The sequence below is a fragment of the Oryzias latipes genome, chromosome 21, assembly GCF_002234675.1.
Source record: "Oryzias latipes chromosome 21, ASM223467v1".
Classification (NCBI taxonomy): Eukaryota; Metazoa; Chordata; class Actinopteri; order Beloniformes; family Adrianichthyidae; genus Oryzias; species Oryzias latipes.
In genome coordinates, this window is record NC_019879.2 from 17600026 (window position 1) to 17744204 (window position 144179).

The 144179-nt window shown below is 38.3% G+C and overlaps 1 protein-coding gene across 6 annotated transcripts; it reads right to left on the reverse strand.

Annotated features, from left to right (window-relative positions):
• Positions 1–2265: 2265 nt before the first annotated feature.
• On the reverse strand, positions 2266–98330 carry epha3 (EPH receptor A3). Of its 6 annotated transcripts, none has more exons than XM_011489641.3 (19): positions 98120–98330; positions 89247–89311; positions 78658–78669; positions 77214–77874; positions 41554–41709; positions 38945–39292; positions 32043–32167; positions 26621–26783; positions 25981–26086; positions 25464–25528; positions 23735–23860; positions 20842–21027; positions 18688–18749; positions 16512–16721; positions 14450–14599; positions 13907–14100; positions 8231–8386; positions 6233–6347; positions 2266–4681 (listed from the first exon to the last, which is right to left on the reverse strand). In XM_011489641.3, exons 1-18 carry the CDS (start codon positions 98211–98213, stop codon positions 6269–6271), a joined length of 2958 nt encoding a protein of 985 aa, XP_011487943.1. In that variant the 5' UTR covers positions 98214–98330; the 3' UTR covers positions 2266–4681; positions 6233–6268. The 6 variants fall into 6 exon arrangements, with proteins under 6 accessions (XP_011487943.1, XP_011487942.1, XP_011487940.1 ...); XM_011489640.3 differs by having other exon boundaries at positions 6233–6350; positions 98120–98329; XM_011489638.3 differs by lacking the exon at positions 6233–6347 and having other exon boundaries at positions 25981–26083.
• Between the last annotated feature and the right edge of the window lie 45849 nt (positions 98331–144179).

Sequence of the window (144179 nt, forward strand, 5' to 3'; positions counted from 1 at the left end):
CATTAGCTTTACATATTGCAGTTTTGTTTTCTCATTGTCATTATTCTCGAATTGGAATCATGTTCTTCCCATCTGCAAGAGCAAAGTGCATTTCAATGGTGTGCCGTGAAGCAGGATGATAGATGGTGCCAGCTAATCTCCTTCTGCATTATTGCGTTATAGCATTCCATAGCTCAAGAAGTTCCTATCTACTTGAACAGAGCTGTCACACTTCAGCCCAGTCTTCACATGCTTCATCAACCCACAGCTTCTTTGGTATTTACATGCATTAAGTTTGTCCTTACTCATTTCCATTTTTCTGTGTTTAGCTTAATAGATAAGATTGAGAGTAGATTGGTGTCATCATCTTACATGTTGTTTTTAGTGTTTCCAGACTTCAGGAAGACAGTTGCTTTTGTGTCTGTGTGCACATCTGCAGTTGAACATCTGGACAGTGTCATCTTTTCAACATTCAGCAGAGAAACCATCAGTCTCTCCCCTCTCTGACACGTCCCATCTCATTTTCCACAAGAAAAAAAAAAAGAGAAACATTGATTTTTACTGTTCTTCTACTTTAAAGCCGCACAACAAATCAGCTTTAACTATGGATGATGGAAACAAAATGCTTTATTAAACTCAGCCGGGAAAACAAGGAGTAAGGGACACGAAAAAAGTTCAAGCATACATTGGAACAGATGTTGTTGATTTTGAAGAAAAAAAGGTAAACTTAGTATGGGGGTATGTAAAAACAGATGTTTATGCAGTGTTAGTGTTGTCAGTGAGTCCTAGGACATCTACCATGATTTACACTCCAGATTTCACAACTTAGAAGAAGGAAAATAATTAGAGAAATGTACTAAGTTAACAAACTTAACAAATTGTTTGACTGAAATGAATATTTCCTGAAACACGGGCCAAAATATATTTTAAACTCTTTAAAATAAATATGTCGTTATTTTTATTTATTACTTTTTGCCTATTCTTTGTTTCCATAAAATACATTTTTGCAGCAGCCTTAAGGAACACACATGAACAAATGTAATCCATCTGAGCTTAAATGTATAGTCATGGTGGACTCAATGCAGATCTAAAACTTGTAAAGTCCTCAGGATTAGTGGTTTTAAGGACCCAAATGCTGAAGTCAAAACATTGATGTCATTCATAAATTAATATAATTTATTACATAAACTAAAACATGGTCTAAAATAAATTAAAACTTCTCTTCACTCTTCTTTCAACTATTGTTACTCTTCAACTGTTTACACCAATAATGTCATTCCAATGGATTCTGAAGCGCAGAAAAGCAGTCTTGGGCTGTTAAGCATCACCTTTTAGTAATGAAGTGCTCATGCAATCCTCGTGAATTAGCTGATTATTTTACAAAGAAGATGCTTTTCTTTGAGTCAGAATCAGCTGATTCACGTAAATGGTCAAAGTTTTATGGTATATTAAAGAGCATCCTTTATGGTAGTAATGCTTCCTTTTACAGTATGTTACTCACTGGGCATTTTGTGGTATTCTGGCACTAGGTATAAGGTACTCAAAAGGTACTTTCTGTGTACCTACTCTATTCTTACATATCACAGTACCATTAAAACATGTAATAACGGACCACAAAAGTAGTACGTAAATACCAACTACCCAGAGAAACATTAACTTACCACATCAAGTACCCCATAAAAACTCAGTAGGTATTATGTAACTAGCATGTGGGAACAACGTAAGTACCATATAATTACCCAGAAGATATCAGAAGATATCGTGTAGGTACAATGCAAGTACTTTGTAAGTACCATGTAAACACCCAGTAAGTACCATACCATAAAAGCAAGTGTTACCTTTGTTATTGAGATGTCACCGGTGACATTTGAAATGTTAAAGGGTTAATTTTGACAATACAAAAATAATGATCTTAAACATTCAAAACTTTTTTCCTCTCCCAGGTTGTATAAGTTTCCTTGGAAACCTCTTTTTTCCACATAGTTCCTCTTTTATTTAACTACCATGCTGTAAATGTTTAATTTTTAATTAAAAGCCAGAATTGATACGAAAAGAAATAGAAAAATCTACATTTCATAAATAATATAAGAACTCACTAGACCAAAAAAAAACTGTTTTTGATGTGTTGTAAAAATTTAATAAAGCTTAGAAAAAAGTTAAACATGAAATTTGTTGACTTAGATCCATATCATTCGTAGTGTCGCAACATTAGTTTGTACATTAATTTGACTTTTCTGCACTTTCAACCTTACAAATAAATTACAGAGGCAGCTCCATGACCATCCATCTGTTGGAAAATATTTTGTGAATATTTATTATAAAAATATAAATGTTTCCACTACAAACCATTTTACATTAGTAGACAAGGCCATCTACATTTGCAAACATAAACTCTCAAACAGACACACAGATCAGTCTTGAGACATATAATTAGGGGATCTGGATAAAGTCCATACAGTATTGCTTTTTCAGATGTCTTGTGTTTTTTAAAGTATGTTAATTTGAACACAATTCATACTGACACATAATTTATCTTATGCTAGAAAAAAAAATCAACAATGCACTGTAAATGTTAACAAATAAATAATGTCGTCATAACTGCTTTTTTTATTGTAAAAAAGAGAAAACAACTGTCAAATATAAATCCAAACGAGATAAAATATAATACAAATGATTTTTGTCTCTTTTCTTTTTTAAGTAAAACGGTTGCACAATTTTATTAAGTCATTTATACATACAGACATTTTATACAAAAAAAGGGATGGCCATTAGCATACAGTGGGATCTCTAGTGCTGGTTGCTTCCAATAAGATGATTTCAAATATGTACATGCTAATTAGAACGCACAGCAGCAACAGCAGCATCCACAGGAAGACCAAGAACAAAAATGTTGAGAGAACGGATTCACTGAGTTGAGTTTCCCAAAAGCACCATCAGCTTTGTCAATATCTCAAGCTTAGTCTACAGCCAAGGCAATACTATTCCCATTCAAAGTGCTACAACACTGTATACTAAGTGCATGGCGATAAAATCCTTGTAGGTGAATGTTCTTTTGTCCAATAGCAGAAAATAAGGGAAGTGCATTTTTAAAAATACTCGGTAAGTTTTGCACTTTCTGATCCAAACAGAATATTTATTATTTTTCCTTGTTCAAAATATGTTCAGGTGCCTTCAGGAAAACGTGAATTTGATAGGAAAAAAGCGTTTTTCCTTATTTTTGTCACGATGGTTTATTTAAATGGTGGCAACACTTTAAGGTGTTTTCATACTTTGTTGTTTAACCATAAAGCAAAGAAACAAAAAGAAATTAAAATTGAAAAAAAAAAAATTCTAGCTTGGTGATCCCATTACTTTCTGACCCAACAACGGGAAACATTCCTCTTTTTTGCTCATTGGATAGAAACTAGTTTAGCTCAGAAATTTTTCTCCAACCAAGTTTCTTTAATCAATAAAGAAAATAAATGAATCCACACAGCTTTGACACAAAAGGTATTGATTCAAATACAAACCAGTGGTCTCCATCAAACTCCACCAGCTGCAGAGATCTGAAATAATACCTGCTGTGGGGAAGAGGTGGTGGTGCGAACGTCTTATGCTCAAAAGGCGAAACTCAGCAACAAACCCCTTTTTTTCAAAAACACCTGCGGAGCACTCACCAATGACAGCTGAGATGGCTTAATTTTCAAGTTTTGTTTGCCATCATTTCACTTCCTTCTCTTTTCTTTCAGATCTTTGCTCTCAATAGCTGACTTTGCTCGTTCATCACCTATAGTTTCCTTAAATTGAAGGATAAAAAAGAATGAACACATCCTGAGATTTTACACAAAGGTCATCAAGTGAGGGGTGGGGATGCGTAATTCAATAGATGTTCATTCCCACAGAGAACCCAGATGTCACTGAATCCTGTGTGAGAAGTGTGTTATGAAGTTTGTACCCTTTAAGTACATTACACAAGTGGCAGACCAATGGCTTCCAGATGATGACTCTACTTGAAGGATTACATCATTATTGCTTTCATATGGCATGTTTACTGAATGAAAATGCTTTAGGTTCGAGCTACAGAAGTACAATGGCTCGGTTAGAATCTAGGTTTGTCCAGCTCCCCCGTTTTTACAGCTGCATTGCAATCCACAACCTCAACTTCCATCAATCCAAAAGGGTGAGGGAGGTTCCACATCCAGGTCAGCTGCTGCTGGTTAACCGTGCTCGTGTTCATGCAGCCTCTAGGCCATTTCGCCACCACGCTCCACAGATTGCAGGTCTGGCATTCTGTGGCTAAGCCAGAATTATGGAGAGCTCTAGCTTTGTCTCAATCCGCACCCTGTTTCCCTGTATGGTCCAAGTTTGTTTACCTGATCCTCATCGCTTGACTCCTCTATTAGTCTGTAAGGCATCTCAACTTGGGCAGGGAGGAAGAAGGTTGTGCCTAACTGCCAGATCTGCATTGAACTCCACCTTTTCTCAGTCTTTCACCAAACGAATGAAAGACAAATAGTATTTAACATAGTCCATTCCCTCTGAGTCCAGTTCCTGCATCTGCTGAGTCAGCACAGATCTCTGTAGTTTTTCATCCATTGCATTGTTATTTATCTTTTTTTAAACAGGTACCGGGCCATTCTTCGTGTTGGAATCTAGCGCTTTAAGGCTGCTCACTATCTTCTTCTGTGGTCCAACAATAGTCACGCCAACCTTTTTCAGATCCCTGGTTTGAGACAGAAGAAGTGAGGGAGAGGGGGGGGAGGGGAGGGGGCAAGACACAATCAACTATCAGATGAGAAAACGGGTTGGAAAAATGCCAAGCATGTATCGCTGACAGTAGAGGTGACAGTATTTACACGTTCCCAATGCTGCTCCTTTCACTTTCTTATGAAAGTGTCATCCCCAAAGTGGGATATTTCTCAGGAGACTGTGCAGACAGCTGCTGCTGGTGTGACTTTGTCTGAAGGAAAACCAAAGGCATGGATGGGGCTTAGTCCAGTTTTCTAAACCGCACTAAAATAGAATCAGTTACCAATGAAGGGCACGAGCATAAGAGGAGCAGCATTGGGGAAGGAGAACAACTCAACACTAACTTTAACTTGTAAATTTTGCAAAAGCTTGTAGAAGATCTGTTACTTTACATGCATTCAAAAAATACCTCTTCTTCAGAAGAGATACATTTTGATTGGTATTATTGGGTTTGCAGTAAACCTGGAACACAAAAAAAGTAGTCACGTTAGTTGACTTAATTTATTGTTTGGGACAACTCAGCCACAGACTAAAAGCAGCTCAAACTGTGAAAAAGAAGCAACAAGCAGTCACAGCACATGTTAAGACTCCTCCTTACTATAATATTCCATTAGTAAAAGCATTAAAGTTGCAGGCGGATTTCTTGTCTAATTATAGCTTTGTTATTGCGATATTTTATCGTAGCAGTGCTTTAATTTTTTCCACACAAGCAAAGTTATACCTTATGATACCTGCATAACATACACTCACAGGGGAGTAACTGTAAGACATTAAAGTCAGACAACTGGCTTCACTCTGTGCTCCAATACAAAGGGATGGTCATCATTACAATTGCAAGTCAGCAATTAATTTTACTCCAAAAAAAAACCATTTTTTTTTTATTTAAACGTAATGAAATTGATAAAAACAAAAAAATTACTTTGGTGTAATTCATTTTATTGAGCCACCACTAAATCCTTTCTATTTAGTGAAAACATTGGTGCAAGTTAAAAGAACTGCCTCTTCTTTTTTCAGATTTAGACTTTCCTTTCTGAAACTGTTTTTAACAAAAAGATTTTTGAGAAAATGGACTGTTTTTTTGTCTTGTGTTTCCAATCATAAGACAAAGTGGTGTAGAAAACAGTGGTACCTCATTTATCGCGGAAGTTCGACTGTAAAAATAACCTGCGATAGGTGAAGTCAGTGAAGTAGGATTACAGATGTTTTAAGGCTGTAAAACTCCTCACTACACACTTTATACACTTTTCTTAGACAGACATGAACATTTTCACACTTTTTTCTCTTGTTTAAATTCTTAAAGAAAACAGTAGACTGTGAAAAAATAAATACAGTAAAAAAATCTGCATAATAGTAAGACCACAAAAAGTGAACCGCGATATAATGAGGGACCACTGTAAAACGTAAATGCTGTCACTGAGACTCTTAAACTAAATGTAACCATCCCTTTATAGTTGGAAGAGGAGCGATGACTCTGGAGGTTAGTTTTTAGCCTCAGACAGAAACTGAGCTTCGATCCTCCACCCACCATCCAGAGCTTGGGCAGCTGGAAAAGAAGTGGGTGTTAGAGGGTGGTGATCCCCATGGATGGCTCCCATTCTGGGCATGTGGCTGGTGTTACATGGACCTCCGTCAGAACCACTCTACTGAAACAAGGTCAGGCCCAGCAAAATTAACAAACCGTGACACAATGGGATGGAAATTAAAAGCCCTGCCTTGTGTTAAATCATTCTTACTGTAATATTTTCCTAAAATCCATGTATTTTTGTAATGTTAACCTGTATTAACTTCTAAAATTAGCAGCGCATCCTTTTTACTCTCCATCATTCTTTTCACTTAAAATATAACACATACTGTTATAGTTGCTGTTAATTGATCTAGCATATTGGTTATGCTTTTAAACATATTTAGAAAGAATGTTACTAATAGTACTTATTTTAACACTGAAATGCAAGTTTAAATGATTATTTTCTTTTAGTATAACAAGGAAGAAATTAAGAGAAGGAACTTTCTCAGAGCTGCACACCTGCTGAGTTATGTCGACTTTTTTTGCTCTTTCATGACTTCTGCTTGTCTGACAGTTTGGTTGAGTTTATTTCAGCCTCGTTCAAATAATTCCAATGAGCCTTGGATGCACTTTGGGCAGACAGAGTATTCAGTTCAAATGATGCAGTGTTTTCCTGTCAGTCCATCCCATATTCGAAAAAGGATTAATCAATTACTTCAGCAGATGAGTCAGCACACAGCAACCAAGTATGATGACTGCTCCTTGTGCTGAATATCAAGGACTAGATTAAGGCTGAACAAATCAATACAACAATCTATATTGTAGTACGGGCCAAGGCTGTTAGGCATGTTGCTGAGCTTGGGTGCTTTAAATGTGGGACCTCTTCACAGGATTAATACTGCACTGATTCAATTTTGCACAGTATCTACTCATGGAAAAGGTGATGTAAACTAATACATGATGTGGAGTCCAAATGTCTTTGGCTGGAGTTTGTCCAAAATTGGTTTTATCAATACAAAGATTTAGAGGATGCAATAAAAGAAGCAGGATAAATAGCTTGCACTGTTCAAGAAGTCTGAAGAAACTGAAATTGCTTTCCAACAATTTGTTATTATTATGGGTAAAGAATTTTTGTTATAGAAAAAAGTGGTGTCTTACAAAAAAATTCTATTTCTATTTTTAGATTTTTTTTGTACCATCATAACTTGTGATAATATTAATAATGGTTGTATTTTACTGATTGTTTCTTTCTAAAACAGTGAGCCCAACTGTGTAATTACTGCCTGTTTTGATAAGCTTCTGAGTTACAGCTGCCTGGAGGATTGCATTCTTCTCTAAATGCTCCATTGCTGCCATCAACACAGTGAATGGCTGCTTTGATCACAATGATTAGAAATGTCCAATTATTTACCCCGTCACATTCCACACCAATTAAGGCAGCAGTGAGCCAGCAGGGGTGAGGGAAGACAGAGGGGCGTGAATGACAGAGGTTAAGTTTAGTGGAGAAAAGAGGGAAAAAGGGAGTTGAAAGTTATAACACAAGCACAATTTGGATGGTATTTTTTTTTAGAAAAAGTTGAACTGTGAACTGTAAGTTAAATAGGTTTATTTAATTATGGTAATTTAAAAGTCAAGCATCATTAAAGTTTGAATTCAAGATCATTATTTCTTCTTTTATTAGTGCCCATTTGTTCCTTTTCTATATTTTTACCTCCTATGCTGGTGGTACCAACTGTATTGAAAACATGGCTTAAACTGTCATTATGAGTAAACACCGCCACCAGTGTATGAATGTGTGTTTGAATGTGTGTGTGACTGGGTGGATGGGTCTGTGACTGTAAAGCGCTTTGTCCTTGTAGGAAGAAAGGCGCTATATAAGTATACGCCATTTACCATTTTACCATATTTTCTGCAAATTATAGGTTAGGTTTTTCTGGTCTGATCTGCACTAATGCAGAGTTTGCAAACGCCACTATAAGAGACAGAACAGCTTAAAAGATGTGTGTGATGCTTTCTTACTCTGTGGAGGTCTTGGCTATTGTGTCACAGGAGCTGTAGCTGACCCCTGAGAAGGCCTCTTTGCAGGGCAGGGTTCTCATCGGATCCATCCAGTCCCCCATCGTCCCCATAGAGGGAACCTCTAAGCTGCTCCTGTCCAACAATAAATTGGCTGGCCTAAAATGAAAAAACATAAACAAAGTTGAAGAAAACCCAAGAAAAGCACAAATGTGCATACATTTCTGCACAAAAATAAGAAATTATTGTATGGCTTCAAGAAACAGCTGAGAATCTGGTATACGGCTGCCTGGCTAGCAATCAACCGTGAGCTTTTGACTGGTTGAAAACTGAGTGTGTACAACCCAAGCCTGTCCCCTCAAGCACACAGCATGCAGGCACAGATGAGCACCGGGGGCCATTAAACTGTATTAACCCCTCCTAAGGAAAGCAGAGGGGGGCGGAGTGGCAGTATTTCTGACAGCTTCTGACAAAAAGTGTGGACTGGTGATGTATGATGCAACAGAAGCCTTGCAGCAGCCAGGCACAGTTGTGACCTAATAGATATAAATGCCAGTGGACCAAATCTGGATGAATTTAAGTGTGAGATATAGGAGACACAGCTAACAGGATTTTCAAGTTTACTGTTGACCAAGACACAAAAAAACCTTGATTACACACAAATTGAAATGTATAGTGGTAGCAGCCTGCCATCAGTGAACATTTAGAAGCCTTGTGATTGGGTTGAGTGAAAAATTACAATTATAAAAAATGTCAATATAAATTTCTCCAATGAATCAGAATCGTATGACATTGTTTTACAAAATTAAAACAGAATATCACAGATAAAAAGAAATACTTAAAATATAGCTGTGCACCTAATAATTGTGTCATGGATGTGGTCCATCAAGAAAGAGACCCTCTTTCACCAATAAAGAGAGGAAAACGAAAGAAATCTGATATGGAAAGACATATTTCTGTTTTTTTTTTAAACAAATGCAGCTGAAACTATTTTTATTTTAATTGTTTAAAATATCTAACACAAGCAGCATCAGCTTCTATTACCGGTTCCTGTGGGACTTTTCTAGCGCCTGATACATGGCTTTATAAGACTGAATGGTTACAGTTGGATCAAATCAGACTTAAAGCGCTGTGGTATTGGGCTTTAGCAGCTTCAACAGCGGAGAGGAAGAGAGCTTCGGGCACTTCTCTGACTGCCTCTGACTCATGTTTCTTAAAGGCGGCTTCAAGAGTGACAAAGGGTAGAAATACTTGTCAAGAACAGAAGAGAGGTAAAGAGTGTGGTAGGAGATAAAAGTGGCAAGAGTTCGACACTTGCAATGTCAGTTCATGTTTAACGAGCAAAGAGTCAGTGGTTAAAAAGTAAGGAGGTGCATTTTCTGTGCAAAGAAATTTTGTAATAGTTACAATATTTGTCTGTTTTGGACTTTACATAGTGGCGTTAGTAATCATTCAGTTTATTTCACCCTTCTTCTATTTGAGAGCTACATTTATAAATCCAAAGATTGTATTGAACTGCTAATGTAAGAACAGGAGAAAAGAAAACTATTGTTCTCCTTTGGGGAATCCTATTCATGGTAGCATCCAGTAAACAAGCAGGATTTAAGGATGTCTACCTCCACTCAGTTGCATTTCATTTAAGGCATTATGTGTGATGTGGTCAAGTGTTTTTTGGGGGAAAAAGGTTTTGAAAAGAAAAAAAAAATGTTATGGCGACACTAATGATCAGACAAATGACAGAATTCTCCAAAAATATTATTTTAAGCGCCAGGGATTTCTCAATTGCTGCTTGTTTATTTTATTTTATTCTTATCACTGTATCATACCATTTTATTTGGGTATTAAAAAAAGTCAATATAACGTGTAAAACTGTGATTTTGTCATATTAAGACATGTTTTTTACTTTACATTGGGGATTATCCGATATAGAAAACTTTTACGTCCCTTCATAGTGACAAACCCTTAAAGGTTTTTTGATCTGGAATTAAGCCAAAAAAAAGGAAAACTGGCTGTTGCTTATTTTCCATTCTTTAAACAAAAGGGGCACATCATGAAGAATGAATTCTAAATGACAAAGGCAGAGCTCATTTTGTGACGGAGCACGTAGTTAATAAACCAACCAGGCTAGCGTTAAACCACATGGTCAAAAGCATCACACTGAGGCCAGACAGCATACCAGAGGAAGAAAGGGACACAGGATCTCAAACTGAGACAGGAAAGGAGAAGAAAAAGGAGGAGAAAAAAAGAGACACTTGAGGTGGTGGAGTGGGTGTTGTTACAATGATTGAGTCTTTTCCTGCCAGATCAGAGGCCTGTCAAAATTTTGAGTGCCCCCCAGGACCCCTGGAAAGTCTGGTTTGTCTGAGATGAAGGGAATTTCAGGCTCAATGGAAGGGGGAGGTTTGCATGAGTAGAATAGAGGAACTGACTTTGCTGATATAAATCTCCCATCAACAAATTTTGCGCAAAATGACTGTACATCTAAAATCATCTTAACTTTTAGGTAGGCAGAATGAAATCCGGAGCACTTTTTTAAGAAAATCGATCTCCTCTTTGTTCTTTGCTGAACCACCTTGCATGATCTCCTCGCTCTATATTTCGCTCTGCTTCCCCCCTCTGCTGCTTCCACTGAGACGTAAACTGCAAATGACCCTGTTTCGCCTCCCTTATCATTTTCCGTGTTTTCTTTTTACTCTTTTTTGAGCAACAACTCATCACTACTCAAGAGACGAGATGATTGGAGAAGAAAGAGAGCTGTGGGAAACGAGAAAAAAAAGAGAGCATATGTTTGATGCCAGAGGATGGCTACTAAATCTCTTGTGTAACAGCATATAGCAACAGAGAAAACCTAGTGTTTGAACAGAAGGAAATATAAATAAGCCAATGAAAAAAAACTGTCGGACCCTGTCCGTGACCTCTATATAACCAGGGCTGTGTAGTATCTTGTTTATGGGGCTGAACTGGAACGATAGGTGATATGGATGAAGAGAAGAGCTTGAAGAGGTAAAGCACATGTTAGGAGGACTCTGGAGGAAGAATGGATTTCTTTTTTTGTTACTTGAACAATTGCCAAAGTCTATCCGTTAGAGCTTGGCCAGATGTGTACAGCCACCCTTTCAATTTAATTATTTGTTTTTATGATGCCTTTTAATGCCAGATTCTAGCACTTTAATGTTGGTGTGGAAAATAATGTTTTGCTTTTCCTCTTTTAATTGATGTTTTTATTTTATTTTTTTGTGCTGCACTTTTTTCCCCGTCTCTCAGTGTTAACATTTCTACTTTGCCTGTTCTTCTTTTCCTTTTTCATAAAAATGTTTATTTAGTATAACAATTCAGACAAATTTTCAATTCAGTCCCTGGAGCCAATACAAATCAGTAAGTTTTATCCGTGAAAGTATTACTTATCAGCCACATTTAGAAAATCTCAAGTGTTTGCTTTTAAAGCAGTTATTGTAATTTTTTTATTGGTGAGCTAAACTGTGTTTATACTCTCAGATTGGTTATTTTACCACATTTGTCTGCTTGTTTTTAGTCTTAATTTGTTTCTGGCACATACATTTCTTCTGTATTTGCTTGGATTTTTTTTCTTTTTACATTCTGGTTTCTGTGACACAGCCCTTTTTCAAAAGCTTGTTGGAAGTCAACACCCCTTCCAGAGAAAAGCGGGCTCGGGAGAATCTGTTAATCAAACATTGAAGTGGGGGCCAGCGGGCAGCATGTGCTTTTATAGAGGCATCTGATTGGACTGTTTATAGCTTGAATACTTTGCCATAAAAAATAAACAACGTAAAAAAATTAAAATGAGCAAGAGCATGTTACAAAGATATCAGAGCAAGAAAGGTTATTCTGACAAATAGAATTACTGAATAATAGCTTTTTATTAAGTTTATGGGATTTCAGCTTCTTGAAGCCTGCAGGTATTTTCTATTAGGAACGCGAGGGGGAGGGATCCCTCAGTCCAGTTTTCTTAAACAGTCAACGGTTCATATAGAAACAGACATGTGCTTCCAGTCGTTAAGATTCAATGAACTTTGAAAGGTGGTTGTGTATACAGTAAACAACAATACCGTATACTGTGCCTTAATTTAACAGTAAAATCTGACAGAGAAGAAATGGGATACAAAAAAGCAGCATCCTGAGAATAACAGTGGAAGAACTTAACAATATTCTGATTAAATACGTAACAAATCTTTCTTTAAACTGAAAAATGCTCTCTTATTATTATTATTGTGATTGAGGGGCTGTAGCAAACTATAGTCATACAGTAGTTGTTCAGCACCCACTACAGCAAAATAATTGCTTTCTAAAAATAAATCTATTAGATTTAAGTGTTTTACAGAATACAGGTATTCTTTAAGGACAATAAAAAAAAAGGTTTTGAAAAATGTAATAAAACTGAAAAATCCGCAATTTCATATTTTTCACATCTTGAAAAGCAATTGAAACAGTCTCCTCCAGGCCTCACTGGACGCCTGTTGGCCCATAATTAGTATCTGACAGCCAACCTTGGCCCACTGACCTGAGTCTTTCTCCGTTACCATGCAGTGGCAGTAAACTCTGACCTGGTCCCACCTTTAAGTCTCCAGATGCTTTAGTCTCAGGCTTTGGTTTGGGCTTACTGGGCTTTGAAGATGGGGGTAGTACATTAGCCAACCAGGACAGCCCCGAGACAAACGAGGTGTGTGGAGCTGAGTGCAGCTGCTCCCGCTGTGCAACTGCTACTGCCGCCACAACACACACGCACATGTCCGGACACAGGGCTCTAATAAATCACCTCCCAGGCCTCTGTCGGCCAGGCTGTGCTCACCCAGTGTTAAAAGCCAATCAAGAAAATTACATGCAAACTCCAAGGGACCTATTTTCACTTTCTTAAGAAATCATTAGTCAATGTTATGAGCGCTGACATCTCCATAATGCTATTGCAGTCTGCTGCAGACCCCATGCTTGCTCTGCTTGCTACCTAGAACTGACAACTGTACAGAGACGGTTCCTCTTCCCCGTATCCTCATGGGGAAAAAAGGAAGTTCCAACAAAGGACATAAATAAAGGTGAAGGTGAAAGGATTGATAAAAGAGGCACAGGAGCAGACAAAGAGAACAACACAATTTGATGGAATTAAAAACAGAAATTGAAAGTGAAATATATGTGAAAAAATGTTTTAATGCTGAGAAAGTTATATTTTAAAGTTCTGCTTATGTTGATATCAACAAAAAAATTGCTCTTTTCTTCCCTTATCATCATGTGACTTCATGCACCACATTTTCTTTGGTGGTACTTATTTTTTGCTAAACTGAGCTTCATTCATAAAAAGAAATTGGACCTGTCATTCTTACCACCATGTCTTGTGCTTAAACAGTAGAACCCATTACAACCAGAAAAAGCCATGCCGGTTTGCATTAACTTTAATTGTGCCATTATTTTAATTGAATTGAAGATACAATGGAAAACACTTGTGAAATCCAATCGGTGGGAGCCAAAGCGGAGAAAACGGCGGAACGGAAAGAAAGCTGCCTTTATAGTTTCAAACAACCACTTTCAGTTGTTCTAAAAAGCCTGGATCAGGATATAACATTTTACGGCAACCTTTTGAGGCTTTTTTTGGTATATAGAACAAAAAAAGAAAGAAAAACAAACACAGACAATTAAGTTTAAAAAAAGGGGCCAATCTCCTTTTGGTACCTGGATGTTGTGTTGGCTGTGATTTTGAGGCTGCCAGGGTTGCGAATGAGTTTATCCAAAATGCTGACAATCTGTTCAAACTTGGGTCGATTGTTCCTCTCTTTTTGCCAGCAATCCAACATCAGCTGGTAGAGGGTGGCAGGGCAGTCCATAGGTGGAGGCAGGCGGTATCCCTCATCTACAGCTTTGATTACCTTTTTGTAAGAAGAGACATGACTTTAAAAAAAGGCAATTGGTAAAATTATGATTGCTGTATTTGTTTGTGTTTTTAGCCTGTTTTTATCCTTCTAAAAGTAAAGATTACACTTAAATACCCAGTCTGAGTGACATACAGCCTAATATTTTCAGCCCCCAAAATGATTATGGGTATAAAAATCAGGCACCAGCTTTTTTTTTATGCGCACCAAACATTGCACAAGGAGCTAATTTTTTCATTCACACCCTGTAATGATGTTTGTGCAAATTGCTTACACTGCAAATAAGTGGGTGCACAAAATTGGACCCCATGCCAAGAAAAGTCATTTACAAATTGGCGGCACTTACATCCTGATTTGACATTTCCCAGTATGGTCGTTCTCCATATGACATCACCTCCCAGAGCACAATACCATAACTCCAAGCATCGCTGGCTGATGTAAACTTCCTGTAGGCGATAGCCTCTGGGGCTGTCCACCGGATAGGAATCTTTCCTCCCTGAGTCGCAGCAAGAGATAAAAATGAATCAGGTCAGTAGGAAGTGAATCACTGTGCTTGTCTGTCAATCTACAAGTCAGTAAATCATGGACATCACATCCTCTTACATTATCTCTAAATGTAAGTAAAATTAAATATAAGATTTGAGTTAAAAGTAAAAAATACAACCTTAGCTTCATAAGTAAGCTTTCATCAATTTGCTTTTCCAAGCTTTTTCAAAATGCAGATCTGAAGGAGCCTTGGGTGTGTTCTCCACTAAAAATTATTTATACAAGCAATCTGGATCTGGGTCATACGTTTTAACCACATTTAAGAGAATTTGTAAAGCTGAAACCTGACATCAAAATGAGGTTTTGCATCTCCACCAGAAAGACCTACCTGGTTTTAAAGAAAAACAAGGATCAGATTCAGTTTCAGTCGTAGATTATCAAAACATTTTTCAAATAAAAAATTCATAGCTTTGTGTGGAATCCTTCAAAGTGTGGCCACATTTACAGTTCGAAGAAAAAAAAGGCAGGGCAAATTGAGAAAAAAATGAACTGAATGAAGTACGGCAACAGAAGTCAAAAGCAAAAAGAGGCATGAGTGGTGTGTGTTGAGTCACACAGTCAGATCCAGTTTTATCTAAATTATCCAATTTTCCTTTATACTCCCCAGTCCCTATGGGAACCCCTCAGGAATGTACTAAAGTGTAGAATACGGCCACACAAATGAATCACCGTGCACTGAAACCCAGTATAAGCAGTCAGACTCCCTTACTTAAACAATAACCAAATGTTGACCTTAGAGAGTACAGATCAAAAACAGCAGACTCGCTCACTGGATAACATGTAAACACACACCCATACACACATGGGTGGTTCTTTGTCACAGGAAGACTTTTCATCAAAGAAGCAAGAGTTACTGGAAAAAAATATATAGTAAAGTCCAAGTGAAAGCTGTGTGTGAAACAGCTAAGTGTGAGGGGGTTGACAGTTACTGGAAGAACGGAAAGTTTATTATCCTGTCTTTTTTTATTTTATGTATTTCTGGGAGAAAAGCAAAAGCCATAGAAGCTGTTTATTTGACAAGAGATTCCCAGCCAGCAAATTACACTTCGTTCAAAGGAGTTTCGTGCGCGGATCGTACATACCGGAGGGTCTGGAAAATTACAAAGCTCCTGTTATGCCTCATTTTGTGACACAATGATCAACAGTAGAAGTAACCAAGAGGAAAAATGCAAAAATGCTTATCGTTTAAATTCCTCATCAACTTTTTGTACTTTTAGGATTCTTGTTGTTTCTCAGGATTCTAAGAAACAACATTTAAAAGAAAATAAAGATAAATGAAGATATATTTTAAAGGTTTTGTTTTTATAATTTCCCCAGTAGAAGAAAGTTTTATTTTCTGAGGGCAAACATAACGAAAAATTAAAAAGAAAGCTATACGTCTTTGCCAGATAAAACACTACATTCAAAATAGTACAACATCTCTCAAAGTGACATACAACTGCAATTCCCATTGCATTTTTTGGTTTTGATTAAGAGGGGAACATTTATAGTACTTGATAAGTTATAGATGTTCTCAATATGGGCTTGTGTGGTGAGAACAGTAATGGCATGTATGCTGACAGAGAGAGTGGGAAAACAAAGCATGTGACTAACACAGGAACATTCTTCCTGCTGTGCTGAAGTTCCTGAGTCTACAGGGAGCTCAGAGTCATCTTTGCCTTCACCATTTGTTGGTGTTTATGTTTATTTGGCTTCTTTTTAGTTCATGTATGTGTTCCACTTTCTGAACTTGCTGTTCTGGGTTTTAGTTAGTAAACCTTTTAAACGTTTTCAAGGTAGAGCAGGAGGGAAAAACATAAAGATGTTCACGAAATATTCAGTTTTACCACCAAAGAAGAATACTAGTGTGTGTTTCATCTTACCCTGGTGGTGTAGGCTCCCTCCGGGTCGTCCTCCAGTACACGGGACAAACCAAAGTCTGACACTTTGCACACCAGATTGCTGTTGACGAGGATGTTCCGAGCAGCCAGGTCTCGGTGAACGTAACCCATGTCTGACAAATACTTCATGCCTGAGGCGATGCCCCGCAGCATCCCAACCAGTTGAATTCCTGTGAACTGGGCGTCATGTTTCTAAAAAAAAAAGAAAAAAAAAAGACAAAAGAACATTCAACATCTGTAGTTTAGCTTATATTATATTAATTGAAATCTTGACCTTTTCGATTTTTTGCATTAATCAAAGCTGTCCTCATTGTTATACAAAGAGTTTTCATTAACCTTTAAGAGTAACCTTTGACATTCTGTCCCACACGTTTAGCTTGATGATAAAACCAAAAAACCAAGGGGGAAAAATTTTCTTTTCAATATGACAATATTTTTTTGTATTTGTGTGAAACCAAAAGTCATCCTAACACTTTACATGTACGTGCCAAAACGAATGAAAAAGCTTCCATGGTTGATGACATATTTTACCATGACTTTTTTTCAATATTAGAAAAGACAGTTAACAAAAAAAAGTAACACTTCTTCACTCTGAATAGAAGGTACCACCTTAGCAGAATTGGCAGTCAGCTGGTGTTGCTCTAATGCTCTTAATTAACTGACTATCAACATGTCAAACTATCTCCATAAATTCAGGTTCTCTCACCTTTTTGGTGCATTAGGAGTCAGTTAACACTCTGCCAAGGGCAAAGAGATATCAAACAGTGGTTTAAAAGTGCTCCCCACTTATCAGGGCATAATTAGAACTCAATTTCCAAACAATTAATTGAACCCATCAATCAATCAAAAAAAATAAAAAAATCTGGAAGTTTGGTTGTAGTTTAGCTGCATTTCCATTCATTCACAATCATCACAGTAAAAGTCTGTAAAGACTACAATACTGATTTTATTGTCCTCTTTATGAAACAATAGGATTGAAAAGATCTGATTAGCCATAAAATTTAAAGAGTACAACTATTAATTGAAATGCAATATGACAGCAGTCATGCAGAAGGGTGGAAATGTTATGATTCGGGTTGTACTTGTTTATGTCAGTGAGAAACATTATTCTGTAATTTTTTGGGGGGAGCTGTAAGGACCCTCTTATCTACATACACAGGATTCACTGCAGAAAGTGAATCTTTTTTTTTTTTTAAAGGCCCTTATTTTAAGTATAATTGTCTTATCTTCTGTTGCACCAGAAAGATTATCTCATCATGAATGTTTTTCAATATTAAAATGTTCTTTGTTTTAGAAAATGTGTATTAGTGACAATGTGTTTTTTTTTTCTTAAAATGAAAGTTCTGGTAGATTTTTTGCTTATTCAAAGAAAATTGTTCCAATTTTAAAAACTGTCTTATTCTGACTTATTTTAGGGTATTTGCAGTTTATAAAAATAGAAGAAAAATGTACAGAAATTGTGACATTATGCCTGTTACTGAAAAATATATGTTTTCATCTTTTTTGTTATACACCTAATATGTGTTTTATGATGTACATTGATGTATAGGAATTAATGAGGGAAGTAACACAGCAGATGCTCAGCAAAATTAGACAAAATGGCCTAATATAATTCCATACACTGTGAAACTACTGCATTCTCAATAGGTAGACCAGCATGAAATAATGTACGGCTTAACCACTTGGTCCGTTTGTTGAGCAAAATGAGTTGCAGTGTGGAGTTCAAAGTAATTTGCTCATTGACTCTATTTTAGGAGCACTGCTGGAAAAAATGTTTTAATGTAGCTATTAACCCAAGGCAAGACTCAAGAAGTGTGTCATAAACCAAACTGCAGCATTTAGAAAGCTGTCCCACATAAAAGGCTCCAGAACCTTCTCTTTAATTTGCTCCCATCAGGCAGCTATATTGGTAATGTCAGAAAGGGGTGACATTAAACACAACACTATTTTATGTTATGGATTTGGATTTCCTGTGCAGCCCTGCATCCTGAAAAATCCTATTCTGAAAAAACAGAAAACAATGCTGTTAAAATTGATTTTCCATTGTAGGTTTTTGCAGATTGAACTCCCTTGGACCTTGTGTTAGGAGCACGTAAGCAGAAGATGTTAGTTACAACCTCCGCACGCGTGAGATGGATGCGTTCATTTAATCACTTACTCTTAAAAAGCTGTCAAGAGATCCGTTCTCCATGTATTCTGTGACAATCATGACAGGCTTACCTGCAAAAAAAGGGAGGGGGGAATTCAGCCAAGTGTCACATTCCAAATAATACACTCAGCTTGCAGCACAAAAACAGCCTCGAGACTTTCATGCTGTAACATCATGTCGAGTTAAGATTTATTCACAGAAACATAGAAAGACATGGGAAGTCATCAGGGAAGGCCGTGACATGACTCTAAGCAGACGTAGAGCCCAGATAAGGACCAGGTTGAACTTGGCGTTTTTCCATCGTTTCCACTCATGAGCATTCAAACACACACTCCGAAAATTCAAATGATCCATGTTATAGTTCCAGGGTCTGAGCAGGTCAACTGTCAGAGTGTGACATCTTTATTCCTGTGAAAGATTTCACCATAAATCTACGTTGCCTGTTAACATCTGAGGCTGATCAGACGCCAGGCAGCACAAGGTTTATTGCAAAGGAGGAAAGGAAAAGAAAATCTTAAGAAATCTTTAAATCACTCATTGTTGAATGACGAGTTAGACTCAAGACGTGTTTGTGTCCCAGATGTCTTTGTTCTTACTACTTTACTCTTGACCTAACACTGGTCTCCTGCCTCTGTTCCATTTTCATTCAGATTAATGTTAATTTCTTGACCTACCTTTTACTCCCTAATGCCTGCTTCTTTTTTTCACATAATTCCTTGCCTCCCTCTCCTCCTGTCTCTCTTACACATAACAAAAATACATGTTAATATCTGTGAAGACAGAAGCTTTTGGTCATCATGACTTTTAAGAATGGATCCTCCTCATATAACAAAACTGACTTTTACCTTCAAAAAAAAAAAAAAACTGTGACAAATCAATTTGTTCAGCAGCAAGAATTTTTTATGGTGGCAAACAGGAGCACATCGACCCTATTTCTGCTCGTCCTTTTTCATTCCAACTATGACCATAAATTTTAAAGCCTGCAGCCATCTTTTTTTTTCTCTTAACTCACACGCGAGTGTGTGTTTGCGCATGTGTGCAGATTAAGTCCTGTGTGCATGAGCGTGCATGTGTTCCTACAGAAATGCAGCCTGTGGATCAACCAAAAGCAGCAGCAAGGTAAATGGGGTGTGAAAGTCTCAGGATTATTAAGAATTAACAAGAGCATCTTAATAAATCACCCTTCAGCGATGTGTGTGTGCGTGCAGAGGTGTGTGCAGCAGCATATCAAATGGACCCTCCAAAAACGTATGTTCTGCACTTGTGCTGTTTCAACGAATGCACATGTTCAGGGTATCCCTCCAAATGCACACACACGGCAGAGACAGTGCCGGCCTTCCCCTTGCCACCATAGAGCAGCAAATACAACATTTGTGTGTGTTTTTTTAGCAGTATGACAAACTGAATCAAGGATGAGATCATGAAAACAATTTTATTTTTCTTCAAGATTTGCCTTCATAAAACAATAAAATACTTATGTTGAGTAACCTTACAAACCATATTTCAGTAAATGTGGAAGGTTTTCTCCCCGAAAATGGACTCAATGTTAAATAGAACAAGGAGTTTATGAAAAACATTTTTTAAAAAGTTCTTGTTTTTTGTTCTCTTCTTTAGATTAACCGTAGCAGCAGAACTACTTAACAAGCCAAGTGCCGCAGGCAGAGACAGAGGCCAAGCAGGTTTCTTAGCGACAAAGTTCAGGCTCATTATTTTCCTTTTTCTGCACTCATTCCATTTTAAAGAGGCTTTCTGTGTGCTAATGATAGTCCTATGAAGAGGCCCAGAGGGGTGCAAGTCAGAGATATGGATTTATGGATTTATGCAAGTGTTGGACACCAGCTTTGATCATTGTGCATTGATCTGCAGAGATTTAGACTGCAGCAACTCAATGAAATTTGCCCCCTTTCACAGAATAATCCGTCATTGAAGAATTTGTTATGACTAGGAATACTTTTATTAATAACAACTCTGGAAAAATAAAAAAACATTAAAAAAAATTGAAATGAGGGCATATCATCTTGTAATATAGGAATCCAGGATCTTTGTTGTGCTCAAAATTATAATACATTTTTGAAAAACAAAAAATGAAAAGATGCTGTTTGGCTCATAGGAATTTTATAATAAAATACAATGCGCTTTTGTGTCATGAATCAGTGAACTTACTGCGAGTCACTACACCCTCCAACCTGATGATGTTTGGGTGATCAAACTGCCCCATTATTGATGCTTCAGCAAGGAAGTCCCGCCTTTGTTTATCCGTATAACCTCCTTTCAGAGTCTTGATGGCCACACAGATCTCCTTTTTGCTGGGGAGCCTTAGACGACCACTGCACACCTCTCCAAACTCACCTGTAAACAGCAAATTAAGGACAAAAAAACGTCAGTTTTCTGATCAATATTTTCCTGTATCATTTATTGTATCAGATTTAAGTATTTGAATTATTTTGTTGTTGTCCCTAATGGAGGGAGTCTTGCCTTGTAATTGTGAGTGGGTTACATGCTTTTACAACATTTTGTGCTGCGTTGATAATTTGCAATGTCCGAATTAGCAAATAAAGCTCTAAAATTCTGGGGGAGAAAAGCTGAAGTAATGCTCTCGGCTCATGCAGATGTCTATGCACCGTTTTAAGACTTTTCAGATGAAAATTGTGTTTTTGGTGTTCTTAATATGTTCTTGTGGCATTTTTCTCACGATAAAGGACATAAATTAAGAAAATTAAGCTCAAAATAACATTTCTGAATGTTTCTTTATACAGATGAAAAAAATGCAGTTTGAAAAGAGCGTATTTGTGACGTTGGTAAAACATAGAAAATACATGCACTCTGCTCCGAGCTCTCTGCAATGGGGAGGTGGAGTGGGGTTGCTCTGCAGCAATCTTCCCACCCACAACACAAAGCCACACTTCTAATGAACTGCTGCCACTCTGCAGAAACTATGTCCTAGAAAATGACACCCTTTTTTTTGCTGATTTTGGCTAATCATTACTAAAAAACCACTGGGAATGTTTTTAAAATAGATCAAAAGATGATAGGAGTGGGTCTTTGAGAAAATCTTTTGACTTTTCAACTTAAAGTCAAATGGAAAACATTTTCATAAAACTTGAATGTGTAAAGGGAGATAAACAACCACTATTACATTTCTCCTTAAGTCTTAAAGTTCTTTTAAGTACAATTAAATGAAAAATTGATTCAATAAAAGCATTGCCTGCTCTCGCTATCTCAACATGGAACTGCTAATAGAATCTAACTGGCTTTCATGTCACCTTGTCCACTGTTATCAATGCTTGCTGTTTTGTGAGCTCAATAAAAAGGACAAAAGGGAAGATTGGTACTAACTTGTTTTTTTTAAAAGGTCTTTAAAAGTAACCTGTGCACGACTCAGGGTTGTGCTTGAAAAGAGTGCTAACTATAATTCAAAGCAGGAGTTTATTTGGTGCTTTATTTTTGGCCAAAGTCAAGGTTCACAGATGTTTTTCAGGATTATTGTCTGACACTACTTTGTGCTTCTAAATCGGTGGACCTGAAACAAAATATCAGTTCATTCCTGAACAGACTGTAGTTGGAGTTTTTAGCTTTACCTTTAAGTCCAATTAGAAAGCAGCATGACTCAACTCGCCCTCTGACAGTTCAATTAGTGCTTCCCTACTGGTGGTGTGTGTGTCTGCGCTTGTGTGTGTTCATAGTTTACTTTATACCTTATGGTGTGTCCACATCAAAGGGAAACCTTGTAGAACATTTTTGGCCAGACTACAAAATCCGAATAAAGTATCTGCAAAGTATGCAGTGAGTGTGTGTCAAACCATAACATCCATATGTGTTGATGCTGAATGAAGTCAGAGCTGAGATGCGCAGATAGAGAGCAGTCTTATCCCACAGCAGCTCTGGATCAAAGAGCAAAGGTCAAACCCTGAACATGAAGGACCGGTGTCTGGAAGAACTTAATCCTGAATGATTAAAACCTGTCCCACCAAGGCACGCCTGTTCTCCTGTGTTCTGATTTCCTTTTTTTTTTTTTTTTTGTTCCTCGACAGTGGACAGGCAAACCAGGCATTGGCACCTTTTTATGTGGTCACTTTAAAGGAGAAGATTGTTGTCTAATAAGGCATGATTAAGGACAAAGTCCTTTCCTTTTATAAACAGAGGTAACCCACTTTGATGTGAAGGGCTGGCCATGTAAGCAGAGTGCAGCATGTGCTTTATGTCTCTTAACACAGAATCACCAATTGGCAAAAACATCAAAGTCCCGTTAGTGTGTTTAATGAAGACAGATGGGGTTGAAGTTTAAACGGAGAAAGAAGAGGTGTGCTGTATAGTGTTCAAAACCCACGCCTAAGTGGTACACTGACATGAAATAATGTTTACATCTTATGTAAAAGGAAAAACAAGAGATATTGTGGGTCAGCAATAGATGTATACAAAAAGCAAAACTGTATAATCAACTGGATCTAATTAGAGAAAACATGGTTCATCTTTTAAGCTATATTTGAAGGTATGTGTTCTTCATAACTCTAGCATATGGAGATGTTTAATAATATCTTTTTTTAAAACTTTCAAATCTTGAATGTAAAGATGTGTCCTACTATAATAATAATGGATATTCAGGAAAATCTTAATATATTTTGCAAAATATTACAATTTGACCAAAAGGATAAACAGGCTTTGGTATGACAATATAAATAAACTACAAGTCCCTTTGATTTGTTTGATAAAACAACATTTTGTACTGTGGTACTGTCCAGTGTGTAGTCAAGTAGCCAATTCTTGGGTCATCCTGACAGGTTTACAGTGTGAAAGGCTGATGCCACTCTGGAGACCAGTCTGCAGTAACATATTATAAGCTTTAGTCTTCATTTCTTTCCTGTGTGAACTTGACATAAATTATAATGCATTACTCTCTGTGGAAGTTTTCAGGATAGCAACGATAAAAGAAATAAAAGGAATAAAAAACAAGTTACATTTCAGCTTTAAAAGTGACTGTAGTTTTAGCTTTGACTGTGAAAATTTTGTTTTATGGTGAGGTATGATGCATCCATAAATAAACATTAATAGCCCCTACCTGCTCCCACGACTTTATCAATGGCAATGCATGAAGCGTCCAGCTCCTTGGCAAACTCATGGACAGCCTGGCTTGGGTCCTCATATGTGTGGGGGTCTATGTATGTCCTGATCCCTGGGAGGCGCACTGCAGCAGAACGGGAAAAGTGCAGCCGATGCTTAATAAAATTTACAGTCTGATCTGATGTTTTCCAAATGATTGATTTTTAATAGAGTTGATGCAGTAAGTTTTACAATTGCTTAAAACTGAAATTGTACAGAGCATTCAAGGAAATGTAAACAGAGCTGAATTTTTTATTGATCTTATTTTGATTTAAACACAGTGATGCAAATGCGATGATGACATAAACTGTAAACACACAGAAACATAAAAACAAATTATTCATCAACTATTTTCAAAACACAAAGAATGTGTCGTTAAAAATAATTAGCCACACTTCTTAAATCACACTTTCTACTATACTTTTAAGTTTCAGACAACTGTCTGCAGAATTACTAAAAACATGAATGAATGTAAAGCCAATAATAGGAAACATTTAGAAAAGTAAAAATAAATATTTGTAAGTGTAGAAACATTAAATTCTTAAACAGGTTTAGTTTGGATGTCCAACACTTTAACAAAGACCAAAGAAAAGTCCATTGTTATACATGTTTGTACTGTATATGTTTCAGTCATTTATGTCAAACTCTGACACTATTTATTTGAAGAGTCTTCAAGGTTGCGTGAGCGTCTGAGAGTTGTTTTATCACAGACTTGGATGAAAAGCCTACCCTTTGTGTAATAAAGCTATGTTTTAATAGCTCAATGATGCTAAAATTTATGCACTGCTCTGACCCATTGTAATTATTCATGAAGCAATGGGCAGAGGCTCTTCACTGCCTGGGGAGCTCTGAGGCTAATAACTAGGTGAAGGTTAAAGCTAGGACAATGGCAAATAAAAAAGACAAGGCTGGAGAGGAGAAAATGTAATAGAGAAGGAAATTTAAGCTAAACATATACCCATCTCTGACATTTCTTACCTGTCTCTTTTTTTAGAAGGCGGTGACTTACTCAGGTGGTTGAACTGTAAATGGTTTTCACAAGCTTAAGTGTTGAACTTTTTCCTGTTTGTGTGGTGTGCTGTGTCTACATTTGATTTTTGTCAGTATGATGACAACTAAACTTGGGTTTTAGGCTCTTTTTTACACAATACAGGAGAAACATCCAAAATAGGGAGAAATCAGAGTTAAACGGCAAACTTCTATGGACCCAAAATACCTGATACATTTGGTCAAATCTAGTTAAGACCGATATAATTTTTTCATCATTAAAAAAAAACATGTCACCACATGCACTGTATGGAGCCCTAGAGGGAAATCAAAGTAGAAACAACAAAGAAAATAGTACTCTTCTCAGGTGTGCACCATTTAGTTTCAGGTGTGCACCAGTTGGTTTCAGGTGTGCACCAGTTGGTTTCAGGTGTGCACCATTTAGTTTCAGGTGTGCACCATTTAGTTTCAGGTGTGCACCAGTTGGTTTCAGGTGTGCACCAGTTGGTTTCAGGTGTGCACCAGTTGGTTTCAGGTGTGCACCATTTAGTTTCAGGTGTGCACCACTTAGTTTCGGGTGTGCACCAGTTAGTTTCAGGCGTGCACCACTGAGTTTCGGGTGTGTACACTTCTTTACGACTTCACTGTAACAAGATACTTTTATTCCCTCCTCATGCATACCAGAGACCCAATGTACTTACAGTGACCATTTCCAAAGTGCAGCCTTTTCTCATCTGGATGTTTGGATTTACTTCGGCAGCAAACCCTGTCAACCCCGACAAAGAAAAGTTCAGAACCTGTACACTGACTTTTTTGGAGAGAAAGGGGATCTTTGTGTGTTTGTTATCCCAGGGTTTAAAAGAGAGTACTGGGAAAATAACGTACCCTGGATTTGTAACCTCTCTGTAAACACTCCTGAGTATTTACTTAAGGTAAAGACAGGCTTGTAATTATCACACAGATACACAAACACACACGTGGTCCCTTTACTCAGCAAAACTCTGAGTAAGAAATATTTGTAAAATAAAAAATGAAAAGGAATTTGAATGCAGCCTTTTTAAAATCAGAAATGAAAAGGTTTATATTTATATTTCTTTTGTAAAAATATCAAAACAAATCAATATGAATGGATACAACTAAAAACGAATAGCAAACAGCTTGCTGTCATTGAACAAGACAAAACACAAGCTGCGAAACCAGACCAGAGTGTGGACAGACCTGCCAATCAGGACGTAGAGCAGCACGGTGAGAAGGATGATGGCCACAGCGGAGGAAATGGCAATCAAAACAACCTGGCTGCTCTCACTGGAGATTGAAAAGGCTGCTGAAACACAGACAGCAGCAGCTGTGTTAGACTTTGATGACAGAACAAGTCAGTTACCAAAATCTTCGAGCAAAAAAAGTGGATATGTTTCGGTTTAAGACTAAATTTAACACATTGGTTAACACATTAATCCATTCAGTATATTCAGCTGTGATGTAAATAAAACACACTTTAGGGTTTTTTTATTTTCCAAATCAGTAAAATTGAAATCAAAATATCCATTAACTGAAAAGTATAAACAGTTTGGAGTGCTGCAAATGAACACTGCAGGAAAACATGTTGCATACATTTCACCTTAAATATTTGCTTTATTGTTGGAATTGTGAACAGAGTTAATCTAATTTGGGCAAATTGCAACTCTTTAAAATAGTTCTTGGATCATTAGCCGTTGGCACATATACAAATAAATCAGAGAATTATTTCAGTAACTAACATGGTTTAGAGCCAAATAAAACTATTTTGTTTCCACAAATACTATTTGATGTAAAAATGTAAAAAAAAACAAAAAAATCAAAAAAGTTGAGATGAACTTACAGTCAGGACTAGTTTCAAACTGGAAGGTGGTGCTGCTGGCTCCGTAGCCGGCAGCGGTGCGAGCTCTGATCTGAAGCAGGTAGGCTGTGTTGGGCTTCAGACCACCTAGGGTCACATTACAACCTCGAGCACGGAGGATGGTGTAGCTGGTCTCCTGCTCCTCCTGTACAACATCAGCAACAGAGTAAGAGATGAGCGAACGGATCATTCTTTAACATTTTTGATAACAAACCATCACAATAAAGAACTGCTAAATATTTTAAACGAGAATCATATGGACCGGAAATGAACAGTATCATTTTTGTTAAGAAGCTCATGACAGTTTCTCTTCTCCTTTTTCTTCTCCTCAACTGAAAAATGACATTCTTCACTTTTTACGGTTCCTGTCCGAGTAATGAAAGATTTACACAGCAGGTCTGAAATCAGCACACTGTTGGCAGATGTTAAAGCCACAAACCAACACATGAAAAAATTCTCACACAAGGTAACATTTTTTAGGGAAAGAGAAAGTTACCATAAAATTGAGTTGTTTGTTTTTTAACTTATGTCAGCAACAACATAAATGCTCAAGAAATACCACCATCTTCTTTTTAAACAAATGGATGATTTCCTTCAACTTGATTCTCAGCAAACTTGAATTTAAAAATGTAAGAGTCATTTTGATAAGTTTTCTGTTTGTTTGTTAAAATTATTTACTTTGGATTGCGGGGAACATAATTGTCTTTTTTGAGCATTTAATAGTTTGTTTACTTGATTGTGGTCTGGATGTAGTGTGATTGGGTTGATGATGTTTTAAAGCGTCAAGCCGGCTGCAATCAACAAAACACCTCGCACCTGAGAGCGATGCAGTCTTTCGACCGTCCCTGCTGACGTTACATTACAAGCCAATGTTTGCCAGTCAGATCAAAACCCATAAACGAAGAAAGTAAACTCAAAAGCAAACGATGTATTGAAGAGCGAGAGTGCCCCCCCCCCTTTTTTTCACATTTTTCCCCTCTCTCTTCCCTCTGTTAAAAAAAAAAAAAGAAAATATATATTTAAAGCATAAAATGTAACAAATAAATAAAAAAAATAATAAAACAACTAAAAGGGGTTTATACAAATATACACCCTGGTTATAATCAGCTCTCATCTGTTTCCACAGTTGTTGGACAGAACAAGTTAAAAAAACAAAAAGAAGTCAGAGAGTGTTTGTTCAAGGGTCGGAAAGTTAGAGAAAAAAATAAATCAGTTTAAGCTTTTTAGTAAAACTTACTTTACAGACACAACTGTCAAGCAAGAATTATCATACGTATGAGGGCCATATAGGCAGGGGCAGATTTGAAATAAAAAGGTGATTATCAGCAAGTATGAACTTTTGAAAACTGACTAAACTGCCTGTTAACTGGCAGATCGAAGAATGTCTAAAACAAATCACACAGCTGGAAAAAAAACCTGAGAAAAAGAAATGTTAAAGTTGATCAATGCATGATATATCAGCAGCCTTTCACAATGGTAGAAGATGGACCGGATAACATTAAGTATCAAATTGAAGTACAAATAACTTGCTTTTTTTATTTTATTTTTTTTTATTTTTTAGTTGTGTTGAAGTCAAGAGAAGTGTGAGTTTTGCTCATGTGTATAAACACATCCAAAAAGAAATTTGACGGTTACAGATAAATGGATCTCAGTTACGGTGCATAAAAACCATCAAAAATGCTCTATAGGTAAGGTGAAAACAGACACACCACACAGAAGTCTCTCTGTTTGGAAAACCATTCAGTCACTTCTACAAATCTCTAGCATCTTTTCTCTGTCCAGCGACCAAGACATGTGATCCCCCAAAAAAGTAGAATAGGTGCACCTATATGAAATCCGTAGTTATGTGTATATACATATCTGCACATTTGCAGAAAACGCGCTGGAACGACCTGCTGGAATTTAAAAAGGCCTCTTTGCTGGACTCTGCCTTCAGAATCCAAACAAAGCTGTAGCAAATTATAGCTTGTATAACAGACGCAGTCCTAGATGCACAACAGAAGTCTTGTAAATACACAGTTTTGGTGAATGTCCCTTTTGTCTAAGACTAAATAAACTGCTACATTTAAAATAGCTTTGAAGGCTTCTTTTAAAGATCAGGATGACTAAGTGTCTAAAAACAGTCACAGGAATTAGTTTTCACAAACTTTTTGCTGCACTTTAAAGGACCTCATCGGTTTATTTTATTTTATTCAGCAGGTCAAAGAGATGAGAACATACAGATCATGAAGACAACCACCTAGCTTTTACATGGAAGCTCTGATTGGGAATTCACCTACTATTCCCATATATGTAGGTAAAGGAACAACATTGAGACATGTTTTAGTTTGTACGAATGGGAACAATTTCAGGAATAAAAACATGTCAGAAAGTGACTCTTGGACAAGAGGCAGAAATTTTCTTCATCCAAAAAAAAAAACAACAAGAAAATTGCTTGGGGTTTATGGTGAAGTTTCTTCGTAGTGCTCATCTAAACATCTAATGCTGAAAAAAAAGTCTCAAAAGTTTTCTAATATCCTGTTTCTTTTACAAAATAAGCGTTCTGGGTTTGGAAGCTGAAATTAGTACATTTTTCTTGTTGAACAAATAACTTGTGTACCAAGGATTTAATCTACTTTTGTTGGTCTTGATTTTATTATGACACGAGGATGTTGAATATTCTAAATTGAAATAAGTCAGATTGGAAACACTGGGGAGTTGTTATTCGATTATATGACTGTGCACTCAGTAGATAGATTAAATGAGAACATCCCTTTCTTATTCAAAGCCCAGCATTTTGATCTTAGGGAGTGTGTTTTGTGCACATGCTCCTCATTCTGTTTATGTGTATATCCAATTATGTCTCTGTGTGTTTACGAATGTGCTTTTAAAGCTCTTTTCCTCAAACGAATCACAATGTGGTCGTGGAGTGGAGAATCTGGGGTGCATTGGCCTTGCTCCTTCTCATGCTAGGGGCTCGCTTGCAAGCGCTGCATGGGACATGAAACGGATCTCCAGGCTTTTCATCTTTTTTCTTTCTGCAATGGAAATCCAGACTGTTTGCATGCTGAGAAGAATCCTTGAAGTCTGTTTAAGAATTTCATAAACTTTCTTCCCTCTGTAGCTTTTTAATTTTTTAATTTTTATGTTTATATTGTTTTTGTTTGTTTACACCTCAAATGTCTGACCCAACATTACTGTCCAATATGTTTTGGTCTTGTCACACTTTGCAAAATATGAGTCAGCAGAGAGCAGATTTTCAAGCGGAAACAGGCTTCCGGCGGCCTACTAATGAAGAAAGTAAAGACCACTGTTGGTCTTCGAGGAAACTGATCTAGGAGCATGCTCATATTCTCACACACCAAATCTGCCAGTGCGATTAAACCCACAATCTATGGTTGATTTCACAATCAAATGTCAGCAATAACACAACACTGGTGCTAAATGGCGATGTCATTCATTCTGCACTAATTTCCCTTGCAGAGACATGAGGGACCCTGCAGATGCATTTATGGTACGCCCATAAAACCTGTCTCTATTAATGAGGTAACTGCAGAGTAGAACAGCGTGACAAATGAGAGAAGAGATAGAACCAGGAAATGTAAAGTGAAAATGAGCAGGATGAGTAGAGAAGAACAGCAACAGAAAGACAAGATGATCAAAACAGGATTTACGGTTAACTATAAATGCTTGCCTTACTTTTTATCAATGGTAATCAGAATATTTCCATGGAGTGCCTTTGTGTTCTGTTACTACTGCATCATTGTTTTATACATTAAGAATGCATTTGTGCAAAAAAAGTTGTGTAGGATGTCTTTTTACATCTTACAAAGTTGCGTTTTTAGCAAGTCACAACTCTTTGGTTGGTGATTTAGAGTGATCTTTCAAACTTATAATTGAAGCTTTTCACACACATGAGACTTTTTGTTTCTTTTGTGGTAACAGGACACAGGATCTTGTTGCAAAGGCTTTTAATTCAAATTTTTTTTGGTCTATAACCTCTGAGGATGAACTGGGAAACAAAGTTAACTAAAACACGTCTTTTTTCCAGGACAGCTGGACTATTGCTAAGAGATAAAGTTAGCCACAGGACACAAACCCATGATTAAAGTAAAAAGTTATTTTAACAGACACATTTATACAAAGTAGCACTCCCACCTCACAGTAAGAAGGCCCTAGTTTGAATCCCGGCTGAGTCCTTTCTGTGTAGAGTTTGCATGTTCTCCCGTACATACTGTGCATTTATGTAGGGTATGATGCGCAACAAAGTGTCCGTTATCAGGAATTATACCATATTCCGGGTGAATACTCGATTCTGATTGGCTGCTGGGTGTGCATTAAAAACTGATAACGCACAGTGATAGCCGCACGCCCCAAAAAGAAGTTCCAGTCACCTATGTTAAATCTTCTGTATCACTGCGCCGGCTTCTTTAAAACAACGTTTTGCTTCATCATCTGGACAAAAACAAGCGGTAAGCGGTTAATATTCTCTCTGAACTGATGCTTTATTCAACCCATCGGGACGATCAGCATATATCTCGCTTTATTTCGCCGAATCTTGACTGCAGCCGTGGTACGGCGCCTTGTCACGCACAAATAGACGGCTTTTTGTGAATAAAGCGATCCATATCAGAAAAAAAACAAGAATTAGGGACCAAAAACTGGTTAATAATTATTTCTTTTGTAAGTGACCATAGTATAAGCGGGTTAATGGCCTTTGAAGTGTGCATTATCACCTTTTAACGCACTTCGCGTCAGACGGTTCAGGCTTTCACGTCGTGTGTTAAAAAGTGATAATGCACACTTCGTCGGCCATTAACCCTTACTTAACGGACAACACAGAAGCGTTTTGTGTTAGTTGCTTGTGGCTGAGCCGGCACCGAACCTGACTGCAGTTGCAAAGGAAAGCAATATAAATGCTGATTGTCATGATAGGTTTATGTGACAGTTTGCAGAGCTACTGTACATTAAAACAATGCAAAAGGCTTTAAAGCGGGTGTGTATGTGTAAAAAGTTTTGATAATTTTCTTTTCTGAATTTCTTTGGACTACTTTTTTTCATCCGTCAGATGACTTTTAATCATGGTATCATATTAAAAGGACTGAGCCTGAAGAAATCTTAACTCCATATGACCCAAAATCTGTTTGCAAAATGTCCCAGCCCTACTCGGCTTCAGTGTGGACATGAAATTCAAGCTTGATCAGCATGATGCATGAACCCAACAGCACATGGGAAATAACGCACATGTTTGGCAGTGTGGGTTTGGAAGCTATTTCCACCTCTCTTTAATGAATCCTTGCAAAAACTTGCAAGGCTTATTCATAAACTGAAGAGTAAATGAAAAAGAAATGTCCTTAGTATATTCCTAAAATGTGGAACTACAATTTCTAGGATTTTTTTTTTCAATCAAGGTCTTTACACCAACCTTTTCATAATACTTGATCTCATAGTCGAGGATGATGCCGTTTGGTCTTTCTGGCTCCTGCCACGCCAAGGAGACGCTGTTTCGAGTTGTTTTCTCTTTTCGGATACCTGATACTGCCGAAGGAGCTGGGCAAAAAAAGAGAAAAGAAAAGAGATGAAATGAAAAGTTAGAGCAAACCAAGATTCTGTGAAAGTTCAGTCCTTGGCATTAAACTGCAGCAAAATTCCCTGCAACCCCTAATTTGCTTTGTTGCTTAGTGGAGCCATGCAGAAGGCTCTGACCTTGGCAAGCAAGAATAACAATACAATACACTGTAATGTAAAACCACTGACCTGTTCAGACACAACACCAACACAAACCTCTTATACCAATCGATACTTTCAAAAATGTTGAGCTTACTCCAAAACCAAGATCATCTAACAATTTCAATTAAAGTTCTTTAATTTTCTCTTAGATGATAATGTCCATCATGTAGGGTTCATTTTTTTAATGACACTAATAAGAAAGGCTGAAAATGGCTTTTTTTTTCTCTACGCAATCTTTGCTTTTTACCAAGTATTCCTTTATAAATCAGAAATCTCTTTTATAGAAAAAATATAAAGGTGAAGACATTCTTGCATGGTCTCTTTCTTTTAAAGCTGTACTAATCTGTTCAAATATAAGTTTTTTTTTTTTAAAGAGATCTTAAAAGGATCTTTCTTGTGCTTGTCCAAAAACTCTTTACAGCCCAGATCAAAGGGGACCTGACAAAAATCAGTTTAAAACTATTTTATTTTACTCAGAATTTAATCCAATTCTTTCTGCAGAATGATTACAGTGAGCAATGAAAAAAAAATGTTTACAACTTCAATTTATAGACATGGTATGAATTATAGGTTTTTAAGTGCATAGTTTGAGTTTGAAGTGTAAAAACAAAAAACAAAAAAATAAAATCATCTTAAGCCACGATAACAGCCCGGGGACATGTTGTCATGTTGTAATTTATACCTGTAGATTGTGGTTCAATTATATTTAATTAGTGGTGAGATTAGACTGATTAACCACCAAAGCTGAGCAGGAACAGAAACATTTTAAAAATGCAGAAGCAACCTCTTAGATGCGATATTGGCTAATTACATCGAAAATTAAATAAAAACAGGTCTGCTATCACAGATGAAAAACAAACTCAACAAGTTTAGACAGTTAAAACTTGACATTCTTTTATACGATGCAAGCACGCAGAGCTTGTATTGCCTCAATTGCATCATTTACTATCATGCAACAGTTTGGCCGTTAGCAATTATTGCAGTTTGACAATGCTCAACCGTATTTTTCATTAACGTGTTTCATCTGCTTCTTGAAACTGCAGATCTTTTTTTTTTTTTTTTTTTGCCCAACAGTCCTGATATCTTTCTGTCTTCCCGGTGTTTCTTGCCAATTCTTTACCCACCCGCAGACTTGCCTCAGGGGGTTCACAAGGTCCCAGTGTAGTAACTCAGCAGATCTCTCTTTCTATCAAGCCCGGCTCCTCTCCTTTCTTCAGCCGCTCCATGTCACTCCCTTATTCATTTCCCTTTTCACTGCTCTGTAATTGCCAGGCAGCTCCGGGGCCAACTCAGCATCTGAGACATCGACTTTTAATTTTATTAGACCACAGGAAAAAGCATGTTTGCCTTTAAAATGTTCTAGTTTTTTTATTGTTTTTTTTATTGTATGGCTGAGAAAATGAGTCTCAGTGTGCACATATGCACTTGCATGTACTTCCGCAGGAAGTTATTTCTTTCTCCTGTAATGAATCCAGATGGAGGAGAATCTGTTTCTATGCCCCGTGCTTCTCCTATCCTCCTCCTGGCCTTCTGGTTCTGACAGTGGGGGGAGGCTGTGCTTTTTATTGGCTCTGCGCTTTATGGTGGTAATGATTTACTGAGTCTGGGTGGCTCCAAGGCAGTTTCAAGTTCCTCCCCTCCTTGTTTTCCTCCCCATCCTATCTTTCACTCACTGTCTTTTGCAGAGCACTTCATTTGCAGGAACTTGGTTTCTGTTTCAGACATAACTAAAAAAGAGAAGCAGCACATGGTCCTCTAATAATCAAAACTGGCACTTTTTTGTCAGTCTCCTCTGACTCTAGGATTGAGATGGAGTTGTTCAAAAATGACTTTTAAATTTACTGACAACTAGAAAGGAATGCTTAATTATTTATCATTAATCAGATCTCAATCTAAACCTAAAATTAATTTATTTTTAAACAAAATATTTTTTTTTACCTTTAACACAAATGTATGCTCTTAGTGCTCTTAGGAATTAGTTTTAGATCTTATAGTTTTTTAGCGTCTTTTCTTACTCAGTTTTGAACAAGACAGTCCATTTATAATGCAATGTTGACTCAATTTGACTTGCTTTTATTTCATTTTTATAAAAATCCTTATGCCTTCTCATTATTATATTTGAAAGAAAGAAAATATTACTAAAACAAAACTATAGAACAAAACAGAATTGATTTGTTAATGTCTGTATTGAACCTCTTTCATGCCTGTTCCATGCATCCGTCTTGGCTGCATACCGGATTAAATTCCACTGTCAGCCCCAGATTACACATGGAATCTAAAGTTATGGCTGAAGGTGGAGGGCAGAGGAGAACTATCGGACACCACCCTGACAGCTCAGCCAGGACACACTGCTCCTTCCCAAGGAAAAAGCTTAATCCATCTTTTAAAAGCTTTGGCATCTATACATGCATGTGTGTGTGTGTGTGTTTGAGAAAAAGTGTAGGCAAGTGCTGCCGGTGCACTGACATACCTAATCCTTGTAAAGTTTAAGGGTTGATGGAGGGTGTGCAGCTGCAGGCAGAGATATTTGTTCAAGAGCAAAGGGACTGTGAGTGTGTCTGCCTGGGATGGCGTTCCGTGTCAACGTGTGTTTTGTGCTGCTGTGTGTGTGTTGGCATGAGAGCCTGCGTGCGTTTGTACTGATCTGTGATGTGACAGGCCGAGATCCTTCTGTTCACATCAATCCAGTGAAGAGATGCTTTTCAATGTAGTGACACACAAACACACTTTTGTGTTGAAGTGCCTTCATCAAATGTTGCATGTCTTCAGATTTGGAAGAGATCATCTTCTGTAATCAGCCACAAAAGAAATAACTGATTACAAACAAAAGATTTGATTAATGTGCGTTTTTAGCTTTTTCATGTTTAATTGTAATATCTGCTTATCTCAAAATGCCACAAGAAGACCTGGCTGCAGACATTAACAGACAGAACTGGAAGTTCTCAACCGGTACCGGACGTCCCCCCATATCTCTAAAAAAACTAGATACATTTAATTGGCGACCCTAACAGTTAAAGGTTTTCCAGGTTTTTATATTTTTTGTTTTATTTTTTTCCGATTCAACACACTTTTGGGTTAGGGTATACAGTAGATTAGGTTGTATAATTTTTGCTCCCTGCCAATGATGTCAGGCGCCCTCTTGTCTGCAGCCAGCCCCCTTTCCAACACCAAGGCCATGTCCAAATTCCCTCACTACTCCTACCACTAAAAAAACTATATAGTGCAAGGCTACTTAGTGCCCTGGATTTTAAAAGCAATTCAGATACCATGCTAGATATTTTTTTTCTAGGATGTTACTGATTTCCTGAAGTAGAAACCTAATAAATTAACAATTTTACAAAAATTGTGTGTGAATCGACTGTGTTCTGATGGTGACAATTATGACAGGTAAGCTATAATACATCTTTTTTACATGAACGCATGAACTCTTTTACATGAAACAAGATGATCAAATACAATGCATTGTGGTCTATATTTGCCAATCTAATGAGCATCGATGCACACTGGTTTTTTGCAGAAACTTATGAGATTTTGGAATTGTAGATCCGGGAAGCTCTACAAAATGGTGAACGCACAATTTAGTGCACAAAAAGAGTGAACAGTAAAGGAGGATTTTACTTTTCCTTCGTGTTTCAACACTTAAAGTTAAAAGCTTCATAGAAAAATAAGTCCAGTATTATAGAATGAAAACAAAGATCAGCTCGCAATCCAAGATTTATGTATATTTAGCAAACTGAACGCATTCTGTAACGGAGACAGCACAGAGGAAATGGATTGACAAAGTCAACAGCCAATTAGGATGCAGAATTGCCCTGAAAAACTGCAAAAGGTGACCGCAATATAGCAAAGGAACACTGTACTCAATAAGTTCAAATTTGGTGATTTTCCATTAAAAAGCAGTGTAAGATATTGGGAAAAATTGATTTTAAATAAAAACATTCCAGTGCTGTTTTATCAACAACACAAAAATGAAAGAAAAAAAAACACACAAGCATTTTTTTGTTATTACTTGGATTGTTGCAGATCTTCTTGACATTAATATTGGATAAATAATAAACTTGGCCAAAAATGTCTTATTGATTGTTTAATGAAAACTTAATGAAAAGAAAGTGAAACATAAAATTCGGCAGTAATAGTAATAATTGAAGCTGATTGGAAAGATAACATTGGTTTTTGATTCTGATGATCTTCTTGATGATGTGTTTTTTACTTTGATATACTGTTCGATAAAGTCAGGGGAAAAAAACAACAACAAAAAAACAGTAATATTAATAACAAAGTATGACTTTGTACTGTAGTTTAGTGGGAAACAACAGCAAAGAATTGAGATTTTTTTTTTATTTGACAGCCATGTGTGCTGTTATGGCATCTAACCCTTCAAGCTTCAAAGGGACACGCTCTGAGTGAGTCAGCTTGTGTTTTTGTTAGACTGAGTCACATAATTTTGGTGGGGTTTTTTTATGTTCCCATTTCATGTTGACAAGTTTTTTTTCCCCCCTATAATTAGAAAAATGTATTTAAGGGGATAACTCAAGCAAGCAGTTCTGCTCTTTTAAATGCAAAATATTGAAAAATTATTAATTTGAAGCTAAAATACCTAGTAGTATGTATAATACCTAAGTAGCGGCAGGAAGCGGCTTTTGAAGCAAGATGACTGAGGGCGTACCAGATGATGAGAATGTGAATACGATGGATGCTTCTGTGCTTTTTAAAATAAATAAATCTGTTCTCACACAGACAGAAATGTGAAGGTATCTGCTGTAAATCTATGACGTAAATTAATAACAGGAAATGATCGGCTAGTCAGTTAGCATGTAGCCTAATAGCCTTCGAATGTAAAGATACTGACTGCTAAAGTTAATAAAAGACAAGTCCTGAATATTATTATTCCTATTCGACCCTAAACTACAATATCAGCTGTCTGACAACAGACCAGCCAGTTGCCCAAATGCCGGCATACATGATCAGACAGAGAGCTCTGCGGCGGAGCTAGTAGTAGCCTAGCAGGAGCTATCGTATGACAAAGCAGCCTAGTTATCATAAATCTTTTGATATTTTTCTTATATTCATTGAGACGGTAATAAAGTGATCATTTTTGTTTTTCATGTTCCTTTTTTGAACGAATATGGGTCACAGAGACACGGAAGTTACCGCTGAAAGCGGCTTTTGCCGGCGTACACAGAGAGCATATCCGCGTGAATGACTTATGACGTGAATAATTATTGCGTTCGAACGGATTAATTATTGCGTTCGAACGACATAATTATTGCGTTCGCACGAGTTAATCATTTCGAGGGAACGGAATAGTATTTTGAGGGAACGCAATAGTATCTTGTGGGAACGGAATAGTATCTTGTGGGAACGGAATAGTATTTCGTGCGAACGACATAATAACCTGTGGGAACAAGATATTAATCTGTGGGAACAAGATATATTTTTATATCTTAATGTCAGGACACGGGCTCCGTAAGAACATGAATCGATGCCACAAAAAAAAAGGTGATTTTGTCATCAAAACAAGCACTTGGTTTGAAGTGCTCCGCCTCACTGCATTTACCCAGCCATGGCACTCCTCTTCCTCTGACCACTGACTTTAAATTCACAGCTTTTGCCATCTGCCTATAACCATCCAAGTGATGTAGCCTGACCTTGTGGGATGACAACTTAGGAGAAAAAAAAAAAAAAATCCCATCTGTTCACAAAACAGCCTTCCAGGTGCTAAATCAAGGCTTGGAGGTAAAAACAACAGGGAGGAATACAACAACACATAAATATGAGGAGAGTAGTGATTTGGTTGTGGAAATAGACAGTTTGAAGGAAACACTGCTTTGTGTTGTGACAAAGAAAAGCAAAGAAATACGGAGGTGCAAAATGCTTAACATCGCTCACAAAACACTGAAAACTCCACTACAGCTAGACCTTCAGGCATTCCTTCCTTCAGTCACAGAATCCTGAGGTTTGGCACTTTCTACTGGAGCTGGATTTACTTTATTTCTGGAATTTCACCACAATATTTCCTTTTGGACAATAACACTTTAAGACCTGAATGTGAGGGGAGATATCTAAATAACAGGATTGCAATAAGTTTTAGGATCTCATCGTCATATAAAGACAGTTTATTAAAAGTAGAAGATATATATACTGTATATTTTTTTGTACGTCATGTGATCCTGGTTGTTAAAGAAGTGAACAGCGGCCCGGGATAACCTTATAAATGTCTGTGGGCTGATGGCTGGAGTGCATATGTCTGAGTCGTATAAAATATATACTGGAGGATTTTATGATTGAGATTATGTAGATAGAGATGAAGAAATAGAGCAGGAAGAGCATAAATTATGTTGTTAGGCTAATATAACACTGTTAAATTCACGCTGTTTATATTTAAAACCAAACGTGCTCTTTTTGGAACATCATCCCATTTTTCTGGGCCAATTTAGAAATAAAATTGTACTAAATCTTGTCAGAACCATAAGGGGATTTTATCATGACTTATCAACACTAAGGCTGACTGAATAAAATAGGTTTAAGTAAAACAAAACTAAGCAAATGAACCTAAAAACCTGCTGAGATACCCCCACATGTGCTGTGACTTCTTACCTGCTTGGTTGGTAGTGATGGTGACAGCAGCATACTGCCTCATCTGAGGTGCCAGAGAGGATACGCCGTTCTGCGCCTCAATCTCAAAAGTGTAGTTGGTGTGGGCCAGCAGGTCTGTTACTGTCACTGTGGTGTTGTAGAGTCCGGTGGCTCTGGGCACAAAGCGGACGTTGCTCCTACAAGGCTCACAGCGCTGGCTCCCATCAGCAGGCACACTGCGGCAGCGTTTACAGAGGACGGCGAATGTGATATCTCGCCGTCCCCCAGTGTTGTCAGGCCAACTCCACTCTAGAATAACGGAGGTTTCGTTGATGGAGGAGATCACGTTTCGGGGAGCTGACGGAGGTCCTGGTGAGCAGGGAGAAAGACCAAAAAGTGACTCATATGCTTTTAATTTCTAAAGTTTTTGAAATTTTTGTGGGTACATCAGGTATCAGCCATTTTTTAAAACAGTTACCACCTTTAAGCATTTTTACATTATTGAAGCAGTCATTGATTAAGTTATTGAATTACACTTAAATCTATTGTTGATTGTATTTACATGTGATTTAAAGACATAAAAAACATCTAAAAGTAGATCCAATTTGCTTTCCTTGTGTTTCTGCATAAGTAAGGAATTCAAATATTTCTTTGGACTCGAGTTAAAGGTTTTTTTTAGATGTCTGCCTTCATCTAAAATAATTATCAGCATGCAGAAAAGAAAAAAAAAACTTTCACATAAAATCTGGGTCATATACAGCCATATTAAAGATAACAAGTTATCCAGATTCTCAGATCAAAGTTGTTTGTGGACAAACAAAAATGCTGTAGTACTTTGGAAAAAGCGCCCCCCCCCCCCCCCCCCCCCCAAAAAAAAAATAGAGGAAATGGAAAATATTAGCTTTCATGGGTTGTGTCATTTATGCCTGTATTTGAATGCTGTAGCAAATTTTCCTCACTGTATAGTAATGCTTAACTGCCGTGTCAGTTTTTTTTTTTTTTTTTACTTGGCCTGTCCAACAGCTGTGCTGAAAGCTGAAGGCCTCTTGTGTTGGACAAATTTTACTTTAATAACAGGGGTTATGAATCTTCTGACAAACCAGAGGTATGTCTGAATAAACCCCTTTTGTAATCGAGGCCAAACTTTATTTATTTTAATTCATATTTGAAAATCTTTTGTGTTGGACCGGATGGAAACTGAAAGGAGGGAAGAAGAGAGAGGGATGTTAGAGAAGGGGGGATAGGAGGGTGATTATAGAAGGGGGGGAAGACCGGCCACAGCCCCAGACGAGCACCTCGTCACCACCCAGGAGTTCTGGGCATCCCCCCGCCCCAACCCCAGGTACGAGCCAGGACCCCCCAGGGGAGACCCACCCCACGCTCCAGGCAGCCACCCACCCGGCCCACGGTTGGTCCAGGAAGGAGCAAGGCAGAGGCCAGCCATCCCCGCCCAGGAGGAGGACACCCAAGGGAAGAGGGGGCCCACAAGAGGTGTTGTAAACATGGCCCGACCAGGCTCGCCCACAGTTGGAAATTTGGCGAGGCCCAGCGCTCAGGGTCAGAGACCAGAACCCACACCACAGGGACAGGGACACCCCCAGGCTCAGATGTGATATGATCCCCGGCTCTTGGTCTTGCCAGAGAACTCAGGGATCCCTCTTCCTGCGTGGAGAGAGGGCTGCCGGGTCCAGGAAGCCAGCACCCAAGGAACACGGCCGCCCTAACCCTAACCAATACCACCTACCAGGGATGGGGTAGGGGACAGATGGTCCGTATCAGTTCTTTAAGTGTCACTGTTTTATTTGTATTGAGGACTTTGTCAGAGAAATAGAAAAAAGTGAATTTGGGACAAAACATTCGTGAGTTGTCAAACCCATAATTGAAAAATGTTAAACTTTTTTAAGGATATTTTTAAAAACAAAACAAGTATTTAGGTTTTATTAGAATTCTTTTTTTTTCTTCCTTTTTTTTTCTTTTTGGGACACTATCTTAAAATGTCCTCAGTCAGCTTGAAAGACTGCTACCAGGTAAAAAAAAAAAAGTCTCTTGAGATAATCATGATCATTATCAGCTAACAACTCATCTATTCATTTCCAGCATTTGCGTTGCTGAGCCTGTCCTCGTGAGGAGAAATCTGCGTAGCTGACAAGATGAGGTTGAGATAATCACAACAGGGACCATGCATGACTGTCTTTCTAATTAGAATTCTGTCCGTGGCTGTAGGCCTTGATTTATATTTCTACTGTTCTCCGCACGGCCCCATTTGTAACGGATGCATCCATAATCTGACATCAGGGAATGCAGTGATTTATAGTTTTAGAGTCAACACATTTTGGAATGCTTGCAGGAGGCACCTGCATCTGCAAGCCATTTGCATCACATGGAGGATTATAGAGAAGAGAGAAAAAGGTGTTGGACAGATGGATTTGCTTATTTTTTCTCTGGTGCATTATTTGATAGGTTTTAAAAAAGTTGGTCGTACATAAGTTGAAACTTTATTTGCAGTATAGGTAAATAGGTGTAATTGACTTTTGAGGTGCGAATGTATTCAACACACCACTACCAAAAATGTACTTATATGTCTCCATCTGCTTCAAAATTTGTACCAGTAAAAAGGTAAAAACACTTACTGGTACAGGACATGGAGGCGGGGTCTCCTTCTGCCCGAAAGTAGTTTTTCTCACAGACGCAGTGCAGCGACCCCTCATGGTGTGAGAAGCTGTGAGGCGGACACTTTGAACACTCCGTGTTGCCGAAGCCAGATTTGTAGAATCCCGCCCTGCACGCTGCAAACAAAGCAGTACCCAAGACAGTTTCATGAGTATCACATACGGACAGCTACATAATAGCTTCATTCTTCCTCTGGTCACCTGTTACAATGGTGGGAGGGAATGACAGAAAGCAACCATTTAGCCTTCCTTTCTCCCAGCACACACACACACACACAAACAAATAAACACAAAAGGTGTGGGAAAAAGGTTCAGGTGTAAATCTGCCGCTAATGTAACGGGCGTCCACTGACTGCCTGTGAAACAATAATTCTCTGAAGCGTCTTGGCCTCTATTTTCTCCTATCTCCAGCTCTCAGAAGGAACAACATGAATAATGCAAAGTGTCCCCTCAGATAAAAGGGATGTTCTCTTTAAATATCTCTAGTAATAAATCTGCACACAGCAGCTCTTTTAACTCCTACTCAACACAAATCTGTTGCAATCTGTGTAAGTAGGCTGACACCCCCCCCCACTGTACATTGTATGTAGAATAATGTGAGAATGTAGGATAAAAGATCAAAGTGAAAATAAAAAAGATGTTTCCTTTCTTTCTGTCTTTTGGTCATTTAGACCTACAGTTTGAAATAGACGCTCCTGTCATCCATACCAGTGGTCCCCCACCTTTTTCAGGTTTACTGTCAGGCATTATTTTTTTTTTCGTAGCCTCCAGTTTCTCTTAACTTTTAAGGATATAATTTATCTTCATCCTCTGTAAAATATCTGCAGCTGATTGAAACTTCATTTATACACTAGATTTTATGTAGGAACTATTAAAATGTGATATAGTACCTGACCTTTAACCTATGACTGCGAAGTGGAAACTAAAAATCAGACGCCAACTTAGGGCTGCACAATATGAAGAAAAGTCGCGATATGCGATATTAGTAATTAATATTGCGATAACGATATAATTTGCGGTATATAAACAATTAGCAAAACAACCAAAAATATTATTCCCATTCCATTACAACAGCTTAAAAATTATACTACAAATGACCCTTGTTGACATCGGAGGCGAACATACAACATAATAGGGCGCCATCCAATTAGTTAACAACGTGAAGGGGTCCATCTGATTGGTCAAATGCAGAAAGGGATTCTTTCAATCCATTAAACATTTCAAGCTGCCATAAGATTGTTTGGCCACATCTAAGGTAACCATTTATTGCAAATTTGCTGTCTTTTGCGATATGCATATTGCACAGCTTGATATTGCGATAACGATAAATTTGCGGTATATTGTGCAGGCCTACACCAACTTCAGCCTCATCCGACTACAATGGATAAATATACCCAAAAAAACGGCCACTAAGACTATTATTTTCTGATTATAATAATAAACATGAATCCAATGTTTGAGCGGTTTTATTAACAGCATCATCATATTAAACAGTAGGTTGCTGAATATTATGCATTATTATATGGTGTGCAGGAATAAATCCACATTTGGAGTAAAGACTCCTGGTTTTGTCTGTTAAATTTCTTCTTTCGTTGAAGTCAAAAGCTCTTCCTCTGTTTTCTCATTGGATCTTTTCAATATATTTTCCAAATACATTTGTTTTTTTTTAACTCTGCTCCAGGGTTTTAATTTAGCGGTCGGGACAGCCACTTTAAGAAAGTAGCAGATGTATTTTCAACATGTGACCAAGTGATTTGAAGAATGATTCAGATGTTGGACAGAGAGAATCCAGTAATTTTCCAAAAAAAGAAAGGAAAAAAAAGCTTCCTTAAGAATCAGATTATAAATAAAATGAAAAAAGGTAGGTGGTGTTTTTTTCTTAGTGGCACGGTACCAACTGTCCCACAGACTGGTATCGGTTCGCAGCCTGGGGGACCACTGGTCCATTTTATGTTCTAGTTGAAGTACCTACACATGTGGTTTATCTGATTTTACTAAATCAAAAGCCAGTTTTCTACATTAAAAAGTCGTTTTTTATTTTTTTAGTTTAACACTGAAACTGCAAAAAAAGAATGTTTTAGAAACCAACAAAAAAAAGATTTTGTTTTAAAAGCAGTGCATTCAATTCAATGCAACAGACAATTAAAATAAAAACCACCACAACATCCATGTGACAGCAACATGACACTGTTGGACAAATATTATTGCTCTGACAAACACACACACTCTGTGAACAAAATAGCTAGCAGCAAGCCAGCAGAATGTGTGGGCTCAGCAGAACAGGCCTGACAGATCCCAGTGGTAGACAGGACAATTCTGCAAAAGCCAACACTGCTGATACGACTGCCGTATCCATCACTGACATCGCCACGCCAAGGTCCCCACGCCACACTAAATGCATACGATGCTCACTCCATGAGCGCTGTATGTGAGAACATTTGTGTCACACTGTGGGAGAGTAATAGAATGTGGAGGAGCTAAGTAGCTCAGTAGGATCTAATGGATGAAACGACTAAAACAACAGTTGCTGACGCACACAAAACCATAGCAAGAAGGCCCACCAGGAAATTAAAGCCGACAGCCAGCGTCCCCAGTCATTCAGGCAGCAGAACAGCAAGGTAGTTACAGGGCTTTTACAGTAATGCCAGCCGAATAAAGAAGAATCTCAAAGAGATAAAGGGTAAAAAAAGAAAGAAAGAAAAGAAAGAAAAAAAGTGATCCATATCGTCAAAGATGACCTTTGTCTGAAGGAATGTAGCCCTGGCTTTTGTTTTATATGTTCTGATGAGATAAAGTTTCTGGCAAATATTAGAGGAATTACAGGTATTTTGAGGACTCTTGCACACGCGAAAAAATAATTTGCATGAATCTCAATGAACTAAGCACCTTCTAGCTTTTGTGCAAAAAGCATTTTTGGTCCACAGTTTTCCTGTTTCCACCTTTAAAATTCTCCAGTTGTATTGTTTTAAAGACAAAAAGGCTGAGCGCAAAATTTTCACCTATTTTTCCCTCACTCAGATGGAATAAATACTAAATAAGTATAAAAATGTGAATTTTAAAGCTTAGGAAATCCATTTATGTTGTGTTACTTATGTTCAAGTTTATCTGCAGGTTAATCGAAGCAGAGAATACTCTCATCTTGGCTATGAGTAACATTAGATTTAGTGCCATACGCTTCCAGTCAAATTTATGGAATCATTGGAGGGACTGTCTTTTTATTTGTCATTGTAATTAATGTTTATATGGTGTGGTATGTATATGTAATCTTTTATCTTGGTCATTATTCTTATCCTTTTTAATTAATATATTTTTTATTAACTATAGACTGTACCTCAACTTGTGTATTCTTGACACTGTGCATTTGTAATGCAGTGGGTCTCTGTACTCCTTTTTACTGATAAGACCATGAGTCTGTCTGTCTGACTATCATTTTAATACCACATTATTCTACTATTCTGAACCATTTTATTACTTAACCGCATAATATTAAAATTATATGTTTAGAATGATTTATTAGATGTGTCTGTTTACATGCTTGCCAAATATATATCTTTATTAAAATATATTTTCTAGCTCCCACAAGAGTTTTTACATTAAGTTTAAAATTTCAGACGGGCCTGACTACAAATTAATGGGGGCAATCCTTGTATTAAGACTTACCGACTAGTAAACAAATCATTTTGCAAAGCAGTCAAGGATGAAAAAAAAGAGAAATAGAATCAAACCTACAGCCAAACAACAGAAGCTTATTTTTATTAAATCATAAAAAGACAACCACAAGTTTTTTCATAAGAAAAAGCCTACTTCAGGGCTTGAAGTTCTGTTATATTTATATAAATTGCTAAACCAAATGAAGACCCCAATAATTTAAGAAAAGATACTTACATTTTATCTAAAGGCTTAAAAAAGTTGCACATATATATTTTAAATGAATAAAACAGATGTGGAATTCATCTGACACAAGATCACATAAATCTTAAATGCACAGTGAAAGCCAATAGCTAAAGCTGCATTTAATGTATAAGGTTTTCATGTGACAGTCCAGTGATGTGTTTTATTTTGTAGACACCAACTCTAAACTATTTTTATAACCGGTGGAAAAAGACAATAATGGTCCTGCCTGTGCACTCTGAGGGTCTGCCGGAATAAAAAGCAGATCTGACAAGGACTGATGGTAAAATCAGATTTGGCTCGCAGGACGTTAACTCCTCATCCAGAAGAGAACTGAGATGAGCTGAAGTGACATCAGAGAACACAAGGCCATGAGTCAAGTGTATGATAGCATTTGCAGTAGCATGTGTGTGTATGTGGGTGTGTATGCAGTCTGCCCCTCTCTAGCAGAGAGTATATGTGATTAATTAAAAGATAAGACAGTGTGCACCCATTAACTGTTGCTATAGGGACTTAAATGGGTAGACATAGTATATGCAATAGGGATGGGAAAAAAATATTTAAAAAAATACCATTACTGTATATCCATGCAAGTTGAACTGTCCTTGCCCATTACTGATACACTAAGTTTGAATATTAATATTTTAGCCAATACAAAATGTGCCCTGAATTTAATTTTATGTTTTAGCATCTCTACTCCATGGCTCAGTGATAGAAGTTGAATGTAAGAGGCCAAAAAATAGGAAAATTGGATCAATTATACAACCTTTAAAAACTCACTCCGATCATCTTCTGATTTTTTTAAAAACGTTCCCCATGGTCTTTTAATTATGATTATGCAGTCTTTAGCCAAAATCAAAAACCTTTGTTGTTTTCTACAACATACTTTCTGCAGAGTGGCAGGAGTTTATTAGAAACTTGCCTCTGAGTTTTGGGTGGTACCATTAGTGTGGAGCAACCCCACCCCACATTCTAGTTCTCTGTTTACACTCTCTTCCACTAGCCACTTACACCCCCAATCTAACATTAACGGTGCAACAAAGATGACGAGCAATATTGGAGCTTTCCAGCTGTACAGTTTTGAGCCAGAAGCCAGCTCGGACGATGAAAACAAAGACGTACATGATACTTTTATTTCCACCACTGTATCGTGAAAGTTCACCTAATGCGAAAGCAAAAACCTATCATTAGGTTAGCCTAGTGTATGACAAGGTTATGGACACCATTTCAAAAATTATGTCCAAATCCAAGCAACTTCTTTCCCTTTTGCAGTCTGGCTGCCCCCTTTAGGGTTTCCTACACCAAGATTGATTTCGTTTATATCAACTTGCTATAACCCAATCAAACAAGAGTAAGAGATATGAGACCAACACAAACATAAAAAATACCACACAGTGTTTAAACAACACGCTATGGACACCTGTAGCACCAGCTGAAAGCAGTTCCAGTTTGGAGTTGGAAAAATATAACCAGGATATAAAGACATAATGTGTAAAAATGATTGTTATTGGAAGCAAAGTGTGGAAAAGTGCAAGTTAGAGTAGACTGTAGACTCAAAAGCAGCTCTGGGAATATATGAATCTATATGCTTTTCATTTGTTTGAACAAGAATGTGTTTTATTTTGTACTCTCTATATTTCTTTAAATATGTCATCAAATCAGTTGGGAAAATTACACAGAGACAGGAAGGATGATAATGTTGGGCAAAATGTTTTATATAAAGAAATGCTAATTTGAATTGCATTTATTTTGTTACGTTTTTTTTTTATTGTTTTATTGTTGTAAAATCAATTGCTCACTTTTCATCTATGTGCATGATGCACCTTATATTATAAATTTTGAGAGCAAATGTTCTGGTGCACGTCCTAGTGGCAATGAGTCAATCAATACATTCCATCGCACAAATGTCTCCTGCAGCTGAAGTAAAACACAGTTTTGCAAAAGTGCATCAAACTGTCTCGCTATCCTAAAAAAAAAAAAAAAACGACTCACACACACTGCAGTCACAACATATTCCTGATGAAAAGGAACAGCGGCTGCAGCATGCCCAATCAATACTGCAGATCATGGGACACCCCCATCAATAATTAACATGAATGAGGGATGCTTCAGTGGTCACATGAGTTAACTCTGGTCGTGACATGCAAGTAAAGGTCTAATCTGACGTAAGGATGTTTTGCCTTTGTCATTTGTTCCAGTTTGCGCTGACTTAACTTCTAACTCCGTCTGGTGTTCAAATCTGTCAAAGGAAATAAATGAAATGATGTCTTCTTAATCTTTCTCTTACAGGTTAATAATCCAACAAGTACAGGATTATAATCTCATTAGAAGTTTTAATAGATTTGATGGGGCTAATCTGTATTAATTGGAAAAATGTGAATATTCTCAGCAGGTTGTATATCACATGATCCTCCAAATGGCCTCTGCTTTAACTCATTAAAGGGAAATTGATGGCACGTACAGAGGACACCTCTTCTATCCACCCTCATCCACGTTTTGTCCCCTCTGTCTATGTTTAATTCTTGGTCCTGATCTCTTTCACACACCAAGGTTCCGTAAATGCCAATCCAACAAGCGATTTCCTGTTTCTTTACCTCCATCACTCCTTTTCTCTGTCTGTCTGACAAGTTTGCAACGACATTCACTTTGTCTCCTTGTCTTTCCTTTTTCCTACTCCACCCTCAAACATTCTGCCGTCTCCCTTTCATTTCTTCACTGAAAGTTTCCCTTTATGGTTTTTAGATCCTTATTTCCTTAATTGGAATGCTTCTCTTTGAAATGGAAATCTTATTTACTTTGACAGCCCAGGCTTTTGGCTGGCAGTCACTTGTAATGGTACTGGAAACATGGCAATAGTAAAGATTCTGAGCTTGCCTTTAAATGCCCTTCAGCGCCAACTAGTAACAAGTTTTTAAATCTGAAACAGGCCAGTCTTTAATGAAACCATGAGACAATCTGGAGGGAATTCTTCCCTGTCTAATGTAGTATACAGTCAAAAGAAATGCTCTTGTATAAGCAGCCTGTCTTGTTTCAACACATCCATTTAAACGTGTATTCCTCTGCCATTATAAAAAAAAAATGATTGACATGTGACAAAAAAATAATGACAACCAAACACACAAAGGAGAATTTTGTGTTGACAGACTGAATGCAAAACAGAAATGCATATACAAGGGCATCCTGAATCACAATATGTCACAATGTGATTTTTTTTTTAATTCTTGACTTACTGCAGTAAAACAAATATAGTCATCAAGTTGTATTTTATATATATATATCCCATCTTTTTTGTACACCTATTGTGCCATTTTTTATAACATCAACTCTTAAGACATTTAGATTGCACGCATGTTTGCCAGACTTAGAGGAGAAGTCATGCTGTACACTTGAAAGCCACAAGAACTTCCAGAGCTCATAACTGGAGATCCCATTAAACGTCTGGGCGAACTCTTTAGTTACTTCTAAAGTGCAAAAGCTTCAGAAAAAAGGCCATAAAAAGAGCTGTGATGAGCTTTAAACTTTCTAAGGGTAAACTGTTGATGACTGCACTGTGGGTAATTGAGTTATGTGCTGACACAACATGAGTTGGAGTAATGAACAACGTTCAATACAGTATTGCCCTTAAGAACCTCTTAAATATCTAGTTTCAGTAATCCTTTTATCTAATGACAGGATTGTTTAGTCCTTTGAAATGAGATCAACCTCTAACCAGATCAAATCTGACTGGCATTTTCATTAACAATCTCTTTAAAGTAAAGTAAATTGCTTCTTTTTCCCCAACTAAATTTAAGATTTTAACAATCTCCAAATCTTAGATTAGTGTCAAATTTGTATAAATGACAAACATTGAAGACAGGACTGTATATAGTTTAAAGTGTTTCATTTTTGATCCAAACTGACTCCTTCTGAGATTACTTAAGAAAGAAAATGCTGGGCATGAACAAAACCTTACCAAAATCTCCTTGAATTGTAATTGGGATTTTTTTTCCTTTTTTATTATATTAACTTGTAACTTATTATGTAGTTCATGAGTTTACTTGTATTAAACAGTCTGGGACTCGTGCTATAAATATTTAAACATATTTTAATCATTTTTCTAATTTGGTCTTTTTTAAAAAATATCTTTTCTGACTCAATGAATGCAAAATTATAAGATCATTTTTGCCCTCAATCATCCAAACTCACATGCACTCAAACCCACAAAACCCCAAAATGACATTATTAATTTGATTCTGACACTCAGCTCCATGCCATGACTTCAAAAGCTGTGTTTTCAGAGGCCACTGAAAAGCAGGACTTGCTTTTAAGAGTGCAAGGTCAGCACAGGGGAGTGCTCGAGGCTAATGACCCAGAGAGAATCTATTTATTAAGCGTTTTCATATTTATCCATGGAAAAAAAGATGCTTCTGCTCCCTAACAAACCTTGTTTGCACCACACCTCCTCAGTCCATTATATTTCCATGTGGAAAAATCAACTCAATAAAAAGCATTTGTATACTGATTTTTAAACTCTAAACTTATCTAACAATATTTGATTATCTGTTGTGCTTCAATTCTAGATTATTATTAAATAAGTGATAGCTTGAAGCTCTTGTAACAAAAAAAGAAAATATTTTATTTGTGACATTTTGCAATCTATGACACATTATCTTACAACTTGTTAAATTGGGCCTGTGTACATGTATGTACACGCCTTTAAGGAACCTTTTGCCAATCACCTTACAGCACAACCACTAATGGATTTTTCTGTGTGAGGGAAAGTTTCCATTAGTGGGTAAACAATTGTGTAACTGGAAAAGCAAAGTAGCACAAGGATTATTAATGTAATCGGCTCCAACATGGATTTCCCTTATAAAGCCTCCTGATGTAAAGGAAAAAGAAAAAGAAATGAAAAAGATGAAAAGGACAGAGGAGGGAAATGGAATGAGTTGAAAGCATAAAATAAAAAAACAAAGAAACAATCTCGTTTCATCTTTAATGGTTGATGAAAGGGGCTCTCTTTCTTTTAGATTAACCAAAAATGTGCATTTTGTTACTAGTTAATGTGTATCATGGTGCAGTGTTCCTCCTTAAATCCACCCTTAATTGCTTCCATGAAACCAAAATGATGCTGATGATTGCAATCATGAGCGTTATAACAATACACAATATTTACGTGGTGGCCACAAAGTGCTAACTACACAATATGACATTTTAATAGCAGCTAATACTGACTTCCATATTTCAGTTCTTGCTGCATAGCTTTTTTTTTTAATTCACTCTGCTCTAAAATGCACAAAAGCTCTGTGCAGTTCAAGGGAAAATTAGCAGAGTCAACACAGCTGATGCTCATTAAAATACACTGTTTACTGGGTTGCTGTGGTGAAGCATCAGACGATCCATCAAGTAGGGGAGGCCCATGGAGACAACTGAATCTAATTTGAAACTCATATTTATGGATTATTTCACACAAAACAGTCTTTTTTTAAGTTTCCCAATAAAAATTAAAACGAGATAAATGAGCATGGGTAATGACTGCATCACATGTGTCATGTTTACAGAGATTGCATATTTTTTCCTTTCTAGTGTGATCACTCTTTTTTGATAGATAGCCAAAGGACTGACTGAGCTGGCAGTCGTGACAAGAAATGCTTTAATTCAAATCCCCCCCCCCCCCCCCTTAAAATGAGACTAAAAATATATATAAAAGATTATTTTTCTTTTTTTCTTTATTTTGTCACAGAGTGCTGCCAGATTTTGCAACATAATTGTGTCACACTCTAGGGTGCAGATATATACTGTACCATGATTTCTATTCTGTGTGTAAGTTGAACAAACTTAGAATGTTTCCAAGCACTTTCCACTTGAAGGTATACTTTTATACACTTATTTAACGTGTGTTTGTTTCTAAAATCAAACACACTTTCTGCCCTATGTGTTCTCTTCCTGTGTCCTCAGTTTTCTTAATCTTTTTTATTCATTGCAGAATAATTACATATTTTCCAGGTTAAGCTTTAGAGTAGCAGCCCCCACCACTGCTTCTGGTCCACCTCAGAAATATTTTTCTCTCTAGATTTTGTACAGTTTTTAAACATTTCATTTACTACCCTGCTGCCGTAAAAATAAAACAGCCCAATGAGACGTATGATGTGACTTCCTGTGTGCTTAGCCGCCATGAAGGTCAGAAAACTAGGACGAAACAAGGCAAGTACTGCAGGAACATACTGAGACCTGGACCTACTGTCTCCATCAAGGTCACACTTACTGTTTCCTTCAAACTCCACACTCGAGAGATTAGCCAGGTCAGATCAGAATATCCAGGATATCCAACAAAACAATCGAAACTGAAACAGTTCTCAAATCCATTGAACCAATAATTTTAACTCCACTTCTAAATAGTACGTGGTATTGGTAGCAAACAAAAAATACACCACTGATACACGCACACACACACATTAAGCATATATATTTTGATTCATCACACCAGGTCCGCACTGTCTATTTCTATAAATCTAAAGCATGTGTGTACATCTGACCGTAAGCAGCCACTGAGTCTGAAAAAGACACTGACCTCTTATTGGCCTCTCACTTTCCAAAACACGCACAGACACACACACATACCCACACACACACTGACATTCCACTGTCCCTGGAAACACAGCACACAAACCAGTGTTTAAACCCATTTGCCACCACTCATCCTATTATGTTTCTTTTCACTTGACAGTTAACCAGCCACATACACCAGATACCCTTTCACACAAAGACATTAGACGTCGTCATCTTGAAGATTGAGCTGGCTAGACCATTGTCTCATGATCCCATGAGTGACAATGGTAACCATAGGCAACTGCATCACCATTTCCACAATGGTATTGGAGAATGGATGGGAGGCAAAAAACAAATTTGCATAGTTTGCCTAAAGCCAGCATAGAATCTATATGTTACTTTAAAATTATGCCAAAAACCGAAACCTTAACAGGTCAAAAGGAAGTTAGCAACAACAACAAAATAATGTACACAGTCAACACAATAAATATATTGATGCCTCCTTAGTGTTTTTATTATAGTCCACGTACAACCTTAGATAAAAAGTGGTTTTTAACTTTTTAAATGAGTTATTTAACCAAAAGCAAAACAAAAAAAGATGTTGCAACCTCCATAGTTCATTTTTTGGTTTGGTAGCATATAATGTGACCCAGTTCACACTATAAGACACTGACATAGTTCATTGATTTTTATTTTATTTTGTTATTGTTGAGTCCCAAAAAAAGAAAAAACAACAATTCTGAATATGTTGGTGAAAAAAAGGGCAGAATCTTTAGATAACAAACATAAGATGTTAATCAGTAGAGACAAAAATGCTGTAAGGGGGCATCAGTCATTAAAAATCCAGTTTTTAAAAATGTTTAATTAAAGAAAAAACAGGTGTAATATAAAAACCATAAAACACATGGCTGTATTTACCACACTCCTATAAAAAACATACTTTTTACAAGATGTTTTTAAGGTAATTTTTTCCACTATTAGTCCAGATCAAAGAAACCCTATAAAGCAAAACAAGAGCATTTGTTTGTATCTATAGTTATAATTTCATATTCAGATTATACAAGTACAGTTCATTTTATATCACACTAAATAATCCATCTTTTTAGTATTAGGTAATATTTTGAATCTGTACAGAAAAATGTCTTCATCTGACTTATGTGGACGTGTAGAACACATGCAAATTTCCTCGGATGCCAATGGAGATCAATTGAGAGAACATTTGATCAACAATGAATAACAACAGAATTCACAGCTTCATACCTCATTTGAAGCCTTTTCCTTTTGATCTGAATTATTAAGGCTCAAAGAGATTTTACAAAAAAGGGGAACATGTAATATCTTTAATAAATTGATACTTTTGAGTCAAAATGAGTCATCTATTGCCTAATCTGGAATATTTTTTCTGGTAAATTTATGTGTGAAAACACAAATCATCTCTGCAGAAATAATGTTTTTTTTATACTTTTGTGTTCTATCTAGGCAGATCAATCAAACTCTTCTGTTATGAGACTCCTATTGAACATTGTCTGTCTTTTCCAAGGTGACTTGATATTAAACAATCCTGCACTAAAAGGGTAAGAAGATACAACCTATTGATTCCTATTTTTGCTCATAATTTATAATAACAGCTGTCTTCCTCGAAGCATCTGGATCTGTTAAAACATTTACTTTGACTCCCAGTTTACACAATTTTCGGCTTTAACAGGTTAATTTCGTAAAAGCTTTGTCCTATGTTTTTTATGGTAATTTTCTATTTTTGTTATAAGTTCAAACTAGCAATGAGACAGGGCTTCATCACATGAGATATGACAACAGTAGAGAGGTTCTCAACTGGCTTGTTGTTAACTCTTGTTCGCAAAGGGATTTAATGCATGGTGAAAGTTCAAGAATCCATGCCTGAGTGTTTAGTTTATGATGCATAAAGTACAGGAATAGCTAAATGAGGCTCATCAGGCTGTTGGCACTGCTGCATGAAGTAGTTATAGAACTGCTAAACTACTTTATGAGAATGTGTCCATCATGTGCATTCATCTGTGTGCATCAATGTGTGTGTGTGTAAGTGCTGCAGGATTCCTGGGGCAGGTGTCTCAGCAGTGGTTTGGGCAAAACGGTACTAAATCACTCTGTGAATGACACACCTCACAACGGGTGTCCTGCCATGTGTTGCTGCTGAGAGAGGAGCCCTCAGTAACTCTTTCATGCAGTAACTGAGGAAAACGAATATTGTTTTGGGCCAGGAAACACGCATTTTGTCATTTTAGTTACACATATAGCAGGTATATAATATAATTTTCCCTTTAATTGTGTGCATGCGACTGCCTTTCAGTTTGTGTATGCGTAAATGCATTTGTGTGGCTGCGGGTGTGTGTATGAATGACAGACCAGCGCAGGTGAGCCACAGACAGGGCCAGACATCCCGGCACGATCCAAATACGAGTCCAGACTCTCGCCTTACCCCCTACCTTCCTTCTTATTTCTCCTCTCAGACTACTATCGCCCTCAGCAGCTGCAGCGTACACACAAACAAGGTGTGCTCACAATAAATCATGTTAATAGACACTAAGTTCCCTGTTTTTGTTTTGTACATGAAGCATGTGGGGCTATTTGTTACTCTTAATCCACATGAGAGCCCAAGAACACTTCAGGAAAATGACTGAAGAATCCCTCTGTAAACAACATGTGGGGCACATTTAGTTATCACTGATGACACAGGATAGTGCTCACATGGGTCCTTTCCTTGACTAATCAGAAAACTCACCCGAGATCACCATAAGCTTTTTTAAACTAGATGCAATAAATTAAAATAGAGGAGTCTAAACGTCTGAAAGAAGAAACATTAAAGCCATGAAAACTATTCATGATGAAAAACACTCTAAAGGGATGTTATAAATATAGAATAAGAAAAGCTACACTGACATAGTTGAAATATTGCTGCAACAACTGGCAGGTTTAAAACACCAAGGGGAATGTGGGCTCATGCATCATTTTGGTGCCATGGATTGCTAAGCTGTTATTGTATTTTAGGGTAGTTTTAGGCAAATAGTTAAATATTTTCTGCAGGCTTACTGCAAGAAAAGGATAAGAATCTCATTCAAAAAGAGTGTAAAATGCTAGGAACTATCAGAGACAGCAAAAGACAAACAAACCAATATGTTAGACACTCGTTTTGAGTGTGTAAAACTATAAAAATAAAAGATAAATGTTTGCTTGTTTGTTTATTGTTGTCTTAAAAGAAAACTTTGGCTTTGACAAACTCCTTTTTTTCAGGAAAGTTGATGTTGGGTAGTTAAGTTGAGTCTTGGAAAACTGCAGGATCAGCAAAAAAGTGTATTTTGAGTGCGTCCCTCCCCACTCCTGTGCAGCTGATGCTTGTGGGGAAAAACCCCAGCTCACTGCAGTGGAAGACAAATACTTGATTGTAGTCCTGCTTAAGCAACAATTCCACTTTTCACAAGAGCAGGCTCCTGGGTTTCCTAGACTCTGAAACTATGTGCAAATGTGTGTCATCTTGAAACATGGTCACTTTTGTGATGCTTTTGTCAAACAAAGACTAAACATAAACTGTTTTTATTATTTAATTGAAATAAATGTAATTAAAAATAAGGCAAATTTCCTTTGCCTTCATGATTTCTCTTGACTTGACAAGTCACATAAACACCAGAGAAAGAAGGGGGATGTGTCATTTTATTGTTTTTGTAGCCATCATCAATAAGAAAGTGTGTCAGTCAACAGAAAGTTTTACTAACTGCAGAGCAACTCATTCAAACAATTTGCATCTATTATTCCATCTATAGCCCTTCCCGTGCTCTTAAGACAGAGACTGAAAGATGACAAAAAACACTCTATTCTGGGTGGGGCTGTTTCACCAAGGGTTATACTTCACAATATATTTTTGTGGTAGAAAGAAATTCCCCCTTCCAAAGCAAAGATAGGAGAAGGACAGTGGTCACATCATTTAAATCTGATCCTGGCTAGTCTGCGTTATCCCCAGCTTCCTCCCTGACCACAGCTAGTGAAACCTAACTCAACACTCTGTAAAAGTTCCAATGAAACTTCCCCTCATCCCATTTTTATAACCCCTCAGGAGTTATAGTGTCCTATGATACTCATGCCAAAGCACATTCTGTCTCAGGAGTGCTGTCTGTGTGTTGAGACAAAGAGATAAATATTTTTCATAGCTTCACTTTGTCTCTATTATTTAGCTATTGTTTGAATTGTCATTATTAAGCAAGTCCTGGGACTAAAAAAAAAAAGTATTTTTAAAATCTCTCGATAAGTCAGTGAAGGCAGAAAGGGCCAGCTGCCCATGTTGGCTGCATTGATATGGTTTTCCCACAGTCCGCAGCTTGTTGATGTTGTTGCAGTTTTAAACTGCTCAACTGTCCATAAGAAGCAGACACCAAAACATCAAGCCAATTACGATCTATTCATGGAAAACGTCCAGGTTTTTTTTTTTTTTTTTTTTTCCGAAAAGACTGGTTAGCATCACTTTGGTCCATTATCTTAAAGAACGGTGAGAGTAAGAAAAGCACATGCTGTCGTCATTCATCAAGCGAGAAAGTGGACATTCATCATAGGGTTACCAAAGAGTGAAAGAGCGAGCTGCCACGGCCCATTTAGGCTCAAACCACCATTTGAATACCCTTGCGTATTATTTTAGCATGAAGCCATATTTTTAGAACTCAACAATATTGCTTCTTCCTTTTGGAGAAATTCTTCGCAATTAGTGAAATAAAGAATATTTGCGAAACTCCACAGTTGGACGGAAGGTCTCTTTCCTTTGTCTTCTGCAAAAAGAGACACACATAAACATAAGTTGGAGTCCCCCCTTCACACAGAGGCTAGTGACAGGCTGAAAGGAGAGTGATCGATGGGCAGGCCTTAATCACCTTTAATCAGCTCCGTCCTTGAATAATGATGAACAGTCCCTTTTTCACACACTGAATGAAGAGAGAAAGGAGAGCTCTGTGCTGAGCACTCTTTGTCAAATTCATAACCAGTAGCAGATGTCATTCTTGGTCCATTTTTGTCACTTCGGGTTAGCTCTACAAGCAGCGTTTGTGTATTTATTTATTTATAATGGTGAACAATAAATAAAAGTGACGAACGGAGAACAAGAGCTTCTTAAATCCGCTTGTTGCAAAACTGCTGCTTGGCCAACAAAAATGTGTTGCCTGAGGAGAAAATGTGATGCAACAGCAGGGTGTGAATGCATACATCACGCTCTCAAGGTGTGAAACCCAAACTGGCAAACAAATTTGTGGTTCAGGTCTTTAGCAAATCTATAAATGTTTTCTTGTAGGTTGTCTGTTCGTCTGTTGGACTTCACACTACTCCGTTAAAACTTGACAAAAAATATGAAGTAAGAAATGAAAACTGTCTGTGCAATTGTTTCATCTGAAAGCAGTGGCAGCCCCATCCCTGGCCCCATTCCCTCGCACTCTCCCATCAACCACTGCAGCGTTGGTGTGGATGACAGGCAGCTGAGGGGCGATGCTGTCAGGGAGGCCAAAGGCTGAAGCGTGGGGGGCCTGGCAGGGCAGCTGAGCCCCAACACAATGCCTTTACAGTGGTGACGAGGACTGCATGAATGACCCGAGGAAATCATGGGGCGAGCAGGAATTTTCTCCCGCTGAGCAAACACATGGCATTTCACTCTGAAGAAGGGTGATAACCCTCACTCATCCAAATAACTGCTACTCCATCATTAAAAAGCAACCTGGTGAAAAGTGCTTGTTGGGATGAACGATACGGGACAGTTGCATGAAAACATACAGGACAGCTCTGCAGATGTGATGATCTTTGCAGGTTCTTCTGCTCAGTAAACACTTTTGCTTCCACTGAACTCAACCTTTCAGCTCTACAGTTTTCTTTATCATCACTCAGAGCAGCACAGATAAATCTCCTTCACACTTCTTCAGCCAAATAACTAAATAATAAAAAAAAAAAAACATCTGCAGAAAGATCATAGCAACACCTTAGCTTATGATGCAGCTGCAGCTTCTCCTCTGCAGAATGATGATGTGTGTGTGAGTGAGTGGCCTCCTTTTCCAGAGGAACTTGGGTTTGATGCAGGCTTACGTGATCTCTCATTTCAAGTCTTACTGCATTTCGGAAGACTAAGATATGTGAGAGTTAGAGGTTGAGAGTCAAAGGAAGTACAATGAAAGTTTAAGTCTAAAAGGTTGGGGTTCAAGAACTGGAAGCTGTGTATACTTATGCTTAACCCTTGCTCCACGCCATATTTAATGATTACAGATTTCTGTAAAAATTTGCGGACAGGACACGAGAAAACAAAAAAACAAAAAAAACAAGCAAAAAAAAAACTGGACCCAAGCGCTTAGCTTTCATCTGCTGAAGCCAGTAAAATAACAGTGGTATAAACTTATTTATAATTCTTTGTGCGGCAAACTAAGAGTAGCCAAACTAAATAATTAATGTACCGTCATGAGTTTTTTGCAAAGTTTGGCCTGCGGTACAACTTATATGATTTAAAAAAACAAAACGACTTTTATCCGTGTTCAAAACTCTCACTTTTACACATCACTGCGAAAGTTTCTAGGTTTGTTTTTGGGCTTTATGTAGAAAACGTGAAGCCATTGAGTACATTGTCAAAAGTTAAAGCAGTTGAACTCGGATTTGATAGTGACGTATGAAAAGCGTCAATTTTTATTCACAGAAGTGCCAGTCGTTCGAAAATGAATCATGAAGAAAAAAATTAACAGTTGTGGTCTGTGCCCGGCTGGAATTATACAACACCAAGTCTTTCATGTATCGGATTAGAGCTGTGAACGAAAAAGCCTGAAGATTCAGAAGAATCGACAAAGGAGGCAGAATTCAATGGATTTAATGATTTAAAGTGTTATAAAGAGTTTAGTTGACTCATTAGCATGTTCTTTACACTATGGTTATCTGAATAAGTGTTCATATGCTGTGCTAATATACTAGATTCCTCCTGTGTTTCATTAAGCTAAATAAGCATCAATGTGTTACGGTAGTGAAGCGTGCATACGTTCAGTCTATTAATATTATCTATTACATTATTATGATTTGCCTTTCAAGATGAAATATCCATTCTCTGGCTTGTATTTTATTAAATACATTAACTTCAGAAGTCTAACTAATATAGCAATGTTTCTTCTTTTTTGCACATTTCTTTGCTATTGCAACTTCTACTCCAGAGAAACCTATAGTGCAGATAATATGGTTCATCGAAGCATTTAAACCTGCTTTAGTCTTGAATTGGTGGTGGTCTCAAAATGCAGGAGACCAGGTTTGGGAGCAAACTACAACTTTACTCAATAAACGTAAGCTTGACATAATCAACTTAACTCAAATATGACAAAGCTCAACTATAAAATGAGAATGGGAGTAGGGAATAAAAAAGTGACAAAAGATGACTTGACCAAGATTGACTGAAAATCAGACTCATAAATATACTGTGGGATAATTAACTAGCTGAAGAAAACTATGGAGGCAAATGAGCAGGTAAGATGGCTGATGACTGGGGAAAACACAAAGAAAAACACAAAAGAGAACCTGACAGAAAACACAAAACTGAAAACACACAAACAAAATCAAACTGAATAGAAGAATCTTTTTGCAGCCTCATTTGTTGGCCTCGTTGGGGATCCTCTTAGGCAAGTGCAAACAAAAGTTACTGGATTAAATTGCACTTTATTCAATTGAAGAAAACTTTATACAACCTCAAAACAACTGAAGTTTACAACAACATGTTCATCTCACAAAATAAAAAACACAGATAAAATAAGCACTTCCTTAATAGTGTTACTTTTGGAGGTTTTGGACCAGTAAGTTGGGTTACTAAGCAAACCAATCAAAATAGAAATGCCAATCAAAATTTGTTCTGGTTTGATTGGCACTTTATCTTAATTTTCCGATTATATGAGGGTCCACCTTAGCTATAGCTCAGAGTTTAGCTGTATTACGATTTTAAAATATTTTCCTAGCAATTTTACATGTCTTACTGGCTTATCTATAGTAGGAGCATTTTTACTGGTATCAGTTTTCTTTCTTTTGCTGGCAGTTTACCACCCATTCTTTGGTCTTGTAGCCCAATAGACAAAACAATGTAGCTAGATTAAGGAAAATATTAAATCAAAGTGTTTTTGTAGCAGAGAGGTTCAAAAATCACTATCCAAAAATTAATGATTGCAGTCGAGGATGCTGAGACAGAGATACATTTAATATAAGTGAGATTTATGTATATATATATATATATATATATATATATATATATATATATATATATATATATATATAAGTAAACATTAAAAAATAGCTTAAAAATATTTTTTTAGACCCCGTTTTCCCTACACAAAAGAAAAATCCAGACAGTGGCAGAGATTAATTAGGCTGTATTTGTTCTGTAATCCTTCAATCTACCAAAAACATTTAGAATTAAACATTTTTGCTTAGGTTAGCACAGATGGATTTGTTTTAATGGCATAAGTCAGTGTTATGCTTGGATGGAAGACTGAAGGTAGATTCATGGGAAAATAGGCACACACAAAAAAACTGAACAGAAAACACAGTGACTTGACAAAAATCCGCCACAAAAATGGCATGGATAAAAAAGAAAATAACAAAACCACAACAAGTTACATATCTTTAACTCAAATTAAAGATATTTACCGGTATATAAATGCCATGGAAGTAATTAACAGATAAAAAAAAAAAAACTTTTGAATTAAAGCAGCCCATGAAGTGGGCTTTACTTTAGAAAAGTATTATACTTATTTTTCAATTTCATTTAGAATATTAAAAATGAAGCAAACTTGATGTTGGTCCAAAGCACATATATTTAGCATAAAAATACTCTGCCCCAATAATAAATAGATGTTCAATTAACTGCAAAGTGGCTTGGTATGGACCCTCTAATTAAGCAAAGTTCTTCAAGTCTCCCATGAATGAAAAGTATCTTCAGTGCCAGCACAACCTTTCTCCTCTTCCCTTATTGTTTTTATAGGCCCATAAATAGTGCAAGCTAAATTAATGAGGCCACCGAGACAATGATGGAGAAGTGAGGGGATTTAGGAATGAAGACATGAAAGGCATGATCGATGGCATCATTAGGACAAAGCACATCTCACTTAAAAGTAACTGTTGGCTTTGGAAGTTGCGTGTCTCTGCGCGTGCCAACGGTTTTGCCGCACAGGAACGTGCAAACATGCATTCACATGCACACATGGACAGACAAAGCTCAGTCGAGCTAATCAAGGCGCTGTATGCATACAACGATAACAAATATTAAGGAAGAAAAAATCCAAACCCATCATATTCATCATCATCATTTGCTCAATTATGGTCATATGAAAACGAAAAAGCTGCAGCCCATTCTTTTGCCACATGGGAACAATGCATTGAGTTTTTCAGTTAAGCTGAGAGCTCTGGTAATTAACACTGAACCTCAGCCTGGCTGGCTGATAGCACATATCTGCCATAGCACATTGTTTTAGGAAAATACTTTTTTTTTCTTTCGGTCCTGTGTTGCCTTTGAACTAGAAGCAGCTATATTTCACTGCAGCTTCTTTAGAAAGGAAAACAAGACTACATTATGGAAATCAATCCAAGAAGTTTTCCGTGTTGTTTGGCTCTCTGATCACATGACTCAATCAATACTTGGAGAAAAAAAGACAGATTCTCTTTAAACACTTTGTCCACTTAAAGGTTAATGTATGCAACATGACATTCATTCTAACAAAAGTCTTAACCAGAGGGAATACACAGTGGTATGAAACAAGTGGCTTGCTGACACTCAGGAGCTGCTGGCCAGATTAGTGATCGAAGCGGTGGTTGTGACCTGTCACTGAGTCAGGCTCAGATCTCCTGCTGTCAGTTGCCTGATGCAAAGCCAGTCCAGCTGAACAACCTTTCATTTAAAGTCACACTCCAATTATCTTTTAATCTATTGTAAAAGTGTTCCCAGTGGTGTTTTAACCTATAAGGCCTTACATGGAATGGCCCCATCCTATATTAAGGACCTCATAGTCCCTTACCATCCAATGAGAACACTTCGCTCGCAAAATGCAGGACTGCTTGTGGTTCCTAGAATTAGTAAAAGTACGGTTGGAGGTAGAGCGTTTAGCCACCAAGCCCCTGTTTTATGGAATAAACTCCCAGCTCATGTAAGAGAGGCCGACTCAGTTTCTACATTCAAAGCTAGACTGAAAACATTCCTCTTTGGACAGGCTTATTAACAGACTAGTTAGTATTCAGAGATTATTTAACTTAATGTTAATTTGTTTAAATTAAACTTAATAATAACTATTTCTTTTAAAAGGCTGCTAGAAGTTGAAGCTGGGGTAACTATGGTGCACTGGGGTTCTGTCCTCTTTCCTGTTTTTACTTCTACCCTTCCTCTCCTCTATTCTTGATCATAATTTATCATTTAGTTCTCCATGCCTCTGTTTGGTACAGTGCGATTCATGTATTGTCCCTCTTTTCCTCTCCCCTCCTGGGGAGTGGGAGTGCTTCCAGACTCCAGTTGGCTCATCCGTGCTCCAGTTCCTGACCGTTTACCTCGCCTTTGCTCCTGCTCCTACACCTGGCTGTGGATCCTGCCTCTGGCTCATCTCTGGCTCGTCTCTGCTCTGTACCTGACCGAGTACCTCGCCTCTGCTCCTGCTCCTACACCTGGCTGTGGTTCCTGTCTCCGGCTCGACTCGCGCCTTTGACTGTCCCCACAACCACGGCTGGATGAAGCTCGTCTGCTGGACTTTTATATATGTAGTTGTAGATTTAGATAAGTTAATTCTTCTCTAAGATTTCTGGTAAATCGCCTGTCCGTCCTGGGGGAGGATCCCTCCTTCATGTGGGCACCCCTGAGGTTTCTTCGTTTTTTCCGGAATCCGGTTTTTTTGGGAGTTTTTCCTTACCGCGAAGGGGGGTCTAAGGGCAGGGATGCCAGTATAGCTTAGTCAGTTTGTTAGTTCATTTTAGTATTTTCCTATTGAACTCTTTGTATTCGTGATCCTTTTGATTTCATGTTTTACTTCGAAGCCCATCGAGACGACTGTTGTTGTGATTTTGGGCTATACAAATAAAATTGAATTGAATTGAATTAATTAAGATTATGCAGTTTTTAACCAAAATCAAAAGACCTCCACTGTTGTTGTAGAATAAGCTCGCTATCTTACAACCCCTCACACCCCTAACCTAACATTGGCGGAGCAACAAAACTGGTGAGCAGTATTAAAGCTATCCAGCCATACAGTTTTGGACCTGATGGCAGCTCAGACAAGGAAAAACCAAAACCTCCATGGATCTATGTCTGCAAGTGGCTGCATCAGAATGGAGTGGTGCAGGGAGCTAGTGGCCTTCTGATTCTGGCTTCCACATCACAAGTTCAATCTTTTTCATAAATACCTGATTAACAACAATTTCAATAAAGAAATACTCAGAAATGCAATTTTAGGCTTAATTTTGTATATATATGTCCTCCATCATCAAATAAATGCCAACAGATTAAAAATACAACAACAAAAAAACAAATTTTCTAGGACTATGTCTTCAACTGGTAAATCTCAAGTAGGTCAGCTTGTTTGTGCTGACTAAACCCTTGCTCTTTCCTCCTGCAGGCTCTTCACCAATCTGCTTCTTCATGCAACCCTCCCTAAAAAGCTAAAGTCACACGCCTAAAGATTTATATTTTTTTTTTTCATGATTCACCACCTCCTGAAGGAGAGGTGAGGAGCAGCCACAGCTGTGCTCAAAAACCAGTTTTGGTTCAACTTCTAAAATAAAAGTCAATCTAAGTCTTGTTCCTGAGTGCCGACAGAGAGGGACTGAGTTCATGACAAGGCCTGATCATGGAATCAATCCCACAAGCCCCCAGGCTCTGTCTGGGTGGACTCACCACCAATGATTTTAATGAAAAATGCTGAATGTGATACAAGCAGTAGGTCTGTCATATTGATGCTTGTTCACTTTTGTACAAGGGCAGCTTTGCTGTTTCTCTCCTTGTCTAACATGGAAGAGAAAGGGAGCTGCCCCCACCTTAGACTTTGGAGGAATCAGAAAAGAAAAAAAAACAATCACTATCTGGGTTGTTTTTACTTTCCTCTTCAACTATCTGGTCCTCTAAACAACTTAATAACAAGTTCAAATGTATTTTTAACCTGTTTTATTTAGAGAAAGAAAAGAGAATCTGTGAGGAAGAAAATAATCAATTATTTTTCCAAAAAGAGATCCCAAAACAGCACTCATGCAGAGATGTAGGGGATGTGAGACATGCTGTTTGAGGAGATTTTTCCTCCTAATTAAAAGGTGTGATCACCTGCGGTTCACTCTAAGCAGCACCGTATTTGGGCGATAATGCTATTCAGTGCAATCTTTCAAACAGTCAGGCCACTATTTCCCACAATTTCCATGTCCCAGCCAATGAATTTCTGGGCGCATGTCAACGTGTCACTCAACGCCGCATTAGCATGATAAGTACATGCAGATGGCAACCGAAGCTAGTAACCTTTCACGAATCATTTACAGGGAAATTGATGGATTAATTGGCTAAAGTTCATTACAGCTGAGGTCTCATCAATACTGCGCATCTCAATTACCCCTGCCACTGAGATGTCATCTTCAGGCAGACCCCCCACAGATGCACATGCACTGACAGAAACACATGAAAGGCTTTGATTAATAATTCTGTTAAAAGTAGTTTTGCTCCCATTTTTATCTATAATATCCCAAAGGAAATCAACTATTTTCAGAAATACTTATATTTTTATCCTCTTATTTTTTTTTTACCTTGCATTCGTTTTCAAATGGAGAGGCCTAAAGTGACATTTAAGTGGCTAAAGCACTAATATGCTTTGGAATAGTAGGATGAAAAAAAGAACAAAAACACAATAGATAAATATTCCGAATTGCAGAATCGCAACAACATAGTAGAAATGAAAAGATGGTTGTGGAAGAAGCTAAGGAAAAACATGTTATGTGTCCTTGCAGAGGTCCTGCATTAATCAGTACGACTTGTGAACAGTCAAAGAGTAGCAGAGCAGAAGAAATGGAAAAATTGGTTGGTTGTATCTCAGGCCGTGGGCCGTGCAACCTTCACCTTGACAAATGTCTGGTGCCATCCATTCTAACAGACAGAGGTGGAGGGAAATGAAATAGTGGGGGTGGGAAATCTGTTGATGATGAGTATAGTAATCTTGTTGGACACTGCTTTCTGCCATTTTGCTCTGTTAATCTTCACACTGCTCCTAACCTATGAATTTTTGAATGAGCAAATACATGTATGTGTGTGTGTGTAGTCCACAGGAAAGGTCAGTGCTCATCTTTAAAGCACTTTTCAACCTTTAAAGGTTGAATCCTTTGTCCTTGCATGGATGACACTTCATTCAAGGCACTACAAGATGACACAGAGGCACACAAAGAAACATCTCTTGCCAGTTTAAATGCCTGTTAACACTTACGCTGGTGAGAAAAAAGAAAACATACTAGCATTCGGAGCATAGAATAATGATAAGTAAAAAAAAAAATATCTACCATGGTACACAATATGAGATATATTTGATAGAAAATGAATGAGAAGAGCAATGACAAATTCAGCAAAGTTCTACTTTCTTTTTAATTAGTGGTGTTAAAAATAATGTCTTGTTGACAAATTTTATAAAGCTGCAGCTTCAGCATTTTTTTCTTTACATAGATCAGCCAATACAGCCTTATGCAAGTTGAAATCAAAGTAATATTTCTAAATTTAATTATTTTTTTCGTTCATCTTCAGATTCCTTAGTTAAAAGTTTCAGCATCAGGGATTCAAAAAGTGGTTATAAATGCATATTTTCAAATCTATGACCATGTGCCTAAAGACAAATATTTATCCTACATTTTTTTCCAACTAAATTTTAATTCATTTCAGCTTTTTTTTCCCCTTTTTTTTCTTTTATTTTGTTTTTACCAAATATATCAAATCAATAAATTCAGTGTTACTTTCCTTATCATTTAGTCAAATTTTTAAAAACAATGTGTGCTTTTGATGCTAAATTATCCTAGATTCTTTTAAACTACTTCTCTGCGCTCACACACCATGACTTCCATCTTTATAGAAAACAAGTATTTTGATGTTAGATGTTAGAAAGTACAGATTTAAAATTCACTCATTTCCAAATGATGTCAATGTATTTTTTTCCCCCACAATCCTTCATGGTCAGTGTTTTTAGAAAATAAAACCTCTAACACTCTTTTACTGATTTGCTTTTACAATGTTAGTTTGGCAGCCTCTTTTTAAACCAAAATTTTGACTAAAATAAAAAAAAAATGCAGCTGTGCATTTAAAAAAGGTCATTGTCCACAGCAAGGCAAGGGAATCCAGAACATCATAAGCAGCCTCAAAAACACATGCTTCCCTACTGTTTCACAGTATTTGAGAGAATCTGAAACCTAAATAGAAAAAGATGCACGCACAGGCTCTCTGAGGTCGTCCAAAGTGCTGAAATGTCCACACTTGGCTGCATTGTGGATTGCACAGTTGTGTTTGGCATTCAGAGTGAAGGGACAGTTAAAGGCCTGACCACTGAAGCCTGACCGCCTTTAATCAACACACGCTCACTAGCGTGCACAAAAGGTAATTCCTTTCTCCCAGATGTGCGCATCCACACATGCACTCATGCACAATGTTTCATCTGACATCATTTCCAAGTTAACTGCGATTGATGAAGATGAAATGTCATCGCTCGGGTTCTTGTGGATGGATAGAGATGGCTGGAGTGTGGCATAAATGAGTGCGGAGACCTCTTTTTTACCTTCATCAATAGTTGGAGCACAAAATTTAAGGACGCAGGGAATCCATTGATCATTTCTGAAAGATGGGAAACTTTGCCGACTGGAATATCTGTAATTTGAGCAGGCTACAGAGTCCCCACACAATAAGGAATGTGCATGTGAACATCTCTGCTAGAAGAAATCCCTTTTGTGTACACTTCCATGTAAACAATTTTTTTGTCTTTTTTTTTTCTGAGTTATCACAGCTTCTGAAAAACTAGTAAACTTTACAATAAAAATAAAACAAGTTAACGTTTTACTTTTAGAATGGTATAACTAGAAATCATGTATTCTGTAACCCTTGTATTATCTTAGACCCTTACATTGACGTGTTCTCCCTACTATGACAAAGGTGGATAAAGATGGAAAGATTTCATGTAATCCATGGACACCAGTGAGGTTCACAAATCATTGAAGAAAAAAGGTTCAGAGCACTGTCTAGTGGGTCTAGATGACCCAACTCCCAATGTTAAAGTGCCTAGGATAGCACAAGGGTTAAAGTAACACTCTGATGAAAATTATGTTTTTGCTTACTTTAAAATGTTTTCTTTTTGATGATGGAAGGCATATAAAAAGAAGATTAAGCTCAAACTTGCATTTCGGAGTATTTCAATATTCAAATAATTGTAAATCAGTAGCAGACGAAAACATAAAATGGATTTTTTTTTTCTGTAAAAAATAAGCTGGACAGGCCACAAGCTCCCTGCTTCACTCCGACTCAACCGTCCCACCCACAACTCTGAGGCAAATTTCTAATGAACTATTGCAGCTCTGTATGATCTATGCCCTAGATAATGACAATTTTTATATATTTATTTGGGCTACAAACATAATCATAATTTAAACAAGGACTACTGGGAATGTTTTTAAAATAGGTCAAACATGATCGGAGTGGGTCTTTCATAAACGGAAGTGTAAACAAAACAATATTAGGCCATGAAATCTGAGCCTTAGAAATCTTAATGTAAAATAAAATGTTATTCTGGATTTGTAGATTCACCAAAAACATCTCCTCCATCTAATTTTGCTCCTTAAATTATGCAAGCTAGTAATAAAGGTAAAAAATGCATTTCAGTAGAAAAAATATTGACATGAATGTTCAGGAAAAAGTACTTTATTTACCCACTTTCTCAAATTTGATTCTCACATTTTTAACACGAGTTGCATTTCCTTTACCTATGAAATCTTGCAAATTGGATTTGCAATAAAACATTCTCTTGCATTCGAAAAAACTTGCATTTTTGGAAAAAAAGTTTCTGCACTTGGAGGTGGTTTTTGAGGCGAATCAAAATTGAAATATTTTGCAAAACCGCAATGGAAACACTTTTTTTCAAATTAAATGTGTCATGTGAACCACAACCGGATGACAATACGCTTCCTTGGTAGGAACTGGCCGCCTTGGACACTGCACAGTGGATGTCGCAAGAGGCCCCACAGCATCACACAGCTTTTCAAAAGTTGAGCGTGTCATGCAGCAAATTGTTGGATCGAACAGCTCCCCTGTAGAATCACTAACCATGAGTTTCCAAAATCGTGGTTAGTGATTCCTCCATAGTCACGTGCACCTGTAAGGAGCTTGCTGCTCCATGACCTGCATAAGACGGATGCAGACGTCTCCTTTGATGGATGATGATGAGCGCTAGTGAATGTATCTGCTGTAAATCAAAGTATTGTTCACATCTGTCATCCTGTTTTTAAATGACTTTTCGCATAAGTTGGTTTGTGTTTCTTCACATAATTATGATTTAACAGTGTAATCAAATTTTTTTTTTTTGACATTTCTAAAAATCTGATGAAGTTGTCCACATATGTGTAATGGAAACGCAGCTATGGCGTAGCTGTATTGTAAAGAAATATATTTTCAACAAATTTAGCATTCTTTCAACACAGCAAGTAGTCATTAAAAATAATAATAATAATAATAAAAACAATAGATGAGCTCCAATATAGTTTTGAAAATGAGCTTAACTTTTCCCACCAAAAGGATTTTTGGGATTTGATGGAAGCAGCCAATCTAGAACAACCAGTAAAAGCCCTACTACTGCCTCTAGTGGAATGACAGTAAACTAGAGGGCAGAAAATCTGAACCAATTAATATACAATGGGTTTTTAAGGAAAATTTGGATCATGCTAATGAAATAGGGGTCTTAGAAATGCGTCTATCAAAAATTATATGTATGGTTATGCAGGGTTAAAAGTATGTAGAGCTGAGAAAAATTTAGGCCTGTCCTAGTTAACATTTTGTAATCTGTCATTGTAATCTTCCCCTTTAATCTTCTCACCTCTGGCTTTCTAATGACTTGTATATATTGTCAAATGTGCTACTAAAATTTCTTTTGTGCCCTAATTACTTCCTGTCTTATTTTTATAAACACGTGTAAAAATACAAAAAGACTCCCAAAGGAACTCAGATGCTTCAACTCTTGACAACCTTATTGAAATGAAAGACACTAAAAACATTAACACAAAGGTTACCTCTGCAAGGTCACCAGTGCACAAGTGAATGCAACAATTCAGATATGATCCGGTGGTGAGTTACAAGGGAAACCCAGCAAAGTTCCTCGACAAACATCTGTCAAATTGTGTAACATTTCCACGCTGCGCTGTAACTCCCAGTGCTTGCTTTTATTAGAGAAATGTTGTGTTTGTTAAAAATGCTTAGGTTCATGTGTGTCGATGTGTGTTGCGTTGCAAAATGGAAGATCAGACAGATGCCGCGGCGCTGACGCTTACGTAGCGACACTTGGGTTTTTCAGGTTGAAACGACAATGAGAGGTCTCTCAGCTGAAATCAACACATCACCACAAAGAGATGATGCAGCTGACAAGTACTCACGGCGTCGCCGTACAACCGCGTGCCTCCATAAGTGAGGCACTTGACAGCCGCAGCTTCTGAAAGTATCAAAGGAATGCCGACACATCTTCAGCACAAGGGCAGCAGAATCAAGCAGGAAACTGCAGGTTACTTTATACTGTATTTATGGGCTGCTTTGCTCATCCAGCAATGTCGAATTTATAAATGATGAGGAAAACATTTGACTTTTTCTGTTGTTTTATGCTGCTATTTTGGAGGAATTTGTATTACATTGAGAAGTAGTGACAGATAAACGAGCTGCAAAACAACAAGAACATAATTAAAGAATCCATTTTCAGGTTTCATCTAAAAAGGAGAAAGCTGATGATGACTTGACAACAGATGTCAATGTCTACAAATGTTTCTAAAGGGGAATGTGTGCCTCCAGTGCTTCCAGCTGGAGTCTCTATCCCAAAGACAAACTGTTTCTATTACTTTCTGCTGCATTTATCTCACCCTTCTCCTCCTTGGCCTCTCTTCCCAACTATTTCCTTCTCATCTTGGAGAAATGATGGGGTGAGTCTTGTGCGCCACTCCAATGGTTCTCTGCTCTGTCACATTACATGTGTTTCCAAACACGCTCTGTCTGTCAAACAGCACGTTTCCTGCCGTGCTTCCATCCTTGTGTCTTTGGATGTCAACTGGCACATGTGTTCCAGACTGCACTCACAGAAAAAAAAAGCATGAAGCTAAAAGCCTGGCATTCAATGACCACAAAAACATTTTTTTCATTGCTTTTTTTTTTTTTTTGTCAAGCAAAACTACTTCAGACATTTTCTTTTTTTTAGTAAAATTTTGTTTTCTTGATATCAAACACACATTTTGTAAAGAGGCAAAAAAATTGACAAGTACAGAAAGTAAATGAACTGAAGCTAAAAATAAAATTTCAATGTAAAATTGGGATAAAATAGCTTTGATTACAAGAAAATTGCTTTTTATAAAAACATTTTATAAACTGACAAAATAGTTTGCGTCCCTTTTTAACCATTTCCAGTTCTACTAGAAACTAGTAATCCTTATTTAGTTGTGTGTTTCTGCTTATGCATGTGTGCATATTCATATACAAGATATGTATATGTATATATATATATGCATGCACACATCAGACTTTATGTAAAGATACGTCTGTATAGAAATAATTTTGACGAGAAGAGAGAGTTTGCAAGAGATATTCTTTCTCTGCAGCACTCTGATATAGGCTCTCCTCTGTGTGCATGTGTGTGTGTTCAGTTGAATTCCTGAGCCTGTGGTTACCAATAGCTTTGAAGTCTCAACAGTACCAGGGCCCCGGGGTGACAGGCCTACCCACTACCCCCAGTCTGCATTGGAAGCCCATAAAGAGAAAAGCAAACAGGCAATAATACCCGGAATGAGCGAACCTTTTCGGCATCCTTGGCTAATGCTTCTTTGGTTGTGCACGCCAGAAATGCACACACGCGCGCTGGCATATAGGCATCCGCACACGCATACACACAACTAAATCAACAAAATCTGTATAGATCCTGGTTTAAGGCAGAAAGTCATTTCAGACGTGCAAACCTTAAGCATTTATTTTTTCTCTGAATGCATTTTCTTTTCTTAAAATAATGTAATGTTCTTGTGAAATATAAAATAAAAATAAAATATTGTTGTTGTTTTTTGGCAGATTCTACTCATCTTTCCCAAAGAAAGATGATGCAAAAAAAAAAAAAAAAAAACTATAATTAAAACCAATCAAAAAAATTTTTGGACTTCAGACTTATGCAAAAACAGACTCTAAATCCTAAAAAGGCTCATTGGGCAATACTGATTTTGAAATGACAGAAAGAAAAAGCAAAAGAAAATAAAAAACAACTTTAGAAAAATACTTTGCTTCACACATTTTCATTGACTCCAAGAAACTTTGGCCGAATAAAAGTAAAATAATAGATAAGCCTCAAAAACTTTATTGACTATGTATGGTCATGCAGTATTTTTCAATACAATAGAAGACTTGCATGAGCTAAAACCCCTTTCTTAAGCAAAGTCTTAACAAACATGAAAAAATACACATTTTGCATCAGGACAGTAAATAATTAACACACCGATTTAAAACTTTGTTTTTTTTGTTGTTGCAAAAGTTCCACCTGCACGACATAAAATAATGGAATTTTGTGTTAATATACATTTACTATATATCAAAAACAAATGAACATTTTATTTATGTAAAATAAATCAAATACACACACACATATATATATATATATATATATATATATATATATATATATATATATATATATATATATATATATATATATATATATATATATATATATATTTTTTTTTTTTTTTTACCTAGACACCATTAAAATTAAAAATGATATTTTTATTTATTTAAAAATTATTTTTGAGAAAAGCCTTGCACAGAAAAATTGAAAAATGACAAAAAAGATTGCCTTTAGTTCTGCTCACATTTGGTAAAGTTTTAAGGAAGTGATACCTAACAAGTATTACAACGTGACTCCTCAGTTGCTTTTGTTTAAGGAAAAAGTTTCAGTTTAATTTGTAAACAATTATTTTGATGTGGATTTCTGATGCATAAAGGGTCATAGATTCTTTTTTTTTTTTTTATCAGGCCACTAAAGTGCAGCATTAGCATCTTGATTCAAGAGCTTACTCCATGGAGCTCTTGATCCAGGGCTTGTTCTTTACTTCCAGCTCCTCTACTCCTCTCCAGGTCCAAAGGGGCTAAATGCCAGGGAGCACACAACTCAAAAGGCCCAACAGAAGCCTCTACACTAAACTAAACTGACAAGAGAAGAGGAGACTTGAGCAACAGAACACTAGTGTTACCACCCAGCCATGTACAGTATAATGAGTATACGCAGGAAAACACACACTGGATGCATTTAACTGATCTGACTGCTCGGATTTGGTTTGCAAATGTGTGTGTTGGGGAATCTGTGCTGTTCATGCACTAAAGGTAGAGGTGCCCTTCAGAGAGGAACACCCAACAGTAGCAGGCTATTGTTATTCTGCACTATACCATGCTGCTCCTGGTGTAAGCGTGTGCAGCTACAGTATACACAATGTCTTATCACAGCAGGGTTCTGATGGGAAAGAAGGCACAAAGGCCCAAACAATGTCAATGAATGGGACACAGATCTCATTTTTTGTGGTGATCTGTGCATTTCAGTGTGTTTGCCAGAGTGTGCTTAACCTTTTTTTTTGTGAGAGCAAGGATGTGATATAATGGGGGTTTTCTGCAGGAAATCAGAAGCAAATGTTGGCTTCACAAAATTAAAGTTCAGCACGCCTAATGTAAATATTAGGATTGTAAATTCATGAAATTATTTACAGAAAAACGTTGTTAACGATTTTCTTTTTTTTTTAATTTTGTTTAACCAATTATTTTACATGTTGAAAAACTTTTTTATTCTTTAAAGATCTTCATGCATTCTTATTGTTTATGTAAAGATTTAAATGAGCTTTAATAAATCACAAATAAACATCAACTTAAGGAAGAAATTAGCTGCAGATAAAACTTTCTGACCACACGGGAAGGGCCTCAAACACAAACTAATAAAAAAATATACCAAATAGAGTCCAACTGATGTGTGGTCTGAATAAATGGCATTGAGACATGCAACTCCACCACCAGAGGCCCTTTTATCCGTAGTGTGCATGTAAAACATTAATAACAGGGAATTTAATTACAATCTAAAGCCAAAATAGTTGCTGACCCAGTTCAAACCAAGCCTGTGTTGTTTGATTGGATGATGGAGGTTTGCGTGACAGCCTAAATGGAAGATGTATAATTCCGGTTCAAAATGTCTGCTAGGAAGCCAAGCAACTCTGTGCACGAGGGCGGCAGTTAAATCGCTTAAGCTGGAGGGTGAAGAGTGATATAAAACATTTGACATGAAATGGACGAATGGCTTTGAACAAGCAGCCGAGACAAGCAGTATAGCATAGGATGAACAAAGAAGCTGGGATGAGAGGACAGTAGCAAACAAGAAACAAAAAGAGCAACTTTTATTTACTGAAACCGAGGCAATAAAAAACATGTTTTTCAGTATATCATCATACCTTAAATGTTTTAATTTTCACATAATGCAGCAAGATAAAACTATGCTTTATTTATTTGGTTAAAATCTAGTTTTCTGAAACTAGAACTAAAATAATATTTGTTTGCACCTAAAAAAACTCTAATTACCCATATCATTCTATTCCCACTTTTTCATAGGACTGCCAATTTAAAAATAAATAAATAAACATACTACTTCATTGCATTGATATCCAGTGCAGCTGAAGGGCTGAACATTTGGCCTTTGGGTGTTTTGTGTTTACTCAAGTGAAATAGGTCATTTTCTGGAAATGAAAATCCAAAACCTTGATTTACAATAAATAAAACCTCAAATGTTTCCTGTCTCCTATTCCAAATTAAAAAAAAGAAAACAAGCATTCAAAAGGAAATAAAAAGTATAAAGTGACATTGTCATGTGTTTCTCTGTGTTGTGCATAAAGATTTTTTTCTGTACACTTTTTATAATAGGCATTACTGGCCTGGCAAGTTTGAGGATTGTGTGTCTTGATAAATCCAGCAAGAATGTAAACCTGCGTCTCTCCTCGGCATACAACGAAGCAGCTGCTTATAGGTGCAACACACACACACACACACCACACACATTTCAAAAACAGGCATCCGTTTGCTGTTTTAGGATCAAATTAAGGGTTGCAAGAATTTCACACTGATGGTAGATAGGAGCTGGTTTCACCTGCTCCAGCCTGTTGTAATGACAGATGAAAGACCGACTTAGAGAGATTAGATCTGGCCTCACATTCGGTGTGGAAAGGATGAAGGCTGCTCACAAAACCTACAGTAATCCAGATGATGACTGACGATACCTTTCAAATTTTAGCGGAGCTCCATATCAACTCCTTTCAGTGACATTTATAAAGGCATTCCCTGTAACTAGGAGAACCAAAAAAAAACAACAACAACATGTATTTATATTAATACACACTTACTGTTTGTGTGATTCATCGGTCATTCACACCAGATACAGAAACACAACCAGGAAAGTGCATCGCACTCTTGACGTCTCACTGTCTACGACAGACAAATTTCATTTGTTTATTTATTTTTAAACAGCTTTCTCCCTTTCAGCAATATTTCAGGAAAACACACTCAAACAGCACAGCAAGGAACAGTGGTAGTCTAATATAAGAATGCACTCTGTTGAAGCCCTTGTACACCATGAAGCCTGTATAAACAAACACAACTGCTCTCAAACTCAAAGAAATGCACAAGAAAAATAGATTCATGTGAGAAATATAGACTACATTACAATAGAACCTACAGTTGCATACTAAGATAAAATGGATTCTAGTTTTAAAACAAAAACTTTTCTCTTCATAAACGATCCAATAAGCTAATTATTTACGCAACGCAGCTTCCCTTAACACATTTGAAGGCCCATATGTGTGCGTTGAAGGTCAGCGACATGTAAATACTCAAGAAAACATTGCTCAAGCATCTGTTTCTATCCGTTTTAGTTGGCCGTGGCACCGTATATAGGTTTTCATCTCACACTGCTGGTGTGTGTGTGGGGAGCACGCCACATTCAGCCATCTATCTGTTAACACAGGGGGCCTGCAGAACAAGCTGCATGGTGGGGCCCTTGACGGCTGCATACAGGGGCTGTGGGGGCCTGTTGGTGCAGCTGTCCCACTCCATGGTAACATAAGACCTTATTAGAGTCCATTAGAGCACTCTGAAACTAATAAGAGATTGTCAAATACATCCAAACATTCACACAATTTACCAAGAGGCAGGAAGTGAAAGGAGGGTGGTGGAAGGGTGTCTGCCATTTGTCTGGATATTGTCATTCTATTCTTTTTAACTGCCCTCTTTTCGATTTGACGGAAAATCCAGAAACCCAGCCGGATGTGTAATAATATACAAGTGATGATCAACGGTAACCCTTCCCTCCTTTTTTATTTACCTAAGAGAAAAATGGGGCACTTTAATGTGTGGCGAAATAAACTCCCTTTCACATTTATATTTATTTTTGTTGCGGTTTGAATTTGGCGCACACGGTTTTCATCTGACAGCTCTATGTTTATCCTGTGATTGGGACAATGAGACGGGCTCGTCTGGAGTCCACAGCTCCAGAAAAAGAGCCTCCCCCGGCCCTGACAGCAGGGGCTTGACCCGGTAAAGCGCCTTTGATCTTTAATTAACACTGGGCATGCCTCTGGAGAGGAGAGAGTTGAGGAACAAGGGACCATGTGGAACAAGCTGCAATAATTGAAAATGGTAAAAATCCACCCTTTTGCAAAACTTTTACACCAGTTTCAATGTGAGACCTTGGCTGCTGTCAAGACGGCGCAGCTTCATCTTGAGCTAGATCACTCTCAAGACATACAGAGTAGTGAGCAAAAGCAAAGGCATCCTTTTTGACAAATATTGCTATCACTCCAGTGTGCAGTTTTGATTTGATTTTTTGCTTGTTTTTTTCATTTTTTCATTCAGCAAAAAAAAGTTTTCTGGCAGAAAAGAAAAATCTCTTTGTCTTTTTTTCTACTTATAATGGAAATTATTATTTGTGTTCAAATAAAAACTTGGATTCTTAAGCGTTTTGTAAATGCCATGTATTCAAATTTGTTATTCAGTGCTTTTGTGAAACCAAAGTTAAACAACAAAAACAAAAAAAGATCTTAAAGGAAAAAACAGGGGAAACTTGAGTAGCTAGAAAAAGATTTCAACTTCTGCTTAGCCTTTGACCTCACTGGTCGTCTAAATCCAAAGGGAGGCTTAAACCTCCTACTGGAGGCTCATTTAATCAGTGTTGGTTGAAATGACTGACATAAAAAACAGACATTTTTCACTGGAAGTTATCTCAACAATTCAGCAATTCAGCGCCAAAAGTCAAAAACAAAGTGAACACTGTAGTTCAGCTTGCATTTCCTTGCCTTCCAACAATCAACAGCAAGAAGACACTGCCTCTCAAACAGAGCAGCCATGGGATCAGACAATGAAAGACAAACACATCTGTGACCATCTTAAAGAACTCCCCACTCATACTTTCACCAGCACCCACAACCATCACCGCCATTGCTTCATGATTCACCATACACTCCAAGCCGCTCTTTTGTTCTGCCTTATCAGACCCATCTCTGCAGCTCTGGTTAAGATCTTTCCAGAGGTAATGATGTGTCACAGAGAAGATTGCTGTTCAAGCACTCTACACAGCATCCTTTTGCTGGATGAAACATCATTTTCAAGCACACAACCCATCCAGAGACACTCAGGGATCCATGGGTTTGTTTGAACGTCTCACATACAGAATGCATGCTAACAGAAAAACACATACACACACTGTGGTTTTTTTTCCACATTAAAGCTCTTGAGTTGACAGATAGGAACTATGGTCCTCAACATCAAACAGTCTAAATCTGTAGACCAAAAGAGGTAAATAGATATAGGTATGACAGGCATAAACATAAAACAATGGATGATGGGTAAAGAAAAAGTTGGGTTATTTTGTCTCAAAAACTGAAATTCATGATGGGAAATATTTTTTTAAAGTTCTTACTTTGGCAGGTGCTGCTTCTCTCCTCGTATCCTTGGTTACAGAGACACTTCCCGATGGGCACAAGCCACTCCCCCTCTGTGCTGCAGTACATTCTTGGAGGTTCCTCCTCTTTGGAGTGATTCACACACGAACCTTTGACCTCAACCAGAGATTGGGAGTCCATGGGCACCGTGTCAGGGAAGGAAGCCAGATTCCTCACAGTGTATGGGCACTTTTTAAAGTAAACCCTCACGGAAACTAAAGCAACACAGGCCCCCACGTCCTGGAACGCGAGGTAGAAACCCTTCTTGGTCAAGGGCCCCACCTCACGCACCTCAATGTTCAGTTTGAGAATGCGATCCCCAAGATCCGTTTGGGTAAAACTTTCATCAGCAGCGATGGTGTCAATCTTGAGGTACTGATGCTCTCTAAAATGGCTTCCCTGGTCATCATCTGTCTCCAGGTACAGAAGGTTGAAGGTCTCCTTGCATGTCCCCAGGACCAAAGGGATGGAATTGCAGTCCCTCAGAGTGAACTTCAGCTCCACGTAGATCTTCTGCGCCGACTGCCGAGGGATCCAGTTGGTGCGAAGCCAGTTGTTCTGGCTGTACTCCATCACATTGCAGACCTGGAAGGTTCGTATGGGAGTGTAGTGCTCATCCACCCCACTGATCTCCTCCCACTGGAAAAGAAATAGGGAAGGAGAGGTCGAAAGGAGAAACAGAGGAAGGTGGCAGGAGAGGAGCAAACATGAGGAAAATGAAGCCGGATTAAAGAAAAGTAGATGAGATGGAGAAAAATTGTACAGAAAATAGTGGTTGTGTGAAGAAAACGATGGGGTTATTACAAGGTTGGATAGAAATAAATAAGAAGTCAGGACAGCAGGTGTTAAAAGATTTAAAGAGGGTTGAAGATTTGGAAAATTAAGGGTTGGAGAAATAAAAGGAAGGGGGGAAGAGCAGAGAAAAACAAAGTTATCTCTACCCTGTAAGCATTTAGAGATGAATTATTCAGATCCAGAGTCACTGTTGCATGATTCTAAGTATCTAATAAAATCTTAAGGGTGAACAAAATTACACTACAAGATCTTAGATATATTGCTCTAATTAATTAGAAGCAAATTTGCTGCCATCGCTAAAATTCCTTGATTACGATGACAATATCCGTGAGAAAAATTGCAATTAGTTCTTTTATTCTAGGTTTTTATTGTAAAAATGGATGCCAGAATGCTTAATGAATGTTACACAAAAAGAAAAATCTTGTAGTGTTTTCATTTCCCCACCCTTTTTTCTAACATTTTCTTTTTTCTAAAAGTGAGGACTTTCAAGCTGCAGTCATGGTTATTTGCATCACAACACTACTTCTACGAAAAAGGAAACGTGCTGAATCCACTATGACACAGAAGAAGCTACGACGTTTATAGACAGATGTGAGTGAATACCAGGAACGTTCGTGTCTATCTTACATTTTCCCTCCACTGGGAGAAAGCAAAGAGAGAGGAGAAGAGAGGGAAAAAAAAAACAGAAAGAGAGCTGGGTCATTCCTTTTGAATTCAACACTGCAGGAAGACTCATTGGTCATGCACTCCGGCTTTGCAGTCCCGGAAAGGGAACACTGACTCACAGCCATGAGGAAAAGACAAACACCTGAAACAGTGGACTCATAGTGGTTAAATTTATGCTTATTTTTTTTTAAGCAAATAAACCTGTTAATGGAGGCTTTTCTATTTTAAATGGAATTGTGGCTGATGACACTTTTTTTTTTTTTTTAAAACAGACATGTACATATAAAGACGGTCTTCATTGATCAGATTTAAAGACCCACTCTGATAAAAATCATGTTTTTAGTGTTTTCAAAATGTTCTTGTGGCATTTTTCTGACGATGGAGGACATATCTTAAGAAAATTAAGTTTAAAATTCCATTTCTGAGTAATGCTAGGTTAGGGTTGTGAGGCCTGTAAGCTAGAGAGCCAGTAAACAGACGGATGATGGGAAGTGGAGGCGGACAAATTTCCAATGAACAACTGCTGCTCGACAGAAACTATGTCCTAGAAAACAGCAGTTTTTATTTAATTATTTTTGGCTAAAAACAGCGCTGGGAACGCTCTTAAAAATAGCTCAAAAGATGATCGGAGTGGGTCTTTAAAGAACTCTCTCATTTCACAAAAAAACCTATGCTTCAACACAAACAGAAACATACTCTCACATAAGAATCATGTTCAAACGTTCAAAATACTTCACATTTACTTCAATCAACGACTAGCTAAGAACGTTGCTACATCTTCATGTCTGTCAGTGTGTGTGTGTGTGTGCATTTTAGCTTTTGAGCTGAAGGATGGCCTCTTTCAGTCCCATAATGAAGTGAAAGGCATGTGCTTGAGAGCAAAAGAGAAAAACCAGAAGAACTAAAAGACACAGAGCTAAAAAAAAAAAAAGGGAAGTATGAATGGGGAAAATGGGAAGACAACTGAAGGGAAAGACTCACTTTGTGTTTAGTCTCCCCATCAAATTTTCTCTGGCGTCACCGTATTCATCAGGGAAGCAGCTGAAGCTCCCGGCAGGTCTAACCATAACAAGGAAATGACTACAGGACTCAGAAGGGCTAAATATGGAGCTTTTGGGCTAAACTTTATGTTTCACATGACTTGATTCAGAAGTTTAAAAGCTCAACTTTAAACATGGAATGATGTGATGACACACAAAAATGTTTGATGACAGAATTTAGCACAATTTACAGCCACTTGGAGAGAGGATCTGCCACTGAAATAAGTGGCTCTGTTGACATTGATGTGTCAATATATATGCTGGAATACAATAGTAAAAGCTAGAAACGTGTTGTTTTTTTTAGCACTTGTGAGCACTTAATCTTGTAAAGGTCTGTTACTGGGTGGCTGACTTTTGAATTATGAAGTAATGTGGAAAGAAATATGATTTTTTTTAATTTTGTCACGTATTCCTTACACTTCAGTTCAGATTTCAATTATTTAATTAAGACTCTTGTTATTTGTTTAGTTCACATAGAAATAATTTAATTTCAGAGTTCATCTACAATACAAAGTGCATTTTAACAGTTTTTCAAAAAATGTTTTTATTTCAAAATGAAAATAAATATGGAGTTAAGGTTACATCTACAGGATTGAAACTGAAACGTCAAACTTATTAAGTTGCAAATCAACCATAAAGTGGATAAATGCTATTTGATCCACCAGTTAGTGAAAAGATACTAAACTACTGTACTTTCTTTTTTCTTTTAACATAAGAAAAGCCCTTGTTTTAGACTAAAAAATTAAAGAAAAAGCATAAAAATTTAATTACGCTGAGTTTTGATAATAAACCTTACATGTACAGTTAGTAACATTGCAATTAAATAAACTTAGAGTAGAGTAGTAGAAATAATAAATAATAAAGGTAAATATATCTGACAATCCAACAGGCAAATGGAAAGAAGCTGTCCACCACAGGCAAACTCCTTAGTACCAGAACTAAACTTTGACATTTTTCTACTCTGACCTTACAATCTCAACATCTCCCACTTCTGCTCCACAGGAAAGTTTTGCCACCAACTGAGACAACCCCCATTGGGAATGTGTTGAACTGAACGTCAGCAGGGATAAATAAAGGTCTAAAGTGAGCAGCTACCCCAAGGGTTTTCTCCAGAGGGACGTAACTCCCCTCCCTCTGTTCTCTAATTGATATATAATAACACAGGGACTCTACAGGAGTACTTTTGACCTCTGACCCTGACCTCTGATGGTCACGGCTGGGGCACAGGTTTGTGTGATACTGCCCTTGTGACTTTGATCTGCGCTGTAGGTGAAGCAGCTACAGGGACAGTAAAATGATGTGTGTTAACTTGAGCTGCTCAGAGTCTCTGAGTCAGCACAGTAGATCACACACCTCAAAGATACTGAGGTCGGTGGACATAGACCAGTGGAAGGGTGAAAAGTTCAGTCCAGTTCTGTTTTTTTTAAAGCATATGTCTTGGTCTTTCATATTTTGTACAATTTTCTAGAATATAAAGCTCTAAGGAAATCTAAATTACTATGTTTTCTGCTAACATGTATTTGGGGAACTCTAATGTAGGGTCAGTTGATGGCTGTTCGTGAACTTATTTGTAAAGAATCTTTTATTATCACTTGGTAAACTGATTGGAACCTTCCTGATGTTTGCTTACTTTTCTTTCACAGACAAATAACTCTCAATTTTATGAGTTAATGATTTCATCTCACTGGTATCTAAAGTGTCCAACAATTGGTGGGAGATATTTTCTTTGTGCTGCTAAAAAGGCTTAAAAGATTGCTGATGTTATAAATACACCTCAGATCATTTTCATTTATTTTCTGTAGAACAAAATGAAAGAGAACTTTAAGTAAAGTAAGAGTTTGGCATTGTATAAAGCTAAATCATGACCATTTAAATAATGAGAATCTAATGGTATCGAATATTTTTTTTAGTGATACTTCATCTAGAGGTTCATGCAACCATTTAATTTAATTTATAAGAATTCATAAAGATGATTGCTGTCTATTATTTACTTAAATGTAATGGTGCAAAGCAATTTTTTTTCTTTCTTTATGACTTTCAGTGTCAGAAAACTACTTTTAAAAGCTGGAACGTCTACAATAAATAAAGATCCAGCTGGCTTGTGGGATCCAAAGAGATCTGTGGGCTAACAGGCAATTGCAGCACATTAAAGGACATTTCATCAGCAGGGCTTACCAAAAGAAAAGTGAATGCACACCTCATACTTCACTTTTCTTCTCTGTGGACAGCTTTGAGCTTCTATAAGCAGCCTATGTTTTATGTTCCAGTGCTGGATACCTCAAAAGCAATCACCCTGCGATGCTGGAAGGACTGTTGATAGTGTGGCAATGGAATCAGTTCTGAAAATAGAGGACTCAGAAATATAATGCAAAACAATTTGTAAAAATTTTTGTTTGAATTTATTACTTAAAATAGATATGTTTGGTAATATGTTCGTTCAAAAAGGATATATCTTCCATACTGCAGTTCTAAGTGTTTTGTCACGTTGAAAGTATATTCTACAGTTACAAAATGTAATGACACAGCAAAAGAATATTAAGTGCCAAAATAGGGTAACAAGAGAATGTTTTCATTTCAACAGCAATTAATGGTTAAATTTTGCTTGCTTGGCTCCCACTTTGAGTGGCTGTTAGCCTGTTAGCGGTTAGAATTCCTCCCTGCTTCTCCAACCAGAGCACGCGCTGACCACAGTCTGTAGCAGGTAAGACACAACATACTAATCACCGCAGGACTTTTCCAGCGGGAGGCTCTTGTTTTCTTTACTAATTAATTCAAAGTCTTCTTTTTTTTTCTCTATCTAGGATTTTAAAAAGACATGTATTTTTTGTGTGTCTGTGTTTTTTCTTTTTTTTTGTTTATAGGAGCAATAAAGTTCAGCCGATGTAATTCTGAAATTTGTTGTTCTTGTTTCTACTCTGTTTTGTAAGTTTGGTTTAATATTTTCTAGGCAAATTAATATTGCTTGATAACCCTTTTAATGGCTGGTTTTAATTCTTTGGGAAATTTTGTTTTATGTACAGATTTAAAATAAATAATCTAAGCCTTCATCTAAAGGTGCATCCAGAATGGAAAAGTCTGTTGGACTTAATTTTGTAACCTAAATTGGTCTGGATCGAGTCCTGAACCTTACGTTTGGTTTGGATTCAGACTTCCTTCAACCGGACTTTTCAGTTTTGAACCAAAGCTTGTAAACAAAAGCACATGACTGAAGATCTCCTCTGTCACTGGCCAGGAATTACAAGGTCCACTTTTGTCCACAGCTCTGTTCACATCCCGTAACGCCTGGCTATGGGGCCAATTTGATCCTGTTGTTCCCCTCCGAGCACGGAGCCCATTCAGACTGAGGAGAAGAAGAGTGAACCGGAGCTCAATGCGAATGGAAATGAATCGAGACCACCTTGAAAGATGGGTCCTAGAATGGTTCCTGGTCCTGGACCAGGGTTTGCTCGGCTGCATTCAAACTGTAAATTTGTTCCGGATAATCGGGGGAAATGAACTGTAGTTCACTATAACCCTTGTGCTATCCTAGATGACCCCACACCCTTGCAGTGACGTGTTCTCCCTACCATGACAAAGGTGGATAAAGGTGGAAAGATTTCATGTAATCCATGGACACCAGTGAGGTTCACAAATCATTGAAGAAAAAAGGTTCAGAGCACTGTCTAGTTGGTCTAGATGACCCAACTCCCAACGTTAAAGTGCCTAGGATAGCACAAGGGATACACAAACTGAATACACCCCAACTTTTCCCAAAAAACATAGAAAGTCATATTTTTTTGTAAAGCTTTCAATAAGAAAGATCTACTTCATGGTAAGCTAGGTTTTTCCGTCACTCAATCTGCATGCCATTCATCAATTAAGCTTTTACTCTAAACTAATAGCTAAATTCCTTACCTTCTTTTTTCCAATCACAATCATATTTTTGATTTTAAATCCATGGATGTATATCTCTCTACATTTTAGATGCTTTTGCTGGCCGTCCCCCACCCCGTCCAATGCTTTGTCATTATCAGATGTCATTATCTGGCCCTAAACCACCATCAGTGTTTAGGCTCTGGAGTTTATTCATCTATGGTCTGAGCTTATCCCACCAGCATGCAGGACCTCATGAGCCTAGAATCTAACCACCAAAGACTATGGACTTATTTTATGTGCATCTTTTGTTTCACACATTTTTTTCTTTATTTGCATTCTTATGATCTCTCCTTAAATGAAGGTTACAATTTTAAGATGCTGTTGCTAGTTTCACAAATGTATCAAGAAAAGGTTTGGATAACACAAACTGTCATTGCTGAGAAAACTGTTGTGTGAAACCTAAATTATTCACAGGATCTATGACTTGATGCGGAAAGTATGCAGAAAAAATGCCAATGTTTTGCAAAAAAATGTCAAGAATGCATAAAAAAGCACAAATCTTTCATTGACTGTTGCTACAAAAATATCATGAACTGTGATGTGTTTGTGTAAAAAAAAACCAAAAAACAGGAGATTTCATAACAGTTGAGATCGGTGCTCATTACAGTTAAGTTGAACGTTTGTCATCTCAACTACAACTCTTTAAACAGAACAGTTCAAGCCTAGAATGTGCGCATGTAAATGTAAGACATGACCAGTTTCCAACAAAACTTGTGTTTCTCAGGCCTGTCAAAAAAAATCAATTTATCTTTTGATAATGAATTGCAGCAAAAATGATGGTTTCCAAATGCTGTAGTTGTACACAGTTTCTGGCAAAGACAGCAACTTTGTATCCCCTGTTGCCATGAAGAATCGAGCTCACGTTGTATATACCCATTAATTCTATTCTGCATGCACAGCTGGTGTCTAGGGTGTTGGTTTGTTGCTGAAGAATGCTTTCAAAGCATGCAAGAATGTAATCTTTAACAGTCTTTAGTGGTGGGCTGAGTCCCCTGGACATTGCAAAGCAATCAGCCTGCCTCCCAGACCGATAACAGTATATCTGAATTACAGGCACTCTAATACACAGACCCACACCCATCAGTCCATTCGGTGGCTCCAGGGTGAACATCTTGGGGAAGCTAAGCTCTTAATTTGTTCTGACCAGAGCCCGTTGTGTCTCAGTAGGCCAATAGCTGCGGCCTCGCCATCAGTGAGTGTGAGTGTTTGTGTGTGCATGTCTTTGGGAGAGGGGACTCGGTGCCACCACCACATTATGAGAAATCATTTGTGAGCAGCGGTCTCCCAGGGCACGGAGCTTATCGGAGCGCAGTCAGTGGATGACGTGAGTAATTACAGATGATTCACCTTGAGGACTTGATCAACAGCAATACATCTATATGTCTGTTTCGCTTGTTTCTGCGTACTCTCTCGTCACCCCCCCCCCGCGCGCGCCTTCCTCTTCCTCTTTTATCCTTTCTCTTCTTCTTCTTTTTGATCCTTCTCCCATTCTCTTCTATTCCTCACTGGACTTGCTCTCAGTAAAGAAAGGCTTTGGCTCTCATCCCTGCAGCATTTTTATGAACTGGATAACCACACACTTTGTCCGGGCTAGTTCAAAGCAAAAACTTGAAATAAAGCAGACTGCTCTGAGCAAACTGCATAACCTCTGTCACACATTCCAATGTCCACTTCTGGATCGAGGACCTAATATTGGAGATTTTTTTTTTTAAGTTCCTCGTAAAGGAATGACTTTGGTTTGCATCTCCATTAATCCTCTTCTGTATGTACTTTTTGTGAAGCAGCTGCAACTGCCAACTTAATGCTTTATAACCCCCCACCCGGTAACTATTTAAGGTTTTCTTTGAATATGTTTGCTGTGGTTCAGCTTCTTGAAGAAACAGCGTTCTTTGCTCTAGCGTCATGGTGCCACGGCAAAATACGGAAACAAAGTTTGACAGCTTCATGGAACAAATGACTGGATTACCTTAAGCCCCTGCCAAGGAGTAATTCTAACACTTAATAAAGAGAAAACATCTGCATCTATAATGTGTGTGTGTGTGTGCACAGCAGAGAAAGAGAAAGACAGATAACAGACTCAGCACAGGAGTCTAGCAGGTTAGACAAATAAACTGTGAAGAAGAATTCATCACAGGGTTTAGGATGCAAAGAGAGACTGAAGAGCAGAATTGCTTTTATAAGTCCATCATTACTGTCATGGTTATCTTTATAAAAAATATTCATAAAGGTTCTATTTTAGAGAGAAATTTTCAACTTTAGTTTTAATTTTATTTATGGCTTTAAAACAAATTCATTCATAAAGGCCCGTACACACTGTGACAAATTATGCGCGCGATTTTCGCCGACGTTTAACGCCTCGTGACTAAACAAAGGGCACCAATGAGAGTGTGCACACCGACGCGAAAAAACGCCACGCGTCAAAGCGTCAAAAAAAAAAAACGCCTCGGGTTTTTTTTTTTTTTGACGCGTTGCGTCGAAATCTATTCGACCAATGAGAGTGGCGCTTTTGCACACGTGTCTGGAGCTTCTGAAGTTACAGTAAAACACAACTTGGGGGCGCTCAAACACAAAACTGCCTTGCTGAGCACACATACCAGCGAAGAAGATAGACGCCCAGTAGAGTCTACACTGCCGCGAAGAAATAATGAGGGACATTCTAAAATATCCCCGAACCAAGCACCAGTTGGAGCTACTGGTGCTTGAAATATTCATGTTTTCTTTGTTTGATTCTGACAAGCGCGTAAATACTTGCTCTCTTCTTCTGAGTGAAAAGTGACTTTAAGAAGCGTAAAGTTGCGCAGCGCCAACTTGTGTACAGGAGTATTTCTGTTTTACATTAAGCGCCATCTAATGTCAGGGAATGAAATTGCATGTTTGCTCGGCTCATCGTCAGCGAAAATCCCCTGGGTGTGAACACAAAAAACGTGGCGAAAAACACTGGCGAATAACGCCTGGCGAATATTCGTCCCGGTGTGTACGGGCCTTAAGAATCAATGTATCTATAAATGAGTGCCAGTACAAGTGAAAAATCTAAACTTATCTAAAGGTTTAAACTAACCCCTTACCAAGGATCATACTTTTGTTTGTTTGTTTGTTTTATTAAAATTCCATCACTAAATGGAGAAATAAGTGTGCAAAATATCTCAATATGTGCACATTTTTATACATAGGTAATTTTTCAAGCTTTTTCTTGACTATATAAGTAAGTTTTGCTACGTTAATATGGCCTAAGGTCTAAATTTTCACAAAGCATTAAATTCCCCCAATAATTTGTTTTCTATTAAAACATTCCCAGTGGTGTTGTGATTATGTTTACAAAGTTTTTAACCAAAAATTCACAATCTAAATGTCCTAAAAAGCCATATTTCATGTTTAGCTGAAGCCTCCGTTTCCAAAATCTCCTTTACAAGCCATTGGTGCTGAGTTGAGTAGCCCCGCCCTTGGGCCCCCCTTTCTGATGATGACAGCTGTGTCTTGCATGAGTGAAGAGCTTGACAAAAAGGGGCAGAACGTGATTCAGAGGCAGCATGCTTTAATCTTAAGTCAATGGTACAGTTGCAATCTGAGGTCCTGCGGCGCAATTTGAGCTGCGGGCACAGCGCGAAGGTCTGGCAGCAGCACAATTCGAGCAACAGGTAAGAGTTCAAAGATCTGAACTCTGGTGAGGTCGCTGCACTGCATGAACCAATCAAGGACTTAACTTTGGGTACGTGATGTTTCCAGTGACAGCTGCTAGAATACACATCCAATTTGGTGGATCAACCCGATAGTTTTCCATAACTCCCATCCATTTTCTTAACCTGCAGTATCCCTTTCGGGGCAGCAGGGTTTTCCGGAGCCCGTCCCGGTTATTGTTGGTTGAAGGCTGGCACACCCTGTCTTAAGGCCCATGGCTTTAAGACAGGGCCCATGGAGGTGGAGAAATCGGGATTGCTATGCCGGCTCCTGAGAGGCGAGCTGGCGGCCCAACAGAGAACCGCTGCAGGACGGTGAGCCAGCCTGCTTTGGCCTCCTGAACTTTATTATATTTTTCTTATTTTCATCGAGGCAATAATAAAAGAGGTCCCCTGATTTTTATTCTTGTTTTATTTTTTGTTATTATTTTTACCCACTCTGGGACAGCAAGCCAGGGAGCACAAATGTGGAGAACACATTTCACGAGTGAAAGCTAATGGGACTCTAAGTTTAAATTTAAATACGAAAATCAATACAAAATCAAGCCTTGTACGCACTTAAAATATGTGCGGGCAATGCAACATTGCCATATTCTCTTCTACTGAACCTGAGCTTGTGCACGCTAGATGGGGCAGGTCAGGAAGCTTGTGCATGCACTCCTGGGCCATTGTGAAATCATGTCACATTAATTCAAACAGAGCTTTTTTGCAACATTTCTAGTAACACCAATTTAATCAGAAATACTCAGAAATGCAAAAACGAAATTCATTCTTTTTTTTGTTTCATAGGAAAAGGCAACAACTCTAAAAACATGATTTTCATTTTGGGGCACTTTAACCCTTTTGCTTTCCTATGACCCCACCCTTACATTGACGTGTTTCTTCCTACCATGACAAAGGTGGATAAAGGTGGAAAGATTTCATGTAATCCATGGACACCAGTGAAGATTACAAATCATTGAAGAAAAAAGGTTCAGCGCACTGTCTAGTGGGTCTAGATGACCCAACTCCCAATGGTAAAGTGCCTAGGATAGCACAAAGGTTGGGAAAAATTAGTATTTAATCAGATTTATTTTTTAAATTATATTTTGTGGAATAAAAAGTGCAACATATCTAACTTCAATGGTACGCCTGCTGCTTATTTTACCATTTTTGTAATGTTTTAGTGCACCACAATTTTTTTTATTTTAGATAATACATTTTGTGTTACGATCCCAGAAACTGATGTGGACGTAACAATTTGGTAAATGTCAGTAAATATTAGTGCACGTGTGAAAATCTGCACTGCATTTCCTCCGGACAGATGCAGTAAAACAATTTTTTGTGTATTTGCATTTGTGTGTGTGTGTATTTTGGTTTCTGTTTGGTTTCCTTTCTGGGGTCTGACAGAAGAATGGTCAGTGTTTACGATGTCAAAATAGAAAATGGTTTGGCTTGAGAGACAGAACAAAGCAGTGCATGCTGCTAAAACATGGATTATAAAGTGGAATGTCAGACAGTGGGATTCAAAAGTTCATATAAAAAATCTGTTGTCAAAATGACATTTTCTACAAAGACATTGTGTTTATTTATAATTAAAGGTGAAGGATTGAGCATATCTTACAAATATTTACCTCCTAAATCTGTCTATAAACACAAACAACCAAAGAACCACACATGGACGCATCATGGTTTCCTCTGAACATGTTAACCATATGGCACACTTTGAATACTTAACCTTTAACCTGTGAGACAAACAACTGACAAACGACTAAAGGAAAAAAAAAAGTAGGTTAATCCTCACTTGACTCGGTGGTTTAATGACAAAGTGGGATCCACTTAAAGGTGAAAGTCCTGGTTTTTAAGGCAAAAACCAACTTTTATTTAATATAAAATGAGCAAAGTCAAACAGAATAAAGGCATAGAGGTGAAATGTACTCACTCCATGTGACGGGTAGGAAATCCATCCTAACTCCCCTTGGCTGGCTTTGGAGTCTAACAGGTTAACTGTGAAAATATGAAAAAGGAAGCAGGAAACAAATGTTTAGTTTTAGCAAGGTGACTTGCTTACATGTAACTGAACAACCATAAACCTTAAGCAGTGTTAGAGATTGATTACTCAGCTGCAACTCACACACTCAATTTCAGATAACTGTCTCTGTAAGGATAGTTCAATACATATATTTAACCCTTAACTCTGTCAATCTCACATATTATGCAGCTTCTACCCTCTCAAAAAAAAAATGATTTCAGAGCTTTCTTGAATTGACTGTTCAAAAAATGAAAAGCTCTATATCAGATTTTAAAAGTATCTTTCAATTAAATTGATATACCGTATTTTGGAGTATGTATCACGTTTTTTGGATAGTTTAGCCGGGGGTACGATTCATACCTAACACAGGTGCCACTTAAGTTATGTTCACATGCCGCATGTTCAAGCGACTACTTTTAATAAAAGGTCTATGTAAACGTGTGTATATGCGTGTTTTTGGTTTCTGCGTTCAAAATTTGTGCGTACATGTGTTGCTACTAGAGGTGCAGAGACAATTGGATTCTGTGATATACCATTTGGTGATGCTTGTATCAATTTAAATTGTTGTCAAGACAATGTTTATTTATTATTTATGAGCGTCCTTCAGCATCCGATTAATAATAATCATAGCAGTAATAAAAGCACATTTAGAAGATGCGTGTTGGTCCAAACGGCAAATGTTTAGCATGGCGAAAAAGACACAAGAAAAGCTTGTTTACCCCCCCTCCCCTTTTTGTTGTGTTTCTTTTGTGTGACTGCTCCTGGATGAGGCAGGCTTGTGTACCCTCTCTGAGTTTTGAATGAGGAAGTCTTTGCAGACGTTTGGTGCACTAACAGTTTGATCCAAGCAAAAAAACAAACGGCTTCATGCCTGTTCCAGAGCAAAGGTGTCCCACTTGATTAGCTACCGTTTGCGTCCTGACCGGGTACGGACCGGAAATAGTGGTTTCCGACTACGGTCTGAAGCCTGAGGCTGAAAGGTAACACGCTGATGGGGTCCAGCTGTCCTCGAACAGCAAAATCAGCGCACAAAAGCACCTATAATAAGTCATGTGATCTCAGTTGGTGGTGTCCTGAATTGATGTCACTGACGTACGACTCGCATTTACTGGGGAATATCCGATTTGAAATGCTTACATGGCACACGCAAATGCACCTATCCGATTCGTATCCGATTTATTTTCACATATGAATGAGGCCTGCATCCGATCTGAGAAAAACGGAATCCATGCGCTTTTTTTTCCTGCTTACACGTTCACCGGTCATATCCGATCTGTGCCGCATGAGAGGAAAAAAATCGGAATTGGGTCACTTGAACCATGCAGTGTAAATGGGGCCCAAGTCTTTTATTTATTGAAATACAAATGTGGGAAAAAGAGACTGGAGCAAAATTCGTGAGATTTGCACCGCTTTCACAATTTGCACTGTTTCTTCCAACTATGAGTGGCAAACATGAACTAGTATCGGGTAGCGACAGTCCTGTGTGAACAACATGCATTCAAGGACACGTTTCACGCGTGTGCTGTGTGAACGCAGCATTGAATGTGATTTTTCAAGAATGCATGGTAACAACCGCTAAAGGGCAGTGTAGGTATGTGTATCAGTATTTGCTACTGACAGCAACACCGAAGAAGATGCGCAACTAAGTCTTATGCCAGGTTTGGCAGAATTGTTCCAAAGCAACACACGGGGAAGAATTTAATTGATTCAGTCATTTGTAGTGATATAAATAAGTTTGTTGACTGGTTCTGTCTCTTTTTCTGTTTCAAGATGAAATGTCTGTTCCTGTTCTCGTATTTTGTTAAATACATTTCTCCCAAAAATACAACTTATATGTGTTTTTTTTCTTCTTTATTGTGGATTTTATGGCTACTAAGACTTAAACTTTGGAGTAACTATTGTCCAAAAATATGATACACATGTTTTTTTTAAACTGCAGAAGTAGAGTAGCTAATTTCGAGAGTTAGAACTACCATTGTTCCTTTAGGGGCTGTGAAGACATACTTCCCTGTTCCTCCAGGAAACAACACTGAACAACACAATGGGATGTCTTCAGGTATAAACATGCTGCAAGTTATTTGTATGCTGGTGTACTCTAAATGCCTCTAAAGGTTAGTAAACAGGGAATGTTGAGGTTTTCCATCAAGCTAATCATAATTCTTATAATTCCTATTTTTATTGACTGAGTATTTACGCCTCTGGGAACAAAAGCCAGACTTCAGCAGTAAATTTAGTTTTGTCTGGCAAAAATAACAATTAAAAATGTATTCAAACAGCCATCCATATCTACACACTGTATATCCTGTAGCTGATGCTGGGTCTTTTTTTTATCTCAAGATATCCTGAAACTGACTAAAATGAAGCCAGTCATTCAAAAACCAAAACATGCATTTATTTTCAAAGACACTTGGTTTTTGATCCCAAAGCCCATTTCTACGCAGCTGCAAACTCATCCATGACAAATTGACTGTAACCAGGTAAAGCACAACTGTTTCAAATCTAAATTCAAATGCAATCAGCTGTTTCAGAAGTGGTCAGAAATTCAATTGGCCACACTTCAACCATAATATAAATTAATTTACAAAGAATGCCAATAAAGTTAGTTGTGCGTATGCTGCCAAGAAAAAAAGAAGAAAAAAAAAACTATATCCAGACTTCAGGCACCAAAGAAAGAAAAGCCATGTCAGGAAACAGAAAAGTTGACAGATAAAAGCAAGACAAGAAGCTGAATGAGATGAAATTCCAGATTGAGGCTTCACAGAAACAGGTTTCTCATAAAGATGTTTACAAAACTAAAGCTGGCATAGCGTCCTGTTGTCAAGTAGAGCTCTTGTATGCCAACTCAAAAACAAATTTTGGGGGTTATTGTACAAAAGCCCCTGTGCTGTGTTGGCCAAATAGACTCTGACATAAAGCATCTTCATGGGCTTAAGCAAGGAACTGGGACAATTCTTACACTTAAAAGTCCCACTCTAAACACATTTTGATCAATTTAAAAGCATTCCCAGTGGTCTTTTGATTATGATTATGCCAGTTTAGGCATAATATTAGAAAAAGAATTGTGTGTTGTTTTCTAGGACAAAGTTTGTGCAGAGGAGTAGGAGTTCATCAGAAATTCGCCTCTGAGTTGGCACTGAAGTTAGCCGCCGCTGATATCCCATCAGCAGTATAACAAAAAAAGCCAAGCAATAGAGTTTTGAGTCAGAAGACAGCTCAGACGAGGAAAATTAAGACGTTAATGTATCTATTTGTCTGCATTCAATGCATCGGAATGGAGCGCAGGAGTGAGACTTTGGCCAGCCCATTTCACAAAAGAGGGCATTTCCACACATCACTTTTTAAACTGATCCGGATTTATTCCAATTTGAAAAAGGAAATACTCAGAAATGCATTTTTCATTGGAGTGGGTCTTTCAGAGGAAGTCCAAGCAATGAAATGAATGATAAAAACACATTGAAACACAAGGAACAAAGGTGAGTGCAGTTTTGTGTACACCTACAAGGCATGTCCTTTTAAATGGCTGTGGCTGCGCATTAGGCCCAGAACCCCAAAAAAGGAAACATTTTTATATGTTTTTAATCTTTCAATAAAGTTAGAATAAGATTAAGACAAAGACAAACGAATATAAAGACACACTTGTGTAACAGTTTGTGGGATGCAGGCTTTCAGCGGATGTGCTAGCTCTCCTTAAATACTTAACAAACAATAAAAATTAAATAAAATGTACAGAAAAAATATATATATATATTTTGGTGTCTTCACATCATGGGCTTAAATGAAAAGGATGTGAAAAGTTTACATGTTTATTGAACCTTGTTCTGCTGGGAGCAAAGTAACTCTACATAGGCAAGTCCAAACACACACACAACAAAGTAAAGCAGTGTATCAAGCCCTGGAGCTGTGAAAATTCTTAGAAATATATTAAATTTGCTTTCTCCTGTTTAAAGATTAGCTACACAAAAGTGTACAAATCTCAGGTCAAAAGATTTTTGTGAGCCAAGAAGGGTCGCTATGACACCACTGTGGCATAAAAACTGACTCCTGTTTGTGGGTTAAAAGTAAGGAGCAAAATAAGAGATGGAGTTAAATAACCCTTATTTTCGCATGAGCTAAATTTTCGATGGTGATCCAACACAAAAGTCTCAGAAAACAAGTGATGGCTTATTTTCTAACTCCGAGCACTTAAAAGAATGCAAACTTTATCTGTGGGATGGCAGGGCAGTCAGGTAGCTGAGTGGCAGCAGACACATCACTATTAGAGTCAAATGAAGCTATCTGTTCATGTCAGATAATAGCAGCTTGGCGTCCAGGGCCATTGCTTCCAATTTACATTTCTCAACGAGCCAAGCCCACCACTCAAATTGAGCTGAGTGAAGGAATTTGTGAGCAGAAAATTAGACAGCTCTCATGTCGCATGGGGAGGGACGGCCCCTCCAGATGCACTGAAAAATGTGCATAAAAACTTAGATTAGAAGTAAAGTCATGAAAAGACTTGTCAAAATCAAAATCATGTCAAAATCATGTATGCAAATGTAAGATTCAATTTGAAAATAAAGGCATATATGCAGCTGAATCTATGCTTGAACTCCTTCCTGCTTATACTCACTCACGCACATTAAAGCGGGTGCAAAATATGAACATTCACTAACATTTGCTGACAGCCCTCACTCAGTCTCTCTCTTTTATTTTTTGTCAAACACACACACACACACACACACACACACACACACACATACAGTAACACACACAGTTAGCAACCCAAGCAGCTAAGCAGATAGCCCCTACCCCATCAGGGAGCGTCTCTAAACAGGAGTATTAATAGCAAACGCAGTCAGCCTGTCTGAGAGAGAGCAAAACATCAGAGGTAGAAACAGGTGAATCAATAAAGCAAACCGAGACCATCGTCTAAAACCCACGGCAGAAAGCTGAACCTGGCGCATGAAAGTCGTCAGCAACACTGGATATGTAGTTATTATACATGCTGTACAATCATATATTTAGTATCGTATGTTGACCACCAGAGCAGAGAAAGAAAATGAGCTGGACACTCATTTCAGATGACTATCCTCTCATGATTTACCACTGAGCCAACACGATTGATTTCCCAGCTCGCATTTTGGACCGGCCCCTCACTTCCAACAACCCTTTCACAGCTGATGAACATAGAAGACACAATCAAGATGAGTGGAACAAGACCAGGAAGAGACAGCAGCTGAGAATAGAATAGAATAGAATAGAATAGAATAGAATAGAATAGAATAGAATAGAATAGAATAGAATAGAATAGAATAGAATTTACTGCACTAAAAAGGAGAGTGGAAGTCTTCTTATCCTCCATGAGAGGGTTGGCAGGCCGCAGTGCAGGCAAAGCACGGCGACTTGTGTCTGTGTTAAAGGGTGAAGTGTTCACCTCCCATTATGAATTATTCAAGAGCAAAGTGGCTCTGTCTGATGTTGCTGTTCCTTGCCCAGCCCCTCTGCCCCTATTTCTATATATCTTTCTTTTTTCTTTCTGTTTCCATTCTTTCTAGGCTTACTCCTCATTCTCATGAATTCAGACTTTTAGCACCTTGTTGGTTTATGTCTTTGTGCCTAAAAACTTGCAGGGATGCCCCATAATAGAGCCTTAAACACCCTTTGTGAATGAATAATGAGTCTTCAACATTAGGTCAGTGTTTGGTGGTAGGAAACCAAACCTTTCCAAAGTAGGGTGGTTCAAAACATGTATTTGTTTTCGTACAAGGTCCACAATCTTTGTAAAATATGCCTGTCAACGCACACGGAGGCTCATCAGCACAGCTGGGCGGCTCCAGTGAGATCTCCAATTCGACCAGTTTTAAATATCCGAGGCCTCCAAATCCCTACCTGCGACGTTTTCCAGATCACAATCTCAGATGACCCAAAAAAATGAAATAAAAAAAGAACTGCACTCCATAGACTTAAAACTGTTACGCACTAAAAAACCGCGCCCCCGTTTCGCCGTTTTTCCACCCGACGTTTTTGAATGATTGACCACTTATGATCTAATAACAGAAAAAAAGAAACTAATTTGAACATTTTGATTTTGGTTGTAATCTTGAATTTTAGCATTAAAGGGGCAAGATGATCAGAAAATCGCTTTTTGATATGAAACGGTTTATTTTCAGTATCAGTAAAGTAAAGTTTAGAGTAAAATTCAAAGTATCACGGTGATCAAAGTTCCGTTTTTATTTTTGAACAACTTTCTTTCATTTCAAACCAGTACATATTTGTCCGCAGATTGATGATCAGACAGACACCTCTTCAGCAATAAATGCACACATTTCCTAAATGTAATCATCCCTGACTCTAAAAACTTTTTAAAAAATAAAGAAATAAAAAACAAACACGCAAGTCATTTAGTAAGGAAAAATAAATACAGCTTGGCGTGACAGTTCATCTGGGGTTTTTGCGCATTTGGGACATAAAGTCACTTTTGCGCATGCTCTCCTGAACAGATAGACTTCCCAAAACTCGTTTAAGTGATGTTTGTGAAGTGGCCTGGACATTTTTTGACTGAGCAAATACTTTGTATCACTTGTATTTGCCCCGTTGTGGCTCTGATGGTGTGCGTCCGCACTATTTGAAGGCAGGGGCGAGGGGATTTGTCTTGGTTGCTGAACAGCATCCGCCTTGCGGACAGGAGAAGAAGGGCTCATCGTTTGCGTCAAAACGGCTCCAGAAAGTACATGCAACTGCACGTCGTTTATCCAATGAGCGTTGAGAGTTTGATTTCCAAAGCGACACTGACACTGACACTCTCTGGTGGACTAGCAGGTGAAGAATGTCACTTGAATCGTCTGATTTGTTCTTTATTTTGGATACTTAACTCCGTTCCTAAGAGGATTTACCTCTCCAAGCTGCCTGTGTGTGTGCGTATATATGTGCGCGCGCCTTCTCTCCATGGCTCCACAGTTTTCTACCTCCTCACTCACATCAACTTTCAAACACAACACAAACTCCCCTCACTTACCCTTCGGAGCATTTTAGACTATGGGGGTGAGTTTTTCAGTGTTCTCGCATTTTAAAGATATCCATCAGCCTCTAACATCCGCTCTATCCCTCCATGCGCCGCGGCTGTTCGGCTCAGGATGGAGAAGCGATGAAATCAGATATTACAATGTCGTATCCTCTTGTTCGTCTATTATCACAGCGTGGAGAGTGAAAGTAATTAAAGTCAAATCTAAATAAATTGTATTTTGCTTTTGTTTGATTTTTATTTGTATTAAATGAACTCCACGGGCTTAAGATAAAACTGATTTGTTTGGGGTTTTGATTTTTTGTGGCTAGAACTGCTGCGGTGCGCATACACACGCACACACATTGTTCTTCAAATTTCAGTTTAAAAAGTTTTTTGCTGAGGAAGCTAATATTGAAAACTCAAATTGGGTTATAGAAAATACATATTCCTAAAAGCAAAAGTTTTCCTTCATTTATGTTTCTTTCTTTCTTTGTTTTTGTAATAAAAGAGTTGTGTGGAGGACTCCTGCCCCCCCCCCCCCCCCCCCCCATTGCCTTTCTTTAACATTCCATATTAACACACTGGAGTGTAACTGGGGTCATTTTTTTTTTGTTTCGGGTTTTATTTTTATTTTTCCCTCCGGTGCCTCGCCTCTAACATATAGGATCTTTGCTTTCATTTAATCACTTTCTGAGTTACAAGCTGACACCTCATTGCCTGCCTCTGCACCACAGCTAATGCATTCATAAATGCAGCACAGATTTGATTTCTGCTGTATTTTTATGAGGAGCAATTTAACTTGCATTTTTCTTTAGCAGCCTCATTAGAGTACCACCGAGTTCCACCTTTTTTCACCAAGTCATTTGTCTGTGTTTAGCAGGAGCTTAGAGACAGGAGCATCTCCATCTTCAACTTTAACTTAGAAGTGAGACAATAGCCTCGTTCAGGTGTTGATAAGTTAATAAATTGTAGCACTTTGAATACTATTAATTTAGATAGTAAATAACGTTTAATTCAACAACTTTTGTTACCTTTTACTTTGAAGATGGCTGTCCCGTGTGGAGCTGTGTGGGTTAAAATAAAAGTGCAAACAAACGCACAAAAACCTAAAATAAATCACGGAAAAGGCATAAGGCAGGAAAAAGGCGTTCTTTATTTTTGATCAGGTAATTAGTTTAAGTTTAAAATGAAGTTTAAATTTAAATTTTAAGACTGGAGAACATTTAAGGATTTCCTGTGCGCACGATCAGAGAAGCGAAGTCTTACTTTGAGGTCAAAAGTCACTAAACAGCCTAAATACGGTGAAAAAACGGCGTTTCCCTGCAGCCCTCTGTCAGTGCTCAACATTTCCTTCCAATCGAGTTCGTCTGACAATTACGCAGGGAAGTGGGGCAGACGGACAGCTCAGCGTGGACCGATGGAGACGCACAGAGTTCCCCCAAATCTCTAAATAAACTCACTGCGAGCTGTTCTGGCATTTTAACATAATTCATCCCAGTTTAAGATGATCCTCTCTTTTAGAGAAAATAAATAAATAAATACTGTCCTAAATGAGTCTCTGTCTGTCCTGCCGGGATCCGTCCCTAGGTTGAGAATTTACTCATTTGGTGCTCTGTGGTGCCACCTTGTCACCTTCTCGCAATCTTTCTTTTCTTCCTATCCCAGTGAGTGAAACAGGAAAGCGCACCACGGTGTGCGCCGAAGCGCACATTTTCCAAACACACACACACACACAAACCCACGCGCACAGACAAGCAAGCGTGAACCCAAGCAGAAATCCGCGCAGCTCCGGAGTTCCTCTTACCTTCATTGAGGGGGTAAATGACGCAAAGGGCAGGAAGGAAGGTGGACATAAAAAGGTGTATTAAGAAAAGAGGAGATCGCAGATCGCAATCCATGGCGGCGGATCAGAGGTGCATAACTCCATGAAGCCACTGACTAGTCTGGGAACGTCTACTCTCCACTCGGCGCTCGCTGCCTCTCCTGCTCCGGCTCCCTCCAGCTGGAGCAGTTTTCCGCTGGGTCCTACAGAGTCTGACGACGAGCGAAAGCTAGCCGCTCAAGTTCATCACAGGTCAACCTGCAGCCTGGACCACGTGACGCTCTGACTTATTACTTTACTTATTTATCCAGTTGCTTTTCATGTGTTTCCTTCACTTTAGTCCATCTTTTTATTTCCTATGCCACCCCCCACCCACCCCCCAAAATATATAGAAATGCATAAAATTATGTTTAATTAAAATGGTATTTAACAATATAACAGGAACATTTAAATTAAAGTTTTTACTGGAATAAAATAACAGTTTCTCTTGTATTGAAAACACAGTTAGGATAAGTAAATAAAGAAAGAAACAAACAAATGAATAAATAAATGTATAAATAAACAAGTTATTTTTTTTTGTCACAGCTGCAGTGTCCTTACTTCTAAAACAGAAAATGAGAATTTTATCCCTTTTTCTCCTTTCCTGTCATGAAGAGGTGTGTGCTTATATTCTGTTTCATTACTATGTGGTACTCTTCATGTAGGTAATAAACAGAAAATAACAGAGTCCACTGGGATTTAATGTTTGGACAAGCATAAATTAAAAAAAAGAAATAAATTTACAATACTGGATAAATAGTCTTATAACTAATTCTGCAAATGTGCAAAACATTTAATCTATTTATTTTTCTTATTTCTTCTTATTATTATTATTTCTTCTTATTTTTATTATTTCTTTTTTTTATTTCAGATTTGACTCTATTAGAACTTTGCTCCTGCTTTATACTGGTTTGAGACTGGAACAATGAACAATATCCGGTCATGGTTTCAATCTCCTTTCTGAGCCCCCACAGGGAAAGAAAATACTATTCGGGCCACAAGAGCACACTGAAGGCCTCACAGGAGAAGGGAGTGCATGCATGAAAACCTTGTGCTTTGTTTTGATAACAGTATTACTGCACAAACTGAAATTTTATTACATGATTTCAGGTTTAAGTTCAACACTTCTATTATGAATAGCTTTCATTTGCGCTCTAAAAAAATCTGTTTAAGCTTTTTTCTATGTTTTGCTAATCACCCACTGAAGGACAAAGTTTTATTTATCATTATGTTGAAGGACAAGTGATATGCCATGCATTTGGTCCAACTGTGGGCTTTTTCTGAGTGGGCCATTAGAGGCCCCCTACACCGCAACGCTTCATATAAACTGAACGACTGTGGCAGCACAGTAACGTCAGGGTCCTCACTGAGACACCAGCTGTTGTGGTGGGGGGTTGGAGGCTGGAGGTTAGGAAGGCATGTGATGTATGAGAAAAGTTAAAGGACACAGCGCCCACTGGGCCCAACAACATAGCTCCGTTTAGACTTGGAGGAACTGCTCTTGAATTGAAATGCCTCCGTAAACTACTTTGTGTTTGCACATTGGAGAAATGCAGGGGGTGTGATGGAGCCTTGACCAAATATCCATGTGATTAGTTAGTGTTACACATTAAACGGTGGAAGATGTCAAAGAATGTTCTTCTCTTGAGTTGGATCTAATCTGTCAAGCAAATTTCAGTCGTATGGAAATGGATTTAGCAGGACAGACATAGTTAAAATAAAGCTAATATCATTCAGCCATTCGAATAAAGTAGCAAAACTGTTGCAAATGCTAGATTGTGCTGCAAAATTAACACCAGCAAACAAATTTACTATTAAAATATTGTATATGTCTGATATTTTACTCAACTTTCTCTTTTATGTCTCAATTTTATCAAACCTGGCAACAAAGAAGTAAGTAGAGTTCAATGTTTTCAGTTAAAATCCAATTTTTAAAAGATTTTTATTATTTTAAGTATTTTATTTACTTTTTTCCACACTGCATTTATAGTAAATCCCCCAGAACAAATAACTGATTGGCTCTCAGAGATTCATTGTTTTGTCGGCAGGAAGGAGCGATGCCAGGCTGCATCAAGCTACATTATTGAGTGAGTATGGCCTGTGGATTTACAGCGGGTTTTAGCCGTGCCAGCCTTTGTCATACATCATCTTCTACATCCCACTAATTCACTTATTACACACTGAAAAAGATTAATACGAGTAGCTCCACAGCTAGCAATCAATTCAGATGACGGCCATTGTGGGATTGTACTTTATGGGATGTATGTCTGTGGAGGGTATTCTCATTTAAATACAGAGGAGAAATTAATCCGCATGTCAGGGAAATCTTCCTTTTACTGAATATTTCTGTCCTTTATTTTTGAAAACAAGGACTTTAGAAGGTGAGAAATATAACATATATTAATTTTTTAATTCTAAGCCACCCAATAAAAATAAAAAAAGATGATCAGACGACATATTAGGATCCAATATTATGCACGGACTTCTGATTTTATTGTAAAATATGTCTGATTGTCATGCTGACAGTCGGACACAATGATAAGTAGTAATTGTTTTCATTTGCTTGTCTAAGAAGCACAGTGATTGTGTGCTTCAGTCAATAAACTGCAAGTCAGTGGAGACTAATTGTGGAAAATCTGTTTCTGATTGTGGTGAATTGGAAAAATGTGATGGTCCCCTCCCATCTACATCCACTCCAAGCTTTTTTTTTCCCCTCTCAATGGGTGCTTGTCCATCTTGATCTGTTGCCAGTGGAACAATCCAGTACAAAAAGAAGGAAAATATTGATTTCCAGCCAGAAGTTTTTAGGCGGCCAGGCTGAACAGAGAAACTCCAAACTCATGGAACAGATGTTATTTAAGAACAACTTCATAGTTTCCAAGACTGGGTCCTCTTAGACAGTAAGACGCAAACAAACAAACACTTGGGTTGCTCACTGTCAGTCCTTTCTTCCTCCCTGTGGTTCTTCAGCGGCACATTCCTCCATACTCACTACGCAGAGAGGGACAAAAACCAGTAGGCTTCTGGCCTGTAATACACCCCCCCCACACACACACACACACCAAACATTGTACAACAGACAATCTCATACGTTTGCCAGCGCCACTGTTCTTCACCCATCCTAAAGTCCTTTCATTTTCTTAAAGCATGCCTTCAACAGTGGGATGAATTGATCCTTGTTCTCATTAAAGTGCAATTAGGATCACTCTCCTAGGAAACAATGTTAACAAAGCTTTTCATGTTTCCATTGAAGGAAACTGTGCTCTGGTTAATTCTAAAAATGGTTTGATTTCAGAATTATGTAATGAGCCTCATAGTTTCTTTTTTTTTTTTAAGGGAGGGGGTCTTTCTTTTGAAAAATGAGCTCAACTGTGTGTCATACTGTTTACACCAAAATCTCAAAGAGCCCCACCGTTTCCTGTATTTGCACCAATGATTAATTGGGTTATGGTTCATGAGGCAAATCCCCCCTCTCACCCACTGAGAGATGGTCCTGATAGAGCTGACTGAGCAGCCATAACAGTTTGAGACAGAGCTGGGCCTCCATCCACAGCGCCTTGCGATCCCCAGCCACATTCACATATTGTTACAGATCTGTGGGAAAGGCGTTGGCAGAGATCAAAGTGTAAAGCTTGCTGGGTGTAGATCAGGGGTTTATAGGATTATTTTTATATAAACAGGAAAAAAAAGGGAGGGGGTATAAAATATAATTTCTAGTTGTTGACAGAGTGGACTCTCCTCATCAGGAAATCTGGAAAAAAAAAAGTAAGTTACTACATCCATCATATTGTTGAGAGTAATTATGACTTCCGTTTTTTCTACTTTTGTTTAGCTGTTTTAATTGTTTTTGACAGAATGCAGAAATGTGACTCTTTTTAGGAGATAAAATATATATATATATTTTATCTAAGTAGCAATAATTCAGTGAACGGCATTTCCTAAGGTATCCTTTCAATATAATTGGAGTAAAAGTAAAAAAAAAGAATGATATAAACCTTTACAATTTTTAATTACTGGTTTTATTAAGATTCTTAAAAGTGGCTTATTTTCTGTAGAATTCTAGATCTTGTAAAATTTCAGAGAATATTCTGTTTTCAGTTAAGGTGTGGGTTAGAAATATTAAAAAAAAATCCAAATGAAATTAAAAGTCGTCTACATATTTTATGAAAAATAAACAGAGGTATCTGTTTTTTCTTGGCTTGGATTTTTAATCAAATCAAAATTAATACATTTGTAAAAAAATTTGTACTGCTTTGCGGTTGACAGGAAGCCGTAAAAACAAAGGCAACCAAAGTTCTGTTTGAGAATGTGTTTTTTTTGTCAGTTGAAACACTATTCTTTTGGCAAAAATGCGAAACACGACACATTACGTTACGCTTTGAGGGCTCTTTGCTTTACTGAGGTTCTACTGTTGGTAAAAGAAAACAATTTCAAACAGGTTTAGTAATGGCACAAACTGTGGAATTGAATTTTGTGGTAAAATGTTTATGGAATTTGATCGTACACATGTCTCAGCTTCATCAATCAACTAAAAAGATTGAATGTTAGCATCTGTGTTTCCAAGACACATCAATGGGAAATTTAATCGAATGCATTTAAATCTACTTCAGAGGGTGTTTACGTGGTGGACATATGACAGTCATCCTGAAGGCTAAAAGGGAGAAAAACAATGAACCTCTCAGATAGACTGAGATCATTAGTGTGGTGGTGGTTCTCTGGCCTTACCTCCCACGAACACAGTAGCAGGCCAAGGCCGTCCCCACTGACAGTTCTTCTCAACAACCTCCAACCTAATGATAAAGTGTCCCACCACACCGCAAAAACCACTCAGGAATGACAGGAAGAGCTCAGAAAGGAGTCAAAAGTGTCAGCTCAAAGAACAGAACCTCAAAGGCTCACTTTCAGTGAACTAGCAGTCATACTCCTATGGTCAGAGCTGCTTTGGTCAAATGAAGGGAGGCAGCTATACAACATTTTTCAATTAGTTGCAGCTGATTGATGGTATAGTCAAGTTAACCAGTATGAGGTGATGAACCACAAAATAAGACAGACATTTCCTATGTTAAGGAAGATGAATATTTTTGTTTGAAGGACCGGTTAAAGAAAAAAAAAATGATCACATCGGAGTCATCCAGTCTTCTACTTTCTTTATTTATCGGAAAAAAGAGCAAAAAAATGAAATAAGTGATTTTCACGTGGGAATGTATTTATCCAGTGAAGCTTGAAACTGAACAGTTAAGCATAGGGGTTCATTTACTGTACACACTAAAGCAAACATGGCTAAACCATGGAGGCTGTTAATTAGAGGCGGGAGACTGCATTCGGCTTCTTTGATGGCTGTGAGGTTTTGTTAAAAAGCACAAACAAAAATGCAAGCGAGCTGACGGAATCTGCATCCTCTCCATTGCAGTCACACACGCCCAGAGTGTTGATACTCAGTCGAATAGATTTTTTGAATATTTAACCAAAAACCGTTCCTGCATATCGCTAAAACCCTGAAGTACAAATTGCTTCAACAAATCACTCAGTGGAAAAACGTATTAAAGACCACAACAATATTTAAAAAAGCAAAACACAATTCCAAAATATGAAACAAAATAGTTATGTAACATTTGGGAAAACAAAAGTAATTTCCAGAAGTCAAATTGAAATGTTAAAAAATGAAAGAGAACAAGAAACCTGAAAAGGTAAGAACTATGGAACATTGCTAATTGGATGATCATGTTGTGTATCACTTTATGCCTAATAACCTTCTGTTGAAATGATGAAAAAACGTCATCAATCAATCAACGATGTCCCTTAATAACTACCTTTTCCAGTGTCTTCTTTTGTTTCCTTTTTTTAATATTTTGCTTTGATGTCTGGAAATTACTTTTGTTTTCCAAGTTGCTTAAAGGTACTATGGGATATTGCTGATTAGATAATGAGTTTTGTGCATCATTTCAACCAAAAGTTATTTAGCATGAATTGATAGTGGATATGCCATGTACTAATCATAAAATCTTTATAAAATAAGTTATTTTCTGGTTTCCAATTGTGTTTTGTTTTTTTAACATTGCATATTGATTTCTAAAAGATACTTATGTTTTCCAAAGCATGTCATTTTTATTTCTTTTCATTTTTTTGTAATTGTGTTTTGGTTTCTGGGACTCTGTTTTGATTTCTAAATGTTATTTGTTTTCTATCATTTGTTTTGTTTTTTAATTGTTGTTGTGATCTTTAATTTGTGTCAAGTGATTTGTTGATGTGATTTAAACTTCAGGGCCACCGTAGAAATCCCTCAACTTTAGCTTTAACCATTTTAGCTTTGCATTGTCATAAAAAGTGGCCCGCTACAATAAAAAGGGGCAGTTTTGTGTCAAGAACTATGACAAATTAAAACTACAATCATTTTACCCAAGAGACATAATTTCTGGAGGTATAGAATAAAATGTCCCTATTACTGTAATTGTAAACTAATTTCACCGTGTTGCAACATTGCAACTGTAGCCAAGTCGGCTGAGGTAATTAGCAAGAGTGGAATGGAAGCATTTGGTTTCCTTTGCTGGGGTTTTTCCCAAATATGAGAATATGTGGTCGAATCAGCTGCCATCAATGTTTGAAGGACAGTCTCTGAGGTTTCCATTCCACCCAACTTGCCATTTTTACTGCCAGTGTTGTGTTGGATTGTATTCCTCCTCCTCCATCTGCTGTTGGATTAAAGTCATTCACCCGACCCAGCTATGCACACACAAACACACAATGTCTGCCAAGCAGGACCACAGCAGGAGAGCTCCTGATGTCCAAGTATATTTCATTATTAGCTTTTAAACTCTTAAAAACAAGTTTCTTTTTGGCAGGAATGGGGTCACCATGCGCCCTATTAATAATATACACAATAATGCATTAAACATCAATTGTAAAGAATGAAAATGCACGTATATTTGAACAATATAATGTCATCCAAAAAGCATTACTTGTCCCTGATCATTTATGCCATGTTTTCTAACAGTCGGATAACAGGGAGAATCGGCTTCATTGGGAAGATAGTAAGGTCTGTGGCTTCTGTTGTGAAAAAAATTTGATCTAAAATATTCAGAAGAAAAGCATCTTAATTATACAGATGATGGAGAACAGGCCCACGAGTTATGCGTACTTGTGTGTTGCAAACACGAGACAGCTTCCACAATAAAGCTAATTGGCCAAAAGCTCTGTGGATCCTTCTCTCTCATTGGCTGTTCAGACTGTTGCTACAGTTTTACCAGTGGATGTACATTTTTATCCACTAACAGGCGCGCGTGTGTCTATTGGTGTTTGTGCTGAAGGTGTACGTATTTGTAACGTAAACTTGACAAAAAATGTATTTTCATTTTAGACAAAGCATCTTTTTGTTTAATTGTGGTTTTAAGACAAGAGGCACATTATAATAATCTTTATTATAAAATGCACATAGATAAATGAGTAAATGTCATATTTTTGTCTAAAAAAGGGAAAAGGTAATCAAGTAGTGACACAGTTTTGTTCTATGACTTACTAAAGTATATTATATAAATATCCTTTTTTTCAACACCTTATTAAATCCCTGCCATTGGAGCATGATGTTTTCATTAGTGGTATATGGCTGGTTTATTTGTGAGGGAAAAATGGATAAGGGTTTGACATGGAATTGTTGTGTAGACACAGAACTGTGTGAGGATTAATGTGCTCTCAGATGAAGGATGTAAAGCATTTGAGGTCTGAGGCTGAAGTTGCAACAAGGCGGCCTTCAATGAAAATTGCCTCTGTCTTCGTAAAACGTTGTAAATTATTTTGTGTGGTTTTTGTTGTTTTTTTGTGTTAATTCTCAGTCATCCAAGTCATATCATCCCACTACTCTGTTCTTCCACTGCTTTTAGGATAAACAGCAAAACAAGATCAACCTTCTAAAGTCCAGAAATAATAACAAAATTCTATAATTCCTTTTTTTTTGTCATTGGTTTTTGCTCTTGCCAGTTCTGGACATTTTGGCAAGCACAGTGCAAACCGAGTCTCTGGGTGTGGTGGTGCAGAGCTGCAAATTGAATCCCAAGCACATTATTAAGAAATGGCATTAAGACTTTGGTACGGTCTATGATGAATCCACAGCGGAAGTCTGTCTTGAATGTTGTTTTATTTGTGGCTACACTCGGGTGTGCTGCTATGCAAATGTTGAAAATTACAAGCCCACTAGAAACACAACTGAACGTTCACACAGTTATTTATTACTCACTGAGGTAGTCAAACCCTTTGGCCTCAAGGAAAATTCACAGCCATAAGCTCTAAAGTTTTGTTCATTGGTGTCTCATAAATTTAAAAGGAAACAAAAGAGCCTAAGTTAACTTTTGATTTCACAATGTCCTGACAAATTTTAAGCAGCACTTCATTTGTTAACAGTACTACCCGAAATTCGTCCCACCCCAGGGATATATTAACAACCTAACAAAAGCTACATCTGGTGCTATAGGAGGCTGATTGCAAAAAAGTAAGAATATTCCAAAACTTCATCAGATTCAACTTCCTTCACAACTGCGTAATTTTCATCACATTCATAATCATTTCATCACAAGTAAAAATTTGAATAAAATAAATAGGGCCATAAATGCAAGTGAAATGCAGAAAGTTTTAGTATGACCGTAACTGCTCAGCATATGTATATCTCACTATGAGATCTAGAAACTGAAGGTTACTTTCTAATGTCTAGATATTAAATGTAAATGCATATCTAAGCGCAAAATCTGTAGATGTCCACCGAAATATGAGTTTGACCTAAGTAACACAACTCTATTTTAACATTTAGATTTAGATTTAACATTTACTTTAAAATTCACTATTCATGTCTAATATTTATCAATTACAAAATAGCATCTAAACTGGATTTATTTATTTATTTATTTAAAGTTCCTATATTAACATTTATTAAAATTTCCTGTTAATATTTACATATTATTTAAATGAAATTTCTATTAATACAAGTGATATCTACTTAATTGCATTTTGAATCTCAAAAGCCATGAGATAATTTTAATTCAATTCACTTTTGCATTTGGGTTCCCAGAATGGCAAATATATACAAGAACATGAAACTTGTGGGGGCCTGGGCTTGCTCCGGGGGGGGCCGGCGCTTTCTGGCTCCTCTCCCTCTGTGTGGGGTGGGTGGTGCTGGGCCTGGGGTGTCGGCGCCTCCGGGGGTGGGGCCCCTGGGCTGGGTGGGCCTGGCCCCCTTGCTGGGGGGGGGGGCGGGGGACAGCTGTTTGACCACCGGGGGACAGTCTACCAGCTGTCCCCAACTTACCCCCTTCCTCATATAACCTCATAATAGGGTGAGGGGGTGGGGGGATTAGCCTGCGATGAGCCTTGGGGGGGGGGGTTTACTAGGCAGTGGCCCCCCCTCCTATGGTTGCCGTATGGAGTGGTCCCCCCCTCTTTCGGTTTTATTTGCACCTTAGACATGTAGGGCCCTTGGTAGGGGGGGTGCTTGGACATCACTGCCAGCAAGCAGCAGATGTCCTCCTAGCACCCTACCCGCCAATTTTAACCGCACCTTAGACATTTAGGGCCCCTTGGTGGGGAGGGTGAGGGGACATCACTGTGAGTAATCAGGAGATGTCCCCTTAGTGCCCTACCCGCCAATTTTAACTGCACCCCCCTTAGTACACACACCCCTCCCCCCTCAATATATACATCCCAACATAAACACACACACATGCACACACACACCCTCTTAAACACACATATACGCACACACATTTTGCAAGGAAGGTGGGACCTAGGACCATCTGTCCCCTGCCTCTTCCCTGGTGGGGGGTACGGGCCCCTTTGCAGCGGCGGCCGTGTCCCCGGGGTGCCGGCTTCCTGGGCCCGGCGGTGCTCTCTCCGCGCGGTGGGGGGGTTCACATTACATCTGAGCCGGGGGTGTTGGTGTCCCTGGGGGGTGGGTTCTGGTCCTTGCTCCTGAGCGCTGGGCCCCGCCTAACTTCCAACTGTGGCCGAGCCTGGTCGGGCCATATTTACAACACCCCTTGTGGGCCCTCTTTTTTCCCCGGGGTTCCCCCCTCCTGGGCGGGGGCGGCGGGCCCCTGCCTTGCTCCTCCCTGGACCAACCGTGGGCCGGGCGGATGGCTGCCTGGAGTGCGGGGCGGGTCTCCCTTGGGGGGTCCTGGCTCGTACCTGGGGTTGGGGCGGGGGGATGCCCGGAACTCCTGGGTGGTGGTGGGGTGCTCGTCTGGGGCTGTGGGCGTCCCTCTCCGGTGGGGCCCTGCGTTGGGCTCTCCCGGCGCGGCGGGGGGGCTGTTCTCCTGGTTGGGCTGGGGCGGCCCTCTCTTTCCCTCTGTGCCTCCCTGCTCTCTGGCTCTGGGGGGCCTTGCGGCGGTCCTGCTGGCCCTGGCCTGGGTGGCGGGCTTGGTCGCCCGGGCGGCGGTTGTTCCCTGCCGGTTTCCGTGTGGCGTGGGGGGGATTCCGGCTGCCGCTGCTGCTGCGGTGGGGGTCTTGGGGTGGGGATGGCTGGGCGCTCTCCTTCCTTCTTTACACATTCCACCATCCATATTAGAAGAACATGAGCACTCACCTGAGCACGGGTGTTGGCTCACCTTTGCACTGGCGGTTTGCGTGACTGAATGACTGAAATGTTTCACACTAGTTGGTTTTAAGGCATAAGTATGCGTGTGAGCACTATCTGTTTTGTGTACATGTCGACAGATGGACATTTTTGCAACTAGCAGGTGTGTTTGACACTTGGGTGTGTGTGTGGACAGGCTCCGCCCTTTTTGTACTGCATTTGAGCCTTACCATGGTGATTAACAACCAGTAAACTTGTTGCTCTATGCTGCTTCATGGTCTTATCCCCCTTCCCCTCCTACTATCACCCTCCTTCCCCCCCTCTTTCTAACGTCCCTCTCTCTTCTTCCCCTCTTTCCTTTTCCGTCCGGTCCAACACCAAAGATCTTCAAACATGTTTGAAATTAATAAAGTTTGGCCTCAATTACAAAAGGGGTTTATTCAGACATACCTTTGGTTTGTCTGAAGATTAATAACCCCTCTTGTTAAAGTAAAATATGTCCAACACAAGAGGCCCTCAGCTCTCATCTGTCTGCCCAGCTATTGGACAGGACAAGGTTAAAAAAAAAAAAAAAAAAAAAAAAAAAAAAGAACATGAAACTTTATCAATTTAGTAAAAGGTATAAATTGGACATTGTTCTGTTTTACCACAGTCTATCCCAAATGATGCAAAGAAAAGCAAAACAAAACAAGATAGAATAGAATAGAATAGAATATCTTTATTTCTATAGCACTTTTAACAGAAAGAATCATAAACTGCTTTACAAAAGACAGCATAAAAATAAAAACCAAACACTGTGTAGGTAGTAAAATCCAATATTAAAAGTTAAAAACATACTATAACAAGGACTAAAATTAGCTAATGCCTCTTCTTAATAAAAATGCCTTGACCTGGGATTTAAAACACTTAAACGATTGAATCTGACACAAAAAGAATGGGAGTTCCAAAGACGAGAAGCGAACGCTTAAAAGGAGAGATCTCGTGTAATTTCAAAGCTGATTTTTGGAATGCTTAAGAAATGTTGGTTGGAAGACCTCAAGGAGCAAACCGAAGAGTATGGGGTTAAAAGGTCAGAGATGTACGTCAGCGTTTGACCATGCAATTTTAAATATTCTACATTTTAAAACAACCGAACCAGATATGACTTAAGCAACTATTAGCGTTGGAATATCCATTGGCTTAAGGTCCCAGCTGCCATACCCGACAACTTTTTATCCATTCCAAGTATTTGTCAATTCTTGTGCCTCAACTTAGGGAAAGTATGTAATACTTCCAGTGCAGAACTGAATGCAAAAAAGTCATTTAATCATTCTTCATTACTCCCAACTCAGTTCCAGTAAAAGCCACATGGTGCTTCATCATCTCACAGGTATGTCAGTGTCCATTAGCTCATTATTTTTTAGCACAGTCTACACATGAACATCCACTTGAACACATGGTTACCATCAGCACAACTCTGACCACAAAACCACAGTGTTTTTTTTAGACTTTAAACATCATGTATAATAGACCCTGTGCTATTAGACTGCGTTGCTTTGTGACACGCAATGTCCACAAAACAGCAGCGCAATGAACTGTTTGTTTGTACCACATCCATCTGAAGTGCTTCATAGTGACGAATCGCTCATTGGTCTTTGTTGCTGCAGCTGCTTCTCCCAAAAAGAGTGTCTGATTCTCTTCCTGTAACATTTTGATCATTTTTAGTGCACTATTATGAAGCATTGCTTTGCTTTTACAAACAATTGTGAAGTCACGTAAAAAGAGGGCAGGTCTCAGACACTGGCTTTTATTAGTGCTGACTGGAAATGTACATAAACTCTGATATTAGACCTTTATTATCCTCTGATTGTATTAAGCTTTCACCATTTCTCTTCCTTGGTCTTTTCAGCTCACTTTTTTCTGCAACAAAGACATCCTGAGAACAGAGGGATTACCTCCATTTGTCTTCATTAGTATGTTAGCTACAAGCTCTTTGCTGGAGCCCGTGGGAAACTCCTATAATTGCTAAGATAGCTGTAGAGTAAAGCACCGGGCTCTTTTTGGTAATAGAGAAATTTTTTAGATGAACTTCACCTCGACTCTCCTGTTCCTCGCTTTCCTCTGCTGCTTTGCAAGCGTGGATGTCTTCACTCCGTAGGGCAGAGCCAGAACTATCGGAAAGACAACAGCCCAGAAAATGACTCAAAGCAGCCGGCTGTTTCTCAATCTCATCATCAGAATTCATCAGCTTGGATAACTCTGTCATACAACATCATGTTGCGCAATGTGTGTTTTCTATGAAAAGGGTCCTCACAAAACTTTCCCTTTCATAAAAACATGAGATAGCTGTATAAGAGGGATTTTTGCAATTGATTCAGATGAATCAAAGAATGATTGCTGTATATGTGAAATGATCATGGGGAAAAGTTTTGATTGGTTATAACACATAGATGGTTTCAAGCACAGTGTAATTCAAAGGTTGAACCATATGATTTTACAGCTCTTCCTCTAAAGTGCGAGTGGATCGCTGAAATCGCTTTTACTGCAAAGAATAAAATCCTAAAACTTTAAGAAGCTGGGACTAATCAAGGAACACTTTTTAATTTCTTTCTGAGGTTTTATGGATGAGTAGTTGTCTCTTCAGATAAGCAGATGGCATTACCCCACCAAGGCTTTAAAGAGTTTGGATGCTATGAGTTTTACAGAGTACAAGGGAGCTGCAGCAGACTTAAGCTGGTGGCGTACTGGTAATATTTTGATAAAAGGTTTCCGAAGCATTCATACTTGCACAAAGTTTTGTTTTTGTTGTTCTTTTTATTTAAAGAAACAGCACACGAAACCTAGGGCTTTTGTGCCATGAAATACAGTAAAAATAGTTTAAATCTCTTTTCGGTTTGGAATTCGTAGACTTTATAACGCTACAAGGAAGAAAAGAAAACGTACTTTCCTCTGCCGTCTGGCCGGAGGCCAAACCGACATGCATGTGTGATGAATCTAATATAGACCTGCATGCTTGAGTGTAAGGCTTTATGATGTCGTCTCAGTGGCACAGATCCACTGACAGTAATGCCTAACATCAAGACTCTTCATGCCCAAATGTAAACAACATTATTTGCCAAACATTGGAATTTTTCATTTGTTTCAGAGTGGTTGTCATTTCTTCCTCAATAGCATCCTTTCATTAACCCTTATGATCCCTTTTGTTTTTTAAGTTTTGGACATTATTTTTTTTTAAATCTGTACTGTGGCACAAGAAAACTACACACATTAACTTCACACCAATCACAACTTCAAATGAGTTCTTTGTAGGTTTTATTTAAAATACAGAAATGATTTAAAGGACTTTAACTAGTCACATGGCTTTACTGAGAAAGTCGACATTTAATGAATAGATTATAACTTGAAGAAAAAAATCTTTGACTTTTACAAATAATTTATATTAATTTTTTTCTTCTTTTTTGTGTGGAACACAATGTAATTACCCCATTTGGCCATTATTTTTTATTTATTTATGTATTTTATTTTATTGCTTTTTTCTATTTATTTATCTATTTTTAACATTTTTGGTCACTGTTAATTGCTGCTACTCTAAATGAACAGACAAAAAGGAAAGTCAAATTCACTTTTGAAACCCAGAAAAACACCTTTTTTTGGTTCCTCAAAAAATAATGTTAAGGGTAAAAACTGTTTTTGTTTTGAAACTTACACTTATAAAGCCTTCTTAAATTTATAGAATGTACTGTCAAGAACACAAGTCAGATGCTGATCAAATTTGCTGTCATTCTTACCTTTAAAAAATATTTTTTACTTGAACAATATTCAATAAGAAGACAGGGTTATAACAAAAACTAGAAATCTGGAAACTTTAAACTAGAAAACTTTAAGGTCAAGTTTCATTTTAGCCCATGTTGTTGCAGTGCTAAACCATGGCTCTGAAGAAAAAGAACAAATGCTATTGATCTTCTTTAACCATGTCCTCAAAAGGTGATAAAAATTTCTCACCAGGTGTTAAAACTTGGAATTTCACTGTTTTGTTGTAAAATTAGTTAATTTTTAAAAACTTTGATGTAGAGTTACCATGGAAAAAAACTCAGGTTTATCTCTGGAAAACACACAATCCTTACAAAATGGAAGACATAGGTTCAATTTGGTAATAAAGTTGGCTTAGGCTTTCAATGTAGGATTGAGTGACTGTGACTTGAGGTGCCTTTCTGTCTGGAAGAGTACTTCAGCACTGTTTAGATTCTTCCCAATTGGACAACCCACCAAGACGGCCACTGTCCGACTGTCTTTCCTCACTTCTCAACTATTCATGGTTGACTGTTTGCCTGGGCCTGAATCACACAGGCAGTTCCCGGCAAAACGTCATTGTAAATACAAAGAATTTCTCTACGGTTAAAAGAAGCGGGATAACAGTGTCTTCTTTTTCCACTTATGGTCTCCCCCGTTGAATTTTCCAGTCCTCCCTATCTGGTATCTATTCGTCTGAGCCAAGGCCATTGGAAGACATGCCAGGTCTGAGAAACGTAGTCACATGTCAGCCATCTCCCTCCAACATGCTCTTCCTCCCTTTATCCTTTCTCTGCCAACCCTTAACCTCATCACCCCAGAGGCATTCATGGAAGACTGCCTTCTTTTTATGCCAAAAGTTGAGTCCACGCACTCCTTCATGAGGTTTCTCTCAACACACTGGTATAGGTTTTCACTTAGACTTCTTCAAAAGCCAAATGTACTGTAATAAATTTAATAGTTATGGGTTGAAGGATAAAAAAACAATTTATCTTGCATAAAACTAGTGCTGTTTAATCATGTTACTTGATCAACATCTTATTTGAGCATAAACATCATCAGTATTATTAGGAAGAGGAAGGGAATTTGCTGGCACAAAAGGATTCAGTGAGGGAGGTGCTGAGATTGATGGAGAAAACAAGAACAAATGAAGTCAATCAAAATTAACTGGATGTGACAGCTCTGTGTAGGATATTCTTCAAACACATATGGAATATGTCCTCGGGTAACCATTCTGATTATTGTGACGACAACACATCCTGTGTACAATCTGCCTCACTGCTGTATTCTTTTGATGTGGAAATTATTATCTAAGCAGCACATAATGACTACTAAATTGACTGAAGATATTTGAAGACTTTTTTTTGCTCACATTAGATTTGAAAATATTGTATCTGACTGAGCTTGTTGACTGATATGTTTATTCATGTGTTCAATATTGTCAGGAGGTTTTTTTTTTTTTTTTTTTCCAATTCTGTAATATGAGTTTTGGTGAGGTTCCTATTACTTCCTTTTGATTGTTAGTCTGTCAATCGGTTTTGTTGGTAGGACTTGGACCTGTGTATTAGTAGAAAGGTCTGGGCGGGGGGAAGGGGGCATCTATTGGGTTCCTATGATGAGGGACTGGGAAATGTGTTCAGTAAAGTTGTTGGTGTTTGCATTCACAATGGCCTACAGGGGCCACAAAGAAGTGTAGGGGGAAAAAAATGATACAGTGAAACATTGCGATATTTGACCATACTTCTATTGATTTAAAATGTATCCAAGATGATATTTAATTAAATATTTCTAAAAAAAATGTAAGTCAGCTTCTTACTTTTGTTTCCCTCTTAAACCCCCTGGCCACTAGTTGGCAGCACGTCAAGCTTCTTACAGCAGCACTACACAGAGCTTAATGAGACATGTATAATGTAGTTTTAACTTGGGATGGAGTTGGGCTTGAAACAATAAGGTTCAAGTCACTTGGACTGGTTAGACTGTCCTATAAAGATTGAATATGACCAAAACATTTCAATGTAATTTGTATTTGTGTCACTTTGGCTTGCAGTGTAGAGGCAGCCAGACTGATTTCTGCTGTTTTTCTCGGCTAAAAACATAACATTTAGATCAGGAACATCATTGTCAAGTGTTGGATATTAATCAAGAGTAAGCAGCTGTATGCCAAGTGGTCAGAGAACAAACTTGATTTCAAACAAAATGTTTGAACATTTTATTTTTTCATTTTAAGTTGTGTTGTTTTGTCTTACGACGCAAAGTTGATTCTACCAGAAGGCCGTGTTCAGCCCTTTTGTAAAGAATTGTACAGGGGTTGACATGATATTACTTCAGGCAGCAGAATATAGAGCAATAACATGGTTAAAACTCATCTTGCTGCCATTTAGTACTCCAGAATTGGTTTTGAAATTACATCCAAAAAGGTCAAATTATACTGTGTGTGCAGTTACTTAGGTAGACAGGTTTAAAAACACTGAAATCATTTATTTTTCTATGTCAAGTTATTTCATAAATTGGTCAATTGTAGTAAGCCACACGTGTGGAGGTCTTAGCAGCAACGTTCGCAAACTCATTTGGGAAAGAAATCCTCATCTAGCAACCCTGTCAAGTTCTCATCTTTCTTCTGTACCACTGAATTCTGCACATGTTGTCCACAGATGTCTTCTGTCTCCGTCAGTTACTGGCATTGCAATATTCCCAAATAGAGTCACAGTAACTCCACCACTAATCATAGATCTGTGGTTAGCTTACACACGCACACAGACACATTAACACATCAACTGTGGTGCAGTTCCTCGCTCCTAACAAGACAACAATGTTTACCTTAGCAGCCACAAAACAAAATTAACTTTCGTTCTTTGCATGTGTCTCTGTATGAAACTGACCTTAAATCAGAGGAGGCCCACCAAATAAGTCCCTGTCACTCACTGAACACACTCGGAGTGTCACCAAGTGGAACTCAACCTAATTTTTACGAGATTTTTTTCAAATTAAACTTTTAGAGTGATTAATTTTTTTAACAGTACAGTACAGAACAAATGTTTGGACACACCTTCTCATTCATAGAGTTTTCTTTATTTTCATTAATATAAAAACTGCATATTCACAGTGAAGGCATCAAAACTGTGAATTAACAGATGTGGAACTATATACATCACAAAAAAGTGTGAAACAACTGAAAACATGGCACATTCTAGGTCAAGGGTGGCGAACACGCAGCCCTTGACCAATAAGCATATGGCTCTTTGCGTCTCATCATGTTGTGGCGACCCGGGGGTTAGCCCCGCCCTCAGCCCCTAAGACTCATGGGAAGTGGGGAATTGTGGGTGTAAAGTTCCTCACCATGAGTGAGGGGGCTATGAGCAGAAGTCAGGTTCATGCTATTTTGCTAATTGAAATCTTGTTCTAATTAATAGGCATTGATGTTGGAAAGGAAAGTATGAAATTTGCCTTTATATTTGCTTCTCCATTTCTGTGACTGGGCGGACTTGTGTGGTGTGTGGCTGCATCTTAACATTATTTTCTAAACAATGTGCCTCATTTCTTAGTTTTTTCCCTTTAGATCTACACTCTAATCCATCAGAGGGTATAAAAAATAAATTTGAGTAAATTAACACTGTGTGTGTTTTGATTCTACTCCCGACACGTAAGTGACCGTTAATAATTTGGGCAAGTTACGCCCAATGCCGGAAAAAATTACTAAACAGTTGATGTGTGTGAAGACCGTTACCCTCATGGTCAAAATTGCGAAATTCAGAGTATAAAGATAAACACAGGACGTTTCTGGAAGAATGGGAAGATTTTTACTTTTTTACTGAACAGAATGAAAAGTCACTATGTTTATTATTATGAGCTTTTGGAAACAGTAAAATTGTTCATGGCAGAAAAGAACAAAACGTATCCCGGAGAAAATTAAAAATTCTTCCTGATCTGACACAAAGTGTATTCTCCTTTATGAACAAGTTAAAGCTTTTCAAAGTGCTCACACACCTGACTGAGCATGATTGTGTGAATAGTGTGGCGACCGGGGGGGGGGGGGGGGGGTAGCCCCGCCTTCAGCCCCTAAGACCCATGGGAAGTGGGGAATCTTGGGTGTAAAACTATGAGTGAGGGGGCTATGAGCAGAAGTCAGGTCCATGCTATTTGTGTGTCTGTGGGTTGTTTTAAACACAGGGGCTTAACAACAGGATGGGAGGAGCACGGCTAGCTTGTCAATACGGTCAGATGGTAGGCAGCTCATTGCTTATTTCCCCGCAACAGTGATGATCAAGCTGAGTCATTACAATATTGTCTCATTTATCAATTATCAACTTTACATGCTAAAAGTCAATAATTACATTTTAAATAAAAAATAAACTATGACATTTTTTTACTGAAGGATAAAAATTAGTTTGTGCTGTACATAACTGAAATGTAATGTTTTTAATGTGTTTATTTTGATTATAAATTATTCAGACACCAGAAGGATGTTCTGTCCTGATGTTTGCGTATTTGTTTGTGTAAGTTACATTGAAAGACAAATGTTGAGATACAAAGAATTACCAGTTAAATGCTGTTGGATGAACGGTGAAATATTCCGTTTTTATCCTCGTGAATCTGACTTAAGATGAGTAGGTGCCTCACCAGCCATCAACCTCACTGTACGTCACTGAGTAGTTGTGTGTGTCAAATAAAGGCAGAGAAAAGAGTGAGAAAGAGAGAGGGAGTGTGTGTGTGTGTGGAGGGGGTATCTGACCTCCAGGGTAGTCGCTGTGTTAACTCTGGCTAAGCTGCGTTTGATGTGTGTATTGAGGGTGGACACTTTTTTGAAATAAACACAAGTACAATACTTGCTGTTGTGTTGTAGGGAGAGGAGTGTTTTATGGAAAGTAATACAGCTTTAATTGCGTGTTTGTGTGTGTACGTCTTGGCAGGTCAGTATGTGGTGTGGCTCTTTGACTCTCACAGTGAAAAAATGTGGCTCTTGGTGTCAAACTTGTTCGCCACCCCTGTTCTAGGTTGTTCAAAGTAGCCACCTTTTGCTTTGATTACTGCTTTGCACACTCTTGGCATTCTCTTGATGAGCTTCAAGAGGTAGGCACCTGAAATGGTCTTCCAACAGTCTTGGAGGAGTTCCCAGAGATACTTAGCACTTGTTGGCCCTTTTGCCTTCAGTCTACGGTCCAGCTCACCCCAAACCATCTCAGTTGGGTTCAGGCCCGGTGAGTGTGGAGGCCAGGTCATCTTGCGCAGCACCCCATCACTCTCCTTCTTGGTCAAATAGCCCTTACACAGCCTGGAGGTGTGTTTGGGGTCACTGTCCTGTTGAAAAATAAATGATAGTCCAACTCAACGCAAACCGGATGGAATAGCATGCCGCTGCAAGATGCTGTGGTAACCTTGCTGGTTCAGTATGCCTACAATTTGGAATAAATCCCCAACAGTGTCACCAGCAAAGCAACCCCCACACCATCACACCTCCTCCTCCATGCTTCACGGTGGGAAGGCATTAAGAGTCCATTTGTTCACCTTTTCTGCGTTGCACAAAGACACGGTGGTTGGAAGCAAAAATCTCCAATTTGGACTCATCAGACCAAAGCACAGATTTCCACTGGTCTAATGTCCATTCCTTGTGTTCTTTAGCCCAAACAAGTCTTTTCTGCCTTTTTGCCTTTCTTTAGCAGTGGTTTCCTAGTAGATATTCTACCATGAAGGCCTGATTCCCACAGTCTCCTCTTAACAGTTGTTGTAGAGATGTGTCTGCTGCTAGAACTCTGTGTGCCATTGACCTGCACTCTGATCTAAGCTGCTGTTAACCTGCCATTTCTGAGGCTGGTGACTCGGATGAACTTATCCTCCGCAGCAGAGGTGACTCTTGGTCTTCCTTTCCGGGGGTGGTCTGCATGTGAGCCAGTTTCTTTGTAGCGCTTGGTGGTTTTTGTGACTGCACTTGGGGACACTTTCAAAGTTTTCCCAATTTTTTGTACTGACTGACCTTCATTTTTTAAAGTAATGATGGCCACTCATTTTTCTGTACTTAGCTGCTTTTTTCTTGGCATAATACAAATTCTAACAGTCTATTCAGTAGGACTATCAGCTGTGTATCCACCTGACTTCTACACAACACAACTGATGGTCCCAATCCCATTTATAAGGCAAGAAATCACACTTATTAAACCTGACAGGGTACACCTGTGGAGTAAAAAACAGTTCAGGTGACTACATCTTGAAGCTCATCAAGAGAATGCCAAGAGTGTGCAAAGCAGTAATCAAATCAAAAGGTGGCTATAATGAAGAATATGACATATTTTCTGTTTGTTTCACACTTTTATGTTATGTATATAATTCTATGTGTGTTAATTCGCAGTTTTGATGCCTTCAGTGTGACTCGACAATTTTCATTGTCATGAAAGATTCAGTGTGAATCCACTATTTTGTACTTTTGTTACACATGATTTAAAAAGAAATAAAGTGTTCTAACTGATTTAATTAAGTTTTTTTCTTTTTTCTTTTTTACTGTGGGCGCAACCTGGACTGTACGGAGACAGCCCACAGATACACAAGGGGAACATGATAATTCTACTCAGAAAAGACTCTTTTGTGATTTTAGTCAGGGACCTCTCAGTGTTAGGTGAAAGTCCTAAGCTACGACTGTGCAATCATACGGAAGCCAACCCCACCTTGCAATAATAACATATTGCATTATTGCGTGAAAACAAATTACGTTTTTTCATGAAAATGAGATAGCAAAAAATTTAGAATAACTGGTTGCGTACCTTAAGACACAGATACATAATCTCTTTTAGGTCTCTTCATTTTGTGGTTACTGTAGGAAACAACCAATGCCATACAGCTTGCCCATCCACTGTTTACAGAAGGAAAAGAAAGTCAATTCTTGATTTATTAGTGGAAGTATGCTCCCTAAATGTCTTAATTCCCTGTCTCATGCAACCTCCCACCCCTCGTTTCCCTTATTTATCCAATAACTGAGCACTATCGCATCTGCGTTCACTGAGTTCAGAAACATAGAACATTAGCAGGACCCCAACAACCACTCAGCCCTACTCATTCATCCACAATACGCTTTTTTATTTTTTTACATTTTTCTAGAATCCGCAGCAAAACAAAGCAGTTTGTCAGAGAAAAGGTCAAACACCAGCAGAGCTGATCATTTTGTAATTGATTACTTTAATCACGGTCTTACTCAGATGGAGATTGAGCTGATGTTGTTAGTCATAAACAATGTCCAAATCAGTCATCCTCATTTGAGGAGAGAGTGGCCCAACTGCAGCTGCGCAGGCGGCTGCAGTTTAGGGATGCTGTGGTTGTTGTCAATTTCATTAGTGACCAGAAGAGGGGATCAGGCTGTTTACTTGGTTACAGAATGATGCAGGAGGGGTGTAGGCTAAAGGGACTATGTGCTACTCCGGACTTGATCTGTTATCTGTTATAAGAAAAATACGTGTTTTTTGGTGATAACAAGATAGGTGTCATTATAAAAAGAAAACGTACAAAAACAACAACAAAAGAGAAGCCAGACTGTTCTCGACTTCCATCCAAAAAACTTTTTCCAAAACCTTATTGTAAATTATGATTTTTAGCAATAAACTATTACATTTTTTTTCAAAACACTTGGTGTGGAATTGTAGAATTTTAAATTTAATCTTTTTTTCCCCTTTATAAAATCAGAGTGTTTCCATTATGTTGTACTTTTGTTACCATATGTATTTATCAAAAAAAACAATTGTTTTGTTTGTGTAATGTATTTCATTGTAATTTTAAATAGCCTAAGTTGATTTTTCTAGATCATTTAACATGACCAAAATTACATCAAAAATGGGAAGAAAAAAAAGAGTAAAAAAATGGACTCAGGTCACCTAAATGTTTCACTTCTTTGCATTGTGAAGCTGAAAGACTGCTGTTGTCTCCATTTGTGCTCTCAAAGATTATTTTTGTTTTTTCAGGAGTTTTGCAACATCTCTTAACTTTGGCTTAAAAAGACAGATGATCTAAAAAAAATGTTGTAATAATGTATTCATTGCTTTTTTTTAAAAAAATTGGCTTTGTGAACCTTGGCAAAGTGGTGAATAGCGCCTCGTGAGAAAAGAAGTATTCAGAAAACATCTTGCATCGGCAGAAACAGTTACACTGGAAAAACCTGATTCTGCTGGTTTTAGACTCAGGCTGAACCAAACAAAGTATGTGGTTAAAGTACATGTTGACTTTTAGGAAGGCGGTGGGAAGAACAGCTAAGTTAGAGGTGACTAAAATTAAAATGACATAGCTATAAAAAAAACAAAGTAAAAGTCTGGCACTGTATGTTCATTAGTTACACCAATAGGTTTAATAAAATCCAATGAGTTAGGATTGTTGGACTTGTATTAAAAAATAGGAATGTGCAAGTAAAAGCAAAATTGAGATAAGGAAAACGTTTTTTTTTTTCTTTAATCTCAACAAAAATGTGTCACAATATTTTACTAACGATCTAAACTGCTGAGGAAAAAAGTGTAGCTCAAGGAATGGAAGTCACATGCTGTTAGAGCACTAGCATGGTCAGAGAGTATTTCCTGTTTCAACTACAATTGTGGTATTGAGTTATTCTCACAACAGGCATTTGGTCTGCTGCAGCCATGTTAAGTGATTACACAGTGTGAGGATGGTGATGTCTTGCCTTGAGGTGGTAAAGAGGTAAATTGGAAGTGAAGTGAGGGGTTCTGTGTCCAGTGTGCCGAGCAGGGCAGGAACAAACCCCAGGGTCTTCAGAGCCTTCGTTAGCAGACTGGCGTACATGTTTTCATTTGCTGGCAAACTGCAGGAGGTCAATTGCTGCTAAATTACTAGCATTGGCTGGGAAAACAGCATGCAGATAATTAGTTCACTCTGCCCGTCCACACGATTGAGTTTCCTGAAAAACTGTCAAAGAGATGATTCAGGGGCCCAGTGCTGCAATTAGACTGGCATTAGTCCAGAGTTTGTGCTTGTCTGTATTTGCAACGAAGGGGTAAGTGCAAAGCATGAGAGAGAAATGCCGCTCAGTGAACAGAGATCAGTATCTCATTTCAACTGCTTACAAATTCTCCTCAGCTTTTGCTCTCATTGTGTCGAGTTCAGCTGAAATCATATACTTTCACCACTTTACCAAGTGACCAAGTTTTTTTTTCCTTAAAAAAGAAAGAGTGCTTTACAAATATTCAGATGATGGAGTGAAAACACTCTCCTTGTGAATGACTAAAATGGTCAGTGACTTTTTCTGTATGGCTGCAGCCTTAAACCAGCTTTCCCCAGACAGGGGATTGATTGTGAGACTACAAGTTAAACTTCATGGAATAGATTCATAGTCAGATGTGAGCAACGGATTGATGTTTTTGTGGGAAAATGACTGTATTCCACATTCTTTCCTTTAGCCTTTCCTTCCGTATTGCTCCCTTTAGAGGGCGCAATACGGAATCCTTTGCCTCCCCTGACCCTATCCTCTGCATCCCTCTTACACCATCTACCCCGTGTCACTACATCCATGATCCTCTTCTTCGGTCGTCCCTTCTTTCTAGCAGCTTAATCTGACATCTGTCTTTTTATCCAAAACATCTAACTGAGCTGTTCCTCTGATGTATTCATTCCTGATCTTTTCTGTCTTTGTCATTTCCAAAGAGAACTTCAACACCTCCATCTTTGTTACCTCCATCTCTGCCTCCTGTCACTTTCTCAAAGGCACTGTCTCTAAACCAAAAACATGGCTGTTCTCACCACAGAATTGTACACCTTTCCTTTCATTCTTGCTCTCACTCTGTTGTCACACATCACACCTGAACATTTTTCCACCTGTTACAACCTGCTTGCTCATTCCTCTTTACCTCGTTCCCTCATTCTCTTTTGTTCTGGACGGTTGACCCTAAGTGCCAAAAGTCCTCCACATTTGTCACCTCTGCTCCCTGTGACCCCAGCGTTCCACTTGAGTTCCTCTCATTAACAAACGGGTACTCTGTCTCATTATGGCTGTCTTGTTTCCAAACCTCCACCTCTCTAGATGTTTCTCCATCTGCTCCCTGATCCTACAACAGATGAAAGTGTTGTCTCCAAAAACTACAGTCCATGCAGATTACTGTCTAACCTCATCTGTCAGTCTGAGCATCACCACTGCAAACAAGAAGGGGCTTAAAGCTTATCCTTGGTGCAGTCCAACCTCCACCATGATCTCCCCTGTCACACCTAACATCTCACCACTGTCTTACAAAATCTGCCTTCCATGACTTTCATTATGTCTCCACTCATAATTTTTTTTATTCTTTGATTAATACTGTAGGCTTTTTCTGTGCTTTTTTATTTTGTGCCACTTTAAAACAAAGGCTGTAACTTTCAGACACTCTCTGACTCAGTCCCCTGATCTCTTAAGTAAAAAGCTTAGAAAGCTGTGAGCATGGGCAGTAAACTGCACTTATACGGATTGTAAAACTCAATAGCACAGTCTATTAAATACAATAAGTCACTTAGATTTACACAGTCTGGTTTTCTCTAAAAAATTTTTTTCATGACTAGCAGCAATAAACTGCACTAGTTGTTTTTGTCAATTTTATATCCTTTGTTACACTTACTGAGTGCCATGCTTGAGTCAGTATGCGGTACCCTGTGGAACAACCCATCTTGCAAATGTGCAATGCTGAAAACTGTATTTAGCTGTCTTTACATATGATAGGTATTTACTTGGTCACTCTCTCTTGCCCAAGGATACACTCAGTCAAGGCAATTTTAGCTCCCTTACCAAACAAATTCATGCTTCCCATGAAAATTTTTGTCAACTTTCTTTAGTTTTTCAAAGTTGTAATCTTGAGCTATACCATGTGTTTGACAGAGGCCAGAATTTATAGACAATGATACTTGTTCAAATTCATGACAGTCTCTAAACACGCTGACTACATTACACTTCTGTTCATTATACTCTCGTGCTGCAGACAGGGCCCTCTGCTTCGGCTTCACTGCTCTCCTACAACAGTACAGTGGAGGCAATTACATTAGGGGTCATGGGGCTGACAATGAACCACACAGACCTGGGAGGATTTGGCATTGTCCTTGTCTTTCTTTCTTTTTTTTTTCCGAAGCAACCAGAGGAATTCTTTAGCAACAAGATCCTTAGAATTTGACCTACTTATGGTGCTGTGGTTCATGCAGAAAGGAGGATGGTTCCTGTCCCTTTCCCTGCAGTTGCGTATGACTTCAGCTTGTCCAACCCAATTAGCATGCCTTCAACATTTGCCTGTGTTTATTTATTCCATCTGCTCAGTACTCATCACACTTTTCCATCTGGGACGTTTTCCAGATTGCGTTTTATTTTACACACCTCTTTCTTCCTCATCTCAATAAATGAGGTGCATGTTCTTTGTCTATCTCAGTCCATCTATTCACCTGCTTTCCTGGAATCTACGCAACCCATCATGCATGCCGAACTCTGTGGGTGTCAGCTGCAGGTGCTGCATATTGTTTAAGGTTGGGAAATAAAGCCAAGCCATTTTCTAATACCATTTGCTAAGCGCATCAAAGATAGATAGAAGCTTAAAAGCTGTCTTCAGATAGATCTGTGATGGTTGTAAGGCTTTAACAATAAAATATTAGAGGACTATTGCATTTTATAGGTGCCTTTTGTCATAAAACTGATGTTTTCAAAGTTTTATAACACAATTGCACTTTAATTGTATGTTTTTCCTGTTCAAACAGAAAATTATCCTGTGTGTTGTTTACCATGACATCAATGGTTGTCTGTTATACTCCTTTGGTTTGATTTTGTTCTGGTTTTTGAACTTAAAAAAAATCTCTGTCCGTCCGTCCAGGCAGGCAGGCAGGCAGGCAGGCAGGCAGGCAGGCAGGCAGGCAGGCAGGCAGGCAGGCAGGCAGGCAGGCAGGCAGGCAGGCAGGCAGGCAGGCAGGCAGGCAGGCAGGCAGGCAGACAGACAGACAGACAGACAGACAGACAGACAGACAGACAGACAGACAGACAGATAGATAGACAGACAGATAGATAGATAGATAGATAGATAGATAGATAGATAGATAGATAGATAGATAGATAGATAGATAGATAGATAGATAGATAGATAGATAGATAGATAGATAGATAGATAGATAGATAGATAGATAGATAGATAGATAGATAGATAGATAGATAGATAGATAGATAGATAGATAGATAGATAGATAGATAGATAGATAGATAGAGCGAGAGAGTTGAGAGAAGGTCAAGAGATTCCCTCTGCCTTTGATAGCAGTACTCTGCCTTTTAGGCTCAGGTAAGAGACCTAAGTTAAAACCTATGAGTTGAAACGTTTTCTAGTTTTCTTGGGACTGAAACTTGAAGAACGTCTCTTATGTTCGTTTTTGGTGATGGTAATCCCTAGGTATTTTACACAGTGTTAGAGTACAATGTCTGTCACTATGGACGATCTTTGTTTGATTACATTATTACGTAAGCATGCGCTAATGTTCTTACATGCAGTTGAAAATAAAAAGGAAGGCGCAACCTGTCATCATAGTGACGACGAAGTGAGTGGGGGAACGTCACTTCAGGTTCAGAGGGAAATGTCTCCTGTGTCCATTATTTAAGAGTTGAGAAGCAAACTTGGTTGTCTGTAACAGGGATGTCTTTAACGGCTGTGGCGTAGGGAGAGAGTTCCCAAGCGGAGAGAGAACTGCTGCTAAATATCTAAATCAATATCTATCTGTCTATCTATCTATCTATCTATCTATCTATCTATCTATCTATCTATCTATCTATCTATCTATCTATCTATCTATCTATCTATCTATCTATCTATCTATCTATCTATCTATCTATCTATCTATCTATCTATCTATCTATCTATCTATCTATCTATCTATCTATCTATCTATCTATCTATCTATCTATCTATCTCTCTGTCTGTCTGTCTGTCTGTCTGTCTGTCTGTCTGTCTGTCTGTCTGTCTGTCTGTCTATATGTAAATGCAGAAAATATGTGTAAATCTTGTGCACATGTGGACTGTATAGCAGTCCAACATGAGTCAAGTTGGTGCAGCACTGGAATCTCTTGGAGTTTAAATCTATTAAGTTCAGCTGCACTTTCCACCAAGAGCAAAGGGATCCCAGTGAGTTTAATGTGGAAACAGTGCATTACATACATAAACAGACAGCAGGGTTCAAGCACTACATATTGAAAACTGACTCAGGGGTGGCCTCCTCCAGTTACAGTCATAGCACTCCACAGAGAAAAGTACCTCCCAGAAGAATGGAAGCAGTATTTTGCAGGTTTTATCCTTTAACTTGAATAGTTTGCTATGTGCCTCTAGAGAGGAAACTATTTTTTTTTCTACATAAGAAGGGACAGTCCTTCATGGGGCATGTATACATTTAATGCAAATGATTCCAAAGCTTCCTTTTTACCTTTTCTTTCTCCACTGCTTTCTACAGGTGAACTAAACACATATATTTAAGCTTGCAGTTTCAGACTACATACCAAGAGTGACATGTCATATAACAGGGGTCGGGAACCTATGGCTCGCGAGCCATATATGGCTCTTTTGATGGTCACATGTGGCTCGCAGACAAATCTTTAATTCAAATTTTTTTTCTTCATTAGACCAGTCCTTCTCGTGCGCGATGCGATGGCAGAGGCGCGCAGTAGTAGTGGTGCTTAGAGAGACAAATCTGCACCAGCACTAGTATAAGTTTAAAATTGTCTATTAATTCACAGAGTTTGTACCACCCGGAAACCTGTGAATTGCCGTGCCTAAAACTGCGCGCTCCCGTCTCTGAGAAAGAGCGCGCAGTTGCGGGGACGGGATGTGTGAGGGAGAAAGCAGAGGGTGGGGCTGAGGGGTTGTGGGGACAGGCAGCAGGTGAATCGCGCAGGGATTGTAAATAGGTAAAACCCACTGCCTGTCACTCACTGCAGCGTGTGAGTGTGTGTTTGGCTCCAGGTCCGCATGTGAGCAGTCTGTCTCACATCTACAAAACATTCATACCAACCTAAGATCACGTTTAAAGTCTCAACGCCTGCATGAAGCAGAAACTCACCACGTAAACCAGACTAGACCATCAGCAAAACTACCACGAGAAATACTCATCATTTATTAGAAACAGCATAACAATGTTATTAAAAAGAATCCACAGACTTATTGTACTTTAAAAAGGTTGAAATTACATCAAATGCACACATTCACTTGTATTTTAGTTTTAAACATATTGTCGCGGACTGAGTTGGATGGCTGTTGGGCCGCGTTAAAAGTTCTGGAGTTCATGGAACGCATCGATCAAGCAGAGATCTGATTGGCCCTCAGTTCTGTCGCTCAGCCTGTTGTTAGGTAGTTTGGACCAATGGGGTTCAGCTATGGGCCGAATAAGGGAAATGGGAGGGCTGCAGCGGGAGCAGGGGAATATGAAGTTGGGAGACGCGCTCTCGTCTCGTCTCGGCGGGAGAGATTCAGGAGTTGCTGAATTAATTGTACGGCGTTTGTTGTGGTCTGCAGTAACCCGAATAAAGAACCTTAAAAGAGGTTAAGTCTCCGTGCCTCAGTGTGGGAAAGGGACACTACATTATTGTATGGCTCTTTCGAAATTACATTTCAAAATATGTGGCGTTTATGGCTCTCTTGGCCAAAAAGGTTCCCGACCCCTGTCATATAATCTTCTTTCTCTTTCGGCTTTTCCCATCAGGGGTCGCCACAGCGAACAAGTCGCATGGTAAACTTGGCAATGTTTTACGCCGAATGCCCTTCCTGACGCAACCTTCTCAAAGCAACTGGGCTTGGGACCGGCACAGAAGTAGAGAAGGGAACAGGGAGCAGCCCGGATTCGAACCCTGGTGTCACGGACGTAAGGCGCCGCAAACTAGCACGAGCTAAACCGGCTCCCAGTGACATGTCATATAATATACTGTATATAATTTGCCAGTCTTGGTATGATTTAGTTTTAACTCAACACATCTTGTTTGCTTGTTTTTAAGTTGATACAGATGCAATCTCTTCTGTTTCCCAGATGAAATATTACTATGCATGAAATGTTAGAAGAGAACAAATCTTGTGCATTTTTAGCCTAAAGTGACAGTTTTAGACATCAGCAGATGTATCCTCAGAAGTCTGTTTGTAGACCAACTCAAATGAAATTTGGGATTTTGGTGGGTTTTTTTTGGTGTTCTTATAGCAGTTTTTCTCATTTAAGATTAAAAGTGGCTTTCTGAGAATTGCTTTATTCAAGTTGTGAACACAGATGAAAAAATGCTGTTGGAAATAACTTGTGGCAGTGAAAGTCTGAAGGCAACAATTCCCAGTTACACTCCATTCCGATGCATGCACTTGCAGTCGAATAGATCCATGTAGGTCTTCACTGTCCTTTTTCTGAGCTGGAATTTGGCTCAAAACTGTGGAGCTGGATAGCTCCTGTGTTACTTGCCATTTTTATTGATGTGAGGGGCTGTAAGCTAGTGAAAGAGAGTGTTAACAAAGGGATGATGGGACAATTTGATCGACGCCAATGGTCCTGCCCACAACTCAGATGAAAATTTCTAATGTACTACTGCTGCTCTGCAGAAATTATGTCCTTGAAAATGCTACAGGTTTTTAATTTTGGCTAAAAACGTTATAACCATAATAAAGACCACAGAAAAAAACTTTTACAATAGATCAAAAGATGATCAGAGTGGGGCTTTAATGGATGCTCAGTAGGGAAGACCTTGCTTACGAAGATGACCTAACTTCTAGGACTTTTAAAATACTTTTAATCTAAGTTTACTTGTAGTGTTATTTTTTATAATAAAGGTTTTTTTTTTAAACCAACAACCCTTTAGAAATCAAACTGCATGTGATCATTGTATTGTATGGAAATAAGAGATTTACTTAACTCAATTTATTCAATTGTACAGAGACAGTAAAAACCCAGGCCGATGAGATCTAAATGTATCTAAAAGTGTAAAACTGTTTCATTAGGATATCTCAGAGGATCTTTGGCTCATTTCTTTAGTCTTTAAAACAAAGTATTACTTCTGTGCCACTTCTGTGACACCACATTCAGATTTTTCTTTCTATAGAGATTTTCATTAGTTTTCACCATAATATTGTATTCTAATGTTTACAAGTTTTTCTTTTTTATTCTCTTCTTTATTGGAAGTAAAACATTTAGACATTTGCATTTCTGTTTTCAAATCAAACAAAACCACAAAAACACTTTTGAATGTTGTCTTATATTTATTTATATGTTTTCCCATTGGTTTAATGTTTCATAAAGCTTTAACTTAATACTGCAACAACTCCCTTTAGTTGTCTTTGCTTCTTTAAATATAGAGAAATGTTTACATTCTGTTTGTCGAATTGCAATTGGATAGAGAGTGACATCAAATTAACCGATGGCGAACACTGAAGTATCTCCAATTATTAATCGTATATGAACCATATGATAAACAGGCAGTACTATTTGGCTTGAGGATTTAAAGCTTTACTTTGACACGTGTGGAGATGGAGATAGAAAGACAATTATCTGCTTCACATCCACCGGGCTTCTGGCAAACTGCGCAGCTTTTATTGTTGGACTGAGCATTACTATTACTGCACACAAAAGCCACCAGACAAAGCAAACACAACAGCACGCACAAACGGCTTGATGGCCTGCTTGCTCTAAGTGTGTAAACACTTTGACTGCGGGGATTTGTGCATATATCACATATTTATATTATGATTCTATTACTCTTTCCCGGTATCTCCATCACACAGGCCTCTCACATCTCTAAGGGGTTAAAGGAGGGCATGTGTCCTCCCCCACAATGACCTTCAGTGAGGTTTACTGAGGAGGCCTCGAGGGGGATTTTAGATAAGGACAGAGTCACACAAATACACACTATGGTTCAGTAACTATGAAATAAATATATATGAATTGACTTATTCATTTGAATAAGTTATCCATATATTTCCAATCGTTATTTCATTGGTCTTCTATACTTGTGGGATAGGGTCCACAACGATTTACATGAATGTGTTTTGAACATACTATATAGCCTTGTTTCCACTAACCGGTACGCTCCGGTCTGGTTTAGAAAGGTCCAGGCAAATGAGGTGAGCATTTCCACTCAAAGTTGGAAGTTTCACCCCATGCATGGATGTCGTCCAGCAGCTTGACTGCTTGACTTTTGGTACTTCGTACATATAAAGCATTTAATGTTGCTTGAGAGAAGATTGCTGGCGGCGAAGAGGAATACAGTCACTTTCCTGAAGCTTTCTTTTGTTGTAATGACCTTCAGCCAATCAACGATTTCAAAAGTAGCTCCGCCCTAACCTGTCCAGGACCTACAACCAATGGGGGCCCCAAAATGGTATGATTCTTTCCAGTTTAATGGGTTTGTTTTATAATGGAAACACTATACCGGATCGGACTGTACTGTACCGCTCACTGGAAACGAGGCTCATTTGTACTGTCTAAGAAGACTCTCATTCATCCAGGTTGGTTCCATTGTAGTAGGTTTAGGGGCTGTCATCTGGACTTAGTTTTTAAAGTTAGAAGACGTTTCACCTCTTATCCAAGAGGCTTTGTCAATTCTGAAATAGCTGGTCGAGGAGCTGGTATATATGCGCTCATGGGGGAGGAGTCAGACCTGAAACTGGATGGTATTGTCAACTTAGCCTACATGGTTTCGGGTCGTTAAGAGTCCTTTGTCCTCAGCTGGGGGTTGGGGAGCCAGTGACTCCTTCCCCAAACTGGTCATCTCTTTCAGCTGTTAACGACTCAGGTGGAACTGGTTTGGGTTGTTTAGGTTTTTGAAACTTACAAAAGTCTCCTGTTCAGAAGCTATTGAACAAGTTTTATGTCAGTTTGCAGGCTTAACGTACAATTGATCGCTCCTCAAAGTTAACCAATTGAGCTTTGACCAATCAAGGACTCGTATTTGGTAGTGACCTTTGTGTAGTGTTCTATTGAAAACATGAAGCTGCCAACAGGTTGGAAATAGATTATGAAGGAGAAATGAATAATTGCAGTTTGTGCCCGGTCAGACTTATATGACACCAAGTCTTTTATATATCTGAATAGAGCTGTGAAAGAAAAAGCCTGGAGCTAGATTCACAAAATTTGCACTGCTGCGACATTTCGCATCAAGCCTCTTCCAACTGTTAGTAGATGCGTTAGTAACGAGTAGTGACAGTCCATTGTGAACACGATATGCATTCAAGAGCATTCAAGAACCCACGTTCAGAGCATTCTTCAGTGCGCCACACGTGCCCGGTGTGTAAGTAACATAATACAATAGTTTGGCTTTTACAATATCTAACACAAACCTTTAAATCGTCAAAAGAAAAAAAGACATGATTTGATTTTTTTAAACTAAAGCTTTAGTAAATCCAGGTCTAACCAATAATTAGATCAAACATTCAATCCAGTTTTTGTGATAATGGACAATAAAACAACTTTTTAAAAATATCCTTAGATTATCCTGGTGTCTCTAGTGTGTGCACCTGTAAAATATAATAATTTTAGTGTATTGTTAGCTGTGATATACTAGTTTAGTGTGTTGAGTATACTCTGTCTCTCTCTGGATGACAGCTGCAATAGATTCTTCCTGCCCCCTCAAACCTGAGTAGGATAAAGCAGGTAAATTAAAAAGATGGACCGAAATGTTCATCTCTGTAACGATTTTCTTAGATAATCAAAAAAACAGATTACCAACAATAGCCAATCCTTGCCTGGAGCATAGGGCTTTATGAATACTTTTTAAAAGAAAATCCCCACATAGGACCTTTTCCAGTCTACAGGACTCAATTAGTTTTATTTTAACCATGAAAATCTGTAGAACTTTATTGACCAACGCTCCTTTCAATAAGGGATTGGCTTTTCGTTAATCCATCTATTGTTATTCATTAGGCCTGTCTGGTATCGGAGTTTCATCTGTGACCTTTGACCTTGCTGTCAGCATGGATTAGCTCATTGACTCTGATTAGGACATCATCTGCCCCTACTTAGGGTTCAAGTTCATTCTGTGTGATCATAATTACAGACTGACCCAGCATAATGGAATGGGTTATGTTGAGCAGGAGAGATTCGCCTTCAGATGGATCGTGAGCGAAGCATTGAAATAAATTAAAAATGTTAAAAATATTGAAACTTTTCAAATTCAATTGACCAGGGGAGCTATGTTATTTTAGAAAAGATCATGCCAGGAAAGAGGTTAAAATTGCAGCCAGAGCAGAAAATATTGTGGGAACTAGATGGGCATTATTGAGAAACATTTCGCGAAACCAATCATCAAAATAATTGAAGCTTTCATCTAAATGCTTCAACCTGGCTCTCTATTTCCAATTATAGTGCCAAAGGAACGTTTTATCTTCTTAGTGGATGTGAGTGGTGGCTATAACTCAAGGAGATGGAATGAGAGAATGGAAAAAACGAAAGAGAAGAGGTCTTCCAGTTCATGGAGAGTAAAGTGAAATATAAAGCTAATACAAAACGGTAAATTTCATCTGAATCCAAAGGGAAGAAATTGAATTTATAATGATGCTATTTTTAGGACTTGATAGCATGACTGCAGTGACTAATGAAATAGGAAAGGTGAAGATTCATTACCTGCATTATGATTTAATCATGGCATTGTATTAATTTCCTCTGCCCAAAGGTGTCCATTTGCATGGCCTTTTTCTATTGTCCATCTGTACCACCTTGACTCAGAAACTCTGCAGCAAAGAAACTAATGGTTTGAAAAATTATATATTTATTGAAGTTGTATCAGTCTTTGATAAGTAAAACAATTAATTGGTCAAATATAGCAATGACGTCTGACTTCATATTTTCTTGAAAAAAAGGATTCAGTTTTTGTCATGTAACTACTATTGTCATGAATAAATTGCTGACACATGTATTATCCTTTTTCTAACATGTTATCTCAAACTGCATGGTTCAATAATGAGAGACAGCATTAACTAAATTAATTTAACTGGCAATAAACTGTGAAATTCATGGGTGTCTGAATTTCTATGAATATGGACTGTAAATCTTGACATGATGCAAGTATTAAAAGAAAGAGAAGACACATAAGAAACTACCAAAAAACTGCACTTTTTTTGCTGCTTGCAAACATTAATGACAGTTGTGCAGGGCATCGACCTTCCTTGACAGGCACATTTCCATGTTTAAAAACATGAAAAGCATGCTCTAAAGTGATTCGTGACTAAATGACTTACATGAGTGAATTGGACTGTTTGTCTCTGGGTGGCCCTGTCTTTTTTAATATGTTTGTTTACTTGACAATACTTGACAATACGCCCAATTGTGCACAGCTGCAAGATCTGACAGAAACCGCACAACCTGTGGAAACATCTGGTTTAAGGCATCAGGGACAAATATTTTAGTGGACAGTTTAGACATTTTGGTAAGGTCATTAGTACAAATTATAAATATATTTTTTTATGTGGATGAATATGTTGTTTGTGTATTTACATAGATTTATGACATGCAAAAATTATATAATTTTTAGAACCCTAATTAGCCCTGTTACTTGTCTATGATTCCCCTTTGATTCTTGGACAATTTCCAGTTTGTCTTTTTTGATCACCTCTACAACTTTTATGCTTAAACCTTTGAAAGTACAACTCTCCCAAATAATCTAGGCTGATGTGGCACGAAAACACACATTCAATCAAATTGGTAAAAACTTTCTTAGATGTAACTTTCTTAGATGTAGCCACATCCAAGCAACTGCTTCTGTATTTGTGGTTCTAACAGAACTCAAAATTCCTTACGGACAAAAATTGTTGTTTCGCAGTCAACCATACATGTATAAATGTTTGCTTTGCTTTCAAATTATGAACAAACATTACATTTGTATAGACATGAAGATTTACCTCCAAGTCAGCAGATCCTCGTGCAGGTCCACCCTGCACCAAGACAAAAGCAGGAAAATGAATCTCATCTGTAAATGTGGTTCTTTTTTGGCCATAAAGTTTAAGGATAAAAATGAGCTATTTTAAAGACATTCCCAGTGGTTTTTTAAATTATTAGTTTTTCTGGAGCAGCAGTAGTTCATTAGAAATTCCCCTTTTAGTTAAAGGGCGGGACTGTTGGCACGGAGCACCCCCGCTCCCCTTCCCCTCCCCATTGCTGAGAGTTCTCTGCCTTGTGCTATCTTAGATGACCCCACCCTTACATTGACGTGTTCTCCCTTCTATGACAAATGTGGATAAAGGTGGAATGATTTCATGTAATCCATGGACAGCAGTGAGGTTCACAAATCATTGAAGAAGAAAGGTTCAGCGCACTGTCTAGTGGGTCTACATGACCCAACTCCCAATGTTAAAGTGCCTAGGATAGCACAAGGGTTACAAGCTCTCCTGCTAGTTCACACCCCGTTACAGAGAAGGTAAACAAAGACGTAAATTGATCTATTTGTCTACAAGTAGATGAATCAGAATGGAGCAGGGTGCTCGTGGCCTGTCCAGTATGTTTTCTGTGCAACAAATATGCTCTTTTTCAAACAGTATTTTTTGTCTGCTCCTGATTCACCCCAATATGATTAAAGAATGACTCAGAAATGCATTTTTTAAGCCTAATTTTATTTAAATATGGTACAATAACATGTTACAAAAAACACAATTTTCATTGGAGTGACTGAGGATGAGATTTAAAGTTTTGTCTCTTAGTTTCCAGTTTGAATGGTGAACTACATATACATTTTATAAAACCCTTAGTTATCCAATGAGTCCCAGCTATGTAGCTGTTGTTCCTTGTGCCAGGTAAAATAATCTGTTCCAGAAGATTGTTTGTTAATCCTACTGACCCCGTTATGCTGCTGTCACTTCTGTACCTCATTGAGATGCACACTTTGCAAGGTAAACAGTGTTCTAAAGGATCCTAAATGAGGTAATCCAGCTGTGGCCTCTCCTCCTCTCGCCTCAGGCCAGCTTTTGAATGGGAGGACTGTTACACTCCCACTTTTATGTTAATCTGTGAAATGAGAACCATATGTCTGACAGAAAGTGCCACAGAGTGCACTCACAGGCTGTTCTTTCACAAATCAAGTGCTGGACAACCTGATAGGGATGCTGGCTAACATGCAAAAAATTTGAGTTTTTAAAAGTGTTAAACAGTAGAATTTTGGAGGGCGTTACAGAAAATGTTTATTTAAACTGATAATCATAAGTCTTGTAGGTGTAACACAAGGCAATTCAGAAATCACAGTTTATCTGTGGCATGGGAGATTTATTTGTTCTTCAAAATGGTCGTCACTGCTGTAATTGGGACACAAAGAGCAGTCTAAACATAATCTTAGTCACTTCAATTTGGAAAACCTGTATTTGTTATTTAGTAGACAGAGCTATAAGCTCATCAATCATTTTCTTAAGCAAACCTGCGAAAACCAGAGCAGCTGTTTTAACATGAATTCTGGTTTTACAAAAGCTTTTAAAAAATGTTACAATATCACCATTTTGACATTACTCAGGGGTGTCGCGCTCAAGAAAACCCTGTATTTCATGTAAAAGACAATTACGCAGTTTAGTTTTTATCTGTTTTGTATTAATTTATTTCACATATGCCCTGTGGATGGTCATTTGCTAGAATTCAAGTCCAAAAATGTCTTAAATCTCTCTTAAATAAGTGAAGCTCTAAAGTAACCTCCTAGAGAACTTAAAAATAAAGTTCATCTAGAATGTGTCACTGTATGACGAGCTAGCCTTCAGAGCCAAACACCCAGGCATTTTTACTGACGTAAGGCAGCAGATTCATGCTTGGCCCATTTTGCTCAAATAAATAGCATTGGGACATTGATCATTTACAGCTGCTGATCAGATGCAATTCGTTTTTTTGAACATTTTTTGAACATTTTTTTTGTCATTGCATGACTTCCGACAGATTGTTTTGGTCAGCATGTAAACAAGCTGAATGTGAATAGGCGCAATTTATGGATCCCATGCACAACTAAACACACATGTGCACCATTTAGGATTTGCAACAACATAAAATAAACCCCTGAGATGACTTTATTGTAATTAAAAACATTTTAAAAGTGCAGTGACATAAATACCAGTGTTTTGACCAAGCCTCCACTTAATTTGCCAGACATGAAGCAAACCCAGATGTGCTGTGTATTGCACTTTTCTATTCTTAAATCAGATTTAAACTCTAATTTCTGCAGCATCAATATCATGTTCTTAAGCTGGGAGTCAGCTGGAATTATGCGTGGACTCAACAAAACTCTCACAAGAAATTGAGCATTTATAGGTAGTGCGTAGAAAAAAAATCAATCTCATCCAAATTCATGGTCATTTAAAAATACTGCTGTAATGCAGTGATTTTATGAAGCAGCTTTTAGGTGGACCAACAATCTTGCCTCAGAGCTTCTTTGTGTTCTTCCATCTTACTTTGTCTCTTAACGCTTTTTCACAAGCCCTCCTGTCATGGCATTGATTTGCCGTCCAACTGTCTGTTACGATGCAGACGTCTTAAAGCAAGTATAAGCTCCCAGATGTGTTACTCTAATTAAATCTATAATGTAGTTTACTTCTTTGACAGCCCATTCTCTAACTTATCCATCTTTCCCTTGAAGCACAATAGTATTCACTCTCTATAATTGAAAGATTTCTCTGGAGGTCTTCCAGGCTTTAACGTGTCTGGTATTTGCAGCTCCAAGCTGTTTCCTATTTCGTTTTGCACTTCTAAAACATTAAGCATCTTGTTGTGATTCATAGCAACAATAAATCTTTCAAAATGCCAAGAAGTTGACCATTAAAACAATTGTTTCCCTAACTGCTGTGCATTTTTTTGGTTGCTTAAACTACAGAGTTTTTGTGTGTGTGTGTGTGTGTGTGTGTGTGTGAGAGAGACTCCTCCATCTCATTTAAAATGACTTTAAAGTTTATTAGTTTTACTTAAAACAAGTGCCCTAATGAGCCACGTCTTTACTGCTGATATTTAAACTAAAGCATTCACCGTCAGTATCACGTTCATTCCGCTGATCACAGTGTCATGCGCAGCAGGAATACAGATGAGATGTGTAGAAAAGAAATGTTAAAGAAATCTCTTCCAGGTACCATATAGAATGCTGTCAGTTAAAACTGAATCTTTGTGAAGCACAAGGGAGTCCAACACACCAAAACCTGATCCCTGTTCAGTCTGTTTCCTTAAAAATAGTGCAATTATGCATATTTTCATGTTCATAACGTGCATAATGCTCAGACATTTGTTATTTCGTTCCAGTGTTCTCTTTTTAAATTATTACCAGATCAATTTGACAATTTTGGACAAGAAATGCAATACTGTTTGTTTAACCAGTAACCTCAATGGCCAGCAGTGAGAGCACGGAGGAAAATGTCATGTGAGAGAAGTGAAAACGGATGGAGGAAAAGGAACTGCTGAGATTAGGAGGGGCAGTAGTTTGTGTGTGAGGGTGTGTGTGTGTGGGTGGGGGTGGTGGTGGTATAAAGCTAAAATGTGGAAAACACCCATTCCAGTTCCATTTTCAGTCAAAAAACACAAATTTTACTCTCACATAATGGATCATTTAATGATAACCCACTAATAAACTACTATTGCTTAAGTCATCTTTGTCTTTTGGCTGCATCCTGTAGAGCAGGGCTTGTCAACCTTGGTCCTCAAGAGCCACAACCATGCTGGTTTTCTAACTCTCCCTGGACTCTATAATTCTGACAACCTAAATCCTGGTCAGGGAGAACTGTTCAATAGGCAGGGTTGTGGCTCTCCAGGACCAGTGCTGGTCAGCCATACCTTAAACACTGGTACAGCAGATCATCTGCTTCCATCAAACTGTATCTTCTACATCCTTTTTGGAGACCAACCACCCTCATATACTCCTTCACTGCTTCCACGAACCTCCTCTTTAGTCTTCCTCATTCATGGCCGCTCCAATCTCAACATCCTCTTACCATCATATTCACCGTACTTCCTCTTAAAGTGTCCAAACCATCTCAGTCTGTTTCCCTGCTTGTGTCTCCAAAATGTCTCAAATGAGCAGTCCCTCCATTGTCCTGATCCTGATTCCTAATCCCATTCATTTGTTGATTCCTAATCCCATTCATTTGTGCCCTTTACTTCAATTCTTGTTGACATTTTTGTCACACATCATACCTGACACTGTCTTCCACCTGTTCCACCTCACATCCTATGTGCTAGGCACAACCACTGACGTTCAACGTAAGATTTTCTCTCTTCCAGCTTCAGACTTATCACCTCTTTTTATGTACGCTTCACTTCCAGAACATTCTTTGCAAACTCCTCTTTCAGGATCGCACCTATTCCATTCCTCTTTCTATCCACACCGTTATAAAACACCTTGAACCTTCTTCTAATCTAAAGCCTTGCTTCCATTCCATCTCTTCTATTGAACAAAAACAATCTCCACTTATCGTCTTTCTATCTAACAAGCCAACTCAAGTTTTTGTTGTCAAAGTCACTACAATCAAAGTATGCACTGTACCTCTTGCACCCCTGCCTTTCCTTTGTTTCTATCTGTTCAAAACACAACTTACTCTTACCCTTCTTTGACCTACAGCAGTATTTCCACTGGCAGCAGTGCTGTTGGCGTTTGTCGTTATCCGGGCCACAACTGATCCGGTATGAAGGTTCTGTTTGTTTTTCACACAATGGATTTGGCTTTGATTTTATGTAGGTTCCCCTTCCTGACACAATGCTTAGCATTTACCTGTACTTACTGTTACACAAAAACACTAAGTTGTATAGTTTGGGCTGCCTTCTTATGTTATTGTTTCGTTGTGTTTAATTGTGATCACAAATCGTTCTGTTCTTCATTGGACTGTTTCTTCAATTAAAGTGTGTGGAGATATACAGCTTTATAGCACTCCTGCTACTAATAATCTAAAACATGACTTTAACTGATCAGCTGCAGCAACTTTAACAATTATTGAGTTATTGTGTTGTAGACTGAGGTCAGCTAAGGTTCATCAACCTGTTGTTTGATCAAGTTTCATCAAAGCTGCAACGTCTTGACAACAGAATATTTTTATTTGACAGAAAAGAACAGAGTTTTCAGGTTCCTACTGTATCTATACCCTAAATCTTTACTCCTCTCAATCTTTATTGTACATAAGTGAATATTCTTTTTTTTTATGGGGTCCCCATCAGTGGCTGCAGGTGAAAAACCTCATTCTGCATCTTTTGGCATCTGTCTTGCTCTTAATCTTCATGCTAGATAGGTTGTCTGCAAGTCCCCATCTCCTCAAATTGAACATGCCTATTACTCACTGTTTACTTGAGTACCCACATCACCTTGCTCTACAAAGCAATGTTTTTAAAATAATAATAGGGCATACACTTGCTAGCTGAAGTAAAGCACTTCTCTAAATGTACCACAAAATAAAGCTTTCTGAACAGACCAATTTGCAAAACCCCATCTATATTCACTATATAGTTTAAAGTCCCACTCCAATCATATTTTGAGCTATTTTAAAAGAGTTTTCAGGTACGACAATGCCCTTTTTAGCCAAAAAAAAATAAATAAAAAAAACGGTGTCGCTTTCTTAGACATAGTTTTCTGCAAGGTGGCAGTAGTTCATTAGAGGTTTGTCTCTGTGTGGGAGCTAGTAATTATTTGTAAGCATAAATACTCAAAGGTGCAATTTTGAGCTAAATTTTTACTTGATATTTATCTTCCATCATGAGAAAAATGTCACACGAACATGATAAAAACAATAAAAACATGATTTTCAACAGATTGGGTTTTTAATAAGGACTCGTGGGTTTGGCCTGGGCCTACTGTGTTACGTAGCAAGAGCTACATTTTGGAGGAATCCTCTTTTTGTTTTCATGAGTCCCATCAGAGATAAGGCGATCAATTAATATCTTTGCATGCAAATGGTGTGAAAAAGAGTTGTAAATATATTTTTATTATTGCCACTCTATGCTATGTTTTAGGCCTTTGCACCTTGCTTGGAGACGGGAAAAATAAATGTCATCATCAGTGTACGAGCAATTGTGCCTTCTTTCTGATAAATTCCAATTGAACCCCATTACACCCTGTAACAAAGTGGCATTTGTTACTTTTGTGTGCACTTGTGTTTTCTTCTTTGACAACTCATTTCTGTTCTGCTTACCAACTTCCTGCTCAGGTCATGATTGGATAAATGTTTGTTAAACTGCTTGCCAGCCATTTTGAATAATCAGATGGAACCATTTAGACTGACAGGAGTGTTGTTTGGTTAATGCTAAAAAAAAAACAATGGTGGTGGTTTTGACCAATTGAGGTAAGACTATAACAGCAGAGGTGTTTTTTCAGTGGGAAAAGGGTGGATGTGAATGAAGTTTAATACTGAGAAATCACTGGCTGGTGAAAATAAACTCTTTCTACTCCAAAAGTACTCAGACGACTCACTTTGGCACAGTCGCTTTGAGCTGCTGTATTATATGCCCTTTGGAACTTAGAACTCTAGTGTTCAACTTAACGCAAATAAGGCAAAGCAAAATGCAAAAAGGAACCCATTTTCAGGGTTTAGTCAGACAACACATTTATATTGATGCATTAGTACGTCCAATATGAGTCAGTTATTTTCTCACATTAATCATGGCATTTTAGCATAAAATAACATATATCATATATAAACAAAATTGTAAAAAGATTACCGTAATTTCCGGACTACAAGCCGCTACTTTTTTCCTCCGATTACAGCCCTGCGGCTCATTCAGTGACGCGGCTAGTTTATGGATTTAATTGGCGGCCATGTGCGTACTTTCGGACTCAGTGCATGGTTCGAATTCTCTATCCAACTGCAAGCAACATGTCATTTATTTGTCAACACACCTCTAAGCAGCCAAACAGCGTGGACTTGAGTTCAGGTCTTAGACACTCTATTCATGGTTCAAAAAAAAGAAACATGCATGCCCGGCCGCATCCCAGAATCTTTTGGTGCCATTAGACCCAACGTGCACGTGATCGCCACTACATTATGATGCAGCTTTCAAGTTAAAAGCAATCGTTAAAAGCAGCGTAAAAAAATCCCCCATCACCAACGGGTTTGGAAAAGCCGGTCAGCTGCTGACGGAAAAGCTGCAATCTGCAGCTGGGCTGCGCCTAAATATGTGGGAATAACATCAGCCTTTATTTTGTCGGGACACGACTGGAAACACAAATTGACGTGGTCGTTTTAACGGTTTCAAAGGACTGAGCGGAATTTTGCTTTGAAAAGCTCACAGCCTCTGTGTGAGCTGGAGGCATGTTCTGCTGCTGCTTGAGCTGCGGGGCCGATCGCAGTCTGATGGCTCCCACACGTAACAACGCATCCGCCCCTCATACACAAAACGTACAGTATTAAGTCCGATTGCTCTGCACAGACACGATTTGCTCCTTCCACCTGCACAATGGGGACGAAGCGCTCCTCCTTGGAGCCGCCCTGGCCAGGGGTGTCGGAGAAGATAGGAAGGGGAGACAAGGAGCGCGCGGGGCGAGCGCGGAGCGCAGAGGTGTCGAGCCATTCTGCAGGCTGCAGCCAGGGCTTACTCGAGGCGTCCGCGGAGCAACAGTGTTTGTTGTGGAAGGAAACTTCTGACGCACGCGCCGCGCTGAGGCGCGCGCTTTTCAGTCGCCGCTGCTTCATTTTACTGGTGTGTTTTTTTTTAACTAGCCCCGTTACCACCATAATGCTGCCGTGACACAAGCGGAAGGAGAGCTGTTATTCCGTTCGCCCCTCCATCCACTGCTGCTCCTTGCTCATTCTTAAACACGTACAACAGTATGGCGAGCCGGGTTAGACCCGCCTTTAGCCCCTAAGACTCATGGGAAATGGGGGATCGCGGATGTAAATTTCCTCATCATAACTGAGGGATGTAATATTGATTATATGGTTACTGTTTGTAATTTTATGTATGATACCTATATTGTCAATAAGTAAAAAAAAACTAAAAGAAATAAAATGAAAAAACCATAACTGAGGAACTTGTGAACAGAATAGAGGTCCATGGTGTTCGGCAGATGTGGGTGTATTCAAAAACATGATTCTGAGGCAAAGCTGCCTCCTCCCACAGTGTGCTAATGAGATGCTCTCAGATTGGGAGTCAGAACGTGTTCATGCTGCTTAATTATACGGCTTGCACTTGGTTTGTGTATTTATAAAAGAAGTTGAATACATGAAAATGGGAGGGTGCGGCTTGTCATCGGGTGCGCTGTATGGTCCAGAAAGTATGGTACATTTTTATCTCGAAAATGTAAAAGTGGCTTGTTTTTTAGGTAGTTCAGCTTTTTTGCTCCAGATCTCAGATGTTGTCAGAAAATATAGAAATGATGAAATGATCAACTGGAGACCATCCGTCTTGTGTCACTTTTTTGTGTCATTGATATTTGGGTCTTAATGGTCTTCAACCCTTTTCCTTCATATATACTATTCTGCTTGTTTTCTAAACATCCATGTCCTACAAACTCCTAATTTACTGAATCAGGTGTGTTCAATCAATTAAAATGTTGATGAACAAGATCTTCTTAAGGTGAGAGTATCAACATGCATAATACTTTAAATAAATGGGTTAAGGCTAAAGTTCTGAAACCCATGGGGAAACTCCATCTGAACCTTCTTTACACAAAAGGCTTAAACCCCCCTTTAGTCGTGCAAATCCAAGCGATGAATGTTTATTGTCTAACACAGAGAAAGAAGTTGGAAGTTTTAACCAGGATCCAACCCAGCCTTTACCCTTTCTTAGCCACTTTTTCTCCCTCTTCTCTGGCAGTCTGGTTTGCTCATCCCTTACACTGTGGGTGTCTTTGTGCATGCCTTTGCTCACTGTAGTCCGTTTTAACTAAAGAACTTGTCTTTGCTCCTAAAGTAATTTCCCTCCCTGCCACCATCGCACAATGCCCTACTCCCAACAACTGTGTTACGGCTGCTCAACTGTACAGGCCCTTACATGCCAGCACACATTAGAACCATGCTACATAAATTAGGTACACATGAACATGTAAAAATAGGTGCAGCAAGCACACATGCACTTGTACACACAGACAAAGAAAATCACACCCTTATTGCCAAGCTAATGGTTGGATTTGCATCTCATTTTACTGGTGTGAGTGTCACTTTTATTTAGTGTGTGTGTGGTTAGTGTCCTGAATACCTTGGTGACACATGAATGCTTTTTTCTCACTCTCTCTGGAAAATCCTGCACCGTTGCAACAGGGAACAGATTTAGATGTGCAGTGACAGCTTAATAAACGGAATGTCTTTGGATGCATCTGTCTGTAGGGGGGTTGTCCAGGAGGCTTTGGGTTCTGCCCAAGATACATCAATAGGAGGTGGATCTTTCTTTATTAGTGCTAAGGCCTCCACAAAGCACATAGTGGCTGACCTACAAAACGGTGGTCAAGATGGGGTTTTATGTTTAGGGGCTGACAGGGAGGAGAGGTCTGATTAGTAGGTTAGGTAGAGTTCAGCGGCTCTGTAAGGCTCTGGAAGACCTGCCGACCGAGGTTTGAATAGAACTGGTGGCATGGTAAACATGCTGAATAGAGCTTCAATGTGAACAGAGTAGTGCAATAGCTCTGGGAGGGAGGGGAAACACTTGTCTTGGTTCAGGGAACCCTCACAGGAACTGTGTTGAGGGCACTGGCCCTGGCTATGGGACCCATTAAGGCTGGAGCTCTGCAAAAGTGAGACACTACTGCGGGGTGTAAAACCAATCCCACTTCACAGATAACCTTTATGCCATTAATCTTCACAGAAGGTTCATGATGATTGAGATTGAAAAACTTGATAAAGACAGGACAGTGTTCTACAACTGACAAAATCTAGATTCCTCTTTTCAACACGCATTGCCCTGAACATCACCCAACCAAAACACATTTTTCTAAGTAGTTATAGAGGCAGATTTTTGTTTGAAACTGTCAAATAAACTAGTTTGTGTTTCTCAGTCTATATGGTACAAGCAGGTGATCAGTACTTCATTTTTAGATAGATGGGAAATGGGAATATGGGAAACACCTTGATCCTGAAATTGGCCCCAAGTGGTAATTCTGGTTGGCTTTAAATTAAGCTATTCAATTTGGGGGTTTGATTCCACATGGTGTTTTGTTGGTATACTATTCTACTTTGTACCTGTAATTTCCTGTTGTGGTTTCACATTTATTCTCATTATTCTCTTCTTTAATTTATTTAGTTTTGCGAGTTATTGTGAAGTAGGGAAAAGCAGTTGATCTAACATTGAAACTTGACGACCCTGTCGCGCAAATCACGTTAGCGCGCAGAAAACATGCAGCAAAAAAAAAAAAAGATTCGGCTCTCATCATTCGAGACTTTTTCGACTCCCAACCCATGCTTTCAAGCATGACCCATCACTACTCACTTACTACTCACACATGGCTCAAGTTATCTTAAAAGTTTGCAAGGAAAGTAAAAGATTTAAAAGTAAATGAATAACATAACAAATCAATGTAAAAAATATTTTAAAAGTACTTAAGTTTTGGTTAAAAGACAAAGTATTTTGTTCAAAGTTTTATCTTGAATTAATTTGATCTGGAAAACACTAAGTTATGTTATCTCAATATGTTTTTGTTTTTTGTATCATTTCCTTTAGGTTTGAATGAGTCTACTAAGAGGAAACCAGCCTATTACATCATTTTTTACCTCTATTATCTAAATTTTTGAAAATATTTCAAATGACTGTGTTGAAAAGACATTCTTATGAACAAATAAATAAAGGGTGCAACAAGTCATCCAGTCAATTTGCCCTGTTTTGATTCAATTATAGCTGGTGGAAATAGTTTTATGCTATAAC

Bases quoted from the DNA above. Each gene is read 5' to 3' on its own strand.
- epha3 (XM_011489637.3), bottom strand. From the start codon at position 98,213: ATGGATTGCGATCTGCGATCTCCTCTTTTCTTAATACACCTTTTTATG. The intron at 89,312-98,119 runs GTAAGAGGAACT...ATATTTTCACAG, and splicing joins CATTTACCCCCTCAATGAAG to TTAACCTGTTAGACTCCAAA. The intron at 18,750-20,841 runs GTAAGTTCACTG...CTTTTTTTGCAG, and splicing joins GGAGGGTGTAGTGACTCGCA to GTAAGCCTGTCATGATTGTC.